At 42.3% G+C, this 121,896-nt stretch overlaps 3 protein-coding genes across 3 annotated transcripts; 1 reads left to right on the top strand and 2 right to left on the bottom strand.

Moving 5' to 3' along the window:
• Positions 1-4,374: 4,374 nt before the first annotated feature.
• Positions 4,375-50,452, bottom strand: LOC148015993 (AP-5 complex subunit zeta-1). Its single transcript, XM_087663977.1, has 16 exons — positions 50,246-50,452; positions 49,648-49,782; positions 36,791-36,882; positions 36,548-36,644; positions 36,412-36,455; positions 29,723-29,811; positions 29,489-29,580; positions 29,252-29,401; positions 28,982-29,129; positions 6,992-7,068; positions 6,832-6,903; positions 6,705-6,752; positions 6,461-6,588; positions 6,193-6,355; positions 5,060-5,264; positions 4,375-4,944 (listed from the first exon to the last, which is right to left on the bottom strand). Exons 1-16 carry the CDS (start codon positions 50,363-50,365, stop codon positions 4,895-4,897), a joined length of 1,710 nt encoding a protein of 569 aa, XP_087520103.1. The 5' UTR covers positions 50,366-50,452; the 3' UTR covers positions 4,375-4,894.
• On the bottom strand, positions 9,306-16,931 carry LOC148015994 (uncharacterized). The gene has a single exon (XM_087664732.1). It carries the CDS (start codon positions 14,517-14,519, stop codon positions 14,070-14,072), a length of 450 nt encoding a protein of 149 aa, XP_087520858.1. The 5' UTR covers positions 14,520-16,931; the 3' UTR covers positions 9,306-14,069.
• A 60,959-nt stretch (positions 50,453-111,411) lies between the features above and the next one.
• Positions 111,412-115,206, top strand: LOC148015992 (isopentenyl-diphosphate delta-isomerase). Its single transcript, XM_087664439.1, has 6 exons — positions 111,412-111,846; positions 112,618-112,975; positions 113,233-113,317; positions 114,312-114,398; positions 114,487-114,753; positions 114,849-115,206. Exons 1-6 carry the CDS (start codon positions 111,680-111,682, stop codon positions 114,944-114,946), a joined length of 1,062 nt encoding a protein of 353 aa, XP_087520565.1. The 5' UTR covers positions 111,412-111,679; the 3' UTR covers positions 114,947-115,206.
• The last annotated feature ends 6,690 nt before the right edge of the window (positions 115,207-121,896 follow it).

The raw sequence follows: 121,896 nt of genomic DNA, 5'->3' as shown, positions 1-121,896 counted from the left end.
TAGAGGGGAAAGACATCGACAAGTAGATACACTTAACTCGCACTAACACCTTAGTACAAAACAACAAATGAGATGAGAAAGCAAAAACTTGAAAATCAATTGGCTCTTGAGAAGATATCTGAGATTGAAGCTATTGAAAAAATCATCACTTAGGTCAAGGACTTGAGAGACAAGATGGTGGCTATTGGAATAGAAATTTCAAGTGAACATCTTACTACAAAAAGCTCTTATTTGAAAGAGCACGTTGCACCATGGCTTCTCCCACCAAACTTCTTGGAGGAGTGGTTGTGGAATGGGGTGGAGCCATTCTTCACTAGTTGTACTAGTGTGAGGCCCTTTTTGGAAGCTCCAAAATCAAATCGACATGGGGAGATGATACACAAACAAGATGCAAGGTTGCAAGAACGTGAAGATCAACATGATTTTGATAGTGGAGTTTGAGGCTCAACATCATGAGCTCAAGAGTAGTTGCATTATCATCCTTAAGGATTCCATAGCATGAGTGTCGTCTTTTCAAGATTATGCAATGGGTTTGAGTTGGATCTTTCCAAGATGTGACCATCCCAAGTGTCATGAGTCCGTGAAGGGCATGAGATGGACGTAGGAATCAGTGGATATTGTATTACGTGCCCCTATGGACATGAGAGGTCGGATTACAATTGTACCCATATTATTGATATAATTGAGGGTGCACGAATGGACTACATGTGAATATGACCATGAATACATAGATGCACATGAAAGCATACATGAACTATCCTGCTTATAAGTATAGCAGCCTATATGATATCAATCACAAATCTATATTGAAGTGTGATTAAGGTGACCTAGTCAATCAGATGCATCAATTGTCACCTTAATCAATCAAATGCATCAATCTTGGATGGCATCATAGATGATGTGGTGCTATTGTGGAGTTTGACATGGATTAGGCACTACCAAGGTCAAATTACGATGAGGTGGTGACTAGCTTGATGATATGGCTGCAATGTATGAAGTTGAGGGGAGTTAGAGTCACTAGAACAAATTACAATGAGGTGGTGACAGCTTGATGATATGGCTACAATGTATGAAGTTGAACTAGACAATGTGGAAACTTATGTAATTTACACTACAAATGCTCAATACAAGCATTCAACCAAAGTAAGTGCCTTTAGGGTGCTATATGGACAAATAAATTTTCCACCAAAAATGCCTCCATTACAAATACCAATTGAATATAAAGACCATAGCAAACCAATACCTGGAACAAAAGCATAAACAACCATTGATAGAACTTAGATATAGCTCAATCACAACAAAAAATATGTCATGATAATAAAGGATGCACAAAGTATGAAATTAGGGACAAACTATTAGTTTATTGCCCTCCCCCCCCCCCCCCAAAAAAAAAGGATAAATGGGGTTGGTCCTTGCATTGTCACTAGCAAAATAAGAAAACTACCTATGCAACAAAGAGAATAAGTAAGAATACAAAAACAACCCTACATGTTATATGAGTAAAAGAACTTTGACAACTCTAACGATGATGCGATACAATAGAGCATGTCAAAGAAAAGAAAAAACACACCTTGCTCATCAAACACCATGTGGGTTGGGGGGAGGTGTGGGAGTGGCCCCAAAGGACATCCACATGGCACCTAGCCCAAGAGAGCTCCCACATGGATAGCTTACCTGAACATAAAATCCCACCCCAATTGAGTGACAATTTCATAAAAAAGATGCGGTTGTTTTAGTTACTTGGTATTATGATATAAATCTGTTTAAATTACAAAATCTTAAAGCAATGCATCCTTGAGTGCCACTCTTATTGTCACTCTTTTATAAACCCTTCATTTAGAACTAGAGCTACTTGATAAAAATATCAAAATGCCCTAGTAAATTGTTAAAAAGCTTTAAATGATATAAATAATTTGACTATTAAAAGACATTTATAAAACTCGCGTGGGAAAAAAGTTTTAAGGAAGGATTATTAGATGACACTCTATTGGTCTCTTTGGCCTAATTGCAACTAAGTGGAAGAGCCATTGGGTTTCCTCCAAGAACACCCAACGGGATTAAGATTAAGATGTATTATAAAGTAAAAGCAGAAATATGAAAAATAGACACTCGATATGAACTCCACACGCGCAGGCTTAGCCCACGCACATGAGTAAGACACGTGTACAGTGGTTGTTGATGTTTGACGTGGTCTACAATGAGTGGGTAAATGGTGCCGGCAAAGGTCTGTGGGTCCCTCAGCGACGTGAGCCTGTCGTCGGCAATCATGTGCTCAAGCAATCTCTCTCTCTCTCTCTCTCTCTCTCTCGCAAGGGTGATGGTGTCACAACACATTGTCACTTTGGTCTCCTGGCCTCTCCCTCTTCTACTCCCTAGCCACCTTCGAGGCTAGAGATGCAATCGTTTAATATGGCACACATTTAGAGGATGTCATGCTACTCAAAAAGGGGCTATAGAGGAAACACATATATATGTGTGCACACATGCATGCATGTTCTTGGGTGTGTCACCAAGAAGCAAAACAAAACATATTTGACCATCCCCATGCCAACAAGCCTCATTGGTTACATATAACCAAAGATAACGAATTTCTTGCATCTATATAGCAACATCATGGTGGACACATATATGCATGCGCAAAGAGAGAAGAGAGAACCCCTCATACTCTTTTCTTTTAAAGGTATATTTTGTTAATCCAAGCAATGATGTTCAAACATAGAGTTAAGAGCTTCATTAGATCTATGCCCTCACATATGACTTCTTATTATAGCAACAGCAAGCAAGTCAAATCAACTTTTAACCAAGCTAAGTTGATCAACCTAAACAATGCGAGCAATAGACATAGTGCATCATCTTTGAGCTACACCTTTAAGCTTGCGCTATGATCTTTGAGCTAGAGGTGTGGTCAATGCATCAATGCAACTATGATTGATGCGATCCTCAACACTATAACAAGATGGGAAGTGGAGGGGAGATGGGCAAGTATGACAAAAGAGAACATCTCTACATTGGCAATGGCAATGGTGCTCTTTCATGTGTAACACTACAATCATTGCTTGAGCACATGGCACATGACATTCCAAGAACCGTACTATCAACAATATCACAAATAGAACAAGCTTGAGCAACATGCCTGCACACCCATAGACATCATCACATCATCTACAAAGAAGACAATTCCTTTTCCCCCTTCCCCCTTCTAGACTTGATGAGTTCTTTGCACATGCCAAGTAGACACATTAAATGTCAATGTTGTTAACAAAACTTCAAGTTAAGAAATGGAGGTGCAATGGGTGAGGAGGTGGGCAATGTCCATTCTTAGTGACCAAAGCCATTAATGGTTATAGATTATGACAATGATGTCATAGTTAATAGATATTCCCACACCAACCACGATATTGTACTCATCGTGTAGTGTAAGTGTGTACGAGAGAGAGAGAGAGAGAGAGAGAGAGAGAGAGAGAGTGAGTGTGTGTGTGTGTGTGTGTGTACACATGCATGAATACAAGTATTCATACACATACGAGAGATCATATGATGATATGCTACATGCAATAAATTCAAAGGAACCTCGATTATTTACATATAAATAAGGAGGCACAAGTATGATAAGGCTAAAATGTAGCACGCCATCTTTAATATTTGAGCTTTTCATAATGTAAGCCCAGCTGCCCAAGTCTAACCATGTGCTCAACTGCTAGCATGTCTTTAGGCTGACTGCTGTTTTAAAAGCAGTCGTGGACAGCTTTCACATTGTTCTAGTTTGGAAGTTATAAAAGCTATCATCCAGCCTATTTTGGAGGAATAAGGATATGTCCTATAAATTTGCAAGGATGAAAGTATGGAGAGCATGAACTGCTTACGTAGTATTGAAGGGGTGGATCAAACTGCCATCATCAGGGTTGTGGGTATTGGTTGGTTTTGGGGGGGGGGGGGCGGGGGTTGGGTGTATGATGTTTGCCTACTCTCTCTCTCTCTCTCTCTCTCTCTCTCTCTCTCTCTATACTAGGGATTAGGATTGTCAGGTACAATTAGGAATTTTTTACATAATGCAATGCCATTTGGTTTCTCGGAGACCTAGGGGGGGCAGGTTTGCGTGCTGCATGCATGTGCGTGCTTTTCGATTATACGAGTAGATAAATCTTTCAAACCAATATCAAAGATTTTTTCGAGTTCCGACCTCATCTTATTTCACAAACCATGAAAGTGTCAACTTAAGCCAAAAGAAAAGCACTTAATAACCAAAAAATGCTTTTACATTGGCTCAAATTTTCCGTAAAGATGGCATGCAAGTGGTTAGGGGAGTACCTTAATAAGCGAGCTCGAACAAATTGGTAACAATCGTCGACTCATCCCTCAGGAAATTAAAAAGCCTTAACAGTTACATAAACTTGATTATGTGTGGCACTTATAAGAGCACCAATATGTATATAAATAACATCAACAAAGTCAGCTGATCAAATGGCCTTGGTCGTATGCCACAGCAAGTTGGATAACATGCTCGATCCAAGCATAACCTCAAATCCTATCCATGGGAATACAGAAGATATAGATGATACTATCCGTAGTAGCATCATTGATAATAACCTGTATTGGATAAAAATAGGTCCCGCTTTTCACCTTCATCAAAGTGACAAGGACACAATCTATATGGTGAAATCTATGATTGAACAACTCCAGTCTAAGATGCTTGGCTCTTCAGTACAGGAGATACTGTATTTACAACATACTTGAGCACGAAACATAATGTCAGAGCTCTCAAGATTTATAGAACCTAAGGCCAGAAGATCACCATTAACAATTCACAAGGGCACCTCCCCAAGGTGAAGGAACCAAAGCCATGTAAGCTTCATCTTAAATATAAGGAGAAAATACTTGAAACTGTTTACACCATTCAAGCCTGACCCAAAACATCTGACAAAGAGAAATCGTGAAATGGAGGGCCTGCACCAGGACATTAGTCGTGTGAGTATTGCTCACCAAACCCAAAAACTTTCTTCCAACGAGTAAAGGGTAAAAAAGGAGTACAAGTACCAGTTTATATGGGTCTGTAAGTTACCTTCTTTTTCCTGCAGCAAGTAAAAAGGTAAGTGAGACACTGCCTTTGTCTGACCATCACTCCAGCATACATTTCCAGGATGGCCATTGCAGCCAGCTGCTGGCCCAAGAATAGAAGCACCAATGGCAGGCTCATGCATAAGTCCGAGCTGATCCCGAGCCCGTGTCCACACAACTTTGTCTAAGATCTGATGTGATCTGGCAACCTGGGGGGAACAATCGAACTTTAAGAGCAAGAACGAACCTATACTGGCTTTTAAAATTGCAGTATAGCAATGTTGAAGTTGACTCAAAGATCAGAAACTCAACAAGTTAGCTAGAATCTCAAGTTTGAACTGTTCCTTCCCCCCACATTTGCAAAGAATAGTCTCCTGTCTCCACAAATATCAGTCTGTCTGTTTAGTCGTTTTCTGCTATACTAAACACTATTGTGCTGCCCAGTCTATAATTATAAGCCATGATCAAACCTTGATACGCTTGTTCCATACACTTCCTCAAGTAAGATCTACAAGGAGGATCCAGACAGTAAAATTCATCACATGACAGCATGATCGCTTGTAGAGCCATGTCAAGAGGAGCATCTAACAGATGGAAAATAGTATCCTTTGATACAACAGCAATGCAGTCGTTAAGATACACCAACATGAATAGATTACACCTTTGTAAGCAATCTCACTCTAACAGAGATACATGTTCCATCTTTCTCTTCCATCCTCCTGACTTCCAACTTTCAGCCTGCCATCAGTTCCAGGATAAAGGTACTCCACAGTGTTTCCATTTTTTAGCAACGTTGGCTCAGAATATTGCAGTAAGCCTAGACTCTGATTATTCATTATAATCATTTGCTTTCCTGTTCCATGAAACTGGTTGTCAAACTCCTGATATCTGATTGCATTGAAAAGGAGCAGGCCAATGTCAATAGGGTCTAATGTCATACTTGTAATCAACAGGATAAAATCCAGGCAGACCAGGAAGATTTCTAATTTTACTGCTCAGGCCCTCATGATGCCACTGTGGATGCCCTTTACTTTGTTTAAAGCTGAGTGAATTGTGGTGAGAAGACAGTCTGTACCAAACATTGTTCTGGACCAAGGAAGCTATCATATATGCAATCACGGCCTAAGGAGACTTCACCTTTGCCAGACAGACGTGAGCTCGTGGGCCAAGCTCTCGATGGAAAGTTGCAAGCTTAGCGATTGCCGTCACAACCACACAAAGTAAACGAGCCTGAGAGGACATTGCATACATATCCACTCCTGCAGAAGATCTGGAGGGATCAGGACGGGCAGTTACCCCCCTGCAAAGTCATAGTGAAAAGCCAGTTACTTCTGTTAAATAAGACAATTGAGATGTGTACTGACTAGATACTATGAGACTACTAAGCAGTGTTTTTTTCATCTACCTTACTGACAGATTTTCATACAAAAGTAACTCAAGGCACTCAAACAACTCTCTTGCTGCATCTTTGAATGCAGGGCCACCACCTCCATGCTCACCTACTGCCCAGCATAATTGAAGTGCCAGCTCAGCCTGTCACACATTGCAAAAAGTTTAGGGTAAGCTCCAGAAATGTGGATACACATCTGCCCCCAAAGACCCCACCCCTGCACAGGAGGAGAGAAGCCAAAAACAGTTGAATCGCTGACCTTGGTGGCACTTGTGAAGGGTTGACCAATTTTGTCAATGATTGGTTTCTTCATGGAAAACCAGACAGTCATTAGGCAGATAAACCTTTGAACTGCACTGAGCTTAGAATTTAAGAAACACGCTTACCTTCAAAATGGAGATTAGATCAGGTGACCGTTGGAAAGCCGCAAGCATAAATTCCAGGGACCGCTTTTGTGTCTGCAATGTACATTTTTCAGCCTCATTTAGCACCAATGTTGAGAAAACCTTGTACTATTGGACAAGCTTCTTATGAATCAGAATATACCTCCAAACAGAAACCCTTGTCCGGAAACATAGCATCTATTCGTTGAAACAAGATGGGCAACAATGCACAAAGCAAAGCTGCATATAATAAAATACGTGAGTCAGGCCATCTTGCGCTTAACAAGAGTCCTTCTAGTTGAACTTACAAGCTAGCAAATACTTATTTTGATAAAACGTCGAATTGTTTAATTACAGGATCAGAGAAACATTGCCTTGAAATCATAAAAATAAACTGAAAAGCTACTAATTGGAACATATTAAAGCCTACATAAACTCTTGCTATTAGTTAAGCATGTTTGTATACATAAAAGGCTCAGGTTCAGTAAGATGTCCATAAGGACTTCAAATATGCACATGCAGGTGAAGTAGCTTCTTAAAAAATAGTCAGGTGCTAGGTATCAAACAACCAAAAGGTTTTAAGAGGTTGACTCAACTGATGTCACCGGTACTAAGATATTATTAGTAGCCATGCCAATAAATGAGATATTTTAGTTTTTGACCAAAAGAGAGGAAGAGTTTTGTCTTTTGATGTGAGTCTAGCTGATACATGCTGCTTATGTGGAAGCACCCCGTAAAACATCATATCCACTAATTCCAGTGACAAAATACAAGGAAACTGATAGATCAACACTTCTGGCTTTAGATACAAACACATTTTTTACTTCTACATGAGATCATTGGGATGGTCCGTCACATTTCTCCCACTTACATTCCCCGTGACACTTTCTTATTGCCAAAATTATGCAGGTCCTTCTGTGGTCTATTCTTCAGATTCTCTCTTAAAATCATATGCAATCACTGAAATCTATTAGTGCTTCTAGTTCATGTGGTTGGGCAGGAGTCTCTATATGGCTTCAACATCGAAGAGATCATCACCCACATTGGCACATTTCTTCAATCTAACTAGATAAAAGACTGTATGCAGTCTACTATTGCCTAAGGCACCACCTGCTTTTAGGCACTCAACTTTATTGACCTGACACTTGCGACACATGTACACACACTTGGATGTCCTTGCTCAAATTTGGCCAATAAAAATGTATTTTGACTAGTGCATAGGTCTTTTGTATCTGAAGGCGGCCAAAACTCGAACTGTCATGACAGCGTCAACTGACATTTCAATACTCACCATCCTTTGGTACACACATGCTGCCTTTATGCAAATGGCACACCCGTTATTGACAGAAAAATTTGTCCAATCAATATTCCATCATTACTTAACCGCATGGTTCTCCAACATAAATCTGGTTTTGTGTGGCAAACTGAAATTGGCCACACAAATGTATATGATGGACAACCTATGTGTTTTCCGTTCAAGTAATTCTAAGAAATCACTATTGAATGCATCAAATTGGCCTCATAAATTGATGACATTAGTGATTCCTCTCAACTCATAAGAAACAACATTGTAGTAGATAGCCATCTGATACTTCTCGAAATCAAAGAACATCTCAAACCTTGCATTCTGAAGATAGTATCACCATAACAGTAGCATACCATTCCTTCCTATAAGTGAATAATTCTGTTGCACTCTATCTAACTTTTGCTTTCCGAAATGACCAGAGTTCCGTCCTGAGTTAGAACATCGCCTATAGCAAAATTTCAGAGCATCTGTCCCTATGGCAAACTCTCAGTAGTATTTATTGCTTGAACTAGAGTTGGGGCTGTGGTGATTTTCAACTTATAATGACTTTTTCGTTGGGCTATATCTCAACCAATGGTCATGCCTTTTGTTTTCAGTTTACCTACTATTGGCACAATCATATTTGCATGGTCTCGAAGAAGCTTTCTGTAAAATCCTGCTTAACCCAAGAATATATTTAGTTCCTCTCAGTAAGTAGGAGCTAGCTATTGTAAAATAACTTAAACTTTCTTTGAGTCTACACAATTCCATACTTCCAATACTATATGCCCTAAATAATGAATCTCCTACAAAAGACCTATCCTGCTAAACACAAGAATACCTTTAGATCCTCTAGGTTAGTAGGAGCTAACTGTTGTAAAATGGCTTTAACTTTCTTTATGTCTACACAATTCCATTTTGCTGAGACTATGTGCCTTAAATGATGAATTTCCTACAAAAGATCTATCCGTAAGTATGAAAATTTACAGTTCGCACATTTTTTGTTGGAAATCAGCTGGAGAAGTGAGTAGCAGCTGGAGGAGTGAGCAGGTGAGTGAGAGTGACCGAGAGAGAGAGAGAGAGAGAGAGAGAGAGAGAGAGTACGATTCGATTTGGGTGTACCAACAATGTGTTGGTACACAAAATAAAATGTATTTATACTTGGGGCACATAAGGGTTGAAGGGAGCTCTCTCGCTCAACCCCCGAGACCTATGGACCGCTTATTGGTCAAGCATTTCAAGCCGAGCAGCCATGGCTACCTCTCACATAGCCGACGCGCCCTCCCTACCTATGGGGTGTAGTGAGCTTACCTTGATGCCCAATCGAGTACCCTCCTCTCCTGTGCACACCGGTAGCTCCATGATCCTCGATGCAAGCTCAAGCAACCTCAATCCCTCTATCAAGCTCCATCCTCCATAGCTGCGCGAGACAAGAGAAGAGAAGAGAAGAAGATGAAGAGAGGAGATGGGGAGCTTCTTCTCCTCGATCCCTTGCTCTCTCACACTCCCTCACTCAAGCACACACAAAGGTAAGAAGAAGAGAAGAGGAAGAAGCCGCCTTTTGTCGCACACAAGAATGAGAGTTTCCATTAACTTTTTGGCTTATATACATGTCCTCCTTGTTAGCCAGTCATTTCCTGGACAGTGCGGACATCAGTGCCACGTCAGCACATGCAGTCAGAAAGGTTGCTGCAGTCGAACAGTATTTACTACAGTCGGCTGCATTTAATGCAGCCGACCTGCTGCAATTATTTTCTATTTTTCGGCTATTTATAGCCGGATTTGTGGCAAACTTCAGTATTCATTATTCAGATTCTGATCTTGAGATTTGTTGGCTGAGACAGACTGTGCTCGGGCTGACGGAGATCGAGGTCATCAAGTCGGAGACATACGCAGATATTTCCTCTGCCCCCTTGTGTATTTCTGCACTCTTATACAGCATACTACACTGCAGATTTTCTGCGTTTACACTATCTTCTTCTCTCTCTCTCTCTCTCTCTCTCTCTCTCTCTGTGTTCACTCTCTCTCAATCTTTGTCCTACGCTTCTGCATCGCTGCACTCTGACATGGTATCAAAGCGGTGAAGATGGACTGACTGAGGACTGAACCTATCTAAAGAGGAGATTTCAGCGCAAGGCTGTGTTTCCAGGTTTTGAGGGCGAGCGGGAGGGCTACGCATTGGATCAAGGCTGAAGCGAGCGTGGGCGTGCGGGAAAGGAGTCTAATCGGTGAATTTGCTGCATATTATTGCTATTTGAAGGGAAGGAAGGCTGCGTTTGAGGCCTTCCTTTGCAGATTTTACCTTTTCATCGCCTCCAGCGGGTAAAGAAGGTTTGGGCAGTGGAGGAGATCTATGTTGAGCAGCCTCCTAGCTTTGGATCCTCGGATGGGAAAGTTTACAGGTTGAAGAAGGCCTTGTATGGCCTCAAGCAGACTCCGCGTGCATGGAACGAGAAGATTGGCTCGTTTCTTTAGTCGAAGTTGGGATATCGGCGCTCCAAGGCCAATCCGCAGCTTTATGTGCACACTTCTGAGGTTGGTCATGTGTTGTTCGTGTTATATGCTGATTTGATTTTGATAGGGGATCATGCACAGAAGGTCCGAGAGACCAAGACAGCTTTACATCAAGCATTCAAGATGACGGATTTGGGGCTTCTTCATTTCTTCTTGGGTCACGAGATTTATCAGTCTAAGAGGGGGATTTTCATCTCTCAGCAGCAGTACATTCAGGAGCTCTTGGTGACTTTTGAGATGGAGACTTGTCGGCCCATTACTACTCCTATGGATCCGAATTGAAAGGCCACTTCACACTCAGATTCTCCTGTGATGGATGCTTCAAGCTGCCGTCAGTTGATTGGATCCTTGGTTTGGCTTCTCAACACTCGTATTGATCTTTGTTTTGCTGTGGGTCTTTTGGCAGGGTTCATGACAGAACCCAAACAGGTGCATTGGCAAGCTGCCCTGAGGATTCTTCGGTATTTGAGAGGGACCTCTAACTTGGGGATTTCTTATCTCGCAAGTACAGATGCTTCCGATCTAGTTCTTGCAAGTTGGAGTGACTCAGATTGGGCTGGCGATGTGGACCACCGATGGCCTACTACAGGCTACTGTTTTATCTTGGGTACAGGTGTTATCTCTTGGAGTAGCAAGAAGCATCCCACGGTAGCCCTTTTTTCTACTGAAACAGAGTATCGGGCTACGTCTTCCACCACATGTGAGGTTGTGTGGCTTTGGAGATTGTTGGAGGAGCTTGGCTGCCCCCAAACTCGTCCTACTTTTCTGCGGTGCGACAATGAGAGTTGCATTGCCTTGGTACAGAATCCAGTATTCCATGCCCGGACGAAGCACATTGAGATCCAGTATCACTTAATTCGAGAGAAGCTTTTGGATGGGACCATTGATGTGGAGTATTGCAAGACGGAGGATAATCTTGCAGATTTGTTTACAAAGGCACTTTCCCAGGCTCTTACTCGGCAGCATTCCAAATCCCTCAGTCTTTTCACCTGTCCAGGATCTGAGAGGGGGTGTTAGCCAATCATTTCCTAGACAGTGCGGACATCAGTGCCACGTCAGCAGGTGCCACATCAGCACCTGCAGTCGGATAGGTTGCTGCAATCAGACAATATTTGCTGTAGTCGAATGCATTTAATGCAATCGACATACTGTAATTATTTCCTATTTTTCGACTATTTATAGCCGGTTTTGTGGCACACTCAGTATTCATTATTCAAATTTTGATCTTGAGATCTGTTGACTGAGACAGACTGTGCTCGGGCTGACGGAGATCGAGGTTATCGATTCGGAGACATAGGCAGATATTTCCTCTGCCCCCTTGTGTATTTTTGCACTCTTATACAACATACTACACCACAAATTTTCTACATTCACACTGTCTCCTTTTCTCTCTCTCTCTCTCTCTCTCTTCTCTCTGTGTTTACTCTCTCTCAGTCTTTGTCCTACGCTTCCGCATCGTTGCACTCTGACACTCCTTCCCTTGGGCAATCATCCCCTTTTTACATGGCCAGCCATGGCCTAGGCCCTTTTTCCCTTTGCCCTAAGTTCCTAGCTTAGTCCTACCGCCCATCCATGGTTATAAATTGCATAGGAGGAAGCCTGGCACTTTTTTACAAAGATTTTGGCTGCGCCCTTATATTTAAAGGTGCGCCTTCTTGCTTTTGGCTTTTTTACAGCTTCCATGGTTGCGCCTTGGATTCCTAGTGGTTGTTCCCATGCTTTTAGATTTTTTCCGGGCTTGTTCTCTTGTGAGGCATCTTTTCCTTTTGTTCGCCTTGCGCTTTTTCTCTTGATGCCTCTTTTTCCGCTTTCTCTGCTTTGTAGTAAACAAGGGTGCATTCACATGTACAACTAAATAATGCACGTGTACTATACATGGAGGTGAAAGAGGGCCTTTATCCCAACAACCTCCCACTTAAAGGTCCGAAGTGAACCTCTAACCAACTCCCACTAGTCATATGCAATGCTCATGCTGAGCTTTGCTTAGACTTTTAGGGAGAACATCTACAGGATTGTCCTGTGTTTTGATCTTGGTCAATGTAATTAGACCGTCTTCCAAAATCTGTCTGATAAAGTGATATCGCACATCTATATGCTTTGTGCATGAATGATACATGGCATTCTTAGCTAGATACACAACACTCTGGCTATCACATCCCAACACTGCAGTACTTATAGACATGCCGAGATCCTTTGCAAGTCTGCTAAACCATACAGCTTCCTTAGAAGCTTCAATAGCTGATATGCATTCAGCTTCAGTAGTACTCAGTGCTACAATGTTTTGTAATGTGGAGCACCAAGAAACGGCCCCACCAGCAATTGTAAAGACATACCCGCTAGTGGACCTACGAGTGTCCAAGTCACCTGCCATGTTTGCATCACAATAATCCTGCAAACTAAGTGCACCCTATCCATAGCAAATACACTTTCTTTGTGTACCCTTTAGGTATCGAAGAATACACTTGACAGCTTCCCAATGTGGTTTGCCAAGATTTGACATAAACCTGCTGATAACTCCCACTACATGAGCAATATCTGGACAAGTAGCAACCATAGCATACATAAGAGAGCCACAAGCAGATGCATAAGGGACTCCCTTTATAGCATTTGCTTCCATGTCATCTTTTGGGTTATTGGCTTTATTAAGCTTAAGGTATGGAGGTAAGGGCACCCCAAAAGGCTTAGCTTCAGCCATATTAAATCTAGTCCAGTACCTTTTCAATGTACTTTTCTTGAGATAAAAACAACAATTTTTGCATTCTATCTCCGCAAATCCTCATGCCCAAAATATGCTCTGCATTCCCCAAATCTTTCATGGTGAAAGCTGATTTCAGCTGATCTTTGAGGGCATCTAAGCTAGTCTTTCTTTTCCCAGCTAGCAACATATCATCCACATACAAAACAAGTATGATGGGGGTGCCATCTATATCCTTTTTCATGTACAAACAATGATCTGCATGGCTACGTGTAAACCCATGAGAGAGCATAAAAATGTCAAACTTATTGTACCATTGCTGTGGTGCTTGCTTCAGCCCATACAAATTGCGTTTTAGTTTTACACACTATTTGCTATTTTCCAAGAACTACAAAGCCCTCGGGCTGTTTCATATAGATTTCCTCATCAATGTCACTATGAAGAAAAGCTGTTTTTACATCCATTCGCTACAGCTCTAAGTCCAATACAGCAGTGAGAGCAAAAAGCTAGCGTAGAGTGGTCATCTTCACGACAGGTAGAAGACCTCTTGGAAGTCAATCCCTTCCTTCTGTGCATACCCTTTGGCAACCAGTCTTGCCTTGTACTTGGGTTTCCCATCAACTGTCTTTATGGGTTTACTTTGTAAATCCATTTGTTTGGAAGAGGCTTTCTTCCTTTGGGCAGTGACACAAGATCCCAAGTATCACTAGCATACAGAGATTTAATCTCTTCCTGCATAGCTAGCTCCTACTTACTGCTGAATTTGCATGACTTGGCCTCTTTATGTGTAAGAGGCTCACCCTCATCTGTAAACATCACATAGTGCAAAGAGGGATCATACCTATGTGGTTGCCTTCTTAAACGTGTAGACCTGCGTACCCAATGATCTACATTTTCAGGAATGGGGTCTACATCTGGTGGTATGTTATTTTCAACATTTATTGGCTGCTGTAAGCTATTTTCAGCATGCTGTTCATGCTGTATAGCACCTTCATTCTGATTACCAGCACCTGCATTTTCATAATCAGCAAGTCTATCTTGTTGTCCATGACCTCCTTGTGCTTCTATTTGGTGTCCATCATCATCTGGCTCAAAAATAATCGGCTGATCATCAGTTTCAGCCTGTGGTACAGCACCGTGAGGCTCATCATTTGAAGTAATAGGTGGCTGCAAATTCTGAAATTTGACCTTTTTCATGTCTTCATTGGAGGCTAAAGTACCTTTCAACAATTTTGCCTCACTAAACACAACATTATAGCTTCGAATAATTTTCTTAGACTAAGGTAGCCACACTCTGTAGCCAAATTCACCCTCATCACCATAGCCCATGAAAATGCCTTTGGTGGACTTCGGGTCAAGTTTGTTTCTCATCTCATCTCTAACATGCACGAAGGCATCACAACCGAATATCCGTAAATGGCCATATGAGGCCGATTTGCCAAACCAAACCTCCTCAAGGATGCCATTTTTCAAGGACCTATTTGGAGAGTGGTTGCAAATGTGAACCACAATTGTAAGTGCCTCTCCCCAAAATTCATGAGGGAGATTAGTAGTGGACAGCATGCATCACACTCTTTCACATAAAGTCCTATTATATCTTTCAACCACCCCATTTGAAGAAGGGCTGTAAGGAGCTGTTAGCTCCCTCTTAATTCCATGCAAGTCACAAAAAGACTTGAACTCAATAGATGTAAACTCACCCCCATTATTAGTTCTCAAGCATTTCAATTTTCTACCTGTTTGAGTGGTCACAAATGCATGAAAAGTTTTAAAAACAGCAAACACTTCACTTTTCTTTTTCAATAGATAAACCCAAATCTTCCTAGAACAATCATCAATAAACGAGAAAACATGCAGCACCACCCAAGGATTTCACGAGCATACTACATACATCAAAATGCACGAAGTCCAAGACATTGGACTTACGAGAGACACCATAGTAAAAGGAATTTTTCATTTGCTTTCCAAACTAACAATCATTACAAAAATCAAGTTTAGAGCCTTTTCCATCAACCCTCTTCAAAGAGGTAAGGACATCAAGTCCTTTCTGGTTCATATGGCCTAATCTCTTATACCACAATTCCAAATGACAACCAATTTCAACAACTGCAAGAAACTTGCCATTCAAAGCTTTACAATGCAAACAATACAAAGTGCCCTTCTTGGTTCCTTTTGCAATCAGTATGGAACCCTTTTTCAATTTCCACAATCACCAAACAATGTAGTGTAACCATGCAAGTCAAGCTAACCAACAGATAGTAAACTCTTCTTGATGCTAGGCACATATCTGACATCTTTTAACACAAGCTCTTGCCCATTATCTAAAGACAAGTGTACAGTGCCAATTCCATCAATGCTGCAAGCATGGTTATTTCCAAGGTATACTTTTCCATAACTACTTGCATTGAACATAGCGAAACACACCAAGCAAGGAGTTACATGGAAAGAGGCACCAAAGTCTACAATCCAAGTCTGAGTGACACCATCATCAACTGAAAAAAGTGCATCAATCACATCAGCCTTGGTAATTTGCATATCTTGCATGTGACATACAAGGGCATCATAATCAACTGCACATAATACTTCAACCTCTGTATTCAAAAGCTACTCTATGACTACACTGGAGGCCACATTGGCCTTCTCCTTTCCTTTGGCTACCTCAGATGCATTTGTTCTATCCTCTTTCTTCTTTTTGTCTCCTGCATTCTTCTTTCTCTCTTGTTCCTTCTTGTAGTACCTGCAATCATGCTTCTTGTGGCCCTTCCGACCACACTGATAGCAAGTAATGTAACTTTTTTCCTTTCCTTTGCTCTTACTTCTGTTTCTTTGTCCATCATTTGCATTATTCTTTTCAGCCCTGCCTCTAACATTAAAAGCTCAGTTGCTACCTTCTCCATAAGGCTTACATCTAATTTCTTCATTCAAGATTGAAACCTTCACACCATCATATGAGAGATTGGGGTTATTGCTGAGAGAAACCACCAAGTTCTTCCAAGAATCAGGCAATGTCATGATCAAAAAGATCGCCCTCAACTTATCATCAAAATCCAAATTCGCATCCTTGAGCTAATTTTAAATGCCAGTAAATGCACTCAAGTGCTCAGTTGTCTACAAGCTTGGACTCGTCCAGTCGCATATTCACCAACTTGCACATTAACAAGTATGATGATCTCATAAGTAGTTTTCAGCTTCTCCCATATTGCATAACCTGTATCTAAACCCTTAATGTCTGTCAAAATGTCACCAATGACACCCATCTTTATGTAAGCCACAGCCTTTTTGTTAACTCTAGCCCAATCTGCATCAAAAATTTGTGCGGGTTTATCTTCCTACAAAGCATCCTCACAATCCTTTAAGAACAATATGCCTTGCATACAGCCTTTCCAAAGGTCAAAGCCATGACCATCAAACTGTTTGATTTCCATCAAACTCTTAATGTATGAACTGGAAGAAGTTGCAGCCATTTTTATCACGAACACGAGAGTAAATGCACTGAACTGCAGAAGCACAAGCTAAACCAGCAAATACACTGTTGTTCTTCCCCAAATAGTAATAAATCTCTGTTGTTTTTACACAAACCAGCCACCACACAATGTCTGCAATTTCTGACACGAATGTCACTGCCAGGCACAAACGGAATCAAATCTGGGAAAAGCTCCAAATTTTTGGGCCAGATTTGCACAGATTTGTGACTTGTGCTTCCACACGTGAACCCCCTATCAAGGAAAATGAGAAAATGTGAAATTAAGGAAGTTTTGATTTCCTTTGAAAAAAAAACAATAACTGTTTTTTTTTTTAAAGGGGGGGGCGGGGCTCTTTTCCGTTGACCCGCCAGCGCATCACATCACCCGCCTGCCAGTGACCCGCTGACTTGTAACCAGTCGTGGCGCCTGCTGGTCGCCACACACCTACTGCCTGTTGCATTCCTGCCCGTTGGATGTTGTTGCTTGGTGCAGACTGGTAATGCTGGTCAGCAATGTGGTCAGTCTGGTCACGAACTCCAACCGACTTCTAGCTGGACATGAACTCCAGCCGTCTGTACGCCTGACGATCTTGTACTGTAAGCTCTGATACCAGTTGTTGGAGCTCAGCTAGCGGAGTGAGCAGGTCAGTGAGAGTGACCGAGAGAGAGAGAGAGAGAGAGAGAGAATTACGAAGGGGGGAGAGAGAGAGAGAGAGAGAGAGAGAGAGATTAGAGAGAGAAGAGGAGAGAGAGATGGCAGATCCAATGAGCACTGTTCTGCGGGCGCGCCTCCCTGCCCTGCGCGTCGCCTGAGTCCTTCCCTCAAAGCTGCGCAGGTTCGACCTAACCCTACGTGCAGACGGAACGCGAGCCACAGAGGGCGAGAGAGAGCCGTCTTCCCTGCCCGACGAACCTGGCCCTGTGTACAGCAGGTACGCGCGAGAGAGAGAGAGAGAGAGAGAGAGAGAGAGGGCGCGAGCTGTCTTCCCTGCCAGACCCGTCGAATCCTGCCCTTGCCTTCCAGACGTCCTTTTTCTGTCCTGCGCGCACTCTGTCCCAGCACCCCCGTCGAATCCTGCCCCTAACTTTTAGAAGTCCTTTTTCTGCCCTGCGCGCACTCTGTCCCAGCAACCCTAGGTATCATCATCGACCTGATCTGCATCCTGACATTCCTGTGGCACACTGCCCCGTGTCGGACTCCGAGAATCTGCCTGTGATGGCCTGCTCTAATCCCAGAAGGAGACAGATTGTGTTAAAGTCCGTACAAACAGTACTGCAGAATATAGATTTGTGCAGAGGACCTCAGGTACCACGACCTGCCCAGAGCGAGAGAGAGCGCCTTGAAAATCGCTTCAGATCTCGGGTTCACGTGGTGATATAATATGGCTGGCCTGGACTTGGCCTTTATCGACCAAACGGTGGCAGCCCTTGGTCCAGATTCTGAAACAGAGGAACCCGAGGATATGGTTTCTTGCACAGAGGAGATGCCACCTGGTACTGACTTCCAGCCTGCGGGCAGAAACTGAAGATGTTCTGGAAGCCACGGTGGATCCTAAAAATGTGTTGCGCTCATTCTCAGTGTTTTATGAGCGTGCGGTTATACTCTTCTTCAGTGGTAGGATCCCAATGCTTTCCTCTATTCGCCAGTGGCTCCAAAGTCTACTACAAGGGGAGTGTGTTGAAGAGATTTTTGTTGGGCCCCGAGGCTTTTATGAGGTGCTATTGCAATCCGAGCAGCATCGTGCCGATCTGCTGACTAAACTGCCATTGTTCTTTGATCGTCATTTGGTTCATGTTGTGCCATGGCGTCCAATGGCAAATTTTCAGCGTTTGCTTCAACGCGAATGCCCAGTGTGGGTTGAAGTGGAAAACTGTCCGGCTGTCTACTGGCCACTGTTAAAGGATGCCATGGCCGTTGTGGGCACTGTTTTGGTTCCTCCGAGCTTAAGGGCCATGAATCGTAACTGTTTGTGTATGTTATGGGACACTGCTTGGAAAAGGCCTGCATGGTTACGTCTTAATTGCTCTGACATGCATCCTTTGCACTTTCGTTTGAAATGGGGTAACTTTGCGGGGCATTGTTTCTCATGTGGAAAATTGGGGCATTTTATGGCCAAATGTCCAGCGAAGCAACTGACTTCGGATGTTGAGCATGTCTTGCCTCCCATGGAAGATATGGTGCTTGATGCTCCGTCGCAGGATGCGACCCAGCCACCCAAAGTTTTGGATTAAAGGCAAACAGCATGTTTCGAGTTTGGATTCCCGTGACACTAAGTGGGTAGATGTTCGTGCCAAGAAAGGTAAAAGGTTTGATGTTGATATGGCAGATATTGTGCCTAATGCTTCACAAGATTCCTTACGTACTTACGTGCGCAGGAAAGACTTGTTGTCTTCAGAGCACACTGCTCATGCTATGGTCTCTTCTGTTCCTCGCAATCAGCCCACAAGGAAAGTATATATGGATGGTCCGAAGGGCCCACCTGTTAAGTTGGCTTTTGATGCTAGAGGTAACGTGATTACCCCATGGGATCGTCGTTATCCCCGTTCCATTCCCAAGATAGTGGATACACCGTCTACCTCTAAATCTACTCGTCGGAACTCTTTTGTGTCAGAGATCATAGCCTGTTTTCAGGCAGCAGCTGCACAGTCCAGCTGCACAGTCGGACTGTGCAGTCGGACTGCCACGTGGCAGTCCGACTGCCTGCAGCCGATTTTTATCAGGCTGCGCCCTATTTTGGCGCCCCATTCCAGGCAGTTTTTCGACTATTTATTGCTGACGTTTTTCAGCAGTCTCCCGATCATTCTCTGTCGCAGATTACAGACCGGTGCCGTGCAGATCTCTGTCTCTGTTCGCAGATTTCAGACAGCAGACAGTGCAGACTGCAGCAGACTTCGAGGTGGACAGCAGGTCGCATCGTCGAGGTGGAGACACGCAGTCCAGCGCACTGCGCCCGTGTATATCTTTGTATTCAGCATTCTTTATACAGCAGATCTTCAGTGTACACTGTCTCTTTCTCTCCCTTCTCTCTCTGCGTTCTCTCTCTCTCAGTCCTACGCTTCCGCACCGCTGCACTCTGACATGGTATCAGAGCAGTGTTTGAGGGCTGACTGAGCGCAGAATCAACCTGAAGTGGAGTTTCCATCGCGACACAAATTTGCGTTTTTTGCGTTTAAGGGCAGACAGGAGGGCTGCGCCTTGGAACAAGGCTGAAACGAGTGTGGGCGCACAGGAAAGGAGTACAGGTGGTGGATTTGCTGCTGTTTACTGCTGTTTGACGCGGAGAAAGTTTGAGTTTTCAACCTAAAAGTGCAGGTTTTGCTTTTTCCTCGCCTCCGGCGGGTGAAGGAGCTTCGGGACGCTGAAGAGCCTTAGCAGGCTGAGTCTACTCAGTCAGAGGGGGCTGCTTTTGCGTTTGAGAAGGCATTGCAGGTGAAGATGTCTACAGAGATGGACTTGGAGTTCCAGGCGATTATGGACCGGAAGGTGCCTGTCCTACCGGCTCTTCCTACAGATCAGAAGCTCGATGGCGACAACTACCGCATTTGGCGCGTTATGATGTTGGCCATACTGGAGTCCTATGATTTGGCGGAGTTGGTACAGGAAGATATTGACCGGCCTTCGGTAAGAGATGAGTCCAAACTCTCTTCCGATGCTCGTGCGGAGTTGGCCAGGGCCCAGTCTCATTGGGACAAACTGAATGCCAGGATTCGATCCTTTCTCTTTCTATCATGCACTACAGCCATGATCGCTCACATCGAGCACTTGACGGTGGCTCGTGAGATATGGCTGGAGCTTGATCAAATGTACAATCGGATGACCCTGATGAAGAGGGTTTCTTTGGAGGTTCAGATGCGGACCTTGTCCGTCAATAAGTCTTCTTCGCTAAGGGAACACATTAACAAGCTAAGGCAGCTACAGATGCAGGTTCAGAATGCGGGGAAGCCGATCTCCTCCGAAGACATGGTGATTACACTCTTGTCCCAGTTGCCGCCACGATTCGGTACATTTTACTCTGCCCTTATTGCTTCGGGGCAAGAGTCTACTCTTCGGTGGGAGGAGTTGGTTCCTATGGTCTTGGACCAAGAGGAACAGTTAAAGGGACAGAATGCTTCCAAGACGGAGGCGTTGACAGGTCAAGCCTCTCAGAAGAAGGGGAAGGACCAAAAGAAGAAGAAGGGGGATAACAAGTCCAAGAAGGACAAGGAGAAGGACAAGGACAAAGACTCCACATGCCATATTTGTGGAAAGACTGGCCATTGGAAGAAGGATTGCCCTGACAAAGACTCGAAGGACACCAAGAAGAAGGAAACCAAGGATTCTGGAGCGGTGGCTGCACCCTCATCAGCTGCATTTCTACATCTAGTTGTCATTGAGGACGCTTCACCGAATGCTTCTGATGCTGCGATGGCGGCTTCCCAATCTCAAGAGTGGATTATTGATAGTGGTGCCTCATGGCACATGACTCCTTCATCAGATGGTGTTGCCCAGCTGCGACCTTCGCGTGGGCAGGTTCTCATTGGAGACAGCTCTTCAGTTTCTATTTCAGGTCAGGGTAAGATGCAGCTTATTCCGGATGGACGAGGTGGCACCCATACTTCAGAGGTTTTGCATGTACCAGGATTGGGGTACCATCTCCTTTCAGTCCATAAGATTTGCTCTCTTGGTCTTCTAGTGGAGTTTGACAGTTCTACAGTGCGAGTCCTTGATCGTGAATCGAGGAAGGTTCTATCATCTGGATATGAGAAGAACGGCATTTACAAACTGAAGTCTTCCACTGCCCTCTCTACTCTTCTTCTTACCTCACAGTCACAGTCTGAATTATGGCATGCTAGGTTTGGTCACCTGAACTATGACTATCTTCGGAAGGCGTCACGGGGACAGCTTGTTCGAGGGTTGCCGGATATAGTGGTGAGCCAGCAGCCATGTGTCTCCTGCATACGGGGGAAGCAGCATAGAGATGCCATTCCCCACACCGCTTCGCGGCGGTCTACTTCACCGATGGAGTTAGTATCTACGAATCTATGTGGCCCTATGAGGAATGAGTCCCTGCGTGGGAGCTCGTACTTCATGCTGATCGTGGATGACTATAGCAGGATGACATGGGCCTACTTTTTGGCACTAAAATCAGAAGCTTTCTCGCACTTCAAGGATTGGCTTCTCTTTGAGGAGAACCGATCAGGCCGGAAGTTGAAGACCTTGCGATCCGACAAGGGAGGTGAATTTGTCTCTAATGAATTTGCTCGGTTTTGTGCAGATAGAGGAATTCACCAGGAGTTTGCCAATACGAATACTCCACAAGAAAATGGTATTCTCGAACGGAAGAACCGCAGTGTGATCGAGATGGTGCGCACCATGATGGAGCACTGACAGACCCCCCAGGTTCTGTGGGCCGAGGCTGTGGCTACTGCAGTCCACATTCTTAACCGATCTCCTACTTCGGCCGTGGAAGGGATGACTCCATTTGAGGCGTATTTTGGGTCGAAGCCAGATGTTTCTTACTTTCGGGTCTTTGGGTGTGATGCCTATGTTCACATTCCCAAAGCTCACCGTGACAAATTCGAAGCGGCTTCCCGCAAGCAGGTCTTTGTTGGCTACAGCTCCCAGTCCCAAGGCTACCGACTCTATGATCCCATCAAGCGGGATGTATATACTAGCCGTGATGTGCGGTTTGTGGAGGTTCCGGCTTCTTCAACGGGTGAGGAGCATCCCGTTCTTGGAGATCCAGGGGAGAGTTTGGCTCCTTCTACAGTTCCACTGGAGCCTGTGCCGTTTGATTATGATTCTGTTTCTGACACAGAACTCACCGGCTCCTTCTGAGGAGTTACCACCGGTGGACATTCCAGAGTCTTCTACTGATGGAGAACGACGAGGGGAGGTTCGCCCTCCTCCTCGCTGGGCCCGTGACACACTCCGTGATTCAGGGATCGAGGGGGTTCCTGAGGAGTGGGGACCGCAGGATGGTCCGCGGCGGTCACGGAGGCACCAGGCGCATTCTTCGGAGCTTGTGTGCTCCAATTATTGTTTGATGTCCCGAGTTATGCAGGATCGAGAGCCCACCTCCGTGAAGGAGGCTTTACAGTCCGCCCCATGGAAGAAAGCTATGGAAGCTGAGTTGGAGGCTATTGAGAGGAATGGCACTTGGTCACTTGTGCCACGCCCCCCGAAGAAGAAGGTGATTGGAGTCAAGTGGGTCTTCAAGACCAAATATCTCAGTGATGGTACTTTGGATAAGCACAAGGCTCGCCTTGTTGCTAAGGGTTTTGTCCAGCGCCCAGGGATTGACTGTCATGACACCTTTGCCCCTACAGCTCGTATGGCAACCATTAGAGCTGTTCTTGCTTTGGCTGGCCATAGGAGATGGCCTGTTTATCAGCTGGATGTGAAGTCGGCCTTCCTGAATGGTGATTTGAAGGAGGAGATCTACGTTGAGCAGCCTCCTGGCTTTGGTTCTTCAGATGGGAACGTCTACAGGTTGAAGAAGGCCCTGTATGGTCTCAAGCAGGCCCCGCGAGCTTGGAACGAGAAGATTGATTCGTTCCTCCAATCTCAGTTGGGATATCGGCGGTCCAAGGCCGATCCGCAGCTGTATGTTCACACTTCCGAGGATGGTTGTGTGCTGTTTGTATTATATGTTGATGATTTGATTGTCACAGGTGATGATGCACAGCAGGTCCAGGAGACAAAGTCAGCTTTACATCGAACGTTCGAGATGACGGATTTGGGGCTACTCCATTTCTTTTTAGGACATGAGATTTTTCAGTCTCAGAGGGGGATCTTTCTCTCCCAACAGAGATATGTACAGGAGCTCTTGGTGTCTTTTGAGATGGAAGATTGTCGGGCCCTCTCTACTCCTATGGATCCGAACTGGAAGGCCACTTCCCACTCCGCTTCTCCTTTGGCGGATGCTTCCCGCTATCGACAGTTGATAGGGTCTTTGATTTGGCTTCTCAACACCAGGGTTGATCTATGTTTTGCTGTTGGGCTCTTGGCAGGGTTCATGAGTAAACCTAAGACGGTGCATTGGCAGGCTGCTCAGAGGATACTTCGGTATCTAAGGGGGACGTCTGATTTGGGGATTCATTACTCCGCAGGGACAGATGGGTCAGATCTTGTACTTGCAGGTTGGAGCGACTCGGATTGGGCCGGTGACGTGGACCACAGGCGGTCTACAACAGGTTACTGCTTTACTTTGGGTGCAGGTGTTATTTCATGGAGTAGCAAGAAGCAGCCCACGGTAGCCCTTTCGTCTACTGAGGCGGAATATCGGGCCGCATCTTCCACCACATGCGAGGTTGTGTGGCTTCGGAGATTGTTGGAGGAGCTTGGGTGTCCCCAGACTCGTCCTACATTGCTGCGATGTGACAATGAGAGTTGCATTGCCTTGGCAAGGAACCCTGTTTTTCATGCCCGGACGAAGCACATTGAGATCCAGTACCACTTCATCCGAGAAAAGCTTCTGGATGAGACCATCACTGTGGAGTATTGCAAGACGGAGGATAATCTTGCGGATTTGTTTACGAAGGCGCTTCCTCAGGCTCTACTTCGGCAACATTCCAGATCCCTCAGGCTTCTGCCCTGTCCAGGCTCTGAGAGGGGGTGTCAGAGATCATAGCCTGTTTTCAGGCAGCAGCTGCACAGTCCAGCTGCACAGTCGGACTGTGCAGTCGGACTGCCACGTGGCAGTCCGACTGCCTGCAGCCGATTTTTATCAGGCTGCGCCCTATTTTGGCGCCCCATTCCAGGCAGTTTTTCGACTATTTATTGCTGACGTTTTTCAGCAGTCTCCCGATCATTCTCTGTCGCAGATTACAGACCGGTGCCGTGCAAATCTCTGTCTCTGTTCGCAGATTTCAGACAGCAGACAGTGCAGACTGCAGCAGACTTCGAGGTGGACAGCAGGTCGCATCGTCGAGGTGGAGACACGCAGTCCAGCGCACTGCGCCCGTGTATATCTTTGTATTCAGCATTCTTTATACAGCAGATCTTCAGTGTACACTGTCTCTTTCTCTCCCTTCTCTCTCTGCGTTCTCTCTCTCTCAGTCCTACGCTTCCGCACCGCTGCACTCTGACATTTTGCCGTAGTAGCCGATTTTCTGGATGAGGTAGTCCTTGACATTTTAGCAGAAAAGGTTAAATCGAGGCAAGCTTTGCCTCGTTCTTGATTTTCCTTTTTGAATACAAATGAAGATAGCCACGTGGAATGTGCGAGGCATTTGTTCTCGCAATAAGCAACATGCCATGTGGAGTCTCTTGCATGAGAATCAATGGGATGTCTTGTGCGCTGTTGAGCACAAGAGTCGTGATGAAGCAGGAAAAGTTGTGGATTGCCATGGGTTTCGCTTGTTTTATGCAAGGACACATGCCATGCATTATTCGGGTGTGCTTATGATTGTACATGAGAAATATCAGCCTGTTCTTAATTAAAAATGATGTACATGGTCGTTTTGTGGTGATTGAAGTTTTATTTGAAGGAGAGATCTTATGGATTCTTGGCCTCTATACTCCGAATGACCCCTTATCCCGCCGGGATCTTTGGAATACTCTGCAGACCTCCTTGTCACTTGGCAAACGGGGTTTTTTTTATGGGGGATTTTAATATGTGTGTTGATTCTTCACAGTCCACATCAGAGCATTCGGCGATGGACGCTCCGGAAAGCCGTGTGTGGAATGCGCTTGCTCTTGCTCTACTTAAGCAAGATCTCTGGTCATGGCTACACCCTTCTTCTACAAGGTTTACTTTTCATTCTGCGCTGTATACAACTACATGGTCGCGGTTGGACTGCATGTACATCATGCAGGATGATGCTTTTCTTCCTGAGATGCTGGAAATGAAAGTGTTGCAGCAATACGCTTTGTCAGTCCATTTCCCTCTACAGCTTGAGATGCTTGCACAACCCATTGCACCTTTTAAGCAACTTCTGGATAGACTCCCTTTGCATTTCAACTTGTCGTATTTGAAGCACTCAATCTTTCAGGGTTACATGCACCAATTGATTGATAGATTTTTATTGGACTTTTCCTCTAAGGGCAATGCTTCTTTTGAACGATTGCTCACTAATGTGCAGCGGGTTATTCGCTAGTATGGGATTCTCTTCTGGTGGAGACTCCAGACGATGCATTTCTGTTGCCATTGGCTATGTGTCTGGCTGATCTTATTAAAGAGTTTCAATTAAAATCTTATCAGCAGGCCAAATTGTGCAATTTGACTGAGAATTTGCAGGATAGTGCTTGTCAGACCCATAAGTTCTTTCGAGCTCTCCATGCTTCCCCTGCTCGAGAGAATATGACTAGACTCCAGGATGCAGATGGTCAAATGGTCCTTGATCCTCAGACTATTGTGAATATGTGCAAGAATTATTTTCTAGACCTTCTTGGTTCTACTCCTTCACCTTCTGACCAAATTACGCATGCCCGCTCTGTTTTCTATGATTTGGTCCGCAATCAGGTTCCGCATGACATGCAAACTACATTGGAGGCTGATATTCGTGAGGAGGAGGTTATGGATGCTTTGTTACACTTGCTCATGGATAAAAGTCCCGGTTGGGATGGTCTCACCAATGAATTCTTTGAGGTTTTTGCTACCCGACTAGTGAAACCATTGACGGCTATGTTTCAGCAGGTTTGGGAAACAAGGTTCATGCCCTCCTCATGGAAAGGAGGACTTATCAAACTGCTTCCAAAAGTTCCTTCCCCATCTATGTTGAAATATTGGCGTCCAATTTCTCTTATGGGTTCTATGTATAAAATCTTTTCCAAAGTGATAGCGAATCAGCTCCATAAGCATCTTCCTGCCCTTGTGTATCCTCTTCAATATGGTTTCATCAAGGGCCGAAACATTCTGCATAATGTCTTAAATGTGCAAATGGCTATTGACTATGCAAGGCACTCTAATCACGAGGTGGTATTGATCCAATTGGACATGGAAAAAGCTTTCGATTATTAGACTGGTCTTTCATTGCCGAACTTATGTCTACTATGGGCTTTGGTACTCAGATGTCTCGTTTGATCTACACCATTAGTGTCGCGGCTTCTTCGCGAGTTATGCTGAATGGTGGTGTTACCAAGCCATTTGTCCTTGCACGCTCTATGAGACAGGGTTGCCCTTTGAGCCCTCTCTTTTTTGCCATTGCGACTCATCCGGTTCTTTCGATGTTATCTCATATGGCGCTTCTAATCAGTTTGCTGGATTGTCTCTTCCTTTTGGACAGCACTTTATTAGTCAATCATTGGCTGATGACAGCTTTATGATTTTGCGTGCGGACAAGGATAATCTCCGCAAAGCGTTAGATGTTTGGACTCTCTTTGGTCAAGCTTTTGGTCTTCGGATCAATGCTTTGAAATCAGCCATTCTCAGTTGCACGGAGTCAGATTTGCAGTCACTAGACTAGCAGGGAATGGTTGTTCCCCGTGGTTCCATTGTTAGGCATCTTGGGTATCCTTTGGGTGTTAATGTTCGGCCAAAGCAACTACTAGAGTGGATTTCACAAAAACTGGCAGCTAAGTTTCTGTATTGGAAGTCACAGGCGTGGCCCTTCCATGTTCGCCTCAAAGTGGCTCAGACAATTTTGTTGCCAATGCTCACATATTTCTTGCCATTGCTGCCCTGGACTACTACTACATTGAATGCTCTTACTCAATCCATTCGTTTCATGTTATGGAAGAAGGATTCCTTGCATGCAGGCATTTCATGGATTGCTTGGTCACATGCATGTACCCCCAAACGCATGGGTGGTGGGGCTATTTTGGATGCCGAAACTCATATGCTAGCACTCCGTTGGTCTTTTATTCGTGCCATGTGCTTGGATCATCACCTGTGGGTCTTTATAGCCCGTTATTTTCTTGAGGATCACGGGCTTGTGCATGGTAATACCCACATTCGGAGCTCCTGGTGGCATGTTCTTAATGCAGATTCTTGGTTTTCTAGCCTTTCATCATCCCTGCTCGCGCATCTGGTATGTTCTTGGAAATTGGTTCTCCAGAAGGCTCAGTGGCATCCCGCGGAGGACCGCTTGGCTACTAACTCTTTTCAACTGGAATTGTTAGCAACCTCGCGATAACTTTCTTGGGAAGGCAAACATGAGCTTAGACCAAAATTTAACCGCATGGCACGCTTGGGCTTGACTTCAGTTGTTGCAGATGCCACCCTTGATAGTCGCAATGCGTTCATATCGTTTCGTACAGCCAGGAGGCTTTTCAGGATCCTAAAAAGAGAGAGAGAGAGAGAGAACGATTCGATTTGGGTGTACCAAAAATGTGTTGGTACACAAAGAATAAAATGTATTTATACTTAGGGCACATAAGGATGCATTCACATGTACAACTAAATAATGCACGTGCACTATACACGGAGGTGAAAAAAAGCCTTTATCCCAACATTTTTTAACCCAAAAAATGAAACAAAAAACTCATAATGCCCAGATCTAGCTTGAAAAGAGATCTTTGGAGCATCCTCTTCTTGAATCCTTACTTGGTGATCTCTAAACCTAGCCCTATCTTTGTACAGTACTTCACTCCGTGCAACTGATCGCATAGCTCACCTATTCAAGAAAGTGGATTCTTACTCTCTATTGCGGCGTTGTCTAAAGCATGATGTTGATAGATATTCATGGATCCAACTTTTTTCTTCACCAATTTAATCAATGAAGCTCAAAATGACAGGCTTGGTTGACAAAACCTTGTGCTAGATAGCTGACTACTGCTGGTCTACCTCTTGTATTTTTTTTTTGGCTAAGCCTTTAAGGCAGCTTGCTTATAGGGGAACAAGCTATATCTGAGATTGCATATAAAGATGAGGCAAGGTGTGTTCTGACAAATAGGTTTCTGGTACCTTCTATTAGTTGGGAATTTTTTATATGCTTTGGGTGTATAAACCTCTACATTGGCTCTTTTTGTTACCCCTTACATTAGACATTCTCCCGTGAGTGTGTCCAACCTGGGAAATGTCTAAATGTATATGGACTTGATACTCTAAAATTATCCTAAAATAATACTAACTTCAGAAAAAGAAGTTTTTCCTAAATTGGTCATATGTCCCGTGTTCTAGCTTGATCTTACCCCCGAGGTTCTAGCACAAGCTTTGCCCTAATGGGGAGATATCACCACTTCGAATTACTAAGTAATAGCAAACAAACTTTTCATAATTCCCAACTGTATGTAACATAAGTAAATCGAGCAAATCAAAGAGAAGAAGCATACAATCATTAACATCCCTGATTGCAACTCCAAAATATACTTGAAGTAACAAAGGCACCAACTTGATGGCATGTTTGAGCCTTTCGGACTTTGTTGAGCCCATAACTGCCTCAAGAGCTGCAGCCATTCCAGGAAATGTCCAATGCCGTTCCTGACAACAGCAAGGATACCAAACTACTTAATTGATGTGTTTGACACTACTAATTTCTGAGAGCCATAATTATTAAATGATCAGAAGAACAACCAGGTTTAGTAAGCAGTGTCTACACTTACCGCAAGCCCATCATTCTCGTCCCTCAAGAGGTCAGAAAAAAGAGCTTCTGCTTCATCCTTGGAGGTTGTATTCTCATCACCACTAGAGTCCCCACCTTGATCAGCAGTACTGGATCCTGTGTAAGCCTCATCCATCAAAGCCAGTAAGGCCTGCAACCATAGAACCAGAACAATGATTCTATGAGGTGTGGTAACTCTTCTTTTTCTATGCCACTTCGATTATATGTTAGTATGGACCTCTGGAGCTGGGCTTTTTTGAATCATTGCCACATTGTCACTAAGCAAAGAACCTGATCGACGTTCAAGGTTCTCCAAAGCCAGTACTAATGCTGCATCAGAAAGGGCAACTGATCAAGAACGTACAGCTTGTATAGACATTCATGTTACTAAAAAATGTGCATCAAACTTCTATAATCAACAAAAACTTATGAGCAACAAAAAGATGACAGCTGGAAAAAATGTTGCACATACTTGGAAGGTCAAGCAATGCTGGGAACAGAGGCAGAAAGGAAGATGGGCCCATAAGAGCAGGGAACAGTTGCAAAAATGGTTCATCCAACCTATTTTCAAGCACACAGCACAAATCATATCACTTTTATAGGCTCAAGCACATCAATATACAATCTTTAAAAAAAAACAGAATAGCAATTTTTCACTGCATGATACCAAAATGGAAAGGATTTATATCAGCTGCAAAAGCTTCCATTTAGGCATAGATGCAATGTTTCCCTTCTTTCAAAAGTTCCCTACTAAATGAAGTGCACATTTGATGGCTAACATAATTATTAACTTGGAGGGTGAGAGAAAGTCAAACTACAGTGAGCTCCTGAGATCAACGCACTGCAATGAATAAGAAGAGAGATACAAGGGTGTCTATTTTAGTCAAATGTGGATTGCCACACAAAGACCCGACAAGAAGTGGACTGGATGCCCAAGAAATAGTATATCAATCAAGTGGCCCAAAGTGCCCAAAAGGTTGTTAATGGCAAACTTTGAAGGGCAAGGTCAAAGTAAAAGTGAAGCGTGAGTGCTGGAAATTGTTTTTGAAGACGTATTAATTTGTGGGATTGATCGGGTTATTTTGGGCACTTGCAAAATTATTCAGGGACATCATATTCATAATTATATTATTTTGTCTGAGCCGGGCTTATTCCCTTGCAAATTATGAAATTTCCCGGTGATAGAATACGTGATTCCATTCATGTTTGGATAGAGTGGGTTTCATTAGCCATCCCTTCTCTTCTTCTCCCTCTTCTCATTCTTGTAACAGGCATCACAAGCTTGGTGCAAGGATTGAGGGCATAGATTGAAGGCTTGGAGCTTGAGGAGGTGAGACGAGGACAGTAAGACCACCTCTCTCCTTCAAATGAAGACTACAAACGAGAAGATAACAAAGTGTGTCTACTAAATCGCAAAGTCATTGGTTTGCTCATGCTTGGTTATGGTGAAGGGTGTTGAGATGTCAGGCTCCACATGAACTCGCATCCACTACACACCTTGGTGATGTGGCAGGACTTTACTCACTAGTACATTAGGTGGCTAACACAAAGAATATGCCAATTATTCTATAATTGGACTACGTCCACGTAGTCCACTCTTGGTTATGGTACATTCATCACTTAGTGACCACATCTACATATGTTTTAGTTTTTAGTCCTTTCATATTATTCGTTTATCATGTTGTAGACTTAAGTTCTTTTGTGTGGAAGAAGAAAAAAGAAAAAGAAGAAGATTTCAACCTTACTTCTCTATGTATTGTGTGTGTGCTCTTGGTTGCTTTACCTCTTTCTACTCTTGTCTGTTTTCATAGTATCAAAGTAGTCCCACAGCTATGTGGAGCTCAATTGAAGGTTGAGGTGAAGGCGACGAAGTGTGAAAGCAAGCAAGCGGGTAAGAAGCTCTTCCATCTTGTTTGTTTGGAATACTGCTACATGAGAGTCCTAAGGCTAGCAAGGCTACAGCCTCCGATTGCAATGAAATTTGGTGAGTACAAGAGCAATGCCTATACATTTTGGCCCTGCAAATTAGTCAAAAACAATTTCTAGGTATACTACAGATTCGATCGTATTTGCCATTTACAGGTACATAGCTTACAGATTCTAAATATGTAAGGTTTGAGGTGGTTGCAAACACAAAGGGCATCTACATACACATTGCGAATTGCAGTCATTGTTGGGTGGTGACAACTTTCCAAAGATTCCCAACATAAGCCAATCGAGCCTAACAAGATCTACCTATTTCAGCCCATAGATCTCATCTCCTCATTCAGCAGCTTTGTAAGTAGATTCAACAACTATCCAGACCAACATTTATCACCACATGTAACAACTTGTGATGATTGTTGGTGAAACTATAATAGCCAATCACACCCTATAAAGACGAGTTGCCATCCTTCTTTGATATAAGCATCAATATTGATTGTATCGCCATGATGCAACTATACCTCAAAGTGCTACTTCAACCACCTTACTATACAACCATCATGAAAGACATGATCGACAATAGATTCGCCATGTATGCACATCCTCTTCTTTCCATAATCTTTCATCAAATTACAAAAGTCGGTGAAAAAGTGCAAGGGACGTTTGCTGAGGAGAGTATGACCTCTATCTTAGTATGGAAAAGAAAAAAGGGAGCCATAAGCATGCCCATTCACTACACTGACCGTTCAACGCACAAAAGAAGGTTGTAAACTCCCAACTGAAAGAACCAACCAAACTCTAGAAGCAAAGAACTCCACTTGTAAGGTCAAAGGTCCACAATGGCATCACTATTCTGTGTCGAAAGCATGGAGAGCAACATGTAAGCAAAGTGGTTAGCATCAAGACATGAACCAACACCGGCAATCAGATCCTTGCGTTATTTAATTTGAACTATAGAGAAGACTGTGGTAGACCTGAATATCTTTGTCCTCTTTGACACACCTTCCATCATCAAGATGGGGCCATTTACAAATGGTGGACCAGCTTAGAGTGGCAACTGGTCAAAGATTTCTATCTATCAACCACCTTTATATCCACTTGACAACATTCTAGAATTTTGCCATCCCTTTCAACGATAGAAAATTGAGAGTCAAGCTTAGCGACCGCTTTAAAAATGCAGTAAGGCACAAAACCCCATGAAGTGAGATAAAATTGACATGCAAAAAACAAGTCAATAACAAAGGAAAAGGACACCCGTGCTCTCAATTATCATGCACATGCACAAGGTAGAGGTCGAGTTCCTCTGAGGCAAAGTTATTAAGACAACCAAAATCTCAACAATAGAGCCTGAATAGTAAGAGACAAAGAGACAATAAAACCTAAAAATTCAAAATGCAAAAATCTGAATGAGCAAAAGCTGCATTCAAATTTCCAAAATCTGGAAGATATTCCGGAATATGGAGGTTGATGTCCTTCCTGGGCGAGATGGGCACACACATAGCAGGTCTGCACAGCTCACACATGGAAACCACCAAGTCACACCACACATGCAAGTTGTAAGTCCCAAGTTTCTGCCAAATGGCCAGAGCTTGACTGCTATCCTATTCATACGACCATTCTCTTCACGAAGGCCCTTTTAATGCCTTCAATTACTTAATACTTGGACTCCTTAAACTTGAGGCCTACCAAGGATGTGAGGGGGTGTTAGTTATTGGTCCCCTCCTGCTTATGAGCCCCATTACTCTATCAGTGTGGAACTGCAAACATAGTTTAATAGTTCTGCAAATGGAGCCCATCTATTTTCAGCTGTCTTCTTAAATCTGGTTGAAAGTTATTTGAATCTTCAAATAATAAGATACTGAGGTTGAACCATGATAGCCCCAAGGATGAACTTGTTAGATTGCATTGGCTTCAGGCTTTAGTCACAAGCAGCCAATGCACTGACAGAAGGATGGTAGCTATGTAATATGCCCATTATTTTTTATCAACTCACATTGTTCTATCTTCAATGGTGAAGAAACAGAACACCCACCAGCTGCAAAAGGCTGCAGCACCCATAAAGACTAGAATAACCTTACAGTGACTTGAGAGGTTCAAGAACATTGAGGTTCAAACCTTTTGGGTTGAGGCCTTGACATACCAGCCAAGTATGTGCACCCTATGGGATACAGACAGAGCCACTCATGCAATGGACAATTCCATTCACCAGTCTCTACAGTACTCGGGTCAATTTCAGCAGTCCTTAAAACCATCAAGCTCACACATTATCCAGCTTCTCTAAATGTGGAAAAGTTAAATCTTTGATTCTAGAAAGACGATCAGCTAGGTCAATTGTGGTCTGTTTAATCAGTTGATTTAGAGTCTGCTTAACTCTGCAAATGAAGATATTGGTAACATGATCACAACACTTCACAAGACATGGTTTCATGCAGACAGTCTAAGGCATTCGGGGCAGGAAGTAAATGCAGACCAACCAGCGTGAAATCAGGGCAGAATTAATTGGCTAATGTCCCTTGTATGATGTATTGTCTGTGGTTGATTTTTAATCCTGCTCTCAACTGATCCAACTTCATCAAAAAAAGTCAACATTGCTACAGATGCTCCCACAAGCTTCATGAGCAATCTTGCTGCCCTTGAATGTATATACGGCCATGATCATGCACAACCAATAACCAACATATGAATCATATCTGGACTACACATCAGGAAGAAATCTTAAAGTGTCAGTGTCCAACCTGTAAATGAACTATAAAAGGGGCCTATAATTACGTAATCACCTGGCTTAAAGAGGATAAGAGGAAGCAATGAAAACAACGTGAATGGGGTCCAGCCTTCAGCAAGAAAATCTACCGAGTGATGTTGGTTACACTTGTACTGCACCCAAAAGGGGCCTACACAATCCCTCCAGATGCAAAATGCAAGTACCCTGGGTAGACACAAACGCATCTGGGCTCCCTTAGACCCTTTGAGCATTCCTCAACATTAGGCATGCTATTAATGCTCCCAAAGAGCCTCTCAACGTCATGGTGAAATTGGAAGTGTTGGCACACCTGCACATGCAGGAAATAAGTGAAGACACCTGATGTGAATGGGGCCCTCAAAAAGAAAACAACTCATGAGCCACAACATCCAAGAAAGATGCAAAGTTCGCTAACAGGAATTGGTCTAAAAGATGTTTTGAACCCAAATTTAGGCAAGTAAACACCAGCTCCTATTCTTGAACTGTGATTGAACCACAATCAAAGATAACAATGGGGAAATTATCAAAATTTTCATTCATTTCTACATATGATTTCTTCATTATATTTGCTTGTTGGGCTTTTTCTTAGATATGGACATGGCTTGCACTTTTTCAGCTTGCAGTAAGTTCAGTACTCTTTGTGACCATCAAGGAAAACCTAAATCATGAATGCTTCACAGATTTGATTTGCATATAAGATGGCGAGCATTCCATTTGTCAAATTTTTCGGTTGATTCTAAGGAAATTGGTCTTAGAGGTCCAGGAACTTTCAAGTTTCTAGGTGTAGATTAAGAAGCCATTTTTGACTGAATAGGGTTGATTGGATTCCCTAAGTTGATACATGCTTGGTTGTCAAATTTGACATCATTCAAGCTCTTCTTTTGCCAAGGAACAAAAAGCTCCAAAAGATGAAATCTCAAAGGCAACTCAATAACTCATACTCAAAAGCAAGGGCAAAGATTTAATATTTGCAAAAATAAGCCAAAAAATAAATTGATATCTTAATAGGCAATCTTTGGCCACAAGCATCAGCAAAAGGACAAGCTAAAACTATGAATCTGGACTGTGATTGCAGATTGTTAGTGCTCTGAGGCTAAACATTATGCCCTACAGCCCATCATTTATCCAAGTATATTCTACTATTTCTCCCCAATTTTTTGGACTCAAAAACCATTTTTCCTATTTTTTGCTATTTTTCCTTAACTTTTCTTAATTATTTCTATTATAAATACTCATTATTTTACAATTTGTGATCACACAACAATAAATCCCAACCATTGCAATCAACATACACTATGTCATGTGCATACATCTCTTTCTACCGTTTCTGTCAATTATTATGAAAACTACTTCATTTTGCGTGTTTTTTCATGTTTTAGACAATTAATTTCTTGCTAATATGATGTCGATTCTGAATTTTCTTTATGACAGCACTCAAACACATCACATACTACTCTCATATCACATTTCGTACCATATGCAGATCATTTCCATGATTAAACATAAAAACGAACCAAATTTTCATCAAGCAAGTTGGGACACATTTTGTTCTATGAAGGTGTTCACAGCTGTAAAATCGGGTTCTCTCTCAGTTTAAGCCATGTCGACATTGTGGCTGATTATATTGGTGCTAAGCTAGTGTTCACTGTTGAGTAGCATGTATTTTATTGTCACAGGTGATAAGTGAGTTGCCCAAAAGAATCTTGGTGAAAGCCAGCACACTGATACACTCAATAGTGTGAAGATTTCAGCACACCACCATAGCTCCTACAGATCATCACTGTTGCTGGCACTCAACACAACTCTAGCAGGAAATAAAACGACACCACTGAAGTGCTTTTTCAGATGAACCAATTATAGTCGTGGAAAGCTGCAAAATACTTCTGGTTTTTTTTCTGTAAGGTTTAGGGAATGGTCCAGATTTGGGCTAAGCTTAGATAAAGGTGCATGTAAGCCCTTGCTCTTCTGTTAATAAGCCTGGTTAGAACCACCAGTGGCTCACAATCATCAACCCCACCCTAGTTAATTCCATCTTAACCCATCAGATATTATACCAGGTCAGTCATCTCAGGTATTATGTCTAGTGCTGTGCACAGGTGACAGAGCTATACTAGTAAGCATCTTAGATGCCCTTCACTGTTATAAAATACTTTACAGATGTTCATGTTTTTCACGGTTCAATAGTGCTGATGCATGAGACAAAATGTTCATCAAAAGGTTAGTTGGCCAGGTCTGCAGAAGCACATCAAAAGGTTAGTTGGCAAGGTCTGCAGAAGCATACAATCATGTAACCAGAAAACAAGCCAAAGCAGGAACTCTGGACACTCAAGCTACTGGAGAATCCCATTTCCCTCAAGGAGACACTTAAACTCACAATTTAAAATTGGCTAAAGTTGAAAATTGGCTGTGGACTAAAAGAGCCAACTTGTGAAATTTAATGCAAGTACTTAAATAAACTGAAAAATGGCACTTCTATGAAAGCTTCAAACTACACTTACACATCTCCATTCCATGCAATCACCTTCAGTAATAGAGGAAAATACTGCAAGATGAGGTAAGTAGATTAGTAACACTAAAGTCAAATTAGTAAGCACTAAAGTCAATGCTGGGATAGCTTGCTGGCTGAGTTTTTGCCTGAGGAAGCAAGGATGAATGTGAGAGCAACAGTTTCTTTATATTGCGATTCAGAAAATCGAGTGTTGCAGCAGCCACCTTTGGATCCGCATATAGTCTGCCAACAACACCAATCAGATTCACAAAAATACTCAAATCTAGCAGCCACCTTTGGATATGCATATAGTCTGCCAACAACACCAATCAGATTCACAAAAATACTCAAATCTAGCAAACACTCCAAGTAGCATATAGAGAGCATACCGACTAAGACAAGACTTGAAAAAGATATTTAGACTTGGATCTGCATCATGTAACACATAATCTCCAAAATCAAGGAAAAATTGAAGTATGGCCTGCACAATGGAAAAGGAGAGTAAGTTTAGATACTTGAAGTCTATAAAGGCACACAAATAGCATAACAATGCATGAGGTATAACAATCTCCAACCATATGCTGAACTAAATAAGAGACAATACCTAACATGAGGTTCACACTACGGAGCAAGTGATGATAACCCACCCCATTCCCCTCAAAAAAAACCAAAAATGGACAAACAAAGCATGGTAATAAGGTGGGAAGAGCTCACTCCCCATCATAGAAAGAAATATTAAGGTCTCTACTTTAATATGCATAGTGCTGGCTGGCTGCTTTCTTTTGAGATTGGTACAAGCAACAACACACTCCACCTTTGTTCCTGGGGTCCTACGACACCAACTCTGACTTTGGCATTACACACTGAGTCCTTGAAGCTTATTGTAAAGAATCCTTGGACATAGATAAACATAGAAAGTGCGACAAATAGTGGAACTCAAGATGTAGAATGCTCAAATGAACAAATGAATGAATGAATATGTTGAATATAATACAATACGAGCCTCAAACCTCCATGTTTGGAGGACTGTAGATGAGGTGAGGTGAAACTAGAGTCGGAGATGCCAGGATCAGCTCCAAGAGTGTGTGGATTCCAAAAACCAGCAGCAGTTGTCCATCAAGTCAATCATTGACGATGATGTTGATGGTAGCGAAACACAGTCCACAACAATTAAATGTCGAGAGTGCTGATGATAGTAGAACACGATCAAGCAAGATGAAAACACAGCTGTAGGAGTGGTAATGTAGTCATGACAAGTCATACAGGTGATGATGTTAGCTGAGCAGCCTCTCTTGAAGCAAAACGCAGCTGTATGGAAGGTAAAACACAGGCAGCAGCTGTACGGATGATGATGTCAGCAAGCAGTAGCTCCAAGTTAAGGACAACGGGCTGGGCAGCAACTGGCAGCAGTTCTCCACTGATAGCAATGTTCTTCAAGCAGACTAGCTAAATGATGGCCAGCAGCAGCTCTGGATGGGATGTGGGCAGCAGTGTGGAGAAAGGTGGCTGATTACTTAAGGCTGGAGTGGTAGAATAATCAAGCATAGTTGGGTGCCCACAATTGAAACTATTTAAAGAGAATTTTGGTGTGTTTCTCCTACTACTCAAAAATAAAGCCATTTTAATTGGTAATAAACAATTAATGCTATTTGTGGCTGTTTTAAGGAGAAAAAATAGGGGCTATTGCTCAACAATTATGGATTAGTAGAAACCCTAATTTTAGTGGCTCAACGTCCCTTTTCAAGCCCAAAAAGATGCCCAAGGGAATGTGTAAGTCATGTCTCCACCCTCTATACCAAACAAATCAAGGCATTGAACTAAGAGTGCTGCAATGGCTTGTCCCATGGCCTAGATGATCACAAAGGCAATAGATATTTCTTTCAAGTAGCTTAATTTGATGGGTCTTACATTTTTCTTTTCTTTTCCTTTCATGGCAGCATATCAGCAACAAGACTTCACATTTTATCCTCCATAAAAGGAATCATTGCAAGAAAAGGGTGGGATGATGAAGTATAGACAAAGTAAATGATGAGGTGGATGAGAATATGTTGCAATAGTAGCTGCCATTATGTAATTCTAGACTACCAATGGTAATATGCTGTGAATATGGTTGATACAGGTTGACAACTCTTTGACGAGGTAAAAGGGAGACACATGAGCAGTTTTCACCTTGGATGGATGCTTGCTTTTGTAAGTTTCCCTCCATTCCAAAGCACTTTGTTTCATGTTAACACAATGCCAATGCATGGGCGATGCAAGGGGTAATGCAAAGTGTCATGCTTAAACAAAATGGAATACAAAGTGCTATGGTACCACTTGCACAATGCCCTCATGGGAAATTGTTCACTTGCCCAAGCGCCCTTTTATAAGTATGATTACCAAGATGCAAATGAATACATATAAATCAATGGAGAAGGGCAATCAAAATCCTATAAGCACCAAGGGAAGAAGCCAGTCTCTCTCACCATTGGACAGTACGAAGAGAGAGCTATGGGGACCCCCTCTCCCCATCATGCTGATATCAAAGGGGAGGTGTTAAGCTAAAAAAAGTTTTCATTAGATCATTTTAAACACCCCCAAAACTCAAAATTCTATAAAGTTTCTATTCCCATAAGCAAACACAAAAACTATCCCTCATCTATAAATAGATGGGCTGCATAGTCACTTGCATCCCTCATCATCATCAAACATCAGCAGGCATCTACATCCCACTGCTCTCCCCCTCCTAGCAGATATCTCAGTTCATCAACCGTCGGTTGCTGAGGCACCTTGTTTGCAGCTGTCATCCATCATCCTGACTCTGTAATCAGAGCTGTTGATCATCATCGACACTTGTTTCAGCCTTGTGCAGCTGCTTCCCAGCATGTCCGGAGTGTATAGCCTGCCGCTACATTGGCCTGCAGCTGTAATTGCAGCCTACAGCTGCCACCCAGCCCATCAGCCACCTCTTGGAGCAGTCGCCCAGCCTGATACTACTGCATCTTGCAGTTTCCTGTATTTTTGGAAGAGCTGCCGTGTGTTTTCATCAGCCAACAGACTGCCCTGTTGCCTCCTGCATCAATCAACCTGGTCCAGACAGATTCTACACTCTGATCTGTGTTTACTACTGCTAATCACTTTCAGAGATTGCCTGCTACATTTCAGAATCCATTCGAGGTACAATACACTCAGAGCTGTCAAAGAGTCCTATTCCAGCTCATCTCTTCCTCAGTCCATCCGAGACATAGAGGTTTGAGGTTCATTGTATTCATTTCTGCATAGACTGTTTATTCATTCATTTTCATTCATTCTAAGTTCTCTTCACCAATGAGCTCTATTATGTTCATTGTGCTTCTATCATGCACTTTGAGTTTGCCTTCCTTGTTGGAGTATTTCTTTACATGGTGTCCAAGCTAGGCACACTCTGAGGATATCTAAGCCTTAGTCTAAAAGTTTGACATTCAAGAGAAGTAAGAATGCAAAAGGGAAGATGTCATCATTCAATTCAACACCAAAGCAATCTCCATCACAACCCCTGACAAGGGCTGAACATGAGTGGTATTATGAATTGTCTCCTACAAAGCCCATGTTAGAAGGAGATATGAAAAATTAGTATCCTCAATCCAAAATGTATGGGATCACTTGTAATGAATGCAAGATGATTCTGATGCATAGGATTAGGTAAACATCGGAGAAAACTTGGACGCTCCTAATCTGCCTCACACAACATTGTAAGCATACAAACCCATAGACCAAGCCTACAAACCAAAGGATCTTGCAAGAATAATGGAGCCTAATATTGGTGCATTTCCCCAACAGGAGGGCATATCACGCACTAGATATGTGCCATCCCTCAATCCAACACATCTCAACTGGTGAACGTTAAACAAGTTTGTATTATTTGATCCTTCTATTGTTCCTTCTGTAACGTAGGAGGTGTAAGCTATCATGAGGATCCTTACTAGTATGCAAGCACCAAAAGAGATGATCATAAGAAAAAGTCAAGTATAACTTCTTTGTCCCATGCTTTTCCCAATCAATTTGCCTTCGTGTTTCATAATTCATTATCACAATCACAAAATTTAACATCACAATTTCAATTTCCAAAAATTCCACCTAATTTATAAAATTTTTCCATTGCATACTCATCACTTCCATCCACAAGTCACACTCAAATCCCATCCATCCCACCCTTTCCTTCAATACACCCTTACCACCACACACCACACCAAGGGGACCACCATCTTTAGACACTTCTTACTTAGGCCCGCTCTTGATGATGGGGGTTTATCCCCCAAACCAAGCACCTTTGGGGATCTAATCACAAGAATTATCTACCCTGGCACACCAACCCTCTAGTGTTGCCCAAGTGGCACACAATTTGTGCACGTCCTTAGCTAGTGGACAATCTACTTTATTTCCTAGTACCTCAGCCTACCCTTGGGCAAGGGCCACAAGTTCCAATGCCTCCTCCTTTAGCACTACATGGTATACCATGTTCTATTCCTACCTACCTACAATATCAATCTTATGTGACACCTTAAAGTTCACACTCCACTATCAATCTCTACCAAGAATGCATTAACTAATAAGACTCATTTTAACATGTCTAACTACACCACTCGATCTAACATTATGAGCTATGTATAGAACAAGACCAAATACCAAAATCTAGAAGACAAGTCTAGTGAAATCATAAGGGAACACCTAGTCGCAATTAAAACCAGGATGATAGAATGTACCCAAGAAAGGTCATTTTTGCCAACACTATCAAAAAACTGACCATTTTGATGACAAATGTGCAAAGAAAAATATATACAACCTAAAAAAAAAACCCACTCAAACTCCCTCCCCATAGTCCCACACTATATTCCCCCCCCCCCCTGTTGAGAAACCCTTCACCCACAATTTGCGTTTTTGCGTTTCTGTGTTTTGGGTTTAGGGTTTGTAGGCCCAAAAAGGGGTGCCACCCTAGACTGACTGTGCCTATTTATAGGCTACTCTCTCATTCATTCCTCACGGCTAATTCATTCAATCCGTCACCTCTTCTCTCCAGCCTCTCCACTACCCTCACACCCCTTCAAGAGGACATTGCGGTTCGTGGTTCGTGGCTGTCTTCATCATCTTCCTTGTGCTATGGCACCCTTGTTCCCTTGTATCACATTCACTCCATGATTCAGAACTTCATCATTCCATTCATCAAAGTTTCTTCTCTCTTCTCTTCTCTTCTCCATGTTTGCCAAGTTCACTCCGTGTTCCTCCCCGCAAACCCTACTATCTCACTAGTACGTCATCTTTTGACATGGTATCAGAGCTGGATCTGCTCAAACAGCAGATCCTCCACTCTAGTGACAGCAAAGACCGGTGGTGGGTTCAGCGTCCACTTCTCTTCTTCTTCCGCTGCATCAATATCTCGTTTTTGCAGGTTTCAAGTGTTTTCAGCTTACTGCCCAACCCCTTTTGCGGAGGACATTGCAGTCTCAGCTGTCCCTTGCTATCATATACAGTCTGGCGCATGTTTCCAACCTTCCACCCGCAGTTTGCAGCTATTTACAGCAGAGCAACTGTTGCTGATCACTCCCCATTCAGAAAACAATCTCGTTTTTGCAAATTTCAGGTATTTCAGCTTGCTGCCCACACCCCGGACGTGGAGGGCATCGCAGTCCAAGCTGGCCATTGCTGTCTACAACAGTCTGGCGCCTATTTCCAGCCTATCATACACTGTTTGAAGCTGAATTTAGCATGCTGACTGCTATTGCTGGTTTTTCCTGCGTTTTTAATCTTTCTCTCTCTTGTAGCATGCGTTTTTAGTCTTTACTCTCCCCTACAGCCTGCATTTTTAGTCTTTACTCTCCCCTAACCTGTGTTTTTCTACTAGTTGCAACCTCTTACTGCTGGTAGCATCCTCCTCCCACTGGCAGCTCACTTCCAACCCTTCCACAGCCCTCCCAGTCCTTGAGGCAGACATTGCAATCCACGGTTTGTGGTTGACCTCTTCCTTTTTCAGCAAGGCACACTGGTACCCATGGCTTCTTTACCAACAGATGACCAGACTATTGGGTGCTCCTACTGTGGTATCATCAAACACACCACCGATGCTTGCCGACTTCAACCTTTCCTCCCCACCCCCCCAAAGTATATGCGTCTCCCACCTGGCACTACCTTTGCCACCTCTCCTTTTTGGGCCACAAAGCTCATTCTGCATCGGCTTTCAGAGTACTATGCTCAAGGCAATAAGACGCATCCAATGCGCACTAAGTCCTTTCGAGCACATGGAGGATCAATTGGCGCTACGAACTCCTTGAGATCGTCGCAATGCCAGCGGTAGTCTTCTCCCACCTATTTTCAGGTACAATGGCTACCACGGCCCGCGGTTCTGTGGTCCGCTCCATCGAGAGACAATGATATTTGATACCGTCTCCTCGTCAGTTCGCTCCTTCGAGAGACAGTGACTGCTCGACTCTTTCCTCTTCTTCGACTTCCCGGTCTACTCCATTGAGAAGAAGCAACGGTTGCCCACTCATTGCTCAGTCTAAGCCCCACCCTTTACCCTCACCTACTCAAGTTCGAGAGGCCACCTCTAGGCGTTCTTCACCACCCCAGATACCTTCTTCGGCACAACTAGCGGCACTTCCTTCATCCTCAGACATTTCGGAGTCTGTGATCCATGAGTTTTTGGATTCCCTATCTACTCAAAGGGGGATGATCTTTCTTTGCCCTCCAAGGGGGCATCTACATCTATTGCGACTTCAGAGGGAGCTCCTATTCCTCCAGTTTCAAAGGGGGTCCCCACCCACTGCTCCATCCTTCGCACACTTTGGCAGAGGCCTTTTATCTTCTTCTTCTACCCTTGGATGGGGTGGCTTCCTTCCAGCGGCCATCTCACCTATTGATACCCAGGATCTCGAGGATCTACCCAGATCGGGGCCTTGGAGGTTCAACCACGACTTGGTGACGAGGCCTTTGTATTCCTTCTTGCATGGATGCACGGAGCTAGTGGCTTCTCTCCCGAGGTTGAGTTTTGGGTTCTCCAGTTCACTCTGTCTACTGTTCTTTCTTACAGGTTACCTTTCAAGTGGAAATCTTGGATCTTAGGGATTCTCTACATCTTCTTCCTCCTCTTCTTCTTGCCTTGGTCACTTGGTCAACATGGAGCCAACTCCCGAGATCAAGTACGGGCATATCCTATTGAGCTAAAATATGCATTACTTGTTGATTAGCCTCTTAAATAGCCCCAAAATACATTAAAAATGCTCTTTTAGAGTAAAACCCTAAAGGGAGCGGTTCGAGAGAGTTCAGTGGAAACCCTAAAACGGGGAGCGGTTCGAGAAAGTTTAGTGGAAACCCTAATTTTTGGGGCGCCCTTCCACATCTATAAATAGACAGGCTGCCCCCATTCAACAATTATCCTTGTTTTACAAGTTACACCAGCCCACACATCCTCTGCTGCTGTTGGCGCCCAGTTTCCAGCCTGCAGCCCGCCTCCATCTGCTGTCCAGCCATCATCGACTGCAGCCACATTATCTTCAGCCTGTCCATTGCTGTAGGCGACAACTCTCATCTGCTGGCAACTGCTCCAGACTGTCCCAGACTGCTATTTAGCCTGCTGTCCATCATCTCCAGGGTCAGCCAGCCTGCGTTTTCAGCATTGCAGGCCCTAACACTCTCAGACACTGTTTCAGCTTGCTGTTTACAGCAGACTGTGCACAGTTTCCAGCCTCCAATCGGTGGTACACTACTGCGTTTACCAGTTTCCAGCCTCCAAACTGCTGTGTTTTGGTGACCAGCCTGCTGCCATTCACTGTTTAGCACTCCTACACTCCGACTGGTGGTCACAGACTTGGGATCCATCTTCGGTGGATGTCACACTCCGACATTGCTCTGCCCTTGAGCACACTGTATACTCTTACATTCATTTACAGCATTCATTCACTTCAGAGTTGTGTTCTCTCTCTCCCTTCTTCTGTTTGTGTTGGAGTTTTTGTGTTTGAGTTTTGAGTTTTGCGTTTAGGGTTTGAGTTTTGAGTTTTGCATTTAGGGTTTGAGTTTTGCCCTCTATGTTTGTGTCTGTGTCTTTGTGTTTCTCTTGTGGTCATACACTCTGTGTGTCCTCAGTGCAAACCCTAGCACTTTTCTTAACAATCCTTATGGTTCTCGGCACCACACAAAGTCCGACATTCCTCCTATGCATTGCATGTTTTCACCATCTTTGTACTAGGGCGCTTGGGCAAGTGAACAATTTTCCCACGAGGGACACTGTCCAAGTGGCACCTGCTACATGAGCATTCTTCAACATGTAGCATTCCCTCTCCACCTCACTCCTCTCTTCTTCCCCTTTTTGGGCTTGAGAGGGAGTGTTGAGAAACCCTTCACCCGCAATTTGAATTTTTGCATTTAGGGTATTCAATCCGTCACCTCTTCTCTCCAACCAGCCCACTATCCTCACACCCCTTCAGGAGGACATTGCGGTTCATGGTTCGTGGTTCTCTTCATCATCTTCCTTGTGCTACAGTACCCTTGTTCCCTTGTATCACATTCACTCCATGATTCAGAACTTCATCATTCCATTCATCAAAGTATCTTCTCTCTTCTCTTCTCTTCTCCATGTTTGCCGAGTTCACTCCGTGTTCCTCCCCGCAGACCCTATTGTCTCGCCGGTACATCATCTTTTGACACCCCCCAATGGAGGTAAAATAGTGCCAACCAAAACAATCAAGGGCAATGGAGACCTTACAATTACACTGCTACCGGTCAACCATCAAAGTTAGCGCCTTTTAAAGTTAACATACTGAAAACCATCCGGATCTTGCACACCAAAAGAAAAAACAAAAGAGGGTTTTGGCTCTTACAACTCCAAAGGGTTATACGAACCTAACACAAGGCCTAGCTGTGATAAAGAAGATGGATTGCTAAAGGCACCAAATGTTGTGGTCCCTCCAAGATCAAAGAGATAGCCAATCTCACCAATTGGTCCAAACGAAGTAGTAGCACTCATTAGAGGAGTGTAAACCGAACTAAACGTGATACGCAAATACTACTCAAACTCTTTATCTGTAAGATGACCAAAACTAAAAGAAGAATATGGTAAACGTGAAGGTGTATCTACCTCCTCCTCAAGACCATAATGCCTTCTCAGAGCCTCCAATGATAGAGAAGCCTAACAAGGCGTCATAGGATCCCTAGAAGAAGATGCCTCAAAGATTATGAGTCAGAATCAAGTCACGTGTGAGTCTCGCACAAAGACTAGCCTCCACAATTACCGCAAGATACTCTTTAGAAGAGCACCGACTCTGATACCATATTAAGATATGCTAGGGTTTGCACTGAGGAAACATAGCATGTATGACCAAGACTAAAACACAAAGACTCAAACAAAGACAAGCAAAACTCAAACCCTAAATGCAAAAACTCAAAACTCAAATATAGAGACAAATACAGAGAGAAGAAACTCTAAAATGCATGAATGCTATAAATGAACATAAGAGTGTACAAAATGCCCAAGGGCAGAGCAATGCAATGTCGGAGAGTAACGTCCACCAAAGATAGATCCTAAGTGCTGCAACCACCAATCGGAGATGAGAGAGTGCTGAATAATGAAGGGCAGCAGGCTGCTTACCAAAACACAGCAGTTGGAGGCTAAAATCTAGTAAGCACAGCAGTGTACCACTAGAGAAGGTTGAAAACTCATCATCAAAGGCAGAGAACTGTTAGGCGACAACAAGAGAGGTGTGTGCTGATGTAGACGGCCTGCTGGACAGCAAAAACGCAGGTACTACAACAATCATCTAGTGGGATAGATGGCAATAACCTATCACCTGGCACCTAATGCTAAAAATGTAGGCTTATCAGGTGCTATGATAACGTAGTAGATGGAGACCTCCAAATAGCAGGGCGATGGCCGAAAACAAGCCGGACAGTAATGGGCTGCACTTGGTGATGGTGGCTGGACAGCAAATGGTAGGTGATTGATGGCCAAAATCTACATAGTAGAGTGAGAAACCTACACAAAAGGATAAGGTTGAATGGTGGGCATCCCATTTATTTATAGATATTGAAGGGCGCCCCAAGAATTAGGGTTTGGGAAACCACTGAAACTCTCTCGAACCGTGCAACAAATTTGTGTTTTTCATTAATTAAGCGTGTTTTGGGGTTGTTTAAAAATGCTAGTCAGTGGTAAATCTTTTTATACATTACTTTAAAATATTCAAACCTCGCAAGATTAAATGCAACATAATCGTGGAAAATGAACCGCACATGGCAGCATCAACTTCCTTTTTTTTATGTGGAACCCAAACAACCTCAAGAGTGTGTTGAGGATCAATAAATGCTTGCCTAAGCAGATATTCCTATTCCAAATGCATCTAGCATAAATGATGTGTGACTAACATCAGCACTAAATGGTGCAAGAGATACCTAAGAAATTGATACCGTCACAAATACAACAAGGTAAATGACTAGTAGATGTGGTACTGTCCTATGTGAAGATGAGGCTCATAGCCCTACACCCTTCTCTGTAAGCCCTCTTCTCTTCTTCGGAGTCATGTTGGGATAATATCTCATATCCTTCAATGTGCAAAAAGTAAGCTCGGACTTTGCTTATCCTACTTGCGTGACGATATGGGCACAACTCACATCCATGCACAAGATCCTCTCCCACTTCTGAGGGGCTTAGCATGCACCTCATCCCACCAAGACCATGTGTCAGAGTCCTACTTCTTCCGCCATGATGATAGCCTCAACAAGAGTGGTTACCCCATGCTTGGAATGTTGATGCCATGAGATGTCGAGAAAACTTGAAACTTGAGAGAGAGAGAGAGAGAGAGAGAGAAAGAGAGAGAGAGGTAGGTTTTGGCTAGGGACAGATGAAGCTTGGAGCCGGTTGGTTCAATGGCACGTGATAGGAATGGCCAGGCTACATCTTTCTATTCAATGCAAAGTTCAAATAGAGGAGTTGGAGAAAAGCTTGGAGCCGGTTGGTTCAATGGCACGTGATAGGAATGGCCAGGCTACATCTTTCTATTCAATGCAAAGTTCAAATAGAGGAGTTGGAGAAAAGCAAACGCCGAAGGCTAGGGTTTTTTTCAATTTGACAATGTTCATCACCCTTGTGAAAGTCGAACCTCACATCACCTTTAATTAATATAATAAGCATCGCATATTATATGGTTCAAAATCGACCTCACGCTCAATAAGTCGGTCATGCTCATTCCCCATCCGTCACTTCCGATGTCACAAACAATTAGTGAATTCACCTACAAATGTGACACGTCTCGTCACATGTCGATCTCAAGGACAGCATCCCAAAGTCCCACAGGTCCATCCTGCCCATTCCCTTTGACTATGTGCAATTGCCTTACATTTTCATCAGCCAGCACATCGCCCTACTGCCTCCTATACCGATCAGCCTGGACTGGACAGATTCTACACTTTGATCTACGTTTATTAGTGTTGATCACTTTTAGATATTGCTTGCTATGTTTCAAGATCTATTCGAGGTACCAACACACACTTGGAGCTATCAGAGAGTCCTCTTTCAACACAACTCTTCCCTAGTCCACCCAAGACAGAGGTTTGAGGTTCATTGTAATCATTTCAGCATAGATTGTTTATTCATTCATTATCATTCCTCTAACTTCTCTTCACCTTTGAGTTCTACTATGTTCATTGTGTTTCTGTAGTACACTTTGAGTTCATCTTCTTTGTTCAAGTATTTATTTACTAAAGAGTGTCAAGAAATGATAGGGTTTGCAGGGAGGAACATAGTGTGTGTATGGCAAACATAGAGACAATAAACAAAAGTATAGTACAAGGCCTAAATGAACAACCAATCAAGAGGTCTATAGTGCTAGACTATATTGGGTTGACAACAAAAGAAAGTGCTACAATACCAAGTCCTAAGAAAAGTGGAAAAGCATCTCTCCTCCTCATGGTCTTTAAACTACCCTATACCCTCTCCCATTTGCCATGTTGACTGTGGCAATTTCTGTCCAAATCCTGGGAAAAGTCTCTCCGGTGGATATGTCCAATAAATCTATGTATTGAGGCAATAAATAATGCTAGCTATGAGCTTCCATCTGTGATAATGCCTTGGGTCCACACTATCTATGAGAAATCCGGCATGGTGATCCTACTCACAAGCTGTCCAGAGACAACTATCCAAAGACAAAGTAACATGACACCCCTATACATCCTCATATCTGTAAGCTAGGCTTCTATCCATAACCAACACAACCATCTCCCATGCAATAATCATAGTTTGTGTTAAGCTGAAAAAAGTTGTATGGCACATTAAAACCTTCATTAGCTCATTAAACAGCCCCAAAACTCAAATGCATTGAGAATTGCCACCTTTATCATCTCATGGTTGTCATCAACAACATTTGGTTCTAGCTTGCCAAATTTGGTTCTAGCTTGCCAAAGTCATCTTCTGGAACTGCCATAGTCATCTTGCTGCTATTGCCATCCACTCTAGGTGCTACCACAGCTGCATTTTTCCCCAGCTGCCAGTCATCATCATTCCCAATGTCATCACAACCAAAGAGTAGGTGTCAAGGATAACCTTCACCCTCAACTTCCAAAGGGAATAGTTAGAATTTAGCACCATCCAACTTTGTGGCTTCAAGAGGTTGGGTAGAACAAGAACTAGCACAATCAGCGCCTAAAAGAAGAAGACAAGACAAGCTTTCCATATCTACAAAAAGTTAGAAGTTCTTCATATACCACTACCATAACTAGGCAAAAACGTGGTGTCTTCAAAGATGGTTGCAAATGGGTTAACCATCTCTCCGCACCCGCCCCCCCCCCCCCCCCCCCCGGTTCCCTTGGGACTAAACTAAACTTTTAATTCACCCCATGTGCATGCACATGCACACTTGCACACACAAACACATTTTTTGTTATGAAAACGATGTTCTAACTTAGTTTATTTATGAGGGGGGATGCTACCAAGGACACCATCACATGCAAGTGCATATGCACATGCCAACATTTCATGAACATCAAAGATTATGTTTGTATGTCATCCCACCTTGAAATAACTTAGGTTGTCAAGGCAAGAAGCCATTATCACAATGCAAGATTGTAGTGGTTTTACTATTTGCAACAAAAAGCAAACGAGTAAATACATGACTTCATCAGAGACTCTTGTATCTAGAAAGAACTATAATATTAGAGCTATTGGAAATAATGCTCTTTTGTTTATACACGATAGACCAAAAAACAAAAGAGATGTCTAGTGTTATCATGAGTTGAGTTTAAAAATCCTTACTAGCATGAGAAGGCCTGTACTAGAACGATATTGGGTCACAGAGGCTGTGCACCGATGGAAAAGCTTGCTGATAGGAGTGTTCACTGTCCCAACCATGTCAATTTGACCCTCGCAAATGTCATGAAGCCGATTGATCTGGGTTCAACAAGCACATTGACACAGCAAAAGGAAGACAATGAATGCAAAGATGGCCTAAAAATGAAACCAAAGGAGAGCGTAATATTTTCATCGAGAGCAATCCAAATCAATAAAAGGAAGACAACAAATGCAAATATGGCCTAAGAACTTCAACCAAGGGGTAATCTTTTCATATAGATTTCTCCAAATCCACTAACAAGATATACATCTAGCATGAGCTTGATCTGTTGAGGATCGTGAGGGTTTCAAGGTCATTCACAGGTTAAGCGGAAGGCAAATGCCCGAAGGTAAAGTTTCCTCCGCAATGTAATTTTTCTAACACTAGCTTCTCTTGATCAGAGAACGTGTTGTAGTAAGGTCATTGCATCACTGTTATTGAGTCAAAAACACCACCTCTGAGCCCTGGACATAAGAATATCACCACACGAACGACCTCATTTCAGGCAGAAACCGTTCTTACGGCTTCTATCACGGCAGTGTCTTGAGCTTCGTCAGAAATGGAAGACGTGTCCCGGGCGCTCTGAGACAAAAGCCTAAGGAAGAACGTGACATCGCGGTTATCCACTTTCCTTGCAGCCATCTCTTATCGACTCTTGCTCAGAGGGGGGAGAGAGATCTGACTTGTCACTCGTTTCTTCGCGTTCAATCGAAGGCGTTACGAAAAGGAAATTCTAGCTGGAGAATATGTATTTATTTATTTATATTGCAAAATGCTCAATTGCACGGTAGGCTGGTACCCAAGCCCGGACCGCCAATTGGGCATGCAAAAGGCAGGGGCGTTTGGTTGATGTGTTCGGTCAATTTGGCATGCAAAAGGAAGGGGCGTTTGGCTGACGTGTTGACAAGGGTTTAGACCTGCAATTTTCGCACAACGGATGGTTTTGGATGGGGGATATACCTCGCCCACAGCAAAAGTGCGCACCCAATCCACTAGAAGACAACCACCTTTATTTGAAAAGGTGCACACCCAACCACTAGGCAGTTGTCCCGCCAAAGTGCGCACCCAATTCACTAGGAGACAACCACCTTGATTTAAAAAAATACACAAGAGACAACCACCTTTGCTCAAAAAGCTCCACAACGACTAACAAGAATTAAACCTTTGACCAATCACATGAAAGTTTGGGGCCCTAACTCCTAGTGGACTGTAGAGGCGAGCTCAAGCTCATCCGCCAAGACTTACGGACCACTTATTGTTCAAGCATTTCAAGCGAGCACTAATGGCTACCTCTCACATAGTTGACACGTTATCCCTCTACAAGTGTAATGAGCTTACCTTGATGCCCAAAAATGAGTTGTCTCCTCCCTCAAGCACATCGATAGCTCCATGATTCTTGATGCAAGCTCAAGCATTCTCAAGCCTCCACCTCCATGCTCCATTCTCTATAGTTGCGCGCGAGACAAGAGAAGAGGAAGAGAGAAAATAGTAGAGAACTTCACCTCCTTGATCCCTCACCCTCACACTCTCACACTCCCTCTCTCAAACACACACTCAAGCAAGCAAGGAAGACAAGATAATAGAATAGAATAAGAAGAGTCCACTTCGCCACACACCAAAGAATGAGCTCTTATTCACTTTTTGAACTTTATATACATGCCCTAATATTCTATGGACATCCATCCCCTTTTTACATGGCCGATCATGGCCTAGCCCTTTTTTTCCATTGTCCTTCTATCTTCCTAGCTTCCTTCCTACCGCCTATCTACCTTTACAATTTACATGGGTATGAGCCCAGTGCTCTTAAAATAAATCATGATGCGCCTTGCACTCTTTTACAAAAGTATTAACTTGCACTTTTTCTTATGTGCCTTTTTCGTTGATTTAAGACTTTTCTGTGTATTCTGGCATTTCAAGACCATAACAAAAAATACATGAAACATCAAACTGCTTGAAACAACTGTGTTACTGTAGAAAACTCCCTAACACGATTTACAGTCATTTTATACATTTATTCTTTAGGAACACTATGCAAACACGAACTACATATTACATTCATCAACGCAAAACTAGTGTCCTGAAAACTATCACACAGTTCTCTATCATCATGACCGCTCCTGATAGGATAACTTGAAATAGACATCATAAATATTCAGGACACAAATACATAGTAATAGAACCAGATATGAGCGACCAAAATTTGGCGCTATCCTGAAGAATATAACATTACTCATCACGCAAGATTTCAAAAAATACAATCTCCTAAACGTCAGGAAGGTGCTTGAATGTCAAGTAAAAACTCTATATGACATTTTAAGTCACTTTACATATGCTGGTTGTACATGTATACTAGTACTAAGGTATAACAGTACCCACAAGCATGTAGCTATCTAACTAAAACCATAGAAACTAAGTATGATAATGAGTAACTCAAAGAACACAATTATCCCTTGCCAGAGGCCTTTGTACCCCTTGACAAGCCACACTGAGCAGCAATGAATAGAGTCCCTCTAGAATACTCAAAGCCCTCTAATGCGAGAATCAAAGCAAGCATTTATCAATCTAGAAATACATTACTTACAATAGAGTTCCTCTAGAATACTCAAAGTCCTCTAATGCGAGAATCAAAGCAAGCATTTATCAATCTAGAAATACATTACTTACAATAGAGTCCCTCTAGAATACTCAAAGCCCTCTAATGCGAGAATCAAAACAAGCCACACTGAGCAGCAATGAATAGAGTCCCTCTAGAATACTCAAAGCCCTCTAATGCGGGAATCAAAGCAAGCATTTATCAATCTAGAAATACATTACTTACAACCGAAACCACAATTGGATTGACAATGATGCATTCACCCGAAGATTCGTTGCTAGGATTGCCATTCGCACGTGACATTCTTCGCTTGGAGGCCATCGTCTGCAAGTAAACTCAAGAGATTAAGAAGGCAGAATAGATTCGAGATGTGAGAGCGTAAGAGAAGATGGCTAAGTTGACGATCGAGATAGAGGGAATTTGGCTAACTCTCTCCCTTGTAGCCTCTCGAGGTAACTCTTCTCTCTCTCTCTCTCTCTCTCTCTCTCTCTCTCTCTCTCTCTCTCTCTCTCTCTCTCTCTCAAGCTCTCTCTCACAATCTCTTGGAGAGGTATCCTTCTCTCTACCTCTCTCTCGTAGCCTTCTTGTGCCTCCCCATACCTCATATTTATAATGAATTAGAGAAGAGGGGATGCGGTTGAGAACAAGAGTTCTTGGTGGAGGGACTCTTAGAAAACTTAGTGATCCAATGCTTAACTCATAAATTTGATGGTTCCATTGGCTCCAAAAATGATTAGAAAACTTTCCAATCACTCATTCTTTCTCTCCATGTTCGAAGTGTTGTCAACTACTTGTAGACTGTGATCGCGATGCGCACGATTTTGCAAATCTCTCTCTTTTTTTTTTTCTTTTTATAAAATCTCCAAAACTAACTAAAACATCACATGTTTTCTTTTAAACGATATCCAGTTCTAGAAATCTCCATATCTTTTTAGGATAATATCTAAAATATCTAAATTATGCTAATTTAGCTCAAAAATCTAATATTTTTGGACCATCCAAACTATACACATTAATACTAGTGATTAATATGGCTCACAAGTCTCATTCATATTGTAACTTTCGTGAAGGGTGGCTATGGTCCTTGTTAATCCGAGAAAAATATCACATTTACGACTCTAGATTTTTAAAAAAATATTTTTAATTAAATAAAAATTATTAATTATTAATGTTAGCTAGTTTTTTACCTTAGTTAGTATTTAGTTAGTAACCTTACTAACTTATTAATTGACTAACTAACTTTCGAACTAACCAACTAACTTTTAATTATGTGAAAATATTATATCCTCCTCCCCTTAGAGAAATCGAGATGTCCTCATCTCGAGAGAAACCGAGGGTATCATTTTGGAACCTATGGGTTACGGGCCCACCACATTTTCGTTGCGATACTCTGATCACTCATAGGCATGCGGTCTTTTGAAACAACAACCTATTGTATTTGATATATCGGAGTCTTGATTACAAGAGAAATTTATTGTAGATACATGTCATGAATATCTTCTAGGTTTTTCCTAAGTATCGGATAATTTCATGGTAGGTTCTAGATCATTTGAGCTTGTATAACTTTATTTTTTGTAAGCTCAAGTTCTCTTCTAATTCTATCGGGACAATTGACGTAGTTATGTCCAATGTTGTGGCACTCAAAGCATTAGTGTTTAGGGTGCTTTGGACATTCCCTTTTGGAATGACCTAACTCCTTGTAATAGAAAAAGCACGGAGCTTTATCACTTGCGGTCACAAGGTTCTTGGTTGTCCTTGGCAGGAGTTTCTTCTTTAGACCAAATTGTCCTAGGATCCTTTTAGCAGATCGAAGTGATTCTTTATCTCAGAAACTATGTTTCCAGATTTTCCTCTTCTTAGTACAGTACTGAGCTCCATGGACAATCGGCTTTGCTTGTAATACTAAAGAATACTTCCAAGCTTTGACATTTTGGTGAGACCCAACCTATATTAGTTGAGAAAGAACAACTTAAGAAAAATTCATTGCAAGTTATAACTGTCATTCATTGCCAGAGTATCTCTAATCATTTGCAAGTTCTAGGCTCAAAATAGATGCAACTCATATTACTCGGTTAACTGTAGTTACAAGAGTAAAGTTTATTCCAATACAAGTTGTATTTCATGTTGACAAAATTCCTAGGATTTCTAATCATCTTGAAGAGGTGTTATAGGTTCTAGGTCTTCGTCTTCATCTGATTCCTCTATATATCCATAGACATTTAGATCATGGCAGTTTGCTTGGATCTGTCCTAGCTCATTACAATGGAAGCATTGACGGTAGGGACATCTCCTACGGATGTGCACTATCTCTCCACATGTATGGCATCTCTTACCCTGATCTCGAGAGTCATCTTTGCTACAATTCCCCGATTTAAGTTCTTAGACGATTGGATTCACTCAGAATAATGCATCTTGCAAGTCCATTGGGCGCATTGCTTCAAGACAGTGGTTCAGAGGAGTGTTCAAGTCATGGCAAAACTTGGATACTTACTGTGCAATATCCATAGGTGATGCATATTTTAGTATGGTTACAAACTTTGAGTAGTAAGCTTCTAGGGTTAATTCCAGTTGCTTGAGCTTGAAGAATTCATTCATCTTCAAAGTCTGGTAGGTCGGCAGAAGATATAGATTTTCTTAATGCATCTAAAGAGGTTTGTGAAGATAATGTTTTACTTGATGCAGGGACTCAAACAAAGATTGGTGACTTGTTGGATGCACATGATTTGCAAGATGATACAGTTATTGTTTCTGAAACAGTTCATGAACTCAAGGATAGGCCTTTATAAGATGTTAGATGAATGCTTTACAATTGGAAAATGTTTCGGATGCTTTGTCAGAGGCCTTGATAGGCAATTCTAAGACGTTTCAAGATATGGATTGCTTCACTATTTTTGGTGATGGTAAGAATGTGTTGGATGCAAGTGAAACTCAATTTATGTTTGATGTGGTATACAATTGTCTGTATAAGCAGATTAAAAGGGAAGTGGAACCCAGGAGGAAGAAGCTTGGCGGTGAGAGCTATGGCGGATGGAAAGCATGAGCCGAGAGAGAGAGAGAGAGAGACTCAAAAGTGGAAACTCCAACAACCACAATGTGTGGCCAGTCCTTTCTTTATTCAAACTGTCACTAAAAGAATAAAGAATACGTGACTGTGACCGGCGCCCGCCACCTGCAGTGTGCAGTGGCAGGTACTGTGAGTGTAGTAATACACAGGCGGCTAGGTGAAGGTGACTTTACCCCCAACAACCTCCCACTTAAAGGCGAATCTACTCCAGTGAGAGAGAAAAAAAGAAAGGGCAGTACAACATGTACACATGTACAACAGGATGAGAAAAAAGACGTCATCTCATCCAATGCCCATCAATCTTTCGAGGAAGGCAAAGCACTCAGTAGTGAGGCTTTTCGTGAGCAAGTCTGCAGGATTTTGCTTAGTCGGAATCTTGACAAGGTCAACAGACCTGTCCTCAATGGCCCCGCGAATGAAGTGATACCTCACCTCAATATGTTTCGTCTTCGCATGGAAGATCGGATTCTTGGCCAATTGAATGGCACTCATAGAATCCGAATGCAATGTAGGCATAGCATTTGTCATACCAAGGTCAGCAATTAAATGGCCTAACCAGATAGCCTCCTTGCAACCCTTTGTGGCTGCAATATATTCGGCGTTTGTAGTAGAAAGGGCCATACACTTCTACGCCATGGACATCCAAGAGATAGCCCCTCTAGTATAAGTGAACACATAGCCAGAAGTGGACTTCCTACTATCTGCATGTCCTACATAATCAGAGTTAGTGTACCCCACAATTCCTATATCTTGGCTGCCATAACAAAGACACATATATGCTGTGCCCTTCAGGTACCTCATGATACCCTTCACAGTATCCCAATGTTTTTTTCCAAGTGTAGCCATATAACATGCCACAACCCCAACTGCAAAAGCAATATCTGGACGAGTGGCTATCGTGGCATACATAAGAATGCCCACGGCTAATACAGAAGCGCTCAAGGACTTTATGAATGTACTCCCTCTGTGACAGATAGAGTAGTCCCTGAGATCTATCGTGCGTAATGCGCATACCAAGTATATGAGATGCATGTCCCAGATCTTTCATCTCAAAGCTCTTCTTGAGCTGAGCCTTAAGAGTATCTAGCTCCTCATGAGCTGTCCCTGCTAAAATCATGTCATCTCCTTAGAGTATCAAAATCAGTAAAAAACTGTCACAAACTTTCTTCTATACAAGCACGGATCCATAGCACTGCGACTGTAGCCCTGTGACTACATGAATGTATCAAACTTATGGTACCATTCCCTAGGTGCCTACTTCAAGATATATAGACTCTTCTTTAGCTTGCACACTAAGTGTTCTGTGCCAAGGTCTGCAAAGCCCTTAGGCTACTCCATGTAAATCTCATCATGCAAGTTCCCATGTAAAAAAGCCATCTTGACATCCATCTGGTACAAGTCCAGGTCAAGCTGTGTAACCAAGGCCAAGACTAGGCGTAGGGTGGTCATCTTGACCACAGAAGAAAAGACTTCATAAAATTCAACACCATGCTCCTGCTTAAAACCCTTAGCAACCAATCAAGCCTTGTATGCCAGCTTGGGGTATCCAGGGGTACTTTTCAGCTTACACCCACTTGCATGGCAAAGCCTTTTTACCCTAAGGCAAGGAAACCAAATCCCAAGTTTGATTCTTATGCAATGACTCAAGCTCAAATTGCATAGCCCTCTCCCAAGAGTGACAATCACCCCTGTGCAGGCTCTACTATGCTTGACTGACATCTTTTCTAACATCAACATGTCTAGCATCTGGGCCATGGGCATCAGGTGATGTTGCACGCTGTCTAGCTAGCCGTGGAGCAGGCTGAACGGGAGCAAGTGGCTCCTCCTGAAAGATAACTCTGCGTACTTCAACCACTTTCTTAGGCTGCATATGCATTTTGTCCTCATGAAAGATGACATCATGGCTGCGGATCACTTTCTGTGCCTGCGGATCCCAGAGACGGTAACCTATCTCTCTTGCATCTCCATACCCAATGAAAATGCATTTGACACTTTTAGGATCCAGCTTATTGCGTTTGTCCATGGGCACATGGGAGAATGCCTCACATCCAAAGATACACAAATAATCATAAGAGGGGGGCTTGCCTGCCCATACCTCCTCTATAACCTAAACGTCAATGCCATTGCTAGGCGACCTGTTAATGAGATGCACTGTAGTAGTAACTGCCTTAGTCCAAAAGTGTTGCGGTAAGCCAGCTTGGCTAAGCATGCTACGCGGAGGGGTGTAAGGGGTGGACAACTGATGCTTAATACCCCGCTCATCACAAAACTACTCAAAAGCACGTGATACATACTCACCCCCATTATCTGACCTTAGGCATTTTAGCATTTTCTCATATTGGTTCTCTGCCAATGCAAGCCACTGCTGAAATGTGTCCAAGACATTGGATTTTCTCTTGATGGAATAAGCCCAAACCTTACGTGAGTAATCATCTATGAAAGTAACAAAGTACTTTGCCCCACCAAGTGGCTGACAGGGCATGGGCCCACATACATCTGAGTGCACAAGACCCAAGGGCTCACCCATGAGTTTCTTATCAGACTTTTTATGTGTATTTCTAGTCTGCCTGCTATACAAACAATGATCACAAGAATCAAAATGTGAAGAGTCAAAAGGCGGAAGATATTGCAAAGCATGGAGCATTTTCATTCCTTTAAGAGACATATGTCCCAAACGAGCATGCCAAAGGGATATATGGGGAATAGAACCCACATACAAAACATAATCTAATGTAGCTCCAGATATAAGTAAGGGATAAAGACTGCCAGACTTGGCACCTCTTGCAAACACAAGCCTGCCACGAGTAATCTTCCATGCAGAATCTCCAAAAGGCACAAAATACCTTGCATCATCAAGTTGTCTAGCTGACATAAGCTTGCGAGTCAATGCAGGTACATGGCGTACATCATGCAAGACAAAAGAACTATCAGAAGGAAACTACAGTCGAACATCTCCAATGCCCACAATGTCAAGAGACCTGTCATCACCAAGGCACACAGAACCAGACATAGTGCGATAGGTACGAAACCAATCTCTACAGGGTGTCACATGAAAGGACGCACCCGAATCCAAGATCCAGCACTGCGCATACATAGAATGTATCTCAGAAGTTTATAAGGCATCGCATGAAGAAGCTGCAAGTATGTAATCATCATCTAAATTAATCACCTGCATGACATTAACCTCTTCTATCTTCACACTGGACTTTGCAGGTACAATACTGCGCTCAGAAGACTTTTCATGTACTTTTTCTTTTCCCTTTTCCTTGCACTTATCATTGCACATTTTATGGCATTGCAGCCTAATATGTCCTACTTTCCCACAAAAATGATAGGTAAGATCAGACTTCCGTCCATGGGATTTACTGCAACCACGTAACTTGGATCTAGACTTTTGAGAGTCTCTGCCCTTATGATCATTATCATGCCTGCCATGTCTGCCACCGCTAACGGTCAATGCATGTGAAGAGCGGGAAGCATCATTGTTTCTCCTATTGGTTTCCTCAGTCAATAAAGCACTCTCAACATCTTTGATTTTTAGCCCATCAAGCTTGGTCGTGCATATGGCAATACGAAAAATATCCCATGATTCAGGTAAGGTGCCAAGCAGAAACAGTGGGTGCAAGTTGTCTTTGAACTCAATACCCTGTGACAACAGACTCTTTATGATAGCATGAAACTGGCTAAAATGAGATGAAAGGGAGGTACCCTCCTTCGTGCGAAGGTCCATTAACTACTTCAGCCAATACATTTGTGACGCAGGACTCTGCTGCGCATAGAGCTTCTAAATCTTCTCCTATAAATCCCATGCACTCTAATTCTCATCTTCAACAACATTATGATGGACCTCTTCTGAGAGTGACAAAATAATGGTAGACTTGCATAGCTCATCAATTTCCATACAAACATTATCATCCATATCTTCAGGTTTAGCACTCTTGAAAAATAAGGGTTTAATCTGCAACTTCTGCACCAAAACTTGCCATATTTGGGACTTCCAATACCCATAGTTGGTACCATCCAACTTGGCAATGTTAAAGAGAGCTGTATCTTTCAGATGACCAGTCATACTGTCCCAAATCAAAGCAAAAATGCAGGTTGCTGTAATTAGCAAAAAATGCACTAAAACCACTACTAAAACTAGTTGAAAGGGTGGATTTCACCAAGAAAAGCACTTGTCCACCAAATATGACCAAGATAACATCAAATAGTAAGCATTACCCTCATAGAAGTGCTCAAAATCTGCAGATTTCAGCTTGCTATAATAAATGACAGTAGTATGTAAAATTGTCCCAAAATGAAGCAATCACTTATACATATGTCACTGCAACTGCCAGGTAGCAAGATACATCCAATAGTGAGTGTCTAGGGGCAAGAAGGTACCAAGAATTGTCAAACCAATCACCTGTCAGGCAAGAGACATCTCATAGGTCTAGAAGTCATGCATGTAATGGGTCTCGGGGTAAGAGAAGAGACCAAGCACAAGCACAACTGAGATAGCAAGAAGCTCAATACATAACCATCCAAGATGCATACAAGACTGGCAAACCTGTGACAGAGATAAGTGCCTGCCCCAATAGGCATATCAAATCAGCCCACTACAGAGACTAACAGCAGACATAAAGCTCTCAAGAGAGCAAATGCATGTAACTGACCCACAAGCTCAAGCTCAAGTGTAAATAAGACTATGTGTACATCCAAATATACCAAGAGGCTCCACTGGAAGTGAAGTCAGAAGCAAAGAGAGCGAGCGACGCTCTAATACATCGAATACGTAGCATCAGACATGCCCAATCCCAGTAGGATACATCCGGAGCATAAATCCCAAGCTATCTTACACCCGTAAAGCATAAGCCTGAAAGCATTCAAAGAGCATATAACTAACAACCAAATGTAATGCCTAGTAGATCCAAAATGCTCAAATACATCTGAAGACGAAGCTCCAAGTAATTGTCAAGTATGGGCAAACCAAGTGACATCCATATCTGACCAAAGTATAAATGCAAGAAGCCTAAATGTTAAGTAGTGACAATAGGCATAAAACTGGTCCAAAGTATGCCAACTGAAGCCAAATGCCAGTGATGACGACCAAGGCGGAGCCTATTCCAAGCTCAAAAGCATTCCGGAACAAAAAATAAGCATTTGACAACCTCCAAATACATCGGTATGATAATTCAAACCTCCAATAAGCACCCTGTATCCATTAACCAATGCATACACCAAGTAAATTATCTTCATCCCACTGTATTACAACAAGCAATTTACTATTAAATGAAGCTCAAATGGTGCTCAAATATGCTCCAAATCAGTCCCAAAGCATAGGCATAGCATCTCATAACATCCGGGCATCACCGGGCATCAATAGGCATCAAATGGGCAATGCCAAGAAACATCAAACAGTAAATGTCAAGTGCTACCCTATTTTAACAGTCCTGTGACTATATATATAGCAAGGGCTGAAGGAGGAAGCACTCGAATCGATCATTGGGAGCCAAGCACTAATGTCGGGGAGTCCAACAATGATCGGGAAGGTTGCCAAGAGTGGCGAGAAGCCGAGGAAGAGTAGGGAAATGCCAGGAGCAGGTCAGCCCAGCTCCTTAAAAATACCCCAAAATTTGCAATGGCTATTCTTGGGGCCTGGGGGGTCTTCAACAATCATCAGGGGCACTTGGCAATGTCGAGAGGGCTCAAATGCAGCTTGGGAAGAAGCCAATGAAGGTCTGAAAGCTTGGGGAGGAGGCAGGAGATCAAAACATCCTGCAAATGAAGGTGCCATGGCTGCCATTGAAGCTCGGGTTGAAGCTCTTCAAATCCAGGCTGAAGATAATACCAGGCAAGCTCCAATGCCTTTGCTCTAATACTAGTTGAAAGGGAAGTGGAACCCAGGAGGACGAAGCTTGGCGATGAGAGCTATGGCGGATGGAGAGCAAGAGCCAAGAGAGAGAGAGACTCAAAAGTGGGAACTCCAACAACCACAATGTGTGGCCGGGCCTTTCTTTATTCAAACTGTCACTAAAAGAATAAAGAATAAGTTACTGTGACGGGTGCTCGCCACTTGGAGTGTGCAATGGCAGGTACTGTCAGTGTAGTAATACACGAGCGGCTAGGCGAAGGCACCTTTACTCCCAACATAGATTTCTATGCATTGGACTTTGAAAGAGCTGGTAGGTCGCTATGTATTTGTTGATGGGTGCATTGATAGCATGTATATGGAGATTCAACATCCTCAAGTATATGATGCGCACCCAAGGTCTTATGGCCCTAGGGGTTACTAGGTATGGCTCAAGAGTTATGCAAATGCTGAGTACTTTGATCTATGATCCAGGGGGATGACTTCTTACATGCATGTGTAGAGACGATCAACTACCGAGACCCATAGATCGCTTATTGTTTCAAGCATTTCAAGCTAAGCAATAATGGCCACCTCTCACATAGCCGATGTGCTATCCATCTCTACGAGTGTAGTGAGCTTACCTCCATGCTTGATTGAGTTGCCTCCTCTCTCGAGCACTCTGGTAGCTCCGCGATCCAAGTGCAAGCTTCAAGCAAGCTCCATCTTCAAGCTCCACGCTTCAAGCTCCATTGTCGCGAGCAAGAGAAGAAGAGAGGAGAAGATGGAGAGCTTCTCCACCATACTCACTCCCTCGCACTCTCGCACTCCCTCTCTCAAGTACAAGCTCAAGCAAGCAAGAAGAAGAAGAAAAAGAAGAAGAAGAATAAGAGGAGACCTACTTTTGGCTATACACAAGAATGAGCTTCTCATTCACTTTTCAACTTTATATACAAAACCCTAAATCCCTTTTGGGCGGTCATCCCCTTATCCCCTTTTTTACATGGTCGACCGTAGCCTAGGCCCTTTTTCTCACTGTCCTCCTATCTTCATAGCTTCCTTTCTACTGCCCATTTACCTTTATAATTTGCACGGGTGAGAGCCTGACACTCTTAAAATAAATCATGGTGTGCCTTGTGCTTTTTTACAAAAGTATCAACTTGCGCTTTTCCTTGTGTGCCTTTCTCCTTGATTTAGGACTTTTCTGCACTTCTTATGTTTCCAGATTCTTCTTGGTGCACCTTTATCTTCTATTTCACTTTTGCCTTGGCCTTGTCTTCTACTTTAGTTTTTTTGGATTTTCCACCTTGTTCGTTTGAGGGTTAACTGCATGATAAGCAACAAGTTGACGCTATGGATATTTGACCCAGGTGGTACAACAGGTGGCACATATCGGAGGATGTGCAGGTCAGAGGAGGTGGATGTCATGCCACTACAAGGACACAGTGTGAAAAAATCTGGAGTGCATCATCATTTGACTTTCTTATTGATCTAAAGATTCAATGTCATCTGAGTCATTAGTGCTAGTGCCCTGGCATGAATAGTCCAAAAATACTATTTTTTGATAATTTTAGTATATTTTTGATATTATTTATTGTAAATATCCTAAAAAGCTAGAAAAAATACTAGAATAGGGTGGCACGCAAAAAGCAAGTTGCTTTTTCAGCCAATTTTGGATTTTTCATTAAAAAGAAAGATGGGCGAAATCGTGCGCATCGTGATCGCAGTTGACAGTCTGAAAACAACACTTTGAATTGAAAGAAGAAGGAGGAGGAGTGAATTCGGAGGTTCTGAAGCAGGTGTCCCAGGGTTTTAGCCCCCTTTTGGAGCCATTGGAGCCAATGGAGCCATCAAATTTGGATTCTGAGCAGTAGAGAGGAAGCTGTTGTTTGATGCACGTTTTTTGTCTATGAGGGAGCTCCAAGAGATCTAATGCTTGGAGATTGCTTCTGAGTAGTGCCAGACAAGGGATTTTAGCTTCTATCAATACATATTGATTCCACTCATTGTGCTTTGTCTTTGTTGTGTTTATCTCTTGTCTATTCTTTTTCTTCTCTTCCATCTCCTATCTCTATTTCCTTCTATCAATGATCCTTGATTGATATGACCTTTTGACAAAAGCCCCTCCAACATTGGTGAACTCGACGTGAAAGGTCATTAAAAGGAAATACAAGATGGGAGAACCTTCGAGCACAATTTTCAGTGATGTTTTGCCATAGTTGGTGTAGAATATGAATATGCTTATGTAGGTACAACAACAACAATAGGTGATGCATGCTTCTACTCAAACAAAAACTGTTTGATGAATGCTCTGCAAGCAGTTGAGCGTGAGATGAAGTAGTTCAATGGCAGGAATGTATCTGCATATGTACATACATATGCTCAAAAGATGGAATTCTTTGGAGTGGCTCAACTTGCATGGAGCCAGTATTTTGTTCGGATCATTGTGCATAAACTGAAAGCGCGAATTATTGAATTGTACATGCAGAATGATGACTAGGTAGCTTTCAAGAAGACACTCAGGAAATAATTTTACATTGAAAATACCACCCTGATTATGCACAATACTTTTCAGGAGTGGATTTTACAACCCAATAAAGGCCTTATGGCTACATAATTATTAAGAGAATTTGAAAGTTGATTTGAGCAGTTAGATCTTGCAGAACAACAAGCTCTTACAAGTCAAAAGATTGAATTGTTTCTACAAGCAGCAGATCCTGAGCTTTAAGAGAAGCTTGATGATTTGCTAGAGGATCAGATTACAGAGACTAGTCTTAAAACAGAGTGGAGACATGTCAAGGAAGCTGTTACTGCACTTGTGAAAAAGCATAGAAGAAGAGAAATATTGCATGTCTCTAGCTTGCCCACTGTTACGAGCAACACAGTTGATGTATCTAGTAAGCCACCCACTTCTGTGGCCAACCCTATGGTTGTACCTGCTATTGTTCCCACTATTAGGAAGTATGTATTAGATGAATTGGTTAAAGGCATGTGATATCTTTAGTTGAAGGTCACAAAATTGGATGAGAAAGAATAAGAGGAAAGGGGATAGGCAAGAGTCCCTAAACCAGGAAAAAGATGTATATGGTGTGATCGTTTGCAGTATGAAAGGAAGGATTGTGCTGCCTATCAGGAGGCTTTGGCATAACAACTCATCTTTTGGAAAGATGGCAAGATCCATGCACAAGAAACGGGATTTCCTCTTGCTTTGAATTTCGGAAAGGGAGGAATGTAAAAGTTGTTGGAAGACTTGGCTGTTCGAAATGCTTATGCTGTTGTACATGCTTTTACTTTTGGTCTACAGTTGCATAGAATGAATGGCCAAGTGATTGTTGGTCCAAAGGCTAAAATATGGACACATGCTTTGTATGCAACTTAAAAGAGAAAAGTTATTGATAGTGAAATATCTCATGCCGGGCAATAAGTTGGTGACATAACTGATTGGGAATCACTAGTAGATGCATATTCAATGGATGAATGTTTAGAAAAATGACAAAACACGGATGTACTTGTAGAAGAGAAAGAGAAGAGAGACGAAGATAATACATGGATATCTAAGGAAGTGACAATAAGAAGTGTGAACTTGTCTAAAGCTGCAAATCAACCATCTCCAGAGGATGAAAGAAGTTTTGCGGGAGCAGAAACAGGATAGCAAGTAGCTGGAATATAAGTTGTAGTTTGATATTGAGACAGCCATGGATGCCTTAGAAGATCCTATATTGGAAGATTCAACCACTTGCACCTATAGATTTTCTTAATGTATCTAAAAAGGTTTGTGAAGATAATGTTTTACTTGATGCAGGGACTAAATAGAGATTGGTGACTTGTTGGATGCACATGATTTGCAAGATGATACAGTTATTGTTTCTGAAATAGTCCATGAGCTCAAGGATATGCCTTTACAAGATGTTAGATGTAATGCTTTACAACTGAAAAATGTTTCGGATGCTTTATCAGAGGCCTTGATAGGCAATTCTAAGATGCTTCAAGATATGGATTACTTCACTATTTTTGGTGATGGGAAGAATGTGTTGGATGCAAGTGAGGCTCAGTTTATGTTTGATGTGGTATACAATTGTCTGTATAAGCAAATTTCTATGCACTGGACTTTGAAAGAGCATGCATGTTGCTATGAATTTGTTGATGGGTGCATTGATAGCATGTATATGGAGATTTAACAGCCTCTAGTATATGATGTGCACCCAAGGCCTTATGACCCTAGAGGGGGTACTAGGTATGGCTCAAGAGTTATCCAGATGTTGAGTATTTTGATCTATGATCCAGGGGGATGACTTCTTATATGCATGATAAGCGACTAGTTGACGCTATGGGTATTTGACCCGAGTGGTACATCAGGTGGCACATACTGGAGGCTGTGCAGGTTCAAAGAAGGTGGATGTCGTGCCACTACAAGGACACAGTGTGAAAAACTCTGGAGTGGATCATCAGTCGACTTTCTTATTGATCTGGAGAGTCAATATCGTCTAAGTCATTAGTGCTAGTGTCCGTGGCATGGATGGTCCAAAAATACTAGATTTTTGGATAATTTTAGCCTATTTTGGTTATTATTTATTGTAAATATCCTAAAAAGCTAGAAAAACTTCTAGAAAAGGGTGGCATGCAAAAAGCAAGTTGCTTTTTCAACCAGTTTAGATTTTTCATTAAAAAGAAAGATGGGCGAAATCACGCGCGTCACGATCGTAGTTAACAGTTTGAAAACAACACTTTGAACTGAAAGAAGAAGGAGGAGGAGTGAACTTGGAGGTTTTGAAGCAGGTGTCCTGTGGTCTTACCTCCCTTTCAAAGCCAACAAAGCCATCAAATTTAGATTCGGAGAAGTAGAGAGGAAGTTATTGTTTGATGGACGTTTTTGGTTTACGAGGGAGCTCCAAGAGATCTACCTAATTGATTCCTTCTCTGCTTGCCAAGGATACTATCCCACTCTCCTTATCGAGATCATATGTCCTCAGGAATTCCAAGTACTTAGTGTGGTTAGGTTCTTGTCCAAACTTTTCGATGTATGTGGCGAGGTTGCACAGGTCCACGATCCTCCTGACGGCCTCCTCACTGGTCACTACTTCTTTGATGTTGGTGATGCTCCTATATCTGAGCCGGCAGTTCTCAAGGGAGAGGCCGTACTTTGCTCTCTCCTCTTTTGTGAAGGGGAGGTGATGGGCTCGGTCTTGTTATGACATCTTCAGCTTCTGTTATAAACCATGGTTTGTCATTAGTGCTTTTCCAAACAATCACTTGCTGGAAGAAAAGACTTCATGCTTGGTAGATTAAATTGTTTTTAGTACAGAATTAGACTTTTTCCTCCAAGCAGTCTATTGATTTCAAATTTTATTGTCGATTCCTCAATCACAAGTTGCTTCATCCTACCCTTGAGGTCCCCCATGTGTGCTTTTCCTTTACTATTTTTCTTATGTGTTTGGTTTTTGGTTTGATTCACCTTACCTTCCCCCCCTTTGAATTGAGAAGAATCCTTCCTAGATTAAAGGTTTAAAGGATGAAGGGCTTGCAGTAGCACATAATCTTAGCGTTTTACTATCACATGAGCCATGCATAGAAATTGGGGTTATAGTCTAAAGTAGCATTGTTGTCCATGCCCAAAGGGCGTATGCCAACATGCGTAATGTAAGTGAGGACATCAAGTAAGAAGTCGTCGAAGTCCAGTCGGCTAGCGATATGCAGCTTTTCCTCCGTGAGGATGCGATCTAAATAAGGATGTCCCTTAATGTGCTCTTCCAAGGGTCTGTTGTGAATGGTAGTCAACACCCTATAGGATGTTGGAGCTACATATGTTGGGTCATATTCCAATGACTTGATTGCGTGTCGTTGCTCAGTGTTGGTCATGATTTGGCATCCTTCTAGTTCCCATTGCAATCAAAGCGTGTACCATTTTTGCAAGAAGGAGGATTTATTGTCGGAAATGTCAAGAATCGCGTGGTGGGGGGACTTGCTTGAGCTGTGGCGCCAAACACACACAGTATACACAAGAGGAAGCTCACTCAAGAATACAAGAAGAGAGATGGAGACCAAAACGTTTTCTTGCTGGTTTTTTCTTCTTCTTCCACACACTATACAATGTACACAAAGTATAGATAAGATACAACATAAAGGAAAGTGGCCTACTAAGTCAAATAGTGCATAACCGACTACACTAATCGACTGGCGCTATGTCTTTGCCAGCTGTAGGTAGGTGTAACAAACTAAATATAATAAGTGATAAGTCAGTGGCCATGTGAGTATCATAATGACCACCAACGTGCTAAGTGTAGATGTGCAGACTCATCTAGCCAGGCGGTCCATCATCAATGTCCGCACATGTTGAGCTTGCCATCTCAACACTCCCCCTCAAGCTCAATTCTATCTCTGCAACTCCAAGTAAGCTTCGAAACTTTCGAAGCTTCTCTACATCCAATGCCTTTGTGAAAATGTCAGCTATCTGATCATGTATGCTGACATATACCAAGTCAATCTCTCCTGCAAGTACCTACTCTCTCACAAAGTGGTAGTGCACTTCAATGTGTTTTGTCCTAGCATGGAACAGTGGATTCCTGGCTAGTTGTATGCTACTCATATTGTCACAATAAATGACAACTGGACCATCTCCCTGCACCTCCAAATCACCTAATAACTTTTGCAGCCATACCACCTCACATGCTGGCATAGCAGCACCTCTATACTCAGCCTCTGTACTCGATAAAGCAACTATAGGTTGCTTTTTGCCGCTCCATGTAACTGCTACACTACCAAGGGAAAACATGAATCCACTTGTAGATCTTCAATCTGACATGCTACCAGCCCAATCTGCATTTGTGTATCCAAAGACTTGTACATCCTTACCTACCTCATTAAAAAGTCCATAATGTAAAGTGGACTTCACGTACCTCAATATACATCTAACTACATCCAAACGAGGCTTTCTAGGCATCTGGCATAAACTGACTGACAAGGCCAACAGCATGGCCTTGTGATAGTCATGTAAATCAAACTCTCTACTATCCTCCTGAACATAGTATGGTCTTCTATCTCATCCCCAACATCAGCACTCAACTTCACGGTATTGAAAGAGGCTTACATGCTGTCATACCATACTTGGATAACATATCCAAGCCGTACTGCCTTTGGGACAGCCATATACCATCATCACATCTGATCACCTCAATACCAAGAAAGTATCTCAGCTCACCCAAATCTTTCATCTCAAACTTCTTCTTCAAGAAATCCTTAACTTCAGCAATCCCATTGTCACTATCACCTGTAATAAACAAGTCATCCACATAGATGACTATGATGATCAAACCTGCATCTCCCTTTCTCACATAAAGTGAGTGATCAGCATCAGAAATACAAAATCCAATATTGACAAGATACTCTCCAATCTTGTCAGACCATGCTTTAGGTGCTTGCTTTAGCCCATAGAGCACCTTCTTTAACCTGCACACATATGTGGGATGCTCTAAATCCTCATAACCTGCTGGCTGCTCCATATACACTTCTTCTTGCAATTCACCATGCAAGAAGGCATTCTTAACATCCATTTGCTACAAACTCCAACCTTTGGCTGCTACTAAGGCAATCACATACCTAACAGTTGCCATCCTAGCAACTAGACTGAATGTCTCTTCATAATCTATGCCATATGTTTGAGTATAGCCTTTTGCAACCAATCTAGCCTTATACTACCTGCTAATGGAGCCATCTGCATTATGCTTGACTTTGTAAACCCACTTACAGCCAATAGCTTTCTTACCCTTAGGCAAGGGTACCAAATCCCAAGTCTTGTTGGCTTCTAATGCAGCCATCTCCTCATCCATTGTTGCATCCCAACAAGCATGACCAACAACATCCTCAAAACAAGTGGGCTCAACATCCTCAACTAGTTTCACCATATAAGCATAATGGTGAGCTACATAACCTTCAAAACCAAATCTTTTAATAGGGTATCTGACCCTACTAGATCTGCGCACCACCGGATCACTCAATGGAGCCTTTACATTACTATGAGCTCTCTATACACCTAGTGTCCTGACTGAAGGAATACCAAGCTCATCATCCAGACTCTCTAAATCACTGGAATCTCCGTCAAATCCTAAATGATTGGTAGATGCATCATTACCATCCAGCACTTTCTTCTTTCCTTTGTCCTTTCCTATAGCACTTATAGATCTACCTGAAGATGTGGGGCTACTCCTTAATCTCCCAGACCAAGGGCTTACTGTAGGTGTAGTACCAGATGATGTTTCTAGTCCACTAAGACTCGGTGATTCTTGTTTATCTTTCTGCACATAGCTATCCTGATCATTATCATCATCCAAAACATCACCAATAGGTGTATACCAACTTTCCATCTCATCAAAGATAACATTCCTACTCACTTTGAACTCACCAGACAGGGTTATAACAGTGATACCCTTTCTGCTCTAAAGAGTATCCAATAAAAACACATTTTTCTGCCTTAGGATCAAGCTTCTTCCGTAGCTCATTTGGCACAACATAGCCAAATACCTTCAAGTGCGATACATCAGGCTTCTTGCCAGTAAAGCATTCTTCAGGAGTCATTCCATGAACTGTAGCTGTGGGAGTTCTGTTCATAATGTAAATAGCATTATGAATAGCCTCAGACCAAAAATGTTTGGGCATATTCTTTTCAGCCATTAATGCCCGTGCAACTTCTGCAATATGCCTGTTTTTTCTTTCTGCAACACCTTTTTGCTGTGGGGTATACCTGCATGTAAATTGCCTCTTTATCCCATGAGTCCTCAAGAAGCCACTGAACTCATTAGAGAGGTACTCTCCCCCTCTATCTGATCTCAAGCACTTCACTTTAAGCTTGTTTCTATTTCAACAGCTGCCTTAAAAGATTTGAAGTACTCAAATATATCACTCTTTTCCTTCATGAAGTATACCCATAGCTTCCTTGAACAGTCATCAATAAATTTGATAAAGTATTTGCTGCCATCAAGAGATACATTCTGTGTAGGCCCCCAGACATCTGTATGTACTACATCAAGTATGTTTCTGCTTACTTCTCTATCATGCGAGAAGAGTTGTCTCACCTGCTACCAAACTGGCATGCTTCACAGACTTTATGCAATTCTGCAATTGTAAAAGAAGGCAACCCTGTAACCAATTGTCTGGACTGCATTAATTTCAGCCTTTGCACATTTGCATGTCCAATACGTTTATGCCATATTTCAATATCTGCAACTACTCCTTTTCCTTTAGCATACATAGCAGCATCCATTGCAGAAATTCCAGCATCTAAAGTGAACATCTGGCCAACTCTACTTCCTTTTGCGACCAACCTGCACTTATCATTAAAGTCTTCTACAAAACAACCTTTGCATTGAATCGGACCTGCAACCCTTGCTCTACCATTTGGCCAACAAATACTAGATTCTTTGTAATTGATGGCACATGTAATACATTTGACAGACTCTTTGTCTGGCCATCATACAAGGACAAGGGAACCTTTATGGCTAGATGGATGCATTGCGACTCATAGTTGACAGTACAACAAGATTGCTTCTTAAAGGTTGGTCCTAACAATGATTCTGTGCTTGCATCTTTAGTGTTGGGAAACACATAGAAGATCATTGGCATGCTTTCAGACTCGATAGAAACTGCAACCTGGCACTTTCCCAAAAGTGTGTAGGGTTAGGGCCTCCATAAGGGCTGAGCTTAGTATTACTGGGTTGCAATTGCGGTTTTCCAATTTGGGTCCAATGGTCATGGGTTAATACATTAAAATCAGATCCCTCATCGATCAATTTATTGATGGTGCATGCGTGCTTGGCAGTGACTGTTATGCTTAGATAAGTTGGTTCTACAGCTTCCTCATCCTCATCGTCCATCTCAGTGATAGTGGCTAGTTGTACGTGAACAGGGGGTGCCAGTATTGGAGGCTCATGCAATGGGTGCGTGGGAGGGAAGTACTTCTTTATGTGACTACCATTGAAGAAGCCTATGCCCTCACCTTCTAGGGTTTTGAGTTCTATGTTGCTAGTTCGGGTGATGGTTCGAACCCTAAAAGGGCCTAGCCCTTGAAACTTTAGTTTCTGCTTATGTCCTTTGACTGAGTATAGTAGCACTAAGTCACCCTGTTCAAAGTTGCATTGCTTGCTATGCTTGTCAAACCAATGCTTCTGTCTTGCCTTCTTACATATTAGCACATGGGTAACTAGAAGCCAAGTTTCCAATAAGCGTTCAAGCTCAATTAAGCATTTTGCCCATGCCTCTTTCCCGTCCCATCTCTCTTGAAGGGCTATCCTGAGGCTAGGTACAAAGAACTCCAAGGGTAGAATTGCCTCCGTACCATAGGTCAACGTAAAGGGAGTCTATCCTATAGTCGTCTTGTAAGTCATGCGGTAGACCCATAAGGCTGCCATCAACTTGTTATCCCAATCACTGCGCGAAGCAGAGATGACCTTGGTGACCTTGGTCAGGATGTTTACTAAGATTTTATTTGTGGATTTAGCTTGACCGTTTGCTTGAGGATAATAGGGCGAAGATTTTCGATGGATGATTAGGAAGGAGGATAGGAGGTGAGCTATCACTTCGTTGATGAAGTGAGTGCCTTGGTCATTGACTAGTTAGATGGGGCAGCCCGAATTGTGAGATCACTTGCTCCCATAGGAACTTGGCAGTGGTCCTAGAGTCATTTTTTCTTGTAGCTTGTGCTTCTACCCATTTTGTTAGCTAGTCGGTGACCACAATGATATATTTGGCTTGTGAATACTGTGCCACGAGACTAATGGGTCCTATGAAGTTAATCCCCCATTTTTCAAAGGGTTGTAGTGTGATAATTGGGATTATCTCCATGTGATCTTTATGAATAGGGACTTTAGTTTGCTGGCACTCATCACAATGCTCACAATACTTCACAAATCATGCTGCATCTTGGAAGAGAGTAGGCCACCACAGTTGGGATTGCAGCACTTTGCAGACTATCACATCTCTGTTGAAATGTTCTCCTACGATTTCACCATGTGCCTCTATCAGCATGTCATGTATCTCATGCTCGCACACGCATCTACGCAGTAACCGATCTTACCCCAGTCTGTAAAGCTGGCATGTTATCAATTAATAGGGTTGGATCTTCCAGATGAGCAATCTAAGTTGGGCCTTTTCTATCAGTCATTCTGACAGTCCATGCTCAAGCACTTGAACTATGTTGTCTGCCCAATACGATGTCATGTCAACTCTAAACAAATCCTTTTCACTGTATAAGTGGAATAGATGTGTGTTTGGCAGTTCATCCACAATGCCTTGTCCAGCAGCTTCTCCCGTGGGGATATGAGACAGATGGTCAGCCATGTAATGTTGCTTCTCTTTACATACTACCACGGAGAAGTCAAATTCTAAAAGAAAAAGTAGCCATCGAGCGATGCGTCCTGTAGGACAGGGTTTATTAACAAGATATAGCAGGGCTTAATGGTCAACAAAGAAGGTAAATGATGTAGCCAAAAGATAATGCCAAAATTTCTTTACAGCAAATACCATGGTCAACTCCTCTCTCTCTGTTATTGAGTAATTCATTTCGGTCTCAGTGAGTTGTCTGCTAGCAAAGCTCACTAGGTAGTCTAGGTCGTGTTCACCAGGTTGGCACAACATAGCTCCTATGGCGAATTTTGAAGCATCAATGTGCACATGGAATGTGAGTGTCCAATATGGGGCTCATAGAATTGGTGCCATGGTCAAAGCCTTTTTCAGTTCCGCACGTTGCATTTCTCAGTCCATTCGAATATGATCAACAACTTTATAAAGGTTTAGCAATCAATGTATAGTTCAACACCAACCATCGGTAATACCTTATATGTCCCAAGAAGCACTGAATGCCCTTGTAATCAGTTAGGGGATGGAAGGTCGACAATGACCCTGATCTTCGAGAAATCCATGGCAATGCCGTTCTTCGATAACATGTGTCCTAGGATGCATCCACGTTTCACCCAAAATTGGCACTTCAAGGGATTCAATGAGAGGTGATACAATCGGCACCGTGCATCCAAGTTCTGATATATCTCCTCTTGTTGGTCGAGGATTAGAGCCTAATTGTACCTCAAGTTTAAATCGTGCACCTTGGACCATCGACATTCAGGCTCGTCTAAGAGATCTTGGAGAGGCTTGAGATTCATTGTTGGATTGCCATCCAACTTGTCTGTCAGATAACTTAGGATCTCCAGGAGCTCTCGTCTATTGTTCGGGACTCTGAATGCGAAGGAGTTGGGTCCTCCAAGTTGACTTCCAGCCATCATGTAGACTAGTACTAAGGGTGTGTCTTTGGGCTTGCCAATTGCCTTGATGGCTCACTCATACTCCTCATTGTTCGAGAATGATAGATCAATGGTAGCAAGAACATGCATCCAGTTTCGCTCATCCTCCGGGCACGGGATATACTTGGTAAGGGCCCCATAGAATCTCCTAATCTGTCCATCACCTTTCAACATGGTAGAGATGGCGTCTAGGTCAACCGGCATAGTCTTCCAAGTGTCCATCTCTACTCTTACAACCTCCGTTCGATTGCTCAAGAATATGAGACCATTGCCCCAATATTCTACGACTCTTGCCTTGTGCATCCAGGGTCGGCCTAGCAAGATGTTGAAAGGTGAGAAGGATCGAAGCTTGCACTCGAGAGCTATGGTGGGAGAGCAAGAGCAAGAAAGAGAGACACAAGAAATGGGAACTCCAACAGTCACAATGTGTGACCGGGCCTTCTTTTATTCAAACTTTCATTAAAAGAATAAAGAATAAAGTGACAGTGGCGGGCACCTGCCACCTGCAGTGTGCAGTGGCGGTGACTGTCAGTGTAGTAATACATGGGCAGCTAGGCGGAGGCGCCTTTACCCCCAACAACCTCCCACTTAAAGGCGAATCTGCCCTAGTGAGGAGTGAAAAGAAAAAGAAAAAGACAGTACAACATGTACACATGTACAACAGGATGAGAAAAGATGTCATCTCATCCCACGTCCATCAACCTCCTGAGGAAGGCAAAGCGCTCTGTAGAGAGGCTTTTCATGAGCAGATCTACAGGATTCTAGTCAGTCGAGATCTTAAAAAGATCAACAGACTTTTCCTCAACGACCCTACGTATGAAGTGATACCTCACCTCAATGTGTTTCATCTTTGCATGGAAGACCGGATTCTTGGCTAACTGAATAGCACTCATAGAATTAGAATGCATTGTAGAGATAGCATCAATACCAAGGTTAGCAACAACCAAACGACCCACCAAATGGCCTCCTTGCAAGCCTCAGTGGCTGCAACATACTCGGCCTTTGTAGTAGAAAGGGCCGTGCATTTCTACACCCTGGACATCCAAGAAACAACACCTCCATCATAGGTGAATACATAGTTGGAAGTGGACTTCCTACTATGTGCATGTCCTGCATAATTAGAGTCAGTGTATCCCATGACTCCTATATCCTGGCTACCATAGCATATGCACATATCTATAGTGCCCTTCAGGTACCTCATGATACCCTTCATGGCATCCCAATGCTTCTTGCCAGGTGTAGCCATATAGCGTGCCACAACACCAACTGCAAAGGTAATATCTGGACAAGTGGCTATCATGGCATACATAAGACTGCCCACTGCGGATGCATAGGGAATCTTCGCTATCTCGGCCCTTTGCTCATCTGTCTGCGGACAATCAGCCTATGATACCTTCACATAAGAAGGCAATGGGCAGCCAATAGGCTTTACGTCCTGCATGCGGAAGCGCTCAAGGACTTTATGAATGTACTCTCTCTGTGACAAGTAGAGGAGTCCGTGATGCCTGTCGCGTCTAATGCACATACCAAGTATGTGAGAGGCCTGTCCTAGATCTTTCATCTCAAAGCTCTTCTTGAACTGAGCCTTTAGAGCATCTAGCTCATCATGAGCTTTCCTTGCTATCAGCATATCATCCACATAGAGTACCAAAATCAATAAAGAACCATCACAGGCTTTCTTCGTGTAAAGACACAGATCCATAACACTCCTGCTGTAGCCCTGTGACTGCATAAAGGCATCAAACTTATGATACCACTCCCTAGGTGCCTGCTTCAATCCATAAAGACTTTTCTTTAATTTGCACACTAGGTGCTTCCTGCTCGGTTTTGCAAAGCCATTAGGCTACTCCATATAAATCTCATCATGCAAGTCCCCATGTAAGAAAGCCGTCTTGACATCCATCTGGTATAAATCCAAGTCAAGCTGGGCAACCAAAGCCAAGACTAAGCGCAGGGTGGTCATCTTAACCATAGGAGAAAAGACCTCATCAAAGTCCACACCATGCTCCTGCTTAAAACCATTTGCTACTAGTCTAGCCTTGTATGTTGGCTTGGGGTGTCCAGGGGTACTTTTCAGCTTGTATACCCACTTGCATGGCAAAGCCTTCTTGCTCGTAGACAAGGAAACCAAATCCCAAGTGTCATTCTTATGCAAGGAGTCTATCTCAGACTGCATAGCCCTCTCCCAGGAGTGACTCTCACCCCTGTGCATAGTCTCATCATAAGTGAAAGGCTCTCTTGCATATGTAACCAAGACATAATGCATTGAGGGCTGAAATCTATCAGGTGGACGTTTGTCTCTAGTAGACCATCTCACAACAGGCTCTGCTGCTTGCCCAGCTGCCTGTCCAACACCCAGACCATGAGCATCTGCTGCAGCTGTAGGCTGTCCAACTGGTTGATGGAGCCCTCAACTCCTCCTGAAATATGACCCTGCGGATCTCAACAACTCTCTCAGGCTGCCTATGCATCTTGTCTTCATGGAAGACTACATCATGACTGGGATGACTTTTTGCGCCTGTGGATCCCAGAGACGATAACCCATCTCGCCTGCATCCCCATAACCAAGGAAAATGCATTTGACACTCTTAGGATCCAGCTTACTTCTCTTGTCCCTGGGCACATGGCAAAATGCCTCACATCCAAAGACACGGAGATGCACATAAGAGGGAGGTTTTCTAGTCCATAACTCCTCTGCAACCTGGAAATTCAAACCACTAGAAGGTGATTTGTTTATGATATGCACAACTATACTAACTGCCTCAACCCAAAAGCTCTATGGTAGGCATGCATTGCTAAGCATATTGCGTACATGCTCCTGGATGGTTCTATTCATCCGCTCAGCCAAACCATTCTGGGGGGGTGTAGGGGGCAGTCAACTGACACTTAATACCCCTCTCATCACATAACTGCTCAAAAGCACGTGAGACATACTCATCCCCATTATCTGTCCTTAGGCATTTGAGCCTATACCCAGACTGGTTCTCAACCAATGCAAGCCATCTCTGAAACTCAGCCAAGATATCGGATTTCAGCTTAATGGGATAAGCCCAAACTTTCCGTGAAAAATCATCTATGAACGTAACAAAATACTTTGCACCACCCATAGAGTGACAAGGCATGGGCCCAGAGACATCCGAATGTACCAATGCCAAGGGCTCACTCATGCGTAGCCTACCAGACTTCTTATGCGTAGACCTAGTCTACCTGCCATAAAGACAATGCTCACATGAATCAAAACATGTATAATCAAGGGGTGGTAAGTACTGCAAACCAAAAAGCATTTTCATACCCTTCAAAGACATATGGCCCAAACGGGCATGCCAAAGAGATACATGTGGGATAGAACCCACAGACAAAATATGATCAAGGGAAAAAGCGGATACAATCAAGGGATAGAGGCTGCCAACCTTGGCACCTGTCGCAATCACAAGTCTGCCACGAGTGATCTTCCATGCATATGATAACCTACATCATCAAGCTGTCCAACTGACATGAGACTGCGTGTCAAAGTAGGTACATGACGTATATCCTGCATAACAAAACTACTGCCAAAAGGAAACTATAGCCTAACATCACCAATGCCCACAATATCAAGAGAGCTGTCATCACCCAAGCGCACAAAACCCGAAACAGTACGGTATGAATGAAACCACTCTCGGCAAGGTGTCACATGAAAGGACGCACCTGAGTCCAAGAGCCAACACTGTGCATACACACAGTGTATCTTTGTCATCTGCGAAGCACTAGAAGAAGCTGCAAGGATATAATCATCATCAACATCCTCAGGCTGCATAACATTGATCTCTTCAATTTTAACACTGGACTTTGCAGGCACTATGCTGCGATCAGAAGACTTATCCTACACTTTATCTTTCCCCTTATCTTTGCGCCTTTCATTGCGCAGTTCATGGCATTGTGGCCTAATATGGCCCTTTTTCCCACAATGGTGACAAGTAACATCTACATTCCTGCCACGGGATTTGCTACGTGACTTCCACGAGACTTGGACCGAGATTTCTGAGAATCCCGTCCATGGCCATTTCCATTGCCATGCTTTCCATATCCATCATTCTTGACTCTAATTGTCATAGCATGCGACACACGAAAGGCATCCAAATTCTTACGGTTAACCTCTTCCTACAGAAGAGCACTCTCATTCAGATAATTTCAAGGTAGCAGTAGAGGCACATAATCCAGTGCGCAATACATCCCATGACTCATTAAGAGTACCAAGCAAGAAAAGAGGAGTGACATCCTCTGCAAAAGTGATGTCCTGCGAAGTCAAGTTCTTGAGTATAGCATGGAATTGGCTCAAGTGAGTATACATAGTCACATTCTCCTTCATGCGCAGATCCATAAGCTGCTTCAGCCAATACATCCGACTTGCTGGACTTTTCTTGTCATAGAGATTCTTGATTTTATCCCACAATTGCCATGCACTTTGTTCTTCCTCAAATACATTGTAATGAACGTGTTCTGTGAGAGATAATACAATAGTGGACTTGCATAACTCATCAAGCTCAAGCCATTCCTCATCTGGCATACTTGCAGCAGGTGGATGCCTGCTCAACCTCAAAGGTTTGATCTGCAATTTCTATACCAACACCTGCCAAATCTGGCTCTTCCAATAAGAGTAATTCGTACCATCAAGCTTAGTGATGTTGAAAATAGCATGATCAATGGATGAACTCGCCATAACGCAGGCTGGAAGACTGCAGACAGTTTAAAACTTCTTGTTGTTTACTGCAGAAAATTGACAAAAAAATCACCAAAAATCGAGAGAAAAATGGCGAGAAAAGTGTAACCAAAGCTGCTGTCCACCAAGTACTAGTGAAAGTACATCATTTCAGAATATTTCAACATGAAAATCCATGTCAATCCAGAGTTATATGCTTACTGTAATAAATGACAATAGGGTATTGTGAGAGGCGATTGCTGATCAAATCACTGCACAAGTCAAGAAATGACAGCCAAGACATGACCAGCCATAAACGGGCATAAACAAGCACCAAACAGTCATCAAGACCCTGAGTAAACACCCAAACATGTCACCAAAGCATCCGTCAATGAGTAGGCATACCCCTTGGACAATAGGGCAAAGTATACATAACACTGGCAAGACCTGACACCAGTAGGTGTATGCTCACAAGAGTGCAAAGCCCAAGCTTAGGTCAAAAGCAATTCCAAGATATCAGTGCATGAACCATGCAACATGTAAGTGTAAGAGATCCCGAAGTCTCAAGTATCTACAAAATGCTCAAATAGCATAAACTTGTTGCTCAATGTCGGTCAAGCATACAAGATGCTCCCACTGGCTCAAAAGGTGGATAAATGAGCTCAACAGCTCAAGTAAACCAAGTCAAAGTACCGAAGACAATTAACCAAGACAATGCCTCAATAGCATCCAAGGTTATAATGGAAAAAGCCAAGTCGTAACGGAAAAATCCAAGTCAGTGTCCAACTGCTCAAGGGAATACTCAAATGAATGTTGAGACGAGCTCAAACAATTGCCATCCACAGCCAAAGCATAAAGCATTCACCAAGACATCATAACCCGTACTGGGTAGCCTAGGCATAAACCATGTCATATAGATGAAATGCCTGCTGCAAAGAAGTAACAGTCAAACCCAAATCGAGCTCTAATCTCAGCTCAAAAGCATCCCGAAGCATAAATAAGACATGTGGCATAGTCCAAATACATCATGACATCATACTGAGTAACCGGGGGAGCACCCCGTGACCAATAGGCATAACCCAACTGTAGCATAAATAGCTTCAGCCTTGAAGTTTTCGGCAGTATATAACGTCTGTAAACTGAGCAAATTAGTGCTCAATCCAAGCTCAAATCCATAGGCAAACCATAGGCATACATTCCCGTATGTATATAGGCACCAACCGGGCATAATCGGGCATCAAATGCCAAGATCTGTAAGCATAAAATTGAAGTGATAGGTGGATGTCTTGTTTTGGACAGATCTAGGATTGTTCAAAACAATCAATGGCTGAGCTAAATCAGCTCCAAATGCATCTCACATAAGAGTCATAACATCCACAAGTGATCCGGTATCAATAGACATCAGTCGAAGCATCACATAAGCCATAGGCATACAAATACATGCTGTCTCAGACCTGAAATTTGTTGCAGAATATTTTGTCATCAGAATTTGGCAAATTTGACATTATTATCGCATTTGGAGCGTGCCTAAACCCCAACTTAGACTCTTACCTTGCCGAATCGAGTTCCGAATGGTCGAGATATGACAAAAAGAGCGATTTTTGGGCCAGATTTTGAAACAGACACAAAAAAAACGTGAGCTGGCTGGGGGAGTCTACTATCCCATGTGTCAACAATGGGGCCCAAAGGGGACAGAAATGGGGGCCAAAGAAGGCCTACACCAAGCCTCAGCAAGCCTTGATAGGCTAGAAGCAATATCCAGGTGAAGGAAGCTCCAAGAGGTGTGAGCTATGGCTGTCCACAACCTGTGAAAACTCTGTTTACCTAGACCTGTGGACTGAGATAAATCTCTAAAATAATGAAGCAATATCTCAATGTCAATGCCCTAATGGTACCTCAATAGGCCGGGAAGAAGCTTGAGAAGCCGGGGAGTGACGGGAGCTTAAGAGAATGAGCTATGGCTGCCGGGAAGGAGACCCAATGCGAGTGGGGAGTCGATGGGAACCTGAGAATGCCACGAGCCAAGCTCAAGAGTCGGAAGCCGTGCTCTGATACTAATTGAAAGGTGAGAAGGATCAAAGCTTACACTCGAGAGCTATGGCGAGAGAGCAAGAGGAAGAAAGAGAGAGACAAGAAATGGAAACTCCAACAGTCACAATGTGTGACCGGGCCTTCCTTTATTCAAACTGTCACTAAAAGAATAAAGAATAAAGTGACAGTGACGGGCGCCCGCCACCTGCAATGTGCAATGGTGGTGACTGTTAGTGTAGTAATATACAGGTGGCTAGGTAGAGGTGCCTTTACCCCCAACAGATGTCATAGTCCACTCCCTTCATGACTATAAAGTCGACAGAGAATTGGATTCATATGATCTTCAGTGGCCAATTTTTTAACATTGCGAATGGTCTCACCTTCATTCCGTTACTCAGTGTGACACTGAACCCAGTAGTCTCGACCAGTTGGTTACCCCAAGTTTGGAGTACCTCATGGCTTAGCACACTCACTCCTATCCCTATGTCTACAATCCCCTTTCTTGTGACATACCCCAGTGCTAAGACTGATAGGACTACATGTATTTTTGTGCCTTCACAAAAAGCATTTACGTGCAAGGATTTAGGCATGAAGTGCATTGTCTTCTGCATCATGCTCAGGCAAGTCTGTGGTAACTGGCTCATCTGATTCCTCGACCCATTATTTCAGCACCTGCCATAGCGGTGGATGTTGCCTAAGCAGGTCGCCTAAGCTTAGAGTCATAGGGGTGGTCACCACTATATCAAGGAGGTTGCTAAGTCACTTGCCTTTCTCCCAACTCTGCGGTTCTTGGCCAATGGCCCTGACTGGTTTGCTGGCCCGAAGCATTTAGACTTTGCCTAGGCGGCCCTGCTTGTGGTGCCATTGCCTCCCTTGATTTTGGTCATGGGAGAGAGACTAGCATGCTTATGCTTGAGAGATCATTGATCTCATCTTCTAGTATGGGCTCATCGTCTTTTAGGTGCTCCTGGGTCTCCTTCACCCACTCTTTCACCTTCTTGATTGGGCTTCGAGTTGGCGCTTCGGGTTGGGGTACTCCCCAACCTTAGCACTTCCCTTTTTGGTCGTTCATGGAGTCGACGTTTCTTCCTTTGTATGTCAATGGCTTTCCTTCCAACAAGGAGTGTTATGGCACTTTTGGTTTTGAGGGTGACCTTAGCATTTGGCCTTTTCTTCCTCCATCTCTAACTCTTCTTTCCAACAACTGAGGTTGCGTCAAGGTTGCTAGGCTCTAGCAATGATATGCTGGCCTGCTTCGTTTGTACATGGGTCATGACATGCGATGGGATAGGCATGGCCTCCCCATTGAGTGTCTCCACACCGAACAACCCCAATGGAATCGATGACTCGTTTGCTGAACTAGAGCATGCCTCCATCTAGGGCAATTGACAAAGAGTTAAGTGATTCCACACTTAGCACATCTCAAATTAGCATTATCTCTATTTGTTTGCTTCCTCTTGGGGCAGTGCGAAGAAATGTGTCCTAGGTGATTGCAAGTCTTGGCTCTTGGGTCTGTGCTCCTAGGCCTCTGCCTCTCCCTCTACCTAGCACCATCATTGGTACTGGTTGGTAGTCCATGAGGACTATGTTGCCTTCTTCATTATACGATACGTATGGGTTTACATAAGGCTCGTCGCCGCTAGGCTCGTCCACATAGTGGATTGGAGTATCACTTAGTGGATGGGTCACGTAGGGTCCAGGTCATCTAGGGATACTTGTAGGATTTATCTCCATTCTAGGGACGGACGGCTTAGCATCATTAGGTGTTGAGAGGGCCAATGGGGCTCCCCTTCCCAAGAGTTTCGGTGGCCTGTTCGCAAGGTAGGGTTGACAATAGGGCTGCGGGTATGGGAGTCTTCGAGATAGGTTGGCAATGCATGGCATCATGCCCAAACATACCACAATTAGCACAAGGTCATGACTTAGAGTCTTGACACTCAACTAGAAAGTGGTTTCTGCCACAATGGACGCATTGGACATGTGGGCGCATTGGTCATCTCATCATCTCCAGCAGTTTGGCTATGTCCATCCTAATCTCTGCTAGCTCTTGCCCTAAATCAGTGCCCTTCCCTTTGTCTTGAGCCCTTGGGCTTGATCTCTCACTCGACGTTGAAGCCCTCTCGAAATCTATGGTGCTGGACTCTTCTTGACTCAAGCTCCTGGAGCTTCTCTCTTTGAGCTAGTTACCCACTCGAATAACTTCTTCAAAGACCCTCACCAGTGCGTCTTACTGCAAGCTTGAGTTGCCAAGCAAAGGTTTGTAGAGCTCTTCACTTCGTATTCCGTTAATCAATACTATGGACACAGCTCTTTTGGTTGGTCTCTCACCCATAGGGATTCTCTTGAAGAGACTCCTCACATGGGTCATGTGAAAGGTGAGAAGGATCGAAGCTTACACGCGAGCTATGGCGGGAGAGCAAGAGCAAGAAAGAGAGAGACAAGAAATGGGAACTCCAACAGTCACAATGTGTGACCGGGCCTTCCTTTATTCAAACTGTCACTAAAAGAATAAAGAATAAAGTGACGTGACGGGCGCCCGCCACCTGCAGTGTGCAGTGGCGGGTACTGTCAGTGTAGTAATACACGGGGCGGCACGGCAGAGGCGCCTTTACCCCCAACAACCTCCCACTTAAAGGCGAATCTGCCTAGTGAGAGAGAAAAGAAAAAAAAGAAAAGACAATACAAATGTACATAGGTACAAGGGATGAGGAAAGGTGACATCTCATCCAACGCCCATCAACCTCCTGAGGAAGGCAAAGCGCTCAGTAGTGAGGCTCTTCGTGAGCAGATCTGCAGGATTCTCGTTACTGGAGATCTTGACAAGGTCAACAGACTTGTCCTCCACGACACCACGTATGAAGTGATACCTCACCTCAATGTGTTTCGTCTTTGCATGGAAGACCGGATTCTTAGCCAACTGAATGGCACTCATAGAATCCGAATGCAGTGTAGGTGTAGCATCAATCCCAAGGTCAGCAACTAGACGGCCTAACCATATGGCCTCCTTGCAAGCCTCAGTGGCTGCAACATACTCGGCCTCAGTGGTAGATAAAGCCGTACACTTCTGAACCCTGGACATCCAAGAGACAGCCCCTCCAGCATAGGTGAATACATAGCCAGAAGTGGACTTCCTACTATCTGCATGTCCTACATAATCGGAGTCAGTGTACCCCACGACCCCTGTATCCTAGCTGCCATAGCAAATACACATATCTGCTGTGCCCTTCAGGTACCTTATGATACCCTTCACGGCATCCCAATGTCTGCTGCCAGGTGTAGCCATATAGCATGCCACAACACCAACTGCATGTGCAATATCTAGACGAGTGGCTATCATGGCGTACATCAAACTGCCCACGGCTGAAGCATAAGGGATCTTGGCCATCTCGGCCCTCTGCTCATCTGTCTGCGGACAATCGACCTGTGATACCTTCACATAAGAAGGTAACGGACAGCCAATAGGCTTTACGTCTTGCATGCGGAAGCGCTCAAGGACTTTATGAATGTACTCCCTCTGTGAGAGATACAAAAGTCCCTGATGCCTATCGCGCTTAATGCGCATCCCAAGTATATGTGAGGCCTGTCCCAAATCCTTCATCTCAAAGCTCTTCTTCAGCTGAGATTTAAGAGCATCTAGCTCATCATGAGCTTTCCCTACTATCAGCATATCATCAACATAGAGTACCAAGATAAGCAAACTGCCATCACGGGCTTTCTTCGTGTAAAGACACGGATCCATAGCACTCCTGCTGTAGCCCTGTGACTGCATAAAGGCATCAAACTTATGATACCATTCCCTAGGTGCCTGCTTCAAGCCATACAAGCTCTTCTTCAACTTGCACACTAGGTCTCCCTGCCAGGTTCTGCAAAGCCCTTAGGCTGATCCATATAGATCTCATCATGCAAGTCCCCATGTAGAAAAGCCGTCTTGACATCCATCTGATATAGATCTAAGTCAAGCTGTGCAACCAAAGCCAAGACTAAGCGCAGGGTGGTCATCTTAACCACAGGAGAGAAGACCTCATCAAAGTCCACACCATGTTCCTTCTTAAAACCCTTTGCTACCAATCTAGCCTTGTATGCCGGCTTGGGGTGTCCAGGGGTACTTTTCAGCTTGTACACCCACTTGCATGGCAAAGCCTTCTTGCCCTTAGGCAAGGCAACCAAATCCCAAGTCTCATTCTTATGCAGGGAGTCTATCTCAGACTGCATAGCCCTCTCCTAGGAGTGACTGTCACCCCTGCGCATAGCCTCATCATAAGTGAAAGGCTCTCCTGCATCTGTAACCAAAACATAATGCATAGAGGGCTGAAATCTGTCAGGTGGACGTCTGTCTCTAGCAGACCGTCTCACCGCAGGCTCTGCTGCCTGTCTAACTGCCTGTCCAACATCCTGGCCCTGTGGAGGAACTGCTGCAGGCTGTACTACTGGCTGTGCTGGAGCTTTAGGCTCCTCCTGAAAGATCACTCTGCGGATCTCAACCACCTTCTCAGGCTGCCTGTGCATCTTGTCTTCATGGAAGACGACATCATGGCTGCGTACTATTTTCCGCGCCTGCGGATCCCATAGGCGATAGCCCATCTCTCCTGACTCACCATAGCCAAGGAATATGCATTTAATGCTCTTTGGATCCAATTTACTCCTCTTGTCCTTGGGCACATGGCAGAATGCCTCACATCCAAAGACACGAAGATGCGCATAAGAGGGTGGCTTACCAGCCCAAACTTCCTCTGCAACCTGGAAATCCAATCCACTAGAAGGCGATCGGTTTATGACATGCACTGCCGTACTAACTGCCTCAGCCCAAAAGCTCTGTGGTAGGCCTGCATGGCTAAGCATAGAGCGGACACGCTCCTGAATAGTCCTGTTCATGCGCTCAGCCAAACCATTCTGGGCGGGGGTGTAAGGGGCGGTCAACTGACGCTTAATACCCCTGTCATCACAAAACTGCTCAAAAGCACGTGAGACATATTCTCCCCCATTGTTAGTCCTAAGGCATTTCAGCCTATACCCAGTCTGGTTCTCAACAAGAGCAAGCCAACGCTGAAAGATTGCCAAGACATCGGACTTTTGCTTTATGGGATAAGCCCACACTTTCCTAGAAAAATCATCAATGAAGGTAACAAAGTACTTCACGCCACCCATAGACATACACGGCATGGGCCCACAAACATCTGAATGCACCAATGCCAAGGGCTCACTCATGCGTGGCCTACCCGATTTCTTATGCGTAGACCTATTCTGCTTACCATAAAGACAATGATCACACGAGTCAAAACATGCATAATCCAAAGGCGGAAGATACTGCAAACCAGATAACATTTTCATTCCCTTTAAAGACATATGCCCCAAATGGGCATGCCAAAGTGATACATGTGGGATAGAGCCCACTGCCAAAACATGGTCTACAGAAGACCCAGATACAACAAGAGGATAGAGGCTACCAGCCTTGGCGCCTCTAGCAAGCACAAGTCTACCTTTGGTAATCTTCCAGGCAGAATCCCCAAAACAGACATGAAACCCTGCATCATCCAACTGTCCTGCAGACATAAGACTGCGCGTAAGCGCAGGTACATGACGTACATTCTTGAGCAAAAAAGAACTGTCGGTGGAAAACTGCAACGGAATATCTCCACAGCCCACAATATCAAGAGACCTGTCATCTCCAAGTCTGACTGATCCAGATACAGTACGGTAAGAGTGAAACCACTCACGGTAAGGCGTCACATGGAAGGACGCACCTGAATCCAATAACGAGCACTGTGCATACATACTAGGTGTCTCAGTCAAGTGTGAAGCATCAGAAGAACTAGCTGCAAGTATAAACTCATCACCACCATCGGACTCCTCAGTCTGGGTGACATTAATTTCCTCAATCTTGACGTTGGACTTCGCAGGTACTATGCTGCGATCAGAGGACTTCTCCTGCACTTTATCTTTCCCCTTATCCTTGCGCTTCTCATTGCGCAACTCATGACACTGTGGTCTAATATGGCCCTTTTTCCCACAATGATGACAAGTGACATTTGCATTGCGCCCACGCGACTTACTACGCGACTTGCCACCACGAGATTTAGACCGACCCTTCTGCGAGTCACGGCCTCGGCCATTACCACGGTCATACCTGTCATTCCTTCCTCTAACTATCAAAGCATGACTACCACGAGAGGCATCCAAGTTTTTGCAATTCACCTCTTCCTGAAGAAGAGCACTCTCAATATCTGCCAATTTTAGAGTAGCACTAGAGGCACAAAGAGCAGTACGGAAAACATCCCATGACTCATTCAGAGTCCCAAGCAAGAAAAGAGGAGTTACTTCCTCTCCAAAGGTGATATCCTACGAAGTCAGGTTCTTCAGTATAGCATGGAACTGGCTTAAGTGAGCAGACATAGTTGCATTATCCTTCATGCACAGATCCATAAGCTGCTTCAACCAGCACATCTGACTTGCCGGACTTTTCTTATCATAAAGATTCTTGATCTTATTCCATAGATCCCATGCACTCTGTGCTTCCTCAAATACATTATAATGTACCTGTTCAGTGAGAGACAATACAATCGTGGACTTGCATAGCTCATCAAGTTCAAGCCAGTCGTCAATGTCCATAGTTTCAGGCTGCTCCCCACTCAACCGAAGTGGCTTAATCTGAGATTTCTGCACCAAGACCTGCCAAATTTGACTCTTCCAGTAAGAGTAGTTGGTACCATCCAACTTTGTAATGTTAAAGATGGCACTATCATGCGAAGATGACGCCATTATGCAGGCTGGAAATGCCCAAACAGTCCAAAACTGCTTGCTGTTTTACTGCAGAAATTGCCCAAAAATGACCAAAACGGGGTCCAAAGGGTGAGCAAAGTGTGCCAAAAGTTGCTGTCCACTTAGTACTAGGTGCGGTACACCAAATCAGGATATTTCAGCATGAAAAGTACACCTCAGTCCACCAATAACTGCTTGCTGTAATAAATTGCAGGTATGCAGTCTAGAGAGCAAACTGTCCCAAAATAGGATCCAATGTCAAGCAAACAATGCTAGGTCCAAAGCCGGCATGAAACGGACATAAGCAAGGCCAATGACAGTGAAAAGAACATGAGCTCAACACCGAAGCATGTCAAAATAACATCTGCCAATGAAAGGCACACCCCCAGACACTCTAGGCAAAGTGATCCTGTAACTGCCAAAACCTGACACAAATAGGTGTCTGCTCAAAGAGAAAGATCCAAATATGAGACTCAGCTCATAAGCATCCTGTGAACCAAGAGTACATCAATGCATATCCATAAAGATCGGAGTATGATCCCAAAGTCTCAATGCGTATGTAGCTGCTCAAGACATAAACTGCTCCAAATACATGTAAGTGCTCCAATAGCATGCAACTGTCAAAGGTCAAGCAAGCATGTAAAATGCTCCCACTGGCACAAAAGGCATACAAAGCAAGCTCAGAAGCTCAAACAACCCAAGAGAAAGCACCAGTGATAAGTGACCATGTCAATGCATCAAGCACATCCAAGAGAGCATGACATACATGAAGCACCGGTCGTATTAACCATGAAGCAATACATAAGCCCAAATAAGCTCTCGCTCAACTCAATGACATCCAAATAGCAACCAAGATCAGTGATCAAGTAAGCCGGGAATGCTCAAATACATCCAAATCCAAGCTCCAAATGTCGGTATGGCATACACGAACCAAATAGCATATGTCACGAACCAAAGCATGTAATGCAAAAGCCTAACTGTCAAGCAGAGACATGAGGCATAGGCGGTCCACGAGCATGCCAAGTCGGTCCAAATGCCAGTGAAGGCGGAGCTAATACGAAGCTCAAAAGCATCCCATAATCTCATACATATGCTCCAAGCCGTCCCCAAATGTCAGAGACATCATGCCAAAGCTCAAAGCATACATCCGGTATCGGTAGGTAAGTGCCAAAGCCTGTAAAGTACCTTCAGCCCACTGTTATTCCAGCATGTATTTACTGTTCTAAACAGTAGATTTCAGCCCCCAATTCAAGCCAAAATCATGGTCAAACCAAATGCATACATCCCCAATACATCCGGGTAGGAAGTAGACCGCATATGGGCATCAAACAAGGTAACCGGAGTAGAGTATAAGCATCAAATGCCAATGCCAAGTGTGGCTGCCCTGTTTCCAGCACTGTATAACAGTAAATAACAGTCCCAAATCAGCCAATATTTCAAGCCAAAATCATGGCATAATCATGTGCATACATTCCCAAGGCACTAGGCATCATGTAGACCGCATATGGGCATCAAATAGCACAACTGGAATGGAGTATAAGCAACAAATGCTAATGCCAATGGTGCTGGCCTGTTTTTAGCCTGTTATGACAGTTTATGACAGTCCCAAATCTGAAGAGATCAGCCCCGAATGATCAAGACCAATGCCCAAAGCTTGAATGACATCAAACATGAAGTCTATAGCCCTCTTGATCAAGGTAGAGAGCAAGAAGCAATGGCCAAGTGTGGAGCTGAAGTAGATGAGTGCTCACAGCCTGGAAAAAAATGATGCAATCTGCCCTGTTGGTGCTGAACTTGCTGCTGCTCCACATGGGATGAAAAGGGGGTAATGGGGGGCTCAATGATGGCCCAAGGTAGGCACATACCAAGCCATGAAGGCCCAATGCAAAGGGGAGGGAAGATATGAGCTATGGAGCTCAAGAAGAGTGGCTGCCCTTTGTTCCTGCCCTGTTTCAATCTGAGAATACACTCAAATGCCTGCAAATGCTGAAGCAATACCTCAAGGGCAAGGCCCTGATGAAGCTCAAGAAGGCCAAGATGGAGCTCGGGAAGCCGGGGAGAGTCGGGAGCTCAAGAGGTCGGCTATGGCTGCCGGGATGGAGACCCAATGCGTGAAGCGAGTCGATGCGAAGGTCGGGAAGCACCGAGTCGAGCTCGAGCAAGAGAATGCCAAGCTCTAATACCAGTTGAAAGGTGAGAAGGATCGAAGCTTGCACGCGAGCTATGGCGGGAGAGCAAGAGCAAGAAAGAGAGAGACAAGAAATGGGAACTCCAACAGTCACAATGTGTGACCGGGCCTTCCTTTATTCAAACTGTCACTAAAAGAATAAAGAATAAAGTGACGTGACGGGCGCCCGCCACCTGCAGTGTGCAGTGGCGGGTACTGTCAGTGTAGTAATACACGGGGCGGCACGGCGGAGGCGCCTTTGCCCCCAACATCATGTAGTCTGGGATGTCCTCTTTCTCTCTCTGCTTGATGTTCATGAGTCGTACTAGCATGTTATTGGAGTACCCAGGTTCAAAAAATCCCTTAATGAAGAGATTTTTTAGGCCGTTGAAATTGGCTCGCTCTACATCATCTAGACTTGTATACCAGGTTTGGCCCTTGTCGCCTAAGCATAGTCCGAAAGCTTGGGGGCATTGAATAGGATCAGTGAGACCGTTGGCCTCGTAGACCTGCTCAAACTACTCCACAAAGCTGTATGGGTCATCGATTTCTTGGTATTTGTCCAGTTGTTTTGCTACCAGGGGATTTTTTATATGCCCTTAGAGCCTTGGTTGACTCCCAACCCTGCCAGTGTAGTGATGTTGCCAAATGCTGCAACTCTCTATTCTGTTGTGGTGTTATCTAGCAGACACTTCGTCAGAAGCTCGCTCAGTGTGAGGTCTCCTTCTAGAGCTCTCTCGCTCTCTGACTGATTTCTGTTTGCTAGGGCTAGCACTCTCTGGATCTCTCACATTTCCATGCTCTGGTGCAAGCTCCTAGTTTGCTGGTCCTGGTTGTACACAGCTAGGCCTTGCAGAGCCTTGCATGCCAGCTTCCTCTCCTCCTCGAGATCTACTATGATGTCCTGTACAAGTCTACTACAGTGTTCTAGCTGAGTTTGAGCATCGTATTTGTTCATTAACTACTGGACAACCTCAGGAAAATGTCCTAGGTCAAGTTCTTCTTTGCCTCTATGGCCTGAGCTACCCTCTTCCATGTCCAAGACTTCCTGTTCTGCCAAGTTGCAGGTTGATGAGGCTAGGTAGATCCACTTCCATGATAGTGTGCATCCTTGTTGCGTCCATATTTTTTAGCTGTGTTCTTCGCTTGGTCCTACTTTTGGGGATTCGGTCACCATTCTATGTCTTGGGGTCCTCTCTTACTAGTGGGTTCCTTCAAGTTCTTATGTCTAGGTGAGTTCCTTGTTAATTACAACTAGTTCTCAACTTACCCTCACTCTGTGCGTGTGTGTTCTTTTCAGTGCACTATGTGAAATTAGGCTTTTTTCTCTTTCTCAAGTGTGTTTTAAGGACTGGAAATTAGAGTGAGTGAGAAAACAAAGTGTCTAGGAAACTCTAGCACTCTCATCATGGGTTTAGCATGATAGGCTTGTATGCTCATCGGCCGTCCTCGTTGGTTCACAAGGTTCTCCGCTATGCCCTTTGCTTAGTCAAGATTCATTTGGGCTCTATGACTCCGCTTGTTGTCGCTAGTGGATCAGGTCATTGGATGGTCAACTAGTGTTGCCTCTACTTCTGCCTCTCATCGATTCCTTTGTTCCTTGTGCCAGAAAGGCATCTCAAGCTTCTCTATGGTCTTCGGGTGTTCGTACAGTCGGTGTCTAGGTGGGTTTGGTCCAAACTTTTAAAAGTTTTGGAAAAATCAAATTCGGCCCAATAGGTTCGAATTACAGGGGCCAAGTGACTTATTTGGACAAGCCGAACTGCCGAAGGTCGAGTACCTAATCTGGCTGAGTGGATGACTCGGACAGGCTGAGTCTGGGTGGGCCGAGTGCTGAATGTTCGAATGTGCCTAGGCCAAACTGGGCCGGGCCAAATGCAAGTTGGTCCAAGTGGCTAATTCGGACGAGCCCCGGAGGTCCAAGTCAAGAGGGCCAAATGGCCGCATAGAAGAAGGCGAGGGGCCGAATTTTCACGTGTCTGAGTCTGAGTGGGATGAGAAATCGAATGCCTAAGGGCCAAGGGCCGATTCTAGGACTCGATTTGAAATCATCATCACTCAGATGAATCGAATGTGATGCGTTTTTTCTGAAGCGACAAAAAATTCATCGCGGTGAGTGATTGTGGGCTTCACACTTGCTAAGAACTTCCAGATCCTACCTATGCATGAAGGAGAAGGTATGGGTATACTTGTACTGGGCAACAAACTTGTCGGCGACACGATTGAAGCATATTCATGCAATGGAGCTTACACACACACACACACACACACACACACACACACTCTCTCTCTCTCTCTCTCTCTCTCTCTCTCTCTCTCTCTCTCTCTCTCTCTCTCTCTCTCTCTCAACCACGGTTTTAATTGAGCTCCCCCTTGGTCTCCTAGCTATTAAACCCCTCCCCCGCAAGGTTCTTGTCACTCCTACCCCCTCACTTGTCAACCTCAACCCCCTTCAGCACTCCTTCTTCCTGTTTTTCCTTGATTTGTGCTTTGTTTGGCCTATTTTATAGCAGCAAACCCTACGCTTTTCCAACTAATCTCTTAACCTTAATTTACTCTAAATGCAACAAGAATTGAAGGCAAAGTACTAAACGGATTTCCCCTACTCAACTAATCATCAAAAACCAAAAATAATTACTTGTAGTACGGATTAAAAACTGAAAACCTCCTATCTATCTCAAGCTCCGGTTCGGGGATGAAATCCTTACTTTGATGCTCGATTCAAAGCACGCAAGTGCTCAAGCATGAATTTGTTGGTCCTGGCAACAGAACCAAAATGTAGAGGCGAGCTCGAGCTCATCTGCCAAGACCCATGAACCACTTATTGTTGAAGTGTTTCCAGTGAGCACTAATGGCTACCTCTCACATAGCCGATATGCTACCCTCTCTACAAGTGTAATGAGCTTACCTTGATGCCCGAATGAGTTGCCTCCTCCTTAAGCACACTGACAGCTCCACAATTCTTGATGCAAGCTCAAGCATTCTCAAGCCTCCACCTCCATGCTCTATCCTCCATAGCCGCGTGTGAGACAAGACAAGAGAAGAGAAGATGGTGGAGAGCTTCACCTCCTTGATCCCTCACCCTCACACACTCACTTCCTCACACGTTCATAGTCCCTCTCTCAAGTACACACTCAAGCAAGCAATTAAGACAATAGAAGAGAAGAGAAGAAGAAGAGTCCACTTTTCCACACACCAAAGAATGAGCTCTCATTCACTTTTTGAACTTTATATGCATGCCCTAAAATTCCATGGGCATCCATCCCCTTTTTACATGGCCGACCGTAGCCTAGGCCCTTTTTTTACATGGCCGCAGTCTAGGCCCTTTTTTCCATTATCCTCCTATCTTCCTAGCTTCCTTCCATGGGCATCCATCCCCTTTTTACATGGCCGGCTAGCTTTCTTCCTACTGCCCATCTACCTTTACAATTTGCATAGGTGAGAGCTCGGCACTCTTAAAATAAATCATGATGCGCCTTGCGCTCTTTCATAAAAGTATTGACTTGCGCTTTTTCTTGTGCGCCTTTCTCGTTGATTTAGGGTTTCTTGGCGTGCCTTTATCTTCCATTTCACTTTTGCCTTGGCCTTGTCTTCTGCTTTAGATTTTTTGGATTTTCTACCTTGCTTGTTTGAGGGGTTAACATGGGCCAACCACAATTTTTTGTTTATTTTGGCTACGCCCAATGTGTAAGTAAAAGATTGGAATGATTGAGGGCGAGCAACAGTTTTGGCCAGCCTTATATTATATGCGACTCTCATGCTAAGATTCTAGCCATGTATCGACTATTATTGTCAGTTACATCTAAGCTGGCTTGCCACATTATGATGCCACATCAATAGGCCATGACACCTCCTGTCTCGATGAAAAGGACATGTGCGAGGCTTGCCACACTGTGATGCCATGTCAATGGGCCACAACACCTCCTCCCGATGGAAAGATAAGATGTGTGTGGCTAAGTTGGAGATAACTTTTTTGGGTATGGAATACATGAGTACCTTGTAGAGAATCATTTCTTTGTTTTGGCAAGATGATCTTTTGTTTGTCTCTGAACCTCTCCTCCTTACTGGTGTTGTTCCCGCTTCTAGTCCTACAGGCCATGTTTGTGTGTTGTTGCAAGAAGGCTTTTGACTCCTTTTTATTTGATGAGCTCTTTCGTTGCGTGGCTTCCTATGGTGAGGATGGTCTTGTTGTGGGCATTGATGGAACAACTTGTCTTGTTGCCTTCATTATCTTCCTTCATTTTTTTTTGTATGTTGCCTATTTTCTAATTATTGTTTATCGTGTTTGTAGGTTGTGTTGTGTCTAGTGGTGCACCTAATTTCTACACATTTTGATGAGACATGTGTTGTTGCTAAAGTACTCCACCTACTTCCTATGTCTAGTAATGAGCCCTTTATTCTTTACTATTAGCTAAGAAAGGAGTGAAGAATGACTTGATTTTCTAAACATGAGCCACCGTTGATGTTCCCTTTTGTAGATGTTGTGCCCTATATGTGTACTTTTTGATCTTGTGTGCTATCTTGTACGGGCCTAGCCATTGGTGAAAGAATGACTCAAAAAGGCCTTCTCTACATATGGGAAAATATATATTTACCTTGTCTCCAATGTTGTATCCTTGGTGACGATGCTATTGGTTATATGTTCTTTTTTGCTATTGTTATGCATATGATAGGTTTCTATGGATGATTGATCTTATTAATGGTTGTTTGCTTGACAGGGTTGAGTACCAATCTATTGCATCTGCATGTGTGGGCGGAATCTTGGTTGTGGCCAATTATGGTGGAAAGACCAGATCCCTTCCAAATAATGCTTTAAAAGGACTAATTTTTAATGAATCTTGGACAAAGGTATGGTATGCATGGGTTATGTATGAAAGTACTTCATTCCAATTCTGATGTAGTGGGTATATGTATACTACCAACATTTGTTTAATAGTCATGTTTAATCTCTCTATTAGCCCGTTGGTTTGCGGGTGGTAGGGAAACATGTCTAATTCCCATGCTTTTTGTTAAGATTGACATGCCTTCACATTTAAATTGTTAGTCCAATTTAGATATGGTTATTCTTGGACATGAATGTTAAATAATGACTTTGTTTCACAAGACCTGTGCTATTGTCCTTGGTGAAATATCTAGTATTGCTTGTGTCTCACACCACCTTTTTTAATAATCTATAAGTACCATAATATAGTTGTTTCTAGCTATCATTTCATGGAATGGTTCTAGTATATCCTAGCCTACAATGTCAAATGGGGTTGATGTCGTTATTCGCTAAAGTTTACCATAGTTTGTTGGTAGACTTTTGAAGGTTTGACATGTTGTGCATTTGCTCATATATTGGGCTATTATTCTTCTAATCTATAGGCCAATAATATTCCCTTCTTAGTTGTGCTAGCAGCTTATGAAATCCTAGATGTCCAAACATTGGGTGCTTGTGATAATTCTCCATGTATTTGATGTATAGTGCCTTTGGAACGTAAAACTGTGGCTCTTTTTCTCCTTGGATGAAGTATAACAAGTTATCTATTAGATTAAATCTTTTTGTGCATGGATGATTGTTGTTTTCTTTGATGTTGAGTACTATTTCTTTAATTTTATCATCTTCTTCCCGCATGCTTGTTAATGTGTTCTCATATGTTGGTAGTTGGCATACCTATGTATGTATTTTTGGATTTTTGGATAGACAATCAGCTTTAACATTCATTACTCATTTTGTATATTTGATGATGATGTGGTATTCTTGCAGCATGAGTATACATCAAAAGAGCCTACCATGAGGATGCACCTTTTGCATCATGGGGATCAGAGGCTAATGATCTATTTCCGTGGTGAATTGTTTTACCATGAAGGTAAGGATGTAATGTGCTTACTACCCACACTATTGCTAGTCCCTCACTGGTGCATCACTCCTTAATTTGAATTCTTTACTAAAATCTAGATAGCTAAGTCGTGCTGTCTCTTATATTTCTTTCTTTTGTTGTTGAAATATTTGTTCACATTGTTGTGTCCATTCATATTTCCTTCCTTTCTTGAGCAAGGTCCTTAAAGGTTGTGTCTTTTAGCTAAGTTGGGGATGAATTTCATTGAGAAGGTTCTATGCCCTGAAAACTTTGCAATCTTTTGATAATTGTAGGTCTTGGAAATTGGTGGACATTGTTGATCTTACTTGGGTCGATTTTTATTCTTGTTGTTGCTGAGATGATGAATCCCAAAAATTGTAAACTTATTGCATCCCACTTGCATTTTCTTGGCTGAAGTTGGAGATTGTATTTTTTTAATCCTCTCTAGCACTTCTATAAGAACCTATTTATGCTCATCCCATGTCTATATGTGGATGAGAATATCATCTAGGTAGATAACTAGGACCCTTCTTTCTATGAGATCTCTAAATATTTTGTTACCCATCCACTAGAATGTGCTCCTAACATCATTGAGGCCAAAATGCATTTTTGTAAATTGGAACAATCCTTATGTTGTTTAGAAAGTTGTTTTATGTGCATCCTTGGCTGCCAATGGTACTTGCCAATATCCAGAGGCTAGGTCCAATGATGTAAAATATATTGACTTTCCCAAGGTGTCCAAAAGATCATCTAACCTCAAGAGAGGAGCCACTTTTGGGACTTGAGGACACTCCAAAGTGATCAAACAAGGGCGCACCAGTCTATCTACATAGTAGTGTTGTAATGGGATTCTGTGATTTTATTAGTGGATGGAAATTAATGCAAAAGATGTATGTTCCATCATATTTTTTCACTAAATGTTGTTCGAAAGCGCAATCCTGGATGACAGTATTACAATGCCTTACTTGATCATGTCTTTAACAACTTCATTAATGTATTTGTTTCCTTTGGGAGATCTCCTCCTCATGGCCATTGCGATTGGTGAGGCTGTTCCTATCCTAATTTCATGACTTATGGGAAGGTTGACTTTATTAGTGATTTTGTGTTCTTTAAACAAATCTTTGTATTGTTCTAAGATATATCTAATGTCTTGTGTTCTCTTATCTTGTCTAACTAGTGGAGTTTTGTAGAGTTGTGTGCATGCAATTTCTTCTACTTTTGCTAAGGCAAGTAATTGTAATGTATTGTCTTGTATTTTAATTGTGTTTGTCCTAAAATCTAAGGTTTCTTATGTGTGAAGGAGCCAATCTAGGCCAAGGATCATCTCAAAGACTTATGATGGTAATGTGGAAAATGATGTTGGTGCTTTTATGTTCTCTATCTCTACAATCAGCGAGGGTTGTGTTTTTCCTTGTGTAATATAGGCCTTTCTTATTGCCAAATAATATAGTGATAGGTATTATTTGAGTGATTTGTGCATCTAATGCGGTTCCTAATGTGCGACTTATTGAAGATATTGTACTTCAAGTGTCTATTAGGGTTTTGACATCCTTGTCTTGTATCTTCACTCGAACAGTGCATACTCTTAAAGGATGCTAGTTCATTTGACATTGTGAATGTTCGGGCTTCATTATCCATTCACTTAAATGTTTTTTGAGACTGCTCTGAGCTCCGTTAGTTCATTTGTCATGATTTGTAAGTTCTATGTTTGTTCCCTTTGAAGTTATCTGCAATATTTCCTTATGTGTCCGTAGTTGTTACAATAAAAGCATATAGATCTTCCTTGGCTATCATGGGATGGGAGTAACCTTTTGTTTACAAAAATACTAGTTGTTAGATTATGTTGGTTGTTCAGAGCGGCTATTGGCTTCAATTCTTTGAGCTATTTGTATAGCTTGGTAGAAAGTGGTTAGGTCCTTGATCCCTAACTCATCTTGAGACATCATGTACTAGGTAGGGCCAAAGGAAGAATACCTTCATCTCCTTGGCATTATAGGATCTACATGCAATGGCAATTAATTTAGTTTCATTGAAAATTGTGCCATTGACTCGTTAGGTTTTTGTTTTAGATTGTCTAATTGTTATAAAGTTGTTTGGGTTATATGCCAAATATTTGATCTATGCTTCTTTCATTAGGGGCTGCCTTACTTTGTTTGGACCAATTACTGCATGAACCATGCAACAACTATTCCTTGAAGCAAGATGCAAATTTCCAAGGAATTTTGTTCATTGGACTAGGCATGATAGCTAGCTGCATTCTCAAAGTGATAGATCCATCTTAAGACCATCTTATGTGGGTAGTCCATTAAATTATGTTGGACGCACTCTGGAATCTATCATGTATCCTTAGTAAGGTTGGCCATGTGCCAACGAATTTGCTAGTGTTTGGTTAGTATGATTAATTTGCATCATCGACGAGGACATTGTGTGAAACATTTGTTCAATAGTGTTTTGATATGTTTCTTGAGTAAACTCAAGGTTCATTGCATCTTCAAAGTGGGGTGAAGAAGGATAAGTGTGAGGTGATGTAGCTTTGTTCATGTGGATTTGATGCATTTTTGGTCTTTCAAGTGTCCTATGTCTGAGCTTTTCCCTTTGTTTCCTATTACTGTTGAATAATATGTTTGTTGTTGATGTAGCCGTTTGATGTAGACATACATGATAGTGGCTCTATTTTGAATTGTAAATCTGGAAAGTTTGGGTTAGAGTGGCTTGAAAAAGAAACTTGAGATTAGAGGACATAAATGCTATGAGTGAGGGAGGCATGAGATGCAAGAGTGCAAGGTAGAGCATTTGATTGAGGAGTAAGAAGGGAGGCATGAGATGCAAGAGTGCAACAGAAGAAACACCCATACCTCCACCAATGCAAAATGTTCAATTGCAAGTTAATCAACCTTTCTTTCCATTAGTTCATCACCTTATATTACATGTGGCTCTCAAGCTAAGAATCTAGGTGTTTATTGATTGTTGCTATAAGTTACAATTGAGGTAGCTAGCATGGCACATGAGCGGGCCACAACAATATATTAGATTTGTGTCCATACATATAGCACGAAGACATGTGTTGCGTGTAGGCTATGTTTCAAGCTCGCTCTTCTCTCTCTTTCTCTTCACACTTTTGCACCTTATCATAGAAATACAAATATGATAATCGTTAGTTTTGTGATGGGATTGATTTTCACAACATAAAGACTAGATTTACATTTAGGAGCAATTTGGAACATTTGAGTGAAATGAAATAATTGAACTATATTCAAAGACCTTTTTTTCCTCATACGAATTTCTTTAAAACAATAAACATATGTCTAAGTTGACATTCAATCTTCTGAAAATTTTATCTTGCAAGCTTAATTCTTATAGATATTAATTGTCCTTAGCATTGTGTGCATGGGTGATGTAGTCATAAATTATGTAGCAATGTTACAACTCTACACCCTCGATAAACATAGAAATCTAGTGCATAGCAAGCTCGTTTTCAAATGAGTGAGAAAGCATGGTCCATGTGGCATTCGAGCCATAAACAAGGTCATTATTATTAGTTAATCTCATTAGGTATTGCCAGCATGTCCATACAAACACATAATGGGCACCAAGCTACATGCAACTATTTGCATGGAGTTTTTTCCAAACTATCATTTGAAGGGCTAATTATGAAGATATGTTCATGGTATAAGAAAGCAAGAACATTAGATGAAGGATCGTTGGGCAATGGTGAGATAGTAGCAATAACACACAAATGAAAGCAAGAAGCAACAAAAGACAATGAAGTCTTTGAGTGTAGGGTAGCTTCAAGGAGGAGCCCTCCAAACTGTCTACTACATAGGATTGTAAGCTCCACTTGGAGGCTAATCCACAAATTGTCTTTGATATTCTTGCAAAGGCAATTAGATGTAACATGGAGGAAAAACTCAATGGTCCAAAAAAAAAAGTGCTTAATGCTAAGAATGGTTGTAACAATGTTCTCTGATTTAATACTAAAGTGATGCTTGTCTTCTTTACTAGAAAACCTCCCATGCACATGGACATGACTATGTGGTTTAATACCATCCTCAAGAATAAAGGTGTAATCATCCAAATTTACAATGGGGGGGAGGGGTTTCTTCGAGTTGTTTCCAATAAGAAAAATTTAGATGGTCATTGTCTAGGGAATATATATATTTTTGGGGCCTTGACCTTGTTTATATCATGTCATGGTAGCTTGTGGAAATGGGGAGAGACATCTAACAAAGAGTGCTCCATTTGGGTTGAGATCCCTAGCCTTCCTGCATCCTTTTGGAACATACCCCCTAATATTGCTAGATGGTTGGGCAAAATTCTCTATTTCCCCTCACTTACTAAACCCTTCAAGAATAGAGCATGTTTGGTTTGAAACATGGAGGATAGCAATTTTGACTTTTTAGAACAAGTCATTCCTCATGTTGGCTAGCTCAAACTAAAGTTGGTAGGAGCAAGTTCACATTAGCATGCTTCAATTGCAAGTCGTGGAGGACATTACTATAAAAGGAATGCCCCAACGCAACAGAGGAAGGAGAGATGTCAAAATAGAGCCCAAAGAAAAACTCTTGGGCAAGTAGCACTGGTTAAGTCAACCCAACATGAAGAAATCAAGTATAGGAGGACATGAGGAAAGAACTCAATGAGAAGGAGGAAGATTGGCAAGTGGTCAAAGGGCAAAAAGGAAAAGGCCATATAGTTAAACCCAAAGTGGTCATGCCTAAAAGTACATGGATTAAGACCCCAAGTTGAAAATTAAAAAAAAAAACCACAATTCTTAAATATAGCAGAGGCAAGGCTAGGTTATTAATACATCTCACTAGAGTGCCACTCAAACACTTGGCCAAGGAGTAACCATGAATGGATGCTAAGATCCAAATGGCTTCAAGCTTTGGTAGTATTGGGTTTTATGGAATTAATAACCATAACTAGTTCATGGTGAGAAGCATCGGAGAGAGGGTGGAGAAACATAAATGAATCCTTACTAGCAATTGGATGGTAGAAGAGGTAGCCTTGGAAAATAGAGATAAAGGGCTCAAAAGGCCACAAACTAAAGAAAATTCATGCCAAACTGATGAGAGATCAATTCAAAATTGGCCATTCTCAATGATAAGGGTCTCAATCAAAATGTCAAAAGAGGCCTTTCTAGAGATGGATTAGAATATGGTATCTTAATTATGTATTAGTGCAAGGGCACAAACTCCATGAATGGAGTGGGTCCACATTCCAACATGGTGGGTACACATGGTTTGCAAGGGGGGAGATTAAGGATCTCAATATCTCACAATGTGAAGACCAGTGGAGATCCGAAGTGGATGATGAATAAAATTATAGAAGGATGCTTGAGATATCTAGAATCCTAAGGTTAGCATAGGCCATCACAAGCCCATACACACCTTAGGAAATCAATGTACAAGATTAGAGACACACTACCACACATAGATCCAAACACAAGGACACATCTTGCATTTGCAAAATAGGAATGAGCACCACATAGTCTTCCAAATTAGATACGCATACCCTAGGCTATCCTTAAACCATATGTAACCATTCTTAGGTCATCTCATGAGCATTGAGGGGCAGAGTACCTAGGTTGCTTCATTCAAGAGTTTCTTGTTGATTCAAGGACCTCAGAATCTTTCAAATAAGGCCTTGCCACACAGGCCAAGAATTTGAACATTGGAACACAAGAACTTACAAATGGACATTATACATGATACCCTAATGTGGTGATTTTTCATAAATTGACCTAGGTAGACTTTGCAAAACCTTGTAAAAGCTCTACACCACCTCTTTTGCCAAGAAAAGGATTTGTTGTGCTTGTATGAAATCCATAGGGAATCTTGAGTCTAAAAGGTCAAGCGCTTGAATGCATATCATTTATCCGCTAGGATCCAGGAGATAAAACAAGTAGTTGAGAAGACAAAGCACAATAAACTTTCAAGAGTACTCCTCAGGAGGGACTATACACCTAGATCAAAACCCAATTAAACCGTTGAGTTTAAGTTGAGATGATCCATTGACCAATAGAAGACCACTCAAGAGAGAAGTATAATCTTATAGAGCCTCCTAGGATTACTGAGGGAAGTTGCACACAACTAGATCCCAAGCGTGAACCAAGCCTTCATCTCTAATGGTGTGTAGTACCTCAAGTCTATCTTTCCTAGACCCTTCTATCTATTTGAGTATAACTTGAGCATTCAAGAGATTGACACATTCAACAAACACCCATACCCTTGATTGATCTTTCGAAGACCCATGGATTTGAGTTGAGGACACAAGTGTCCACTACCTCTTGAAGTTTTGACTAGTATATCCTACACATGTATCCAAAATCAACAAACATGAGCCACAAACCTAAGGTGTTGGAAGTGATATCTTCAAGCTACAATAAGTTGCAAGGTCTGTTAACCGCACTTTGGAGATTTGGAGCAAAGCAAATTAACAAAGAAAGCACAGAGAAATTGAGAAATATATTTTTCTGATGCAAGTACTACAATCTTATCTAAAGTAAATATTCATAGTTATTATCTCAAAATATATTGTGTTCAATGTGAAATCAAGAGCCGAACTCACTCCCATGCAAGTTATAATTATCTTAGTTCAAAGTAGAGTCTCACTTAATTCCCTAATCTATGTATTGTAAAGTCCAATCATAAGGCCACAAAAGAGTGGGCCAGATGCCCAAGAAAGGTGGAAACCCTAGAATCTATTTATAAAAGAATGAAAAGGAATAGAACAAGCTATTAATATGTGTGCAAACTTGTGGAGTCCTTGTTCTTGCTTGTCTTTTCGTGCTTTTATGAGAGTGAAGGAGAGGGAAAGTTAAGTGTGAGACTAAGGGAATTGATAGAGTTGATAGGGAGTGAGGGACAAGTTCAAAAGCTCACATTACTTTACTTCTCCCCTTCTTCTTCATCCTTTCCTCTCCATAATATCAAATGTGAAGGGAGCATGAGGACATGGAGCAAGCAAGGATCCTCACGTGGATCATGGAGCTTGCTTATTGAGATATCGTGAGTACCAGTAAGCCGGTAAGTTTGCTCTCTACACCCGTGCTTCGAGTCATTTTATTGCACAAGTGGTAGATTAGATTCATCATAAAGTCTTACTTTTGGGTTATCTAGTGAGAGATAAATGTGGCTACGTGAATTGTGCCCCTGAAATAATAAGGGTTGTGTCCTAAGTCACACTGTTAAGCTCGTGGAGTGCAACTTTTTTGGTTCTGTTGTATCGAGACCTAGGAGACTATGGTCAAGAAATTGCCTATGTGCTTTGCAATGTGGATTAGAAGGGGGTATGCTACTATTTCATTTCTCCTCATTTTGCTTTCAATGGATGAAACAAAAATTTTGGTCACTACTTGTTGCAAGTCTATTAGAACATAAATAGGAAGGATTATGCATTTCTTTTAGACAAGTGAAAGAAAGTAAGTCTTTGGGAAGTTGTTGCAATCAAGGGAAGGAATAAACAATTTATTATTCAAGGTCTTAATTTGTACAATGTGGTAAAGAGCACGTGAAAGCATCTATAGACACTAATCAATGTGGGAGGAAGAGAGAGAGAGAGAGAGAGAGAGAGAGAGAGAGAGAGAGAGTCCCACATGATTGGGGAACTACCCCTAAGGTTATGATCTCATTACTTTCACTACTTGAGTTTATTTTATTTGACCCTTTTATAAAAATTTAAAAAAAGTGTTTACTTTTGGCTAGGTAAGGGGACTCTTTGTAACCCAAAAGGGTCACCCCTAAGGTCATGTCTCATCCATTGTACATGGCTGCAATTGAGAGACCTAAGAGACTTGCACCACTTATGAAAGTAAAGACAAAACCTACAGTACCCTATAGTTGTTTATGTACTCCATAGCAATGTAAGTTCATCACCAAAAAATAGCCATGGTGCCAATCGCATCCTCGATGATAGCATTGGCCTAGCAACACTCCTACTACTAGCCATTGTAGCATTTGATCAATAGCACTATTGTTGCTTTTCAAAACTATTGTAAGCCTTCCAAAGAGTGTTGCTTGGTCACCTCTCAGGTTCACCCAATAGAGCTAGTGCCATGAGAGAAGGAGTAGTCATCCTCAAAACTAATGAAAATCTTGATTTTAGAAGGATGTCTATTTGCAATCTTCCATGAATGAGCCTTTTTCTTGCAAGCTAGAGTTTGAAATAATCCCAACTCTTGCATCTATTTGTAGCTTGCATGGTCCAAGGTGTAAATAGCAAGCTCTATGCCCTTAGCATGAGTCTTTGCATAAATAAAGAGGGAACACCATCAAGAATGGCCCATAGATCAAGGGTTCAAGCAATCTCTTATTGCATAGCATCAAGTTGAGTATGGGTAAGAAATTGCAACATTCCAAGTAGCTCATCAATGTTTTTATCTCATGCTAAATAGTTGTTCCAAAATTGAGACTTTGCTATATCAACATCCTTTGCTTGCTCTTTTACTAAATCCACCCTCGTGTAGTCCTCTTTTGTAGGTGACTCACAATCAAATACTTCACCTAACTATCATGTAGCAGCCACAATTCTATCCTCAATAGTTGCATCCAAAGGAAGCTCCTTTTTTGTGCACTGTTGCAAAGGTTGAGAAAATACCATGAAACCACCACCACAACCACTTCCCCCATCCCTTCCATCTTCTCCACCCTACCCTTTTTTCCACCACCACCACCATACCCACCATCTTCCCATTGCCTCTCCTTTGACACACCCACCATTATCTCCAACCTTTCCCCATTACTACCATTACCTCCATTCTCTCCACCACCTCTTAAGTTGTCAAGAAGAAGAAGCCACCACAAGAAGAGAAGACGTTGCCGCAACCAGAGGAGGAGTTGCAAGCCAAGAAAAGCAAAATATAGAATTGTTGAAAAGTTGTTGCCTAGCTCAAGGTATCCCCCATTATTTGCATTATCTTTATTTCTTTTGTGCATTATGTAGTCAATGGAGAAGGGGTGGGGTAGTAAGAACAATGATTGAAAGTGATAGTGGTGGCGGTGCATTTAAAGCAAGTTGCCATATAGGAATCAGTTACAAAAGGTGTTGCTTGTGTTTGTCTTAATTGCATATCAAAATTTGGAGCTTTTTATGATAGTAGAACCCAACTTTATTCCCTACATCCAACTCATTACATGCATTAAATAGTTGGTTGCTCAACATGCATTTGAATCATAGACTAGGCATTCAACTAATTGACATGTGAACTTCCCAACACTCAACTCATTGGTACATAAAACTATTCAACACATAAACTCACCAACTCTTTGTCAGAGATAATTCAATCCTTACCAAATCAGACCCCAAAGGGATGAAACACACTATCCTATAGCATGGGACTCCTTACGCTCTCAACGTGGATCAATAATTATAACAATCAAGTGCAATGCATCTAGGATTAGTTTTTCTAATACCATGTATATGTGATGCAATGCAAAGGTGAATGCCCTTAAGTGCACAAACATGTAAACTTATAGATCAAACAACATGAATTGTGCATAAATAATTCTTTTCATGACTTCACTCTAACACAGTGCATCATTGCTAAGATAACACTGAAGTAATTCGTGATACTGCCCTTTTTTAAAGACTTAAAATGAACAAATTCTATATGTCAAGATATGCATAAAATCAGATTTCAATGGATTCTTAACTCCCTACAACCCTTTTCCCCTACTGTTTATGGTTTTGCATTTGTTGAGTAGGTATTAAGAGTACATTTTTATGTGTTTTTCGTATATAAAAAGTAGCAAATACACACATTAACATAAAAGAGGGATAGGCTAAGGCTAAACCTCATGCCCTAGCCCCACTATATATTCACGGACACATTCATAAATTTTTATAATTTTCTAGCACATAAAATCTAAATTTTCTATTTAAAACCAAATTTTCTTGATTTATCTTATTATTTACTAATGATGTTTTTGAATTTTAGACATGTGCAATTTGCATGAACTAAGATACACTATTTTACTTCATATGACCCCATCTGAACACCAAAAGAACCATGAAAACACATAAAGTCCTCAAATTTTTCAAAATCTTACAATTTTCGCATTACAAGTTTTCTCGATTTTCATTTTAATTATGTGAACAACAAGAACCAACTCAGAATTTTGATTTTTCAAGCACTTAGAATCATATTCAATCATTTGAAACCATTTCCCAATTTATATGCGAAAGATTCATCATAAAACTACAAAAACGAGGATTTACACGTTTAATTTAATACCAATCCACATGTATTTAAAAGTTGAGAAGCTATTGATGCTCTTCCATGGCCACTGGCATATCCCCAACCTTCTATTTATGCTCCATAACACTTCAGCATCATCATGTGTCTAAAATCTATCGCTTCAACCCACCCCTCTCTCACATAGATTGAGCCATATAAACAAGGTGCAGAGAGGAGAGAGAAAGACTGAAATCAGAGATTTTGATTTAGTGCACCATTTTGTGCACGGTTTGTGGTGATAAAGAGCAAATTCTCTTTTCCCCCGCCACGTGAGAAAAAAAATATTGTTAAGCCCCTAGCTTATTAAAAGTGAAATGGTTTATTTTTTTCATGTTCACACTTCTAGAAGTGGTTCAAGCCTAGATGGAGGGCCAAATGAGCTCATCATCACAAACGGACTTGATGCCTTGTCTTCTTGGGGGTGACGTCTAGTTAGAAAAAATAAATAAGGATGGTTGAAGTGCAAATAAAACTGAGTAGAAGAAAAAGGATTTAGTGTAACCTTGTGAGAGCTTGGTAGGTTATTGGGTACCGAGACAGGACCTAAGGCCAATGCCCTGTTCTCCTTGGGTCACAATATGCTCAGCTCCCTCCTTTTTACACACTGAGATCAAATCCTAAAGTATTAAGGCATGGTAGGTTCATGGCTTCGTGGCATCTAACTTTTTTGAATTCTTTTATTTTTCAAGTTTAGGGGGTTAGAACCCCTTTTTACACACCTCTATATGTTTATTAAAAAAAAACATTTTAGATATACCTATGATTTTCCTTCTTTTTATCTTGACAGGCTTCTCTAAACTACCTCACAACTAACAAACTCCTAGAAATAGCTGCCTAGCAGGCTAGCAGAACAAGGTCATTAGGACTACCTTTTAAAATAGTTCTTAGTGTGCCCAACAATGTCTTTACAAGAGGAAGACAATAGCTTGGACCTCCCCAAATACACCTGAGCTAAACTTGGGACTTCATGACTTGAATGCCAATTTCCAACAAAATAAAAATCCCCACATACACATAACCATTCATCATAAAGGGAAAAACTCATAAAGGAAGGATATCACCTGGACTTGGCCACAAGAAGCATCTGCGTAGCAAGAGGCTCCCAACAAGCTCCATTGAATCTATTTAGTGTAGCACTAAAAAAAAAACCCATTAACCACACCTACACCAAACAACCAAATGGTCCTATTGGCCTAATGAGATAAAGCATTTCTCTACAAGAACAAAGGGCCCTCTTGGTCTAATGAGAATTAGGTATTAAATTCAATAGAAATGGACTTCTTGGCCTAATGAGATAAAATAAAAAACGACATCATTCAGCAACTTACTGCTTATAACAAACCCTTGGTCCCCACATAACTCTACTAAAGCACGAAACTAGACCAAGGATACATGCTGCTTAGGCCCTGACATAAGTGCATAAAATTATTGGCCAACCCCCTACATAAATTGCAAGGGACGTCCAATGAATATGACGTTGAAGGATCCTACGCATCCATGACAAAACAGAAAAGTGATCAAGTGCTATCTAACTCATAACCCAAACTAGCCATCATTGGCCAAAATAGGACGTGACAGCAAGAAGTTTCCATAATTGTTATGGGCTAATATCTAAAGGCAATTGTAAAAGCCCCTTAGGACCACATGCTGAAAAAACATCTTCAACAAAAGCATAATTGGCTAGGGAATCCATAAAGAGATTCCATTGTCAGGGAATTAGCTGATAAGCCACTGTCTCAAAAATATACAACATATCCAAGGCTACATGATGGTACATCTGTAGAATGGGATCCCTCACACTTTAGGTCCCATTCAATTGGTTGATCACTAGTTGCGAGTCGCCTTTTACTAATAAATAGTGAATACCACTATGTTGGGCTATATTCAGCCCCATGATTAAGGCCTTGTATTCCATCATATTATTAGTAGAAGAGTTTCCTAAATATACTTCCATTTTCATAACAATTTTACATTGTCAAGGGTCTTTAATAACCATCCCAATACTCGCATGCTTAGCGAACCCTCAAGAAACTCTGTCAAAATACAAAGTATAGATCCATTCTTCATTGATAGGGCATGCCATATTGATTAGCCTACTCGTACTTATGATAGTCAAAATCGAGCTAAGAGAGAGGATATATAACAGGTACGATCCCTTCTTCCTCACCAAACTCAATAGGGACTCTAACAAGAACCCTATGACAATGGTGGCAATAGACCTTTATAATCCAAAAGATTTGTCTTTCTACTTAGTGATATGATAACCTTTACTCCACTAGATCATTGGACATTGGTGGTAACATTGCTCTAAATATAGATGTTCAAGATAAGGATACTTGTAATGTCACATGCATAATTGTCCCCAAGGTGGACAACACCATGTCGACCTTCTGTATAGTTTGTAAACCACTCGTGGTGAGGGGTGACATGAAAAGAGGCACTTGAATGCAAAATCCAAGTGTGCATGTCATCATCTATATTAGCTATCAAAGCACGTGTACTAAAACATGAAGAGACGAAGAGCACATCATTCCCACTGTCACTCTCATGGCTAACTACATTCACCTCTTCGATCTTTACACTGCTCTTCTTAGTAGGCTGACTCTCTTTCTTCTCTTCCTTGCCATCATCCATCTTCTTGCCCTTCCCTTTCTCTTTCTTCCATGTATAGCAGTCACGTTTGAAGTGACCCTTCTTACCACAATGATGGGATTCAACATCCTTATTATGTAATTTCCTGTATCCCTTGCTATCACATTTTCCTTTCTACTGTGATATGCCTCTAGTATGCAAAGCACTGGAAGACTTACTGGATGCATTGTTCTGCCGATTCATTTCTTCCATGAGTAGAGCCCTCTCTACATCAGCATACAAAAACATAGCATTAGAATTGCTCATAGTAGTCGTGGATACCCAGCTCTTTGGTAGAGTGCAAAGCAAGAACATAGCTTTGAACTCATCATAAATATGGAACTTCAAAGCAGCAAGCTGGCTGAAAATGGAGTTAAACTCACTAAGGTGAGTAGACATTGTAGTACCCTCTTTCATACGCAAATCCATGAGTTTCTTCAGCTAGTAGACTTTGCTTGCAATGCTCTTCTGGGCATACAATTCTTCCACTCGCTTCCAAATGTTATAAGCAGAATCCAACCCTTCAATGTTAAATAGCAAGGCATCAAATATCGATAGCTCAATGGTTGAGCGTGCAAGCTCATTTAGCTCATTCCAATCGTCCTGCTCTACATCAAGTGGTTTTGTTCCCTTTACTTTAATCAGCTTTACTTGCTTCTTCTGCAACAAGATATTATAGCATTGCTTTTGTCAAACTGCAAAGTTGTGTGCTCCTTCAAGCTTCTTGATATGCATAAGATGACTGTCACTGTTGCTAGCCATGATTCACAGTCAAATAACTGTATGACAATAAATGACAGCTAATGCAAAGCAACCAAAATCCACTCAGTAGTATGTTAGGAATATTCCCAAGTATGTAGTAGCAAGAACATATATTAGTTCATTACTCAAAATGCCTCAAAAGCATTCAATGATAGTAAACATACCAATTTCCTGACAAAAACAGAGTGCAGTCCTGAAATTCAGGAAAAATCTGCCCTAAAAATTCAGAACTGAAATAACCTCTCACACTAACTGAGATTGAGCTCCAAAGATCATGCAAAGCTGCTCAAAGGATCACCATAATGTTCTTGCATATAGAAATATATCAAATTCCTGATAGTGAGGTATGCTGTCCTGAATATGTAGGGAACTGTCTTGAATGTACAACAATAGACCTGTAGGTAAAGCTGATCCAAAAATGAGCTTTAATCACTGCTCAAATGCATTCCGAAATCAAATCCAAGCATGTAACATCAATCATAAGCATGAATACTTGGTTTAGAATGCCCGAGACCAAGTCTAGAAGTAAGACATAATGCATACTCAGTCAAAATGTCATTCAGCCTTGTTATTCTAGTAGCCAAATCTCTGTCAAAACCAAGTAAAATGATGACTCTAATCACCCCAAATTGATATCTAATCATGGACATAACATCTCCAAGTCATGTAGCACAAAAAATGGGCATCAAATAGTCATCACATAAGTGAATCATAAGTATTATCCACTCAAGAAATAGTTGTTGCCTTGTTTATTACAGATTTGAATACTGTGTATTTCAAACCTGAAGTTGAATGTATATCAGCCCCAAGTGTAATACTACACTTCAATGCTCAATGCTAAGCATTAGATAGAAAGTCTAGAGCACAACCATGATGCCAAATGAAGAGGAGCAGCTTTGCTGTAGGTCTTGAGCATGGTAAAAACCAAATCTGCATACCCACGCCGATGACACCTTCAACCTTGAAGAGATTGGAATGCTGATCCAAGTGTTGGAGATGATGGGAAGGGTCCCCAAGTGGCCAATGATGGCTGGCAACAAGCTCAAATGAAGAGGGAAGCTTCAAGCTTCAAGAAGAAGCTTCAAGCTTCAAGAAGAAGCTTCAAACCTTGTTGCCCTTTGCCTGTAGACTCTTCACAGTGAACTCTTCTTCAACTTCAAGCTTCTGCACTTGAAGAAATGCCAAGCTCCTGATTGCGCGAACCAAGCTCCAGTACTAGTTTGTTGAGTTAGTTGCAATAATGGAGCTTCTATGTAGAGATGTAGGTTGAGAGAGAGAAGAGACAGAGACACAAGATTTGTGGTATTGAAGAGTGTACCTCAATAGTGATTTTATATAGGTATATGTACTATGTACAACCTGGCCCTTATGGGCGGACATGGGCACTGCCCTTTATCCCAATAGGGCACCCACCGCCTGTACTATGCTAATGGGGGCATTGTTAATGTAGTAATACATGGGCAGCTATGCATATGCGCCTTTACCCCCAACATATTTGTGGGCATATTTAAAGGCTTCGACAACACTCCTAGTGTTATTTCTATGCTTTGGGAATGGCCACAAGCTATTGTCCTCCTTTGGGCCTTTGAGGTTAGTGCATTTTTTGGAGGAGCCTAGGACTTCTTTGGTCACTATATACCTAGATACTCTCATTAGATTGAGGTATCTTTGTCAATCTCCTAGGCCTTTTAGCACGAGTTACACATTCCTTTGGTAGATCATGTTGTGATTTACAAGTTGGTGATTGGTAGGTTAAATGATTCATTCAAAGAGCTGATGTTTGCTCTATCTTGTGCCGTTCATCTATGTTGCCATGTGCATGCACACACGTGCGCGTGCACACATGCACACACGTGCGCGTGCACACATGCACACACACAGAGCTCTTAATAGGAAAAGCTTTTCAAACATATAGCTTGACAACCTTAGCCTTGTTGGCAAATAGCCTCAAATAGATATTGTTCTTGAAAGTGGGCACCTTGGAAGTTTAGAGAGAGAGAGAGAGAGAGAGAGAGAGAGAGAGAGAGAGAGAGAGAGAGAGAGAGAGAGAGAGAGAGAGAGAGAGAGAGAGAGAGAGAGAGAGAGAGAGAGAGAGAGAGAGAGAGAGAGGATGTGCATTTATGGTTGGTAGTAGGTGCTGAGGCTCACATTTCTATCAATAAGAGATAGTTTTTGGATTAACATAGCAAATAACATTGAAAATTGTAGAGCAACATGCTTAGTGTCGGATGTGAACACATATTTTATTATGCTCCAGGGGATGTGGAGCTTGGGGTTTACACATGCTAATAACTCAATGCACCACTCAGACCATTGTGAATATATATTTTATTATGCTCTGGGGGATGTGGGGTGTGGGGCGTGGGGTTTGAACTTATGCATGCTAATAACTCACCGCACCACTCAGACCATTGTGCCACGACCATGTTGTTTTAATGTGCTTAATATCAGATTGGATTCACAAATGTCCGTAACATTACTGTGGGGCAAGGTTGTGTTGCTAATGCTACACACTCTTAGAGCTCCAGAAGTTGGTGTGGTAGGATGAAATTTCCGACCGCCATGACCATTGCGCCTGAAGGCAAAAGTATCCCATCCTAATGCCAACCGACATGTGGGCATGTGCGGCTGGCGAGTTAGAATTTTGTTACGACCAACTCACCAATCATACGTGGACTTTTTGTATTTTGAAGCTTAGTTAGTGTGACTTCTTTTTGCAGAGTCGGACTCGTCGCGTGTGAACCGACCCTTACTCGATCTTTGCAGATAAAATGCACAATCACAGTTGAGGTAAACCAAAATGTAATTATACCGCATCTCCGTTCCTTTTTTCTTTCTTCGCGACGCAGGCAACCTGGCAAGCTCTCTTCGTGCGGGTCGGGTGTAGGCAGACTCCATAACACAGGATCGTCTGCTGCTGTTCCTCGGCAAGTCTCTCTGCATCAAAACCGCCCGCTGCTCCAAGATCGGCTTTACTGATCTGCCCGTTTCTCGGAGTCCTCTCCCTGCCGGCATACACATGCCTGCTCTCCCACTCGAAGCTGCACCCCAGGGCCAAGATTTAGGGCGCGGATAGTGTGTTTGCCATGGCGGGATTGGCACTATTGCTTGCAAAGAAGGGCAGCAGCGCGTACTCGACGGCAGTGGTGCATTCTTTCGCATCTTTCAGTGCAGCCTCGGTTGCCTCTAAGGCCGCATCGTCTGCGGGACTCCTTGCAGGCTTCGCTGCAATTGCTTCGGATGCGTTTTTCAGGTTAGCTTCTGTTGCTAAGATCCTTGTTTAGGTTAGTTTCTGTTGATGAAATCCGTGTTCGTACATTGTGCATACGGGACCGTATTTCAATGGCCACATGCCTTTCAGTTATTAAGCTGAAACAGTAATCTCATCGTTCGCATTTGAGTACAGCTTTGCTGCTCGCAGTCGGAGACAAGTCTTGCCCCACAAAAGAAAACTCGTCTGCACTGATTCATAGAATTTCAAATCGTTCTGTTTATGTCAATTATCAAGTGTATTTGTGTCTCATCGTAGAATGCACGGAATCACATTGTTTGCTCAGTGTGTGCATTTTGTTTACGTGCTTGTTTGGAATTACGCCAATCTTTTGTGCAGCTAATAACTCAGTTCTCCATTATAGCTTTGTTGGATGAGTAAAATACTCCTCTCTCACTCTGTGGCTCATTCTCTGAGTCATAGAATCTCATATCGTAGTATTTTTGTCACTTATCAAGCGTATTTGTGTCTCACCATAGAGTGTGCACATTTTGTTTAAGTGTTTCTTTGGAATTAGGCCAATCTTTTGTGCAGCTAATAATCCAGTTCTCCATACAAGGTTACTTGAATGAGTAAAGTACTCGTCTCTTACTCAGAGATTCATACTCTTGTCGTGTTTTTGAGTTTCTGTCAAGCAGTAAGCACTGTGGAATGTATACAATCACATTGTTTGGCCTCATGTGTGCACTTTGTTCATTTGGAATTATGCCAATCTTTATTCAAGTTTTAATCATGCATTCTCACTTCCTTCAGGGATTATTGTGACCATATAGCTTATTCGCAAGAGTACAAGACTGCAGATTTTAATTCAGATGTAGAGGGAGATGATTGGGATTCAACAAATACTGCCACCACAAATCCCACATGGGTTCCTGAGAAATCTTATCATGTTAATCTCAAGCCCTTCTTCTCAGCTTTTGGATTCAAAGCCCTCGTAACAACATCTTTGAGAGCATTTTTGATAAATTTTCAACCGGTATTGGAGGGTTATGTCTTGCTATTGCAACCAGAGGAAGATGATGAGTTAGATGACGAAGATAGCCCACCACCAAAGGAACCTATTGATTACACGGCAGCTTTGAAAGGAACAGGATGGACAATCCTGCGTGAAGTATGTTATTACCACCTTATTAAATGCAGGATCTATTCATGCCCTTTCTATAGTAATTGCAGAGAGTTGTTCTAGTTCAAACCTATGAAAAATTACATTTATTTACAAAATGGTGCAATGGTTTGTTTCTTGACCTCTACATTGTAGTACCATAAGGGAAAAGATAGAAGTCTCTCGTCTTTTTTACAAAAAGATAAAAAATTCTACAGCAACAAAGGTCATACAAAGTTCTTAGTCTGTTTTATTTGGAAATTCAGGTCACAATAGTTACTACAAGGCGCTTTTTGGAGCGTATAGTGGTGAAACATGCTTCGAAAAGGATGTCCTGGAAGCTTCTTAAAGGTATCTATTCGAGAAAGTTTGAAACTGATTTAGAGTTGCTTTATGTATCTATTTTTGTGTTGGTGCTATTAGGTTTTGAAGGTTTGCAAACAGAATATATCTTAGACAGAGCTTTCACAAGTAAATTTTCTACCTTTACCTTAATAGGAAACCATCTCCTTTTTATGAAACCTGAATGAATCCTCCTGTTTCCAAAACTCTTGGCCATATGTCCACGTCCTAATTCTTCTTCTTGCTTCTGTTTTCGCAAATTTTACTCTGATACCACTGTCAGATGTTTCTATAGCGAAATCCTAAGCCAGCAAGTAGCCACAAACACACACAACAATAGAAACCATAAGGGGGTACAAATTTGACTCAGCTCTCAACATGACAGCTGGAAACACATTGGCTATCCCCAATGAACCATGCACTGATCTGATAGATGTGTCCCTGCCCTCGTCCAATCTGTCGGCGCCCCGTAGCACTTGGAGGTGCTCCAAGGAGCCCGAGGACGATGGCGTGGCTAGTGCATGAGCATCTCTGCAGTAGGTGTTCATACTCCAACTGTGTGGAGCTTGCTAAGTGTGTCCACAACTGACAATGTACCATTCTTACAGAATAAATGTAATTCAGCAACAGTAGCTTTCACTAGGTTAAAATTTCATGTCCTTTGTCTACTGAGGTTCTTGCTTGGGACCAAATTCTGAGCGATTTCAAAATGGTAAGGTTCTTTTGCAGGGCCATTTGTGAGGAATTTCAAAATTGTCGAGAACCTATGTATCCAAAAGAGAGTAGTATTTTGCTTGTCAAAGACAAAAAAAAGATGAGCTTGGATGTCTAGCCTTGTAATCAAACTGATTATGTAATTAATCTGATAATGTATGTAGGTTATTTCCTTATATGCTTGCTATTTCTTGATGTATTGAGAGTTAAGAGTTTGGTGCATGGGATAATTGAAAAACATGTTGCTGTGCTCAACAAGTTAAGAGTAAAAGGTTGGATGTATTTACAGATCTTCCTCAGTCCGCTGAAAGAAAAGCGCGGAGACACCTTTCTAGATTGGAGCTTTTTGTGGGTGTTACAAAAACCACATTCAGAGGTTCAAATCCTTGTGTCCCTTTTTCCAACAGGAAGGTCCAAGGGGCTTTAATGTTTTACTCATAGCTAAGGTGCTTTCCATTTTACAGGTCATGCTCTGGCAGTGGCTGCAAGTTGGCTAGTGCAACTTGTTTTGGACATTTTCAGATGTTTTCGTAATATATATCACAGAAGAAGAAAATTGGTCATGAATACAAGTGGTAAATGCCAGGATGATGTGGTAAGAGAAGAGATAGTGGTCCTATGGCGGAGACTTGTTGGGAACACACTCAAATGTGGAGCATCTCTGGGAATGGCATCGGTCGGAGCAGGCCTGGGAGCTATACTCATTTCACCATCAGCTGGACAGTGGATTGGTATTAAGTTAGATGTACTTGGTTTGCTAAGCTTATGATACTTGCTTCACTTTCTTTGAACTGAGTAAGTTGTTTGTTTTCTCTTGCATTGACAGGTTGTGCAGCTGGAGAATATGCAGGCTCCGTTCTAATGAGCTTATGGCTAGATCCATGGATTATCTTTGGTACTTTTGATCCTCCAGAAGTAGATTAGATGCCAGTTCAATAACTTCAACTTAACCATTGTGGGCTGCTGTATACTAAAGATGAACCAGTGCTTTTGAAGCACGATGATTTTGAATGATCTGATATTTTAAAGAGTTTCTACATTATTGTTCCCTTTTCCCAGTTTCAAAAGAACACACCATGAGAAACTGAGAAAAACAGAAACATGCCATAGCCTCTTCACACTTTACATGTAGCAGGATGTTTTTTTGCCAAAAAATTTATTCGCAGGAAGTGCTGGTTATCCTAGCAATCTCTTGTATTGCATTCATAAGGCAACTTTTTCAAAAGTAAGGCTCTAGGAGTTGTAATTATGTTATGCACTTTGAGATGTTCTATTTGTGTGAGAATGATGCCGATTTGTTATACGCTATTGTAAGATAGGTACGCTATTTAGTGTAATTTGCAAGTTCATTTGCTCTTAGATTCTTCATGTTATAGGGGCTTCTCCTTTAAGTGTGCCTTGATTATTGGCAAATTAATTTACTCTTACATTCGTAGTGTCATCAGCACTGTTCTTTTGTCTTCATTGTGAAAGCACATGGAGTTGCATGGGCTTATTCATTACTTGGCTCATGATATCTAGACTATTGTGTCTGCCTTTTGGCTTTTCCATTCCTTACCTATTTTGTCTACCATTTCCCCTTCTTTTAACACTTGTGTCGTTCAGTTAGCATTGATTGCTTGGGAGAACCTACAAGGGTCTCATATACTCAGGACTTTACCAATAGGTCCTAGTAGGTTTGGCTTCTCCATTCCTTCCCTATTTTGTCTCAGCCATCTCCCTTTCCTTTTAGATTTGTGTTGTTTGTTTAGTAAAGATTGGTTGGGAGAACCTACAAGTCTCATATTCTTGGGACATCTTGCATAGATGATCCATTAGGTTCATCATTAGGAGTTTTTTGGTGTTGATCACTTTTTGGCTTTCCAAGGCTTACATTTTGATGTATGTCATCCCATTGAGTTTGAATTGTTTCTATGAGATCATGATGTCTTTGAAGCCTTTGTCTAAGGTGCCTTTAGAATCAAAATGATTGAGCTAGAAATTGGTCTTACCAATTTCAACAATAAGAAAGTGTAGCTTCTTTATTTGGAAGTTGTGTAGTACATGCCACCATTGATGTCAATGATTTTTCTCGTTGCTAGTTGTGTGTATGGTTGTACATCTCTCTCTCTCTCTGTATATATATATATATATATATATATATATATATATATATATATATATATATATATATATATATATATATATATAGAGAGAGAGAGAGAGAGAGAGAGAGAGAGAGAGAGAGAGAGAGAGTGTGTGTGTGTGTGTGGGTGTGCATGTGTGCGAGCATGTGCATGCCTGCACGGTATCATGTTCTTTTAGACACCTCAAAGGTATAAAGAACAAAAAGGCACATATCAACATTTTAGCTGCATTGTACTCTTGAGTGCCTTTGGAACAAAATTAAAGCTACTTAGATATGTTAGCACAATAGGAAACCAAGTGCTAAAGCTATAAAGGCTGCTATATACTTAATGACCTAGTAGTAACTCAATCCATAGGCTTTTTAGTAGAACTCCTCTATTTTGGCTTTGCCACCTTTGCAAATTGTCTATTTACCCTCATTTGCCTTCACCTTGGCGATTTCACTTATTTTTGCTTTGAGTTGTCTTGATGTAAGTTCATATGTGATAATTTATATTTCGCTTTCCTTGAAACATTTGATTTGCTTTAATTTTTTGACTTTATCTTGCACACTCCCAAGTAGATAAGTTGATTCTTTCCTTGATCTTGGTGATTTCACTTGGTTATGCCTTGAGTAATGTTGGTCCTTTTCTCTTGAGCATCCAATTCAACAAATACTAGTATTTGATCGGATATGAGCTACATAGTGTAAATAAACAATTAGTGGAGATCTTCTAATGCCCAACTTAATTGGATGAAATGTAATTGCTTGCTTTTTTAATTTGTGATTTATTTTTGCTTTAATCATTTGATTTTATCTTACATGCTTTCGACCTTCAAAGTTGTTTGATTCTTTACTTGCTTGGTGATTTTTCATGGTGTCATGAAAAGGAATCCCTTTTTCTTCTTGAATTGGCCTTAGCTTGGTCCCTAGCTTATACGCCTTTGAACATCTTGTTGTCTTTGTCGTCTAGCTTCTCGTCTTTTTGTGTGCCACCCATTAAGAAGGCCTCCTACATCTACTTGAAATTGTACTTTTGTTGTGATGTCCTCAACTTTATCTTCAATCTTCGTGTTAATTGTAGTCATCTCGATTGCCAACTTTCTCTCTAGCTTTACAAATTGTGTAATTAGTTTGGCGAATAAGACTTCTAATATCACATTTTTTGTTTATAGGATGCAAACTTGTTGATATAGGTATTTTGACCATGACTTAGCTCTTGATTTGATTTTTGCGATGATGCCAAAAATGTAGAGCTAAGTATTTGGTTTTTGTGGTGATGCCAAGACTGTTGAGAAAGTATTTGGGTCAATCTCACTATTAGGGCAAGAGCTTAGGTTTAACCCTCACCCCTCTATGTGAAAGACCATGGAATGCAATGAAAAGGGAAACAGAGGCGAATAATTGTCACAAAAAAATTGGGAATGCAGAAGGTAAGGCTTTGAAAACTAGCTTAAAATAGTTGTTGGGATGATGGGTGGAGGCTGACTTGTTTGGACATGAGAGGCTCTCCTTTCGAAGTTAACCCAAGGTAAACACATGATGATGCTTGCTCCACTCTTATCATCTTGGTAAATGAATTCTGGTGGTGATGCCATAGCATTTAGTTGAGGTGTCAAAGATCATAATTTTAAACATCCCCACCCTTAGAGTTGTTAATTTTGTGCAAAAAGCATGTAGGGTATCAAGATGGTATGGCACATACAGAGAGGGGTGTTTCTGTGTGTGATGGGAGTGTGAAAATCCCATCTCGAGAAAGGTGCAAGATGTGGTTGGTATAATGTTATATTTGTGCTCAACTACTAGAAGAGGCCTAATCGAAGTCTCTCAATGCCTACTCTTACAATCTCCATTTGCAATCATTAGTGGTGGAATCCATGCATAGGATGGTCCAAGCAGCAATAAAAAGCTAGGAGTGTATCTATCCTTATTCCTTGTATGCTTAGCCAAGTGCATCTAACCATATGTTTCTCCCTTTGCTATTAATTGTCTAGAGGAACTGAGAGCTAATAAGCAACATGGGAGTTCCCACAATCTTTGAAGGAATATCACGACCTTGAAGAGAGCCCCCTTTAACTATAGGTGTGGAGCTTAGTTGTGCTTTGATGGCCTTATGGGGTATTGATGGCTTAATTTCGATATTATCAGCTAGCATCGACATAAATGGTCTTTGCATGGGTTGTTGTTCTCTAGCAATCTCTCTTTGGTTCATCTTGTCCTGAAAGTGGCATTCTTCTCATATGATAGAAGTTAGGCCCTTAAATCTTTGCTTCATATTGAAGTGTGAGTGTGGCCAATTCAAAAATCCATAATTTGGTGCATTGCTATCAAAATTGTACATGTGAACATTGTCTCTCAAGGGCCCCTGGTTTCAAAGCCTCATGCTAGCCCTGGCTTTTGCCACCCCCTACAAGGAGAATTGTGGTCTCTTGAAGGTCATGCCTAAATATACATTAGATCTCACAAGCTTAATAGCGTTTCTACAAAAAATGAGTTGGTACCTTGATTTGGTCAACCAAGTTGGTGTGGTGTTGAACACCATAACCTTTGTCTTTCCTAGATTCACTAAGAGGTCTTTGTCCATATGGAAGGTCTAAAGTACATCCAAATGCTAGTATAGTCCTTGAGGGGAGTCAAATATAAGCACAATACCATTTTTCATACAATAGGATGGGCATCATCACCTCGATAAGCTTTGCACTTGAGTGTCCCAATCTGTCTATATAGTTGCTACCACATTGATATGAAAACCTAATAAAGTTGGTGATAGTGGGTTCCTCTCTTGGTGCACGTAGTCTACTCATCCTTGACTCATATAGAACATAAATCCCCCATTACAAATATTTTGACACTTTGATGTTTTGTAGCCTACTCATAATCTTGTCTCATGGGATGTTCTCGAAAGGTTTTATAGAAATAATTGAAAACCAACAATATATCCTCGAACCATGTGCGTGTCCCTCCTCTGTGATAGCGTTGGTGTGAGTATACGATTAATGTTGCGTATCCTCCCTTAAAAGTAGTTTGTCATGTAACTCTATACATGTTTGACCAATTGCTTAGCTCATGCTCAAGGATTGATGCATAGATCTTGGTTAGATAGTGATTGATCATTATGGTTTAGTAGTCTTGCTAGGATCATGGGGTCTCCATTTTTAAATAGTGGTGTGATGGTGTCATCTATCCAAACATCTAGGAATCCCCCACATAAAGCCCCATTAAACATGTGTACCAAGAGTGGGGAAACGTAACCTAGGCTTGCAAGAGGAGGAGAGAGAAAACAAAGAAAAAAATGTTTTATTAACGTTCTTTAAGATGCCTCAAAGATGCATTGGATAAAACACCTCACACGTAGGTTTCAGTCACATGAGGAGAGAGAAAAAACAAAGAAATATGCCTCAAAGATGCATAGGATAAAACACCTCACATGAAGTTTTCAGTTACAATTGACTTTGGGGTGCCAATGGCACAAATTAAAAGAGCCCAACTCCTAGTTACAGAATATAGTGACATACAACAACTTAGTACTTCAGGCTTTTTAGATCCTATGTTGCTTTGTCACCTCAATCAATTACCAATTTTCAATCTGTCTTAGCCAACTTCGTGTAATGTAGCTTTATTAGCTATGAAAACATAGTGTTTGTCATAGCTTGTTTGTTTGCCTTCTTCCTTGTTTCAATTTCTTCTACACCTCCTCTTGCATTGTTGTTGTCATCACCTTGACCACCTTCAATCTTCTTACTACTGTATCCATCTTCATTGCTAGCTTTTCCTCTAGCTTAACAAAACATGCATGCAAATTTTGACCCATTGAATCCTTCAAGAACATTTCCTTCCCTTCCAAGTTACCAACTTGTAGGCATAGGTATTTCTCCTATGGGCGTGGGCTCTTGAGTTGGCATGAATGGTGCTAATTTGACCATTAAAAATATATTTGGATATATCTTGTAGCTAGGAAGGACCTTAACCCTATCCTTCTCCCCTAGGCACTACCCTCAATAATTAATGTGAACTACAATTTAGAGAGAGCATTGAAAAGGTACGTGGGTATATATTGCGGCTAGGAAGGAACTTAAGTCTAACCCTCTCCCCTAGGCACTAGCCTTAGTAATTTACATGAACTAGTGTTGAGAGAGAGAGAGTATATTAATGTCTTTAAGAGGCCAGTGTGGCCTATGAGACCATATTGATACATACAATGAAGTGCACCTCTCATCTAAATAAGGCAAACAACATGCCTATGAGACTAGATGTTAGGTGATATTCTATGTAAGAATATGCTTGTGGTATAAAGAGGAGAAGGAAAAAAAATCCTATGTGAGAACATATTTTTGATAAAAATGTAATGATACTATTGAAGAAAAGAAAGAAAAAATTGTAGGGATGCTCTTTTTATCAGTAAAGTATCTCCCTCTAGTGGAAATCTAGAGATACTCTTTTTATTGTTGAAGTATCTCCGTCAAGTGGAAACGTAGAGATGCTCTTTTATCATGTGACAAAAAAGGTAGAGATGCTCTTTTTATTAGCGAAGTATCTCTATGAGGTGGAAATGTTGCTATGTGTGGCTAAGGTGCCTCATCATCAGCCTCTTATGGTGCTCAATGATAGCTCTAATCTATCTATGATAAGGGTGTTTGGGTCTCCTCCCAAGTGGACATAGGTCTTCGCTCTACTGAGTGCCAGAGTAGGAGATACCCCTGAAGTTGAAGGTGAAGCTCCTTTATAATTTAGCCTTACTCATTGTCTATCAACAGTGATGGATGAGCTTGTACTTGATTGTGTGGTAGTGAAATAGTTGGTAATAACCACCCTCTATCTAGGTGGACATGGCTATGGAGGGCTCTTATCTTAAAGAATAGTAGCTCTACAACTCTGAATAGACATTGGTATTTAACTTGGATATCATAATATATTATACATTGATGGATACAATACTCTACCTCTGCTCTACCACAAAGGTTGAACATGTGGTTCTCTATCTCCATACTTTGCCACCTGTATGAATTATAGCTCAATTAGATGATAAAACCATCCATACAGAGTTAAAGGAAATGAAATTGGTAGTGTACCATTGTCATGCCATGTGGAAAAAGGGTCTAATTCAAGTCCTCTTTGTATCTAGTCTCAATATGTCTACTCTAGTCACAAGGTTCAACTCTAACCGACTAAGCTTGAGTTTAGGGCAATCCAACTGTAGTCATAGCGCAATGATGTGTCAATCTATACACCATGCAAACTCATCCATGTACCCATTTGAGCATCCCGGCAATGTATCACCCTCTATGGCTAATTTTCTAGATGAAGTCAATGCTAACCAGTACTAAACTCTAAGGAGGAGGTCTCCCAAAAAAAATTGGTGCATAACACCATGCCACTCTCATGAAAGGAACCCTTGGATTGAATGGCATGGCCTCTTAAGAGGAGTGTCTTGCATGGTGAGGCTTGGTCCTTGCCGCCCCTATCTTAGCACATAATATTGTGACATGTAGCTCTTCTCATCCTCATACATAAATCCACAAAGAATCCCACTATTCTAACTATTGCTTTGGTATCCTTACACACATTCAATTAAAAGGAATACAAGTGCAATGCATCAGTGCATGTTGAATGAAACATTCAATGCAAAAGTGAATGGAATGTACTAAGAAAATGTTAAACCAAGGACTTTACTCCTTTAATGCATGAAATTTAGAAAAAATTTTACTTTTCAATTGCATGAAATTTTGAAAAAAACATATTTTTTCACTCTTCGTTGATGTGCTCCCTT

This window comes from Lygodium microphyllum, chromosome 23 (assembly GCF_053477565.2).
Source record: "Lygodium microphyllum isolate KBCC chromosome 23, Lygodium_microphyllum_v1.1.10, whole genome shotgun sequence".
In the NCBI taxonomy this organism is placed as follows: Eukaryota; Viridiplantae; Streptophyta; class Polypodiopsida; order Schizaeales; family Lygodiaceae; genus Lygodium; species Lygodium microphyllum.
The sequence above is the reverse complement of the archived record's forward strand: the minus strand, read 5'-3'. Positions and strand labels throughout refer to the sequence as shown.

Coding starts and splice junctions, on each gene's coding strand:
- LOC148015994 (XM_087664732.1), bottom strand. CDS start 14,519: ATGAAAAAGGTCAAATTTCAGAATTTGCAGCCACCTATTACTTCAAAT.
- LOC148015993 (XM_087663977.1), bottom strand. CDS start 50,365: ATGGCTGCAAGGAAAGTGGATAACCGCGATGTCACGTTCTTCCTTAGG. Junction 29,402..29,488: donor AAAAAAGCCCAGCTCCAGAG/GTCCATACTAAC, acceptor CTATGGTTGCAG/GCCTTACTGGCTTTGATGGA. Junction 5,265..6,192: donor CTCACGTCTGTCTGGCAAAG/GTGAAGTCTCCT, acceptor TGTTCCCCCCAG/GTTGCCAGATCACATCAGAT.
- LOC148015992 (XM_087664439.1), top strand. CDS start 111,680: ATGGCGGGATTGGCACTATTGCTTGCAAAGAAGGGCAGCAGCGCGTAC. Junction 113,318..114,311: donor GTCCTGGAAGCTTCTTAAAG/GTATCTATTCGA, acceptor ATGTATTTACAG/ATCTTCCTCAGTCCGCTGAA. Junction 114,754..114,848: donor ATCAGCTGGACAGTGGATTG/GTATTAAGTTAG, acceptor TTGCATTGACAG/GTTGTGCAGCTGGAGAATAT.